Below are 144,179 nucleotides of genomic sequence, written 5' to 3'. Positions count from 1 at the left end.
TCAGTGGATGAGGGCATCTGCTGCAGGGACCTGTGTGCAACCTCATGGTCACAAGTTATCGTTTTGCTTTAGCCCCGCCCCCTCTGACTCCGCCCCCACCAGTGCGGCCCTCGGCCCCAAACTACACTGTAAATGTAGCCCCTGAGAGAAAGTTTGTGAGTACCCATGATCTAGAGAGAGTAGACGGTCAGTGGATGAAGTAAGTGTAACTTTGAAGAGCATGTAACACTAACACTGCACCCGCACGTCCGTTCCAGTGTAGGAAAGGCAAGGAAAAGAACTTTTAATTTTGTCCAAATACTACCATAAATAGTAGCAGTAGTTTGTATTGCAAGCACTGCATAGATCCGGTTATTATGGTGGCCACTCCCTACCTCTCTTAATAAGTTTAGTAGTACTCAGTCATTCATGTGTGGATGTATCACTGCCTGTCACTCAATAAAAAGCAAAGCACCTAAAGTCATCCCATATATAAGCAAAAACATCCCATGTGAAGTGATAGATAATCAGATTATTTATCTTCTTCAATTTTCCATTTCTAGTACTCATTTCCACTGTAGGGTGAAAGTTAAATTAATTAAGCAGTAGCCCTTGAGTTGTAACAGAGTATTCTCAGTGCCACCCGTAATAGAAAAGTAAGAGATTCACCACCTGCATGTACTGGACGGGTACAGTAACGCAACGGCAACGCAAGTCTAGGTCACTCCTCATGGCGTGCGTCTCTTTTTCTCGGGTGCAAGTTTACCGCGCTGGCATTATGCCGGCTTGCAGAAAATAACGTACCAATTTTCCAAAACAAGAGACAAGAAGAAGAATAAGACTGGTGTACTTTCATAGTCGACTCCAATGGAAGTCCACAGTGCTCATAGAATTTGTTCCTTAAACTCCCACTAATGTTAGAGCAAGGATGAAGAAGTGTGAGGTTAGATAGATACTGGCCTCAATAGTTATGTAATGCGCTTGCAAGTTGCTAGTTGTACTGCAGCACACATTTCTGCTGAATGATTGAGTTAATCTTAAAGAGCATTGGTTACAGACTATGTCTTTCTTTCTTCATATAGGTTCTCCTTCCAAACGAACAAGGAGGAAGGAGCTGGCTAGAGCGGCCCGGCAACGGAGAATCGAGGCCACTGTTGCGGAATATCGGCGGCTGGTGGCCCTGGAGGACGTGGAAAGTGTGCGGTCGACAACAACGACAACGTCGTCCTCCGTGGCCTCACCGGCTGCCACCGTGACCCAGCACAGTGGTCCACCGAGACTGAGCCGGGCTGCCAAAGGCAAACGCCACCGCCGAGCAGCAAGGCCAACAGCTGCTTCTCACAGGCCTTGCACCTGCAAGGCAGTGAAGGCACGCCTGCGCCGCACCACCCTGATGGTGTCCCGCCTTCAGCAGGAGCTCGCCTTGCTCCGCGAGGAGCATGATGCCCTGGCCCAAAAAGTGAACAGCATCCACCCCTAGTGTCCCTTGCCCCTTTTTTAGAGACTTTTGGGGGGTGGGAATTGGGAGTTGGGTTTTTGGGGACTTTTGAAGGACAATCGTTGGGGTTAGGGAGGGTCTTGCGGGAGATTATTTTGTTAGGGATATAAATATACTTTTTCAAACTTTATCTGAGCATACCTGTTTTTTACTGCTTGCCTGGTGGGTGGGGGTTTAACGTTGACTGTTTTCCTGAAAGTTTAGTTCCATTTTCTTCCTTTAAGTGTAAATGCCCAAATGTTTTCAACACTAAGTGCCTCTCACAGACTAAGTGAAGTGAATCCAAGAGTCCTAGGACTTTAGTAGTACTACCTTCAGGCTCTCGTCTCTCGTACTAATACTCCATTATACCCCCAAACCACCAAACGCTTATCTTACCTGTAATTTGTGTTTGAAAGTAGGGCTAGGCCCAGGGCTGGCTCCACGGGAAACACCGAATAACGTTGGCAATCTTGGTCGGATAAAATTTCCTCATAGCGGTGGTAGTAGTGGTGTGCCACAGTGGCAGTTGCATGCCTATGAAAAAAAAGAAAATGAAATCTGGTTTGTCCTCCTGAGCAATTCAACGGTACAACTGAGAATATAGCAGGTGACAGAAGTACAGTAGAGCAGTGCCACATTGTAGCCTAACAAATGGTAAAGTATAACTACTAATTCGGTTGAAGTTCTTTCACATTAGCAATGGTTCTTTGTCAAGCAGAGTAAGAATATATCATCGACAACTGTGGAAAGAAAGAATGCGACAGTACAGGGCCTGTGTGGAATTATTGATAACTATATTCAACATAAGGTCTCTGTAGCCAGATACCCGAGAGCCTTGCTGGTCACTATAAATCCATTCACAACAACACTCAATGGGGTTGGTCTGGAAGGTGTCACGTTTACTCCCCGTGATCCAGTCGATGCAAATATGGTTCCACCTCCAAATGTCACCAACACCCAGAAGTGTAAACACAGGGTGTTCGAGGCATTAGGCGAGGGAGAAAAATAACAAACTAAAATAAAAAATGTGGGATGGGTAAAGGTAGGGTCAGCAGGGAAAGGATACCTGTAAGAGAAGACAAGACAGGCATCAGTGAAGTGATGTCCTAACATACAAGGGTACTCTCATATAGTCTCACTAAATAGTCTGCAAGTCTCCCGCCTACTCATGGGAAATGTAGTTTCATAGTACGGTAGGCGCTTAGGGGCTGCGTAACCTGACAGAAGGTATAGTAGATAGAAAAGGAGAAATTGCTTTTTTTCTAGGTGTCCCCTCACTCACCAGGGTTGCCCCTTGGTGACATGCTTCATCATTGGGGCCATCCCAGTCCTCTACGGCCTGGGGCGTGCTGCGACTTGCGAATTACGTAGGAGCACTTACAAATGACTATGTGTGGTGCAGATAGTGGAGTGGACTAAGTGATGTGTTAAGGGATCAATGTAGAAGCCGAGAGAGAGCAAAGAAATGCAGTCACAGTCAGAGAAAAAGGCAAGGGATACTGTATCTATGTGTGGTTGTAGTGGTCCTGTTGGAAGTGGTAAGTAAGTTGCCCGCAGAAAAAAAATCCTCCTATTAGCGGCACTCCTCCATTGCAGCCGACGCTTCGTCCACCGATGTTGGTCACCAGAAGACACCCTGTCCACTGCCTGCCTGATGCTGAATTGTGGCTCGCTACTGTGAAGCCTGACTCCATCCTTTTTTCCCCATTGCAGAGACTGAAACCCGGCCTGTAATTATTCAACGAAAAACAGGAAGTGATATAATATTACAACACCACTGATAAATAAATATAAGGTATGTAGGCTGTGGAGTGCAAAAAGTCACAATTTGTTTTTCCTAGTAGACAGACAGTACAATGTTTTTGAAAGTGCGTACTCTGAGTCACCTTTTGAAGGATAAGTAAGTATGGGCAAATTAATGTAGCGGATCTTGCCCCTCAAGCTAGGTGTACTGTAAACTGTGTTTTAGAACAAAAATAGATCTTCCTAGCAGTGCTCCCACCCAAAAAACGAGGCCTAGCAGAAAACTGGAGACAAAACTTACTTTGAAAGTAAAAGTAGGCCGAAGTACCCTAATTACCCATTACCCCCCGTGGATTGTATTCAAACCACTTGCAAGCAACCAAGCAAAAGTAGCCATAGCCAGCATCGCTCCAAGACTCGAAATCCCCCCCACTCAAACACATGCAATAGAAATACTGCTAACCCTAACGAACCCTAAGTTAAGAATAGTGGCAAAGGCTTTCTTTAACTATGCCAAATCCCCCCTTTCCCACCATGGATTTTCTTCAAATGACTTGCAACCAAAATTACACATTCTCACGAGTGCTCTAAGACCCCAGAACTCAGTTTGAAAAATCTAGAACACCCCGATACACATGCAATCCTGGTGCTAGGGCTAACCCTAACGAACCCTAAGTTACAAAAAGTGCCAAAACTAAAGGCTTTTCCGCGCGGATTTTGTCCCAACCACTTCTACCCGGTATTAGACCTTCCCAGGAATGCCCCAAGACCCGGCAACCCACCCGCCAAGAAGCATAACACCCCCAAACAGGCCAAAAGAAAAATCTCATACTTGCAATATTTCTGGGCCTTCGGTCCAAACGCGCTGCGTAGCTAGGCCATAAGTCGGGGTTGGCACGACGGATTTCCTGAAAAGCAAATGCAATCAAGATTAGAGTGTCCCAGCAGTGCTCCCAGACCACGAAACTCACCCGCAAACAGACGGAACCCCCCCTAAGAGCACCTCAAAGGCAAGCAAGTCATCAAAAACACAAAAAAAATTCCGCCTGGGATTTGGTCCAAAACACTTTTATCCGGTATTAGAGCTTCCCAGCAATGGCCCCAGAGCCGTCAACCCAGGAGAAAACGAGTAGAAGACCCCCAAACAGCCAAAGAGCAAAAGTACAAAAATGGGGACTTAGTCACTTTTTCACAAATTTCCCAAATCACTCCGCGCGCGCTCTGCAGCTAGGCCCTAAGTCCCCTCAGCCACCATGGATTTGCTTCAAACCTCTTGCAAAGTAAAGTATATATAGCCAGCAGTGCTCCCAGACCACGAAACTCACCCGCAAACACCAGCAAGCCCCCCAAACAGGCCCCCGAAAACGCTACATAGAGCAAAATGTCTGAAATAGCCCAAAAAAAAAATCGGCCTGGATTTTGTCCCAACCACTTCTACCCGGTATTAGACCTTCCCAGGAATGCCCCAAGACCCGGCAACCCACCCGCCAAGAAGCATAACACCCCCAAACAGGCCAAAAGCAAAATCTCATACTTGCAATATTTCTGGGCCTTCGGTCCAAACGCGCTGCGTAGCTAGGCCATAAGTCGGGGTTGGCACGACGGATTTCCTGAAAAGCAAATGCAATCAAGATTAGAGTGTCCCAGCAGTGCTCCCAGACCACGAAACTTACCCGCAAACACCAGCAAGCCCCCCAAACAGGCCCCCGAAAACGCTACATAGAGCAAAATGTCTGAAATAGCCCAAAAAAAAATCGGCCTGGATTTTGTCCCAACCACTTCTACCCGGTATTAGACCTTCCCAGGAATGCCCCAAGACCCGGCAACCCACCCGCCAAGAAGCATAACACCCCCAAACAGGCCAAAAGCAAAATCTCATACTTGCAATATTTCTGGGCCTTCGGTCCAAACGCGCTGCGTAGCTAGGCCATAAGTCGGGGTTGGCACGACGGATTTCCTGAAAAGCAAATGCAATCAAGATTAGAGTGTCCCAGCAGTGCTCCCAGACCACGAAACTCACCCGCAAACACCAGCAAGCCCCCCAAACAGGCCCCCGAAAACGCTACATAGAGCAAAATGTCTGAAATAGCCCAAAAAAAAATCGGCCTGGATTTTGTCCCAACCACTTCTACCCGGTATTAGACCTTCCCAGGAATGCCCCAAGACCCGGCAACCCACCCGCCAAGAAGCATAACACCCCCAAACAGGCCAAAAGCAAAATCTCATACTTGCAATATTTCTGGGCCTTCGGTCCAAACGCGCTGCGTAGCTAGGCCATAAGTCGGGGTTGGCACGACGGATTTCCTGAAAAGCAAATGCAATCAAGATTAGAGTGTCCCAGCAATGCTCTCAGACCATGAAACTCACCCACAAACAGACGGAACCCCCCCTAAGAGCACCTCAAAGGCAAGCAAGTCATCAAAAACACAAAAAAATTTCCGCCTCGGATTTGGCACAAACCACTTTTAGTGCTTCCCAGCAATGGCCCCAGACCCGTCAACTCACCTGCAAAGAGGTAGAACAACACCCCCACAAGTGCTGAGTCTTTCTTCATTGGGCGTAAACCAGCCCTCTGCTTTGATGGAAATAGGAGTCTGGAGGAGGAGGATAGAGGAGCATGTTCTTCTGAACTTGTGAACCTGAGGAATGCAGACTGCGGCACCTTCAAATAAATTAGCAAACAAGTGAAGACAGTTCTGCTGATGGGCTTGTCTTTGTGATAATCTGATTAAAGTTTGAATTATATTAACTGTGCACAACAAAGAAAGACAGACACACAGGAATAAAAGTGAATAAGGATGAAAAAGAAAGTTATTGATTCGTTGTCTCATTTTCAGGGCTCGAAGTCGGAATCACGGTCCAGGAATAAGAATAAGGCTTCGTCATCATACTCTGCGAATTCAGCCCGGGTGAGGTCAGTGCCACCTGACAGAGTAGAAATTCCCTCATCTATGGTGCTGGCCACCTCCTCTTCATCCGGCACGCTCTCTCGTACTCTTATATCTGGTGGTATGAGGTGCTGATTCATCTTGATCATTGTTAACCTCTCCACATTTTTGGGCGAGAGGCGGCTCCGTTTGGGAGTTACAATCCCACCAGCCGCACTGAAAACCCGTTCAGAAGACACACTTGCGAGTGGGCAAGACAAGTAGTTTAAAGCCAGGTTGGTGAGCTGTGGCCACAATTCTTTTTTCCCATGCCAATACGCCAATGGGTCAGAATTAACATAGACCTCTGTGGAGTCATTCAGATAGTCCTTCACCATCGACTCAAGGTCCTCCTCCAAGGTTCCTCCACTTTGCGTAGCTCTTGCTGTGCCTCTGGCCTTTTGAGAACCAAACCCACGCAGAGCTAGCCAATCCTCTTCAGCCTCCAATGTTTCTGCTGTCTTTCGTGCAGATGATGCGGTTGCCGGTGTCTTTAACGGCTGAGAGGTCACTTGTGCCACAGCCACAGGTGCAGAAGTGGATTGTTTTGACTGGGGATGGCCTGCTGATGTACTGCCATTTCCTTCAATTTCCAGCCGTTCTGTTTCAAACTTCTTGGCTGACAAGGCTAGCCAACGTTTGTACTTTGTAACATCTTCATCAGCAAAAGCAAAGAATGCTCTGCCTGCCAGCGCCTTTTTGTAGCGTGGATCCAGAATAGTAGCACAAATGTAATGCTGTTCTGAGTGGATCTTTTGAAGACGTTCATCACCTTGTAGGAGCTCTAATAATTGCTCAGCCAGAAGCAAAGAAGAGCCTTTCTTTTTGTCATCTTTTCGAAACACAGAACACACCTCCTTCAGTTGGTCCTCCAGCATGTACAACAATGGGATAGCTTTTCCCAAATTAGAGTCCTCCTTGCTGACTGCACGCGTGAAGACCTCAAAAGGACGAAGCATGCGTGTTAGGCTTTCAACTATGTTCCATTGCGGCCCACCCATCCTCAGCTCCTCTATACCCTCTTTCAAGAAATATTGATCGAGTTGCGTATACTGCTCATACAGACGCTCAAGCATGTAGAAGGTTGAGTTCCAACGTGTTACCACCTCCTGGATGAGTGCTTTCACTGGCATTTGACATTGATATAGCATGCTCCTCAGCTGCTTGCGGGCCTTAAAAGAATGCCTGAAATGCTTGCAAATTTTTCGGCAGTTCTCCAATACACTGCACGCTGCACTGTCTTTATTACCCAAGAATTTTTGGACAACCAGGTTTATACAGTGCGCCAAACACGGCACTCTGAAATAGTAACCGTCCCTCATGGCCTTAACTATATTGGAGCCATTGTCCGTGGAAACATAACCAACCTTGCGTTTTAGTGGGGACAGACAGTTAAGGACCTTTGTGTTAAAGACATCCAAAATGTTTTCTGCTGTGTGACGTTTCTCCAAACCAAACATGGCTAGTGTTGCATGTTTCCGAGCACCTTTAAAAACAGTGTTAGTGTCAACACCTGAGTTTAGCTTTGCTTTAGCCCCTGAAAAAGAGACCCAGTGTGCAGTGATGCACATGTAATCAGCGCCTGCGCCACTGGTCCACATGTCTGTTGTCAGATGTATAGTGTGAACAGCACTCTTCTGCAAAGCTGCCCCAATCGCCTTCAGAACATCTTCATGTAGTGCTGGAACCGCAACTCGGGCAAAATAGAACCGGCTAGGAACCTTCCATTTAGGGCAGAGCACTGCCACTAATTCTAGAAAACCAACCCCTTCGACAAAAGAAAAAGGGAGAAGGTCCAGAGCTAGCATTTTAGCCAGCTTAGTGTTATACAGACGGGTCATTGGGTGGTTGCGTTCATATTGCGCTTCTGTAAACAACATCTTTTTAATGTTGCCCTGGACCAATGATTTACGGGATGATGATCTCTTCGACCCAGTTACGCTCGCTGATGAACTTTTCCGCATTGATGTCTCACTCTCTCCCACACTCTTAGTGTGGCTCCCATGGGGTGTGCTGCTGACATGGGAACTGGGTGTAAGTGAAGTGTTTGGATCGTCTTCTTCTACCTCCTCGTCATCAGCAGATGACAAATCAACGTTTTCATTACGTGCAATTCCGGCTTTCTTGACCGCCTCTAGGTGCGGAAACCATTCGAGAGGGTGCCTTCTCTCAAGATGACCTCTCTGGCCTCCGGTACCATAGTTAGAACCAAGCTTACCACGACTATATCGAAGCTTACAAAGGCTACAAATGGCTACGTTTGCCTTTTTTGGGCAAACACTAAAGAAGTCCCAAACTGGAGACTTGAAATGTCTTCGGGGGCCGCCGCCGGAGGAGGCGTCGATACTGGTGGTGGTGGTCCTGCTGCTAATGACAGATGAAGTGGAGGATGTGGATTGCCGAACTTCAGTACGTTTTGCACTTTCACCACCACGAATTGAGGTCGAGGACGAGGTGGGTACCTTCTTGCGAGGAAGAAATATGGAAGCGGTAGGTTTTGGTGTACTACTTAACTCCAAATCTAATGATTCCATTTCCATTGCCTCCTCGCCGACATCATCATCACGCTCAGCAGCTTCTCGGGATAGGGTCAAAATGTCTCTTTGCTGCATGCCCGGTGGGGCTGCAGTGACCTTTGTGATGACTGCCTCGTCGTCATCGTGAGAGGCTTCATCACCAGCAGTATCTGTCACTTCTTGTTGAGCCTCATCACACTCCATAGGTTTGAGTTTTTGGACGACCTTCCTTTTACGCTTAGGTACCGGTGGCAGATCATGGTGTGCCTCTGCCTCACTGTCAGACCGCAGTTGTCGTGGTTCCCAAGACAGATCACTTGCACCAGAACGAGGTGGGCTTGAAGAAGATGTAGACACCCCCCTTGATCTTTTCCTTGCTAGGGATGTGGAAGACAATGAATGATCATCAGGAGGAGTGGCTTCCAATGATACCTCAGCTTCATTGTCGATTTCCAAATGTGCCCCTACTTCGGGAGGAACAACTATTGTGGGCACTTGTGAACGTCCATGCACCTTTGCTTGCGCATCTCCTTTTGCTGCCTCTCCTTCCACATGTACTTGGGCGTGTACTTGCACATGGTGTTGTTGTTGCGGCTGTGGTTGTTCAACACTTGTCAGATGAGTTACAACAACCTGTGTTGATTCAGGGACATTGCTGCTACTTTCTTGCGATGAGCCAACATCACTGGTCGATGGTGATTGGAGAAGTACACTGACTGCCTCTGAAGCACTCAAGGGCTTTGACTTAAGTTGGCGTGGTGGTGGAGGCACTGAACCCAATGGAGCAGGGGTGCTGCTCTCAGGTTGGTCCCCAGCAGATCCTGCTGCTGCAGGCGTACTTTTTCTTTTGCTCCCAAAAAAAGTGGCGGGTGACACACCAGCCTCCTTGGTAACTTGCTTCTTCTGCTCCTTACTAGCAACTTTCTTGCTAGAGGAGCTACGGAGAACTTTCTTTGGGGGCGGGGCCATCTTCTTCAGAGCAGGTCAGACAGCAGGCCGCAGTTGCACGAATTGTAGAGTTGTCTGAGGCCAGACGTGACGTCGCGTGACGTTATGCTGCACACACACACCGCTGCAGGACTTCTTCCTGGCACTGGTGGTTCTCTTGAGTCTTGTGCACCTAAAAAAAATGGAAGACAGAGGAACATCAGTTCAGTTATAGAGCACAAAAAAATCGAAAAACACTGCAAAATCAGCACAATCCCAATCCATCCATGCCCTCCATAATGTTTAAATTCAAGACAACCCACAGAAAGACTAGGCCCATGCAAGACTCACTACCCCTGGGCATAAATAAAGGTTGAAAAGTAGGCAAAATGGTTGGAGGCCTAACAACAAAGCCTGCATTCAAAATGGCCACTTGCCTGCCAAGCACATGGCCAGTGCCTGTAGCTGCACTCAAAATGGCCACCAGCCTCATGGCATGTCCCTCCCCATGAACACCCCCAAAAATCGAAAAACACTGCTAAATCAGCACAATCCTATTCCATCCATGGCCTCCATGATGTTTAAATTCAAGACAGCCCACAGAAAGACTAGGCCCATGCTAGACTCAAATACCCCTGGTGAAAAGGCCCCAACAACAGGTCAAAAATCGAAAAACACAAAATTGTACAAAAAAAAAAATTCGAAAAACACAGAAAAATCAGCACAATCCCAATTCATCTATGGCCTCCATGATGTTTAAATTCAAGACAACCCACAGAAATACTAGGCCCATGCAAGACTCACTACCCCTGGCATAAATAAAGGTTGAAAAGTAGGCAAAATGGTTGGAGGCCTAACAACAAAGCCTGCATTCAAAATGGCCACTTGCCTGCCAGCACATGGCCAGTGCCTGTAGCTGCACTCAAAATGGCCACCAGCCACATGGCATGTCCCTCCCCATGAACACCCCCAAAAATCGAAAAACACTGCAAAATCAGCACAATCCCATTCCATCCATGATGTTTAAATTCAAGACAGCCCACAGAAAGACTAGGCCCCATGCACCACTCACTACCCCTGGTCAAGGCCCCAACAACAGGTCAAAAATCGAAAAACACAAAATTTTACACAAAAAAAAATCGAAAAACACAGAAAAATCAGCACAATCCCAATTCATCTATGGCCTCCATGATGTTTAAATTCAAGACAACCCACAGAAATACTAGGCCCATGCAAGACTCACTACCCCTGGCATAAATAAAGGTTGAAAAGTAGGCAAAATGGTTGGAGGCCTAACAACAAAGCCTGCATTCAAAATGGCCACTTGCCTGCCAGCACATGGCCAGTGCCTGTAGCTGCACTCAAAATGGCCACCAGCCACATGGCATGTCCCTCCCCATGAACACCCCCAAAAATCGAAAAACACTGCAAAATCAGCACAATCCCATTCCATCCATGATGTTTAAATTCAAGACAGCCCACAGAAAGACTAGGCCCCATGCACCACTCACTACCCCTGGTCAAGGCCCCAACAACAGGTCAAAAATCGAAAAACACAAAATTTTACACAAAAAAAAATCGAAAAACACAGAAAAATCAGCACAATCCCAATTCATCTATGGCCTCCATGATGTTTAAATTCAAGACAACCCACAGAAATACTAGGCCCATGCAAGACTCACTACCCCTGGCATAAATAAAGGTTGAAAAGTAGGCAAAATGGTTGGAGGCCTAACAACAAAGCCTGCATTCAAAATGGCCACTTGCCTGCCAGCACATGGCCAGTGCCTGTAGCTGCACTCAAAATGGCCACCAGCCACATGGCATGTCCCTCCCCATGAACACCCCCAAAAATCGAAAAACACTGCAAAATCAGCACAATCCCATTCCATCCATGATGTTTAAATTCAAGACAGCCCACAGAAAGACTAGGCCCCATGCACCACTCACTACCCCTGGTCAAGGCCCCAACAACAGGTCAAAAATCGAAAAACACAAAATTGTACAAAAAAAAAAATCGAAAAACACAGAAAAATCAGCACAATCCCAATTCATCTATGGCCTCCATGATGTTTAAATTCAAGACAACCCACAGAAATACTAGGCCCATGCAAGACTCACTACCCCTGGCATAAATAAAGGTTGAAAAGTAGGCAAAATGGTTGGAGGCCTAACAACAAAGCCTGCATTCAAAATGGCCACTTGCCTGCCAGCACATGGCAAGTGCCTGTAGCTGCACTCAAAATGGCCACCAGCCACATGGCATGTCCCTCCCCATGAACACCCCCAAAAATCGAAAAACACTGCAAAATCAGCACAATCCCATTCCATCCATGATGTTTAAATTCAAGACAGCCCACAGAAAGACTAGGCCCCATGCACCACTCACTACCCCTGGTCAAGGCCCCAACAACAGGTCAAAAATCGAAAAACACAAAATTTTACAAAAAAAAAAAATCGAAAAACACAGAAAAATCAGCACAATCCCAATTCATCTATGGCCTCCATGATGTTTAAATTCAAGACAACCCACAGAAATACTAGGCCCATGCAAGACTCACTACCCCTGGCATAAATAAAGGTTGAAAAGTAGGCAAAATGGTTGGAGGCCTAACAACAAAGCCTGCATTTAAAATGGCCACTTGCCTGCCAGCACATGGCCAGTGCCTGTAGCTGCACTCAAAATGGCCACCAGCCACATGGCATGTCCCTCCCCATGAACACCCCCAAAAATCGAAAAACACTGCAAAATCAGCACAATCCCATTCCATCCATGATGTTTAAATTCAAGACAGCCCACAGAAAGACTAGGCCCCATGCACCACTCACTACCCCTGGTCAAGGCCCCAACAACAGGTCAAAAATCGAAAAACACAAAATTTTACAAAAAAAAAAAATCGAAAAACACAGAAAAATCAGCACAATCCCAATTCATCTATGGCCTCCATGATGTTTAAATTCAAGACAACCCACAGAAAGAATCAGTCCACCCACCACTGAGTACCCCTGGGAAAAGGCCCCAAAACAGCAAAAAAATCGAAAATCCCAAAATTTTAGTTGCAGCAACTGTAATGCCCCAAACAAACTTACTTGTAAAATTTCTAATCCAACAGTGATCCAAAGAAAGTCAAAAAGGCCTCAAATCCAAAGATCCAGCAGCATCCACAAAAGGTAATCCTTCCAGGTCCACATCCGAATGAAAAGTGACCAGGAGATGGACAAAGCACTGGGAGGAGCCTGCTGAACAGGAACAGGAAGTTGAAGACTATGGGGCACTTCCTTCCTCCCACCCCCCTGCCCCCCTCCCCAAAATGGACTCCTCGCTAAAAAAGTGCAGGCAAATGTCAAACTAAGGAGTTATTCACATAAAAATCATCATTTCTAGAAGGTTTATGCTGCTTGCTGGTGGATTTCTTGTGCAGAATTGCAAATTTATATTTTCGCGCGCCGCATCTCAAATCTCGCAATTTGCGAAGTACCGCGAGACGTGATCTCGCCGTACTCGCGTTGACAAACTCTCGCTGGCAAGCCGCGATGACGTAATCGCGCTCGCCAATTCCCGCGGGATCACACAGCAAGATCCAAAATGGCGCAGCACTCGCAAACTATCGAAAAAAACAACTCGGCAAACGATGATAAACGCCGCGCGCCGCAAAAATTGTATCACCAACGCCGCGCGCCGCCAAAAAAATCCGCTGCGTGCGAATTTGCGGATTTTGCGGGAAATCCGCAAATCTCGCGGATTGCGGATTTCCCGAAAATCCGCAAAATCCGCGAGCGGAACGGATTTTCCGCCCACGCTTAGTTGGGCTCTCACGCATCTGTTTGCCTGTTTACCAGACCAATTGTTAATCTTATTCTCGTCATGTAAAAAGCTCTGATACCCACTAGGATCACGTTCGCATTATGCAAAACTTTAGAAATTAATGTCCTGCTATTGGGCAGATAAGCATTGGCTGTGGTAAAGCAGACCATCTCTCGATAACTTGTCAGGTGAAGAGCAAAGTAAGTGCGTCACAGAGTTAAGATAAAATGTTTGACTGCACCCTACCTCAACGATGTTAGACGCGCTCCCACAAAGCTAAGCAGTCACATCAACAAATGCAAATAGGCAACAAACGGAGTTGATCATTGTCTAAATCATCGACAAAGAGTTCCTCAGTATCAGTTTTTAGTGAACGTGACAATCACAATTGCACAAAATGGATGTTTTCTTTGAAAAGGCATGCATATGAGGGACTAGTCAAATGTAAAAGAAAAATCCAAAGTAAAGTAAAATCGACTGAAAAAGCACCACAAACATTTAAACATTGTCAGAATATCATTCATTTCATATCATTCATAATTGATAGCGGTGCATCGATAAATATCATGCCTGAGGAGAAGTATTAAGAATGATCTCCGTTACCACAACTTATGAAGACAAAGAGTAAAGATTACACATAGGCTGATTCAACACTCTTAAAGAGTCAAGGTTCATTAGTAGCCACAATGCAACAGAAAGTGGTACAAGCGCCTATTTTCATGGATTTCAAGGAAAATCTTCAAGTGCCTATTTGCTGAGTTTCAACACTGCTGCTGATATGGGACTGATAAGTCAGTTTCCCTCATTAGTTCATGAGTTAGGACAACTCAAAACAATGAAAGTAAAGTTATACATAAATGAGGATGTTTATCCTGTTTGTCAAAGACACAGATAAGCTGCATTTCACTTTAAAGAAGCTGTCAAAAATGTACTTTATTTGTTGCTTAAACATGTCACCTGGGTTTCCCCCATTGTAATTGTAATAGTGTCTTAAAGAGAGGGCGAAGGAGCTGCACACATGTGCATTGACATGTGTTAGGTCATCTAGGCAATTGAGTGAGCAAGACATCCTGGTCTGCACATTTCTGATATGATAACTCAATTGAATGGTGCAAAGTTCTTCTCTCAGCTCAAGCCAAATAAAGGTTTTCACCAATTGGAGCTTGAAAAAAAATCCCGATACATTCCAACCTTTTCTATGCATAGCAGTATGATTCTCTACAAGCTAATGAGTTTTGGTATATCCTCTGCTGCTGAACTTTTCCAATAAATCATTCGATGTATTATACAGCCTGTAGTGAACACATTTATCTGTAGTGATGACACATTGGTTTTCAGAACTACACAGAAAGAGCATGAAAAAGCTCTCATACAAGTATGGTGTTTGCTGAATGATGCAGGTTTAACTCTAAATGCTGACAAATCTGAATTCCACAAGAAAAGCTTTAGATTCTTTGGCCATGTTTTTCTGATGGAGGGTTTGAAACCTAATCCAGCTAAAGTACGAGCATTGCCTACAGCAAAAACCCCAAAAGAAGTTTCTATGTTACAAATATTTCTTGGAATGGGCAGTTACTGTTCAAGATACATACAAGTCTTTGCTACGGTCAGTGCACCATTGCGAGAACTAACAAATAAGAATGAGCCTTTTCATTGTTTACAAGAGAGCTTTTATAGAATCAAGCAAGCCATTCATAGTGCTACTGAAATGGCTTACTTTGATCCCACATTTTCAAACTGAGGTTTTAGTTGACACTAGCCCTGTCAGGTTAGGTGCAATCCTTCCACAGCACAATGGATAACCCAATGCTCAGAGACATATTCCAGAATATACTGCTAAGAGTCTGTCACAAACGGAACTTGGTTACTCGCAGTCTGAAAAAGAAAGTTTGGCAGTGGTCTATGCTTGCGAATATTTCCATGTGTTTTTATACGGCAAGCCGTTCACAGTAGTGACTGATCATTAAATACTGTTGATGATATTCAGCAATCCCAAAGCCGAATTGCCTCATAGAATTGAACATTGAGGTTTGAGGTTACAAGAATACAACTATATAATTCTTCATCATCCAGGAAATGATCACCATCCTACTGATTATTTTTCAAAAGTACCATTACAATGCCCTGATACCCAATATAAGACAGAGAAGGCTTACATTAAATTTTATTGTTAAATCGAGCACACCAGCTGCCTGGCCTTTGGAACATATTGCTGCTGCCATGAGCCAAGATAGTGACATGTTGAAATTGAAACACATTATTGCTCATCAATAATGGAACCAGCACTCTAAATCTTTCACTAATGCTAGTGAGTATGCAAAGTTCACAAATGTAAGAGGTGAACCTTCCGTGGCCCAAGAAGGCCTCATTCTGTTAGGCACACAAATTGTTATTTCCAATAGTCTCCAAAAACAAGTAATCAACATTTCCCGTGAGGGACATTGAGGAATAGATACCACTAAGAGAGCTCTCCGTGATCGAATATGGTTTCCGTATCTCAATGAAAAGGTTGAAAAAGAGTTGGTGAATTGTCACATATCTTTCATCTCAAGATATTCAGCACTGTTTGGACATGTCAGAATTGCCACGTCATGATTGGGAGAAAATTACTATTAATTTCTTTGGTCCTCTTGCAAATGGACATCATCTTCTAGTTATTGTTGATGAATACTCCCATTTTCCATTGGTAGAAGTGCTTTTATTCATAACACATGAAATGTTACTCAAAAGGTAGATTGCATCTTAGTGACATGTGGTGTACCTACAATCTGACAATCTGACAATGGCTCACCTTTTAATGGTCGAAATTCCCAAACTTTCTAAATCACCTCAATATAAAGGATTTAAAAAAATACTCCTATTTGGCCCCAGGCCAATGGTCTGGTAGAGTGGTTCAAGAAAGTTTTTCAGCGGAGGGATGGCTTGCAGCCGACAAGTATGGCCGCAGCCTAAGTGAGTTCCTGCATCCCCGCTGGTGATCCTGTCAGAATCCTGCGCCAATACTGCCGGATTATCGGGTCCGGAGGTGCAGCTGAACCGAGCTACCCGTGGAGGGTGAGGATGCGAAATTAGGGCCGGGCCGGAGGCTCCTGGGTTGCGGTGTGGACGGAGCTTACAGGCAGTGAAGAGGGAATTATGAGTTAGAGAAGTGAAATACGCAATGCTCTTTCCGGAGAAGTTGAGAGTGGAATCTGATGGTAATACGTGGTTCTTTGCTTCACCGGAGAAAGCATGTGATTGGCAGGAGGGTTGGAGAAGGGTTGGTGCCCAAAGAAAGGACCATATCAGCAGACCTAGACAACAGAGGGGGACCTTGGACCCATCATTGGTGGACGGCCCAGCAGAAAGAACTGAGAAGACAATGGAAAGGGAATAGACTGTCTGAAAAAAGGAAATTGACTAAAGGCTCTGCAGAAGCGCAAGTATTGCAAAGGGGGGTAGCATATTATTGGGACTCCTGTACATTTACTGTTACTTGGTTAACTGCTGATTGTTAACTGTTTGTTGTTACTTTATGTGACATTTTTAGGGCTTGGGCTCGTACACTGCGCAGCAGTGACGCGCCGCGAGTCCTTTTCCGGGCATTTGGAAATTGGACCTTGCATTCCACAATGCTTGTGTGTGTGGATTTGCAAGGTCCAATTTCATAGACCTTCGCGTGCGTGCTGTTTTCAAACAGAACACGCAATAGACCATAGACGGTAGCGTAGCCCCGCCTATGCCCTATTGGTGTCTGTTACGCGCACCAGAGGCCATATGTTTTGTCAAGCCGCGATAATTCAAAAGATATGCTCGCAGTGGCGCGTGCACACCACTTGAGAGCTTCTTTTTTTTTTTTAGGGTCTGGGAAGGGGAGTGTGTCCGTCCGTTGTTTGAATGTGTGTGCTTTTTAGATAGTGTGCATTACAAATTTAATTACATTTAGGTGCCATCCATCGGATGGGACTGTCCTGTCCAACGATAACCAATGTCTGAGAATAAATACATTTTGAGCTATTTGAAGGAAAGGACTCTTAACAACGCAAATTGTTAATTATTTCTCAATTTTAGAAACAGTTCAAAAATACCTGTTGATTTGCCATGTAAACTTTGTTGTTCTTGAAATTTTGGGTGTCTAATCAGAAACGGAAGCTCTTAGAATTGCACTGCATGTTTTGCATTGGATTGGTGCGTGCCATCTTTAGTGACTTAACCAGGAAGGACAGGACTCCCCTTCAGAATGTGGAGTGAATGCCCAGAAATTCCCCTTTCCTGTGATGTAACCTACCCACTGCCAGTACGGAGTCCTCACAGGTTTGAAACACCCTTGTAGTGCGTGCCCCCCCTCCCCTGCTGAAAGTGCATCCTCCCTCCTCCACTCACGCTCCACGTCACACCCCCGGATCCATGGAGTTATTTGTTGACAAGGGCGAGTGAGTGAAGAGTGAGTGCAGAGTGACTGCAAAGTGAGTGTAGAGTGAGTCCAGAGTGTCAGTGAGTGCAGAGTGAGTGCAGCATGTGAGTGCAGAGTGAGTGCAGAGTGAGTGCAGAGTGTGAGTGCAGAGTGAGTGCAGAGTGAGTGCAGAGTGTGAGTGCAGAGTGAGTGCAGAGTGAGTGCAGAGTGTGAGTGCAGAGTGAGAGTGAGTGCAGAGTGAGTGCAGAGTGTGTGTGAGTGCAGAGTGTGTGAGTGCAGAGTGTGTGTGAGTGCAGAGTGAGTGCGAGTGCAGAGTGAGTGTGGGTGCAAAGTGAGAGTGAGTGCAGAATGAGTGCAGAGTGAGAGTGACTGCAGAGTGAGAGTGACTGCAGAGTGAGTGCAGAGTGAGAGTGACTGCAGAGTGAGAGTGATGCAGAGTGACTGCAGAGTAAGAGTGACTGCAGAGACACTGCAGAGTGAGAGTGACTGCAGAGTGACTGTAGAGTGAGAGTGACTGCAGATTGACTGCAGAGTGAGAGTGACTGCAGAGTGACTGCAGAGTGAGAGTGACTCCAGTGTGTGAGTGTGCAGGGTGAACAGTGACTGCAGTGTGTGAGTGTGCAGGGTGAACAGTGACTGCAGTGTGCAGAGTGAACAGTGTGTGAGTGTGCAGGGTGAACAGTGTGTGTGTGTGTGCAGGGTGAACAGGGTGTGTGTGTATGTGCAGGGTGAACATTGTGTGTGTGTGTGTGTGTGTAGGGTGAGCAGTGTGTGAGTGTGCGGGGTACAAACACTCGAACTAAGTCCACCACACACATAAGACCACACACATAAGACCACACACATAAGACCACACACATAAAACCACACTCATAAGACCACACACACACCACACACGCACCACCCACACACCACACACACACACCACACACTCACCACCACACACTCACCACCACACACGCAACCACACATGCAACCACTCATACAACCACACACACAACCACACACACACACACCACCAGCCAACAGTGCACACTTTCACCAGGCACAAACACCACCAGTCGTCAGTGCAGGCTTCCACCAGGCACACAACACCAGACGTCAGTGCACGCTTTCACCAAACACACACACCACCAGCCATCAGTGCACACTTACACAACACCAGCTGTCAGAGCATGCTTTCACCAGGCGCACACACCACCAGCCGTCAGTGCACGCTTTCACCAGGCACACACACCACCAGCTGCCTGTGCACGCTTTTACCAGGCACACACACCACCAGCCGTCAGTGCTCGCTTCCACCAGGCATACACACCTCCAGGCGGCAGTGCACGCTTCCACCAAGCGCACACACCGCCAGCCATCAGTGCACAATTTTTACAGGCACACACACCACCAGCCATCAGTGCACATACAATTAACTATTGTAACAATCGCAGCATGGTGCACTTTACTTTTAAACATATTCATCTAAAGCGCATCATGCCACCATTGCTACAATTACAATCCAACCCACATAATTCCACTACACACCACATGCATACACTCCATAACACATGGCTGAAAGACATTGCCATTTACAATGCCATTAGCTCTAACTCAAATAAATCTGAGACCTATTGTATTTCCAATGCTTGTTTGTATTTGCTAACGGTATGAATACATGTTTCATACCTCACTTGGGAAGGCCCTCCTGGGACACTAACAAGTTATGGACCAAAGTTCGACTGTGACAGGCGAGATGTAAAGTAAACTTGCGGGGATGGGTATCGGCTGAGCCCGCGCTCTTTCGAAATGTCATGGGGGGAGACATTCACTGGCAGGGAAGCAGGGAGGGTGTTTGGGGATGGGAGGGGGAGGGGTGTTCATTGGTTTTAAAGTTTTGTCTTAATGTTGTGTACGATTTGCAAGCTGATTCATGCCGATTTCTACACTGGTCTCAGAAATGGAGTCAACGCACAGAGAGACATTACTCAGGTTCAAGTGGCACTAAGTGATAAACATCCACTACCATCAATCTACTGTAATATGTGTTATATCATGTTATGAGATGGGGACTGATAAAGACCAAGTACCATCTGTTTTATCCTGGAATGTGAACGGGATGGGGGATAAAATAAAGAGGGGTATTGTTCAGCAATATCTAAAGAGGCATTCTCCAGACCTTGTGCTACTTCAAGAGACTAATTTAGTGGGTAACAAAAGTAAAGCCCTCACTCGATGGGGTTACAAACTCCTGGTACATGCGGACTACATCACTGGCTCTAGGGTTGCCGGAATCTTGGTGAAGAAAAGTACTCCCTTGATTGTACTCAAAACATGGCCGGACCCCGGGGGACGCTTTGCTGTACTGGAAGCCCAATGGAAGGGGAGAGCTCTTAATGTTGTCTCGTTATATTTGTCGCTGAATTTGGGGAAGACAGCTCTGGTAGACCTTGGCAACGTATTGACCAGCCTCCCGGAAGGCACCTTGATTATGGATGGAGACTGTAAAATGAAAATGAATGATAGGCTGGACAGATACCCACAGCGACCAGGAGCTAGACCGAATGAATTAATGGCGGAATTCACTACAGCACTAGGGTTCACTGACGTGGGACGGGAACTACAGTCGACTGACAAACAATACACATATTTTTCCAGCGTTCACAACTCTTTATCCCGTATTGATTATTTTTTAACGTACACAGCCTCATTGAGTCGTTTTAGGAACTTCCAAACCCTGCCCAGAGGTATTTCAGATCACTCCTTGAGTTGAAATCACATACGGGGAACAACAGCCACACACTACTATAGTCATTAGTCCGTGGCTGCTGAAAATACCAGATATTAAGGATGAACTGTGTGCACAAACAGGAAATTACTTTAAAGAGAACGTAGGATCAGTTGACTCTGCCCAAACGATATGGGAAGCATATAAAGTGGTTTTGAAGGGGCATGCCCTGTCCCTGAAGACCGGATATATTAATAAGAATAAACAGTTATTAGCTCAGATAGAAAATTACCTACTCAACTTGAGGGAGATCAAGCACGTAACCCCTCGAACGACACGCAGCACCAACTTACCCTGAAGCAAGACGAATATAGAATTAAGGCATGAGAACACATGATGGCTAAACAGCGCAATACTCAACACAGGCTATATGAACTAGGGGACAGGGCGGGTAAGACCTTGGCGTGGTTGGAAAAGAGAGAACAGGGTTCAAGGTGGGTGACCAGATTGCAACTACCGGAGGGAAAGATAAAGTTCATAGGTCGCACGCTACTCCACCATTCCAGCGTGTGTACCCCAGGAGCATCACGGTAGATGTAGTTTTCTCAAAGCGGGTGCGCTTATCGAAAGTTCAGAAGTGTGATGCACAGTTGCAGGCCAACTCTGGACACCGGTGTTTCTGGATAATTGTCCGTCATCAGCAGAGTGTAGGATGAGTTTCAGGGGTTGCTGTGCAGGCTGCCAAAGTGTTATCAGGTATGGTACCTCTCCGGGCACGTAGGGCGTTACCTGAGCTCGTCAGCTCAAGGCTCAAGGGAGCCGAATTAAGTACAAAGTTCATAGGTCGCACGCTACTCCACCATTCCAGCGTGTGTACCCCAGGAGCATCACGGTAGATGTAGTTTTCTCAAAGCGGGTGCGCTTATCGAAAGTTCAGAAGTGTGATGCACAGTTGCAGGCCAACTCTGGACACCGGTGTTTCTGGATAATTGTCCGTCATCAGCAGAGTGTAGGATGAGTTTCAGGGGTTGCTGTGCAGGCTGCCAAAGTGTTATCAGGTATGGTACCTCTCCGGGCTCGTAGGGCGTTACCTGAGCTCGTCAGCTCAAGGCTCAAGGGAGCCGAATTAAGTACAAAGTTCATAGGTCGCAACGCTACTCCACCATTCCAGCGTGTGTACCCCAGGAGCATCACGGTAGATGTAGTTTTCTCAAAGCGGGTGCGCTTATCGAAAGTTCAGAAGTGTGATGCACAGTTGCAGGCCAACTCTGGAGACCGGTGTTTCTGGATAATTGTCCGTCATCAGCAGAGTGTAGGATGAGTTTCAGGGGTTGCTGTGCAGGCTGCCAAAGTGTTATCAGGTATGGTACCTCTCCGGGCGCGTAGGGCGTTACTTGAGCTCGTCAGCTCAAGGCTCAAGGGAGCCGAATTAAGTACAAAGTTCATAGGTCGCACGCTACTCCACCATTCCAGCGTGTGTACCCCAGGAGCATCACGGTAGATGTAGTTTTCTCAAAGCGGGTGCGCTTATCGAAAGTTCAGAAGTGTGATGCACAGTTGCAGGCCAACTCTGGACACCGGTGTTTCTGGATAATTGTCCGTCATCAGCAGAGTGTAGGATGAGTTTCAGGGGTTGCTGTGCAGGCTGCCAAAGTGTTATCAGGTATGGTACCTCTCCGGGCGCGTAGGGCGTTACCTGAGCTCGTCAGCTCAAGGCTCAAGGGAGCCGAATTAAGTACAAAGTTCATAGGTCGCACGCTACTCCACCATTCCAGCGTGTGTACCCCAGGAGCATCACGGTAGATGTAGTTTTCTCAAAGCGGGTGCGCTTATCGAAAGTTCAGAAGTGTGATGCACAGTTGCAGGCCAACTCTGGACACCGGTGTTTCTGGATAATTGTCCGTCATCAGCAGAGTGTAGGATGAGTTTCAGGGGTTGCTGTGCAGGCTGCCAAAGTGTTATCAGGTATGGTACCTCTCCGGGCGCGTAAGGCGTTACCTGAGCTCGTCAGCTCAAGGCTCAAGGGAGCCGAATTAAGTACAAAGTTCATAGGTCGCACGCTACTCCACCATTCCAGCGTGTGTACCCCAGGAGCATCACGGTAGATGTAGTTTTCTCAAAGTGGGTGCGCTTATCGAAAGTTCAGAAGTGTGATGCACAGTTGCAGGCCAACTCTGGACACCGGTGTTTCTGGATAATTGTCCGTCATCAGTGTAATGATGTATAAATGACATCATAATGTTAGATGTAAAAGAATGTCAAGAATAAAGAATGTTGAGGAAACATTCATGGGACATACCAGGACAGATATGGAAGCTGATTTACAAGCTCCATTAAAGATATGTTAATTAATTATATTTATTGTGTCTAATGGATTTCTTTACATTGGCGACGAGGGTGGGATGAACATTTATAAAGAAAGTGAAGATTTTCCACAAAAGGAACATATTATGGACATTTTATAGAGGAATTTACATGACTGGTTATTCACTGGATTTACATAAATGACTGCTGATTGCTTGGAAACATCAAATAAGCTGTGGGCTAAAAAAGGAAAGTCATTTTAAATTGTGAAAATTTATACAAAGGAGGAATTACTGGAAATTTCACCCCCTCTTGATGATGATTTCAAACTGTAAGTAGTTTTAAAAATTGACTTTACAAAAGTGTATTTGAATTACAAGTATATATATATATATATATACACAGGGGTGGCTACGCCCACATGGGCGGGGACTATTTACACTTAAATGTAATGCCGGAATTCAGCCCGTGACAGTATGCTGGTGGAGCCAGGAGCCTTTGAGAAAGTGTCCATGACACGAAACGCGTCAGGCTGGCAAGACTTTAATTTGTGCTGAAGCACCAAGCTGTTCGAATTGCATTTCTTCAATAAAACGAAGGCAAGAACCACTCACCTGTGTGGGCTCCCTCATTTGCAAGCAAAACTTCTCGTTGGATGTTTGGCGGCCGTGCTTGGGTCGCGAGAGGAGCCCTGCTGCACGTCGGTGCAGTCCGACTGCTTTGCCACCGGGCGGAGGAGTTTGGAACAGCGTGATGCCATTGAGGGAAGATACACGGCAATTTAAACAGCGACTGTGTTTACAGCAACCCACTTGGGAGTCATTGGCAAAGACAACTGCGGGGCAAATTACTCATTTGAGAAGACGGGCACTACAGTATCCATCAGGCCACAGGGGTGGCTACGCCCACATGGGCGGGGACTATTTACACTTAAATGTAATGCCGGAATTCAGCCCGTGACAGTATGCTGGTGGAGCCAGGAGCCTTTGAGAAAGTGTCCATGACACGAAACGCGTCAGGCTGGCAAGACTTTAATTTGTGCTGAAGCACCAAGCTGTTCGAATTGCATTTCTTCAATAAAACGAAGGCAAGAACCACTCACCTGTGTGGGCTCCCTCATTTGCAAGCAAAACTTCTCGTTGGATATATATATATATATATATATTTTCATCACGCACAGCTAAAGGATAAAGAAACTGACTGCAAACGCATGAAATAATTTAAACAAATAAATAGATTAACATTGTTCAATATTAACATTGTTCAATTAATCTCTTGGGTCTTTTTGAAATTCTTTCTGATCTCCTTTGTATCGACTCATCTTGTTGATCATTTGGTTGTATGTTACTCTGTACATTGCCTGTTGCAACTTTCCTAAAGAAAGACTTGTTTCTTGTAATTGTTTTGCTATCATTTTCTGCAGTCATTGCTGTGCCATGTATTTTTGTAACTTCCAAAGGCATTGGGTGAAATCTAGTTTGTGATTTCTTAACTTGCTGTTGTTTAACTAAAACTAAATCACCAATTTGATAATCTTTGCCTTGATAAGTTTTTCCTTTTTCTGCATAGTACTTCCAATATTAGATGAAATATTCTCAACATGGGGAATACCTAGTATACTAAAAACAGACAATGGGCCACCATTTAGTGGAGAAGATTTTGGAAAATTTATGAACTATTTGGGAATAGTACACAGGAAGATAACTCCAATGTGGCCTAGAGCAAATGGAATGGTAGAAAGATTGATGGCAACAATTAAAAAGGGAGTACAAAGAGCAAAACTTTCACAGATTTCAGTAAATCAAGCTTTATGTCAAATTTTAAGAGACTATAGGAATACCCCTCATCCATCAACTGGGAAGTGCCCTTCAGAATTAATGTTTGGGCAATCAAGGAGAACTCGATTACTACAATTACCTGCAAGTCCACCAAAAGCACATGAAGAAGTCTTAAAACAAGACAAAGAGGCCAAAGAGAAAATGAAGTACTATGCAGAAAAAGGAAAAACTTATCAAGGCAAAGATTATCAAATTGGTGATTTAGTTTTAGTTAAACAACAGCAAGTTAAGAAATCACAAACTAGATTTCACCCAATGCCTTTGGAAGTTACAAAAATACATGGCACAGCAATGACTGCAGAAAATGATAGCAGAACAATTACAAGAAACAAGTCTTTCTTTAGGAAAGTTGCAACAGGCAATGTACAGAGTAACATACAACCAAATGATCAACAAGATGAGTCGATACAAAGGAGATCAGAAAGAATTTCAAAAAGACCCGAGAGACTAATTGAACAATGTTAATATTGAACAATGTTAATCTATTTATTTGTTTAAATTATTTCACTTATTTTAGGGGGGAGGGGGGAGAATGTAATGATGTATAAATGACATCATAATGTTAGATGTAAAAGAATCTCAAGAATAAAGAATGTTGAGGAAACATTCATGGGACATACCAGGACAGATATGGAAGCTGATTTACAAGCTCCATTAAAGATATGTTAATTAATTATATTTATTGTGTCTAATGGATTTCTTTACAATCAGCAGAGTGTAGGATGAGTTTCAGGGGTTGCTGTGCAGGCTGCCAAAGTGTTATCAGGTATGGTACCTCTCCGGGCGCGTAGGGCGTTACCTGAGCTCGTCAGCTCAAGGCTCAAGGGAGCCGAATTAAGTACAAAGTTCATAGGTCGCACGCTACTCCACCATTCCAGCGTGTGTACCCCAGGAGCATCACGGTAGATGTAGTTTTCTCAAAGCGGGTGCGCTTATCGAAAGTTCAGAAGTGTGATGCACAGTTGCAGGCCAACTCTGGACACCGGTGTTTCTGGATAATTGTCCGTCATCAGCAGAGTGTAGGATGAGTTTCAGGGGTTGCTGTGCAGGCTGCCAAAGTGTTATCAGGTATGGTACCTCTCGGGCGCGTAGGGCGTTACCTGAGCTTGTCAGCTCAAGGCTCAAGGGAGCCGAATTAAGTACAAAGTTCATAGGTCGCACGCTACTCCACCATTCCAGCGTGTGTACCCCAGGAGCATCACGGTAGATGTAGTTTTCTCAAAGCAGGTGCGCTTATCGAAAGTTCAGAAGTGTGATGCACAGTTGCAGGCCAACTCTGGACACAGGGGTTGCTGTGCAGGCTGCCAAAGTGTTATCTGGTATGGTAGGGAAAGATACTAACACACCCTAGAGAAAGTGCGGAGGCATTTGCAGACCCACTAGAGAAGATATATTCTCCTTCTACTTCCTACATGGCGAAAGACTCCCGCCAGCTTCTCACGGACAGCTATGTGCCGACTCTCTAGGACTCCGACAGGAACTCCCTGGAAGGAGACCTGACAGTTGAGGAGATTCAACAGGCTATCGGTCCTATTCACTCTGGGCAGGCGATGGGACCAAATGGCACCCCCATCGAATTTTTAAAAGCAATGGCCTCTCAGGTGACCCCGCACCTACTAGCAATGTACAGGGAGAGCTTCGAGAAAGGACTATTACCACCAGATCAATATCTAGCTACCATTGCGGTTATTTGTAAGCCTGGGAATCCGGCTGATAGGTGTGGTTCCTATAGGCCAATTTTGTTAATCAATGTAGAAGCAAAAATTCTAGCGAAAGTTCTCGCTGTACGGCCTATGACAGTGATTTCTTCCCTAGTGCACCCTGATCAATCGGGATTTATGCCCGGGAGAAATACGGCCCTTAACATTCAACATCTCCATAATGCATTGGCGCGTAGGGACTTTTTGAAGGAAGATGCAGTTATCTTGTCTCTAGATGCCTCTATGGCATTTGATTCCATAGAGTGGCCATACTTATTTGAAGTCCTTACCAGGGTAGGACTGGGACCCAAATTTATCGGGTGGGTGACATTGTTGTATACGGACAAGTTAGTGTGAATAACTATACGTCTAACGCGTTCACGCTACAGAGGGGCACCAGACAGGGATGCCCATGTGTCCTCTGATATTTGCTCTCATGTTAGAACCCCTGGTGGCCTGGGTACGTTGGGATGCAATGGTACGAGGCTTGCAATGGACACAGGATCATGAGGACCGAATATCCCTGTATGCAGACAACATACTATTATATCTTGCATCCCACTATAAATCAATACACGCAGTACTGAATATATTTACAAACTTTGGGAAGTATTCTGGGTACGCGATCAAATGGGGCAAATCTGTGTTGTTCATCCTTCAAGGGCAGATTCCCCGACTTCCTGCAGGCTGTCCGATAGAAATAGCTGTAGAGGGATTCCGGTATTTGGGAGTTTTTATTACATTGGACCCCGTCCTTTTCCACAATTATAACTTGGCACCCCCATTGGCTAGGCTGAGATTGGATTTAAAACACTGGAGATCTCTACCCCTATCCTTGGTGGGACGGGCTGCCCTTTTTAAAATGCTGGCGCTTCAGCGTTTTCTGTATATTGTTCAAAACTGCCCACTTCGCGTCGCGGACACGTATTTTACAGCCGTGGATAGTGAAACCTGCACGCTGCTAGGGATGGGAAGGCCCGAGAGTGGCACTGAAAAAGTTGACCAAAAGTTGGTATGACGGTGGTTTGGCATTACCAGACCGTAAACTATATCACTGGGCCTCGCAACTAGCAATGGTGAATCACTGGGTTTACCACCCACCCGCAGACCCACCTTATGCCCTGGACAGAAACCAATTGGACCGTTCCGTGTACTGGGGGACCTTGTATTCACATACCAGGAAAAAGAAATACGTTAGACCCACCGCACACACAATAGGGATGTGGCACCAGGCGAATGCCAGGCTGGGCTGGGCCAACAACCTTACCAGGGTAACGCCACTTTGGTAAACCCCAAAACTAGGTATGTTATGCTATCAGCAGGGGTTTAACAAGTGGGACACGATTGGGATCTCAGTAGTCAAAGATTTGGTCAAAAAGGGCACGATAGTTAAGTTTGAGGAGCTTCAGAGGCAGTATTGAATGGCCCGAGGGGAGATATTCCGATACTTGCAAATACGACATGCCTTGCAGGCGGCATTCCGAGACTTCGCAGACATACCGGAAGCATCATCGTTAGAGGATCGCCTACTAGACGGCCTACTGTCTACCAAGGCCATATCGTTAACATACAAGAAACTTAGTAATAATATGCTGGATAGTTTTAATAAACTCAAAGAGCAGTGGGAAAGAGACGTGGGATCAATAGATGAGGATGATTGGCGGTCAGCTCTTATGTCCCCTAGAGAAGCAGCCATCACACTCAGATTAGGTTGGTACAATTTAAGATTCTACATAGGTCTTATATGACTGGGATTACTCTGGCCAAAATAGGCGCAAGACCTGATGACCTATGTTTGAGGGGATGCAGACAGCCAGCCACCCTTTACCACACTATCTGGGTATGCCTAGCTATACACCATCTATGGGAAGGCGCCACCAACCACATGCAGGCCGCACTAGGTAAAGAAGTGACACTAACACCGACACTGGGATTGCTAAACATAAGGCCTGCGAGTGACCTTACCGAAACCGAACAACAGTTTGCGACATTGGGATACACATTGATAAAAAGAGAACTTGCAAAGGGCTGGGGGAGCGAGACTTCACCTACTGTTGTGCAATGGGCAAAAGAATTTGACAGATGCATAGTGGCTGAGAAAGAGGTTTTCATAAGTTGGGGTTGCCCCAAGAATTGGCTTAAAAAAAGAGAGACGACCCCACAAGTTCCAGGGAACAGGGTACCAAAGACTAAAAGTCAAGAAGAATCCCTGGAAAGGAGAATTCATTCACTCACTACAGATATTCTGAACCTCATTCATAATCACTGGTCAAAAACTAGTTAATAACGTTCACAGACTTTTGTTAAAAGATATTGACATTTATTAATAAAACACAATTCATTACATAATAAATTGAGAAACTCGTTAGGGGAACAATATGATAAAAACAATAATAAAAAAAGGGCAATTTATCAGTGTTTAAACTTATATATAATAAACGAAGCACAGATACAACACATCCTATCTATGTTAAAATTTCAAATCAAGCACATGACATTTAAACTTGGAAACAAACCCCAACAAAAAAGCACATGTATGGTTGTTACTGATTTTGAGATTCCCAAGAATTGGGACAGAAAATGGTCCAAATGGAATACCTATTGTGGTGACATTTGCATGTCCCCAATGGTAGAGTTGGAACTGCGTAGGTACTTGAATTGAGATGTACACAATTAATATGATTGTTTTGATGACCTCTGTAAAATGTGTTGATGACATGAGTAACCAGCCATTTGTAACCGGCATATTTCTGTAACTGTTTAAATTACTAAAAAGATTTTTTTTTAAAGAAAGTTGTTAAGCCTGCTGCACTGGAGAAGCTTGACCTCAAAGTTGTTTTGAACATTGCCCTTCTAGCCCTCAATCAACAACAAGGGAAAGACCTGCAGCATTTATGTTTGGAAGAACCATGATGACCAAGCTGCCCCAATGGACAACCTCAAATCCAAGAATGAGGAAGATATTGATGATAAGGACTTTGGTCGCAAGCAGAAGATGAAGATATATACTGACTGAAAACATCATGTACAAGATGTCACCTTTACATGAGGAGATAGAGTGCTTGTCAGACAACACAGAAAAAGAAAGTCTGATCCTGCTTTTGAGGCTGAATCCTTTACCATCACTAATACCTAAGAAAACATGGTGATGTGCGGTGTCCTGGGATATCCCTTAGGAGACATTGCTCTCACTTTCGACATGTAGCCCATGACTCAATAAATCAATCATTAATAAGCTTTGTTCGATTTCTTACAAGAACATTTTATAAAAGCAAGTACAATAAAATCACTTAACATTATCCAAGTCATAAGAAATTATATAATAGCATTGGTATAATACATTTATGTACACAAAATTAAAAACTTTTGCTACATCTAGGTACATACATGATCAAATCTTTCACAATAAAATAGTTTTTCTACAGCTGATAACGTTCTTTAAAAAGGATACTACAGACCTCATAAACTGTTCATTATCTAAAAATTGTAAAAGTAGAAATGCAGGACTGCATTGTCTAAGACCGAACAGCCTTAAAATTGGCAAGATTTACTCCCTTCTTTGTACTTCATAAAATTTACAAAAGACGAGGACGTGTATTGTCAATTGCTGAGATTAAATATCAAAGGACTTTTACTTAATTACTTTGATCAATCGTTAGTTACAGGGAAACCTATTAATCAATGGAAGATACCAAGACTAAAATGGATCAAGACAAATCTGCCATTCATGCCTAAAATGTTTTTAAGGTACAGCTGAATGCCATAAGTGGTCAGCATCATTTAGTTGGACTGTACAGTTGGTCTCAATATTTCTGCAGATTTGTCTCCAAAAGAGTCATACAATTTCTTTTAAGATCTCTTCTAGTAACAGAAACTATGGAGCCTGTATCTTCATAATATTCTGGGTGTCTCAGTTCATTCATGAAGTCTTTTATATATTTCAACCATGGTATATTGAAGGCCAGATGAAGCTTGACAGAGTCTCCTATATTGTCCATGTTAAAAATGGTTTTTGTAGACGTCCAAATCCTATGCCACAAAAGGACTGGTTGGATTTTTTATTAAGTCCGTTATGTAAGGTAATCCCAACTCTGAGTGGCATAGGTAAGTAGAAGTACTGCCTGGGACAGCCAAAAGGAATCTTAAAAAGGTATTCTCAACCAACTGTAAGGGCTGGACATCAGAATAGCCCCACACACCTGCACCATATATAGCAATGGTAACCCATTTTGCCTTATATATGTTTAACAGAGCTACATGTGGTCTTTTACAGAGTTTCCTTCCAAAATTAGCTGGGGCAGCCATAGCTTTCGAAAATAAAAGCTTCCTAGCTTTAACTGCCTGGGACCATGACCCCTTCTGATTGAAAAGAATAACTAAGTAGGCGATTGTCTTTGTAGATTCAATCTTATTGTTATCTATATATATGTCTCTGCACTTTGTGCTGCCTCTCCCACACTTCATAATAAAGGTCTTCGAAATGTTAACCATGAGTACCAAATTCTGCATATACACAGTAAAACTTGTCAATACCCGTTGGAGCCCCAGTTGCGTGGGGCCATCAGCACAGCATCATCTGCATAGAGAAGAGCAGGTATTTGGCGATTATCAATTTGTGGCAGGTCCAGGCACTGATCCACCCCACCAGTGCTTGTCCCAATCCATTGGTATAAAGTGTAAATAAAAAAGGTGGCAGGACACAGCCCTGTCTTACCCCCCCTCTACGTTGAATGGTGCAGTGCATTTGCCCCTTACCCCATAAGTGACTCCATAGTTTATTGTGTTCATCGCAGTCAAAAGCTGAAGTTAAATCACAAATACCAGACATAATCTACCCTGTTTGGCCAGGGTATACTTTCCAATTAAGATGTTTAAATGTAGACCCTGCTCAACTGGCATTGTTATAATACATTTATGTACACAAAATTAAAAACTTTTGCTACATCTAGGTACATACATGATCAAAGATTTCACAATAAAATAGTTTTTCTACAGCTGATAACGTTCTTTAAAAAGGATACTACAGACCTCGTAAACTGTTCATTATCTAAAAATTGTAAAAGTAGAAATGCAGGACTGCATTGTCTAAGACCGAACAGCCTTAAAATTGTCAAGATCCACTCCCTTCTTTGTACTTCATAAAATTGACAAAAGACGAGGACGTGTATTGTCAATTGCTGAAATTAAATATCAAAGGACTTTTACTTAATTACTTTGACCACTCGTTAGTTACAGGGAAACCTATTAATCAATGGAAGATACCAAGCCTAAAATGGATCAAGACAAATCTGTCATTCAAGCCTAAAATATTTTTAAGATACAGCTGAATGCCATAAGTGGTCAGCATCATTTAGTTGGACTGTACAGTTGGTCTCAATATTTCTGCAGATTTGTCTCCAAAAGAGTCATACAATTTCTTTTAAGATCTCTTCTAGTAACAGAAACTATGGAGCCTGTATCTTCATAATACTCTGGGTGTCTCAGTTCATTCATGAAGTCTTTTATATATTTCAACCATGGTATATTGAAGGCCAGATGAAGCTTGACAGAGTCGCCTATATTGTCCCTGTTAAAAATGGTTTTTGTAGACGTCCAAATCCTATGCCACAAAAGGACTGGTTGGATTTGTTATTAAGTCCGTTATGTAAGGTAATCCCAACTCTTAGTGGCATATGTAAGTAGAAGTACTGCCTGGGACAGCCAAAAGGAATCTTAAAAATGTATTCTCAACCAACTGTAAGGGCTGGGGATCAGAATAGCCCCACGCACCTGCACCATGTATAGCAATGGTAACCCATTTTGCCTTATATATGTCTAAAAGAGCTACTTGTGGTCTTTTACAGAGTGTCCTTACAAAATTAGCTGGGGCAGCCATAGCTTTCGAAAATAAAAGCTTCCTAGCTTTAACTGCCTGGGACCATGACCCCTTCTGATTGAAAAGAATAACTAAGTAGGCGATTGTCTTTGTAGATTCAACCTTATTGTTATCTATATATATGTCTCTGCACTTTGTGCTGCCTCTCCCACACTTCATAATAAAGGTCTTCGAAATGTTAACCAGGAGTACCAAATTCTACATATACACAGTAAAACTTGTCAATACCCGTTGGAGCCCCAGTTGTGTGGGGCCATCAGCACGGTATCATCTGCATAGAGAAGAGCAGGTATTTGGCGATTATCAATTTGTGGCAGGTCCAGGCACTGATCCACCCCATCAGTGCTTGTCCCAATCCATTGGTATAAAGTCTAAATAAAAAAGGTGGCAGGACACAGCCCTGTCTTACCCCCCCCCCCCTCTACATTGAATGGTGCAGTGCATTTGTCCCTTGCCCCTAGTGTGACCCCCATAGTTTATCGTGTTCATCGCAGTCAAAAGCTGCAGTTAAATCACAAATACCAGATATAATCTACCCTGTTTGGCCAGCGTATACTTTCTAATTAAGATGTTTAAATGTAGACCCTGCTCGACTGTACCTAGGCCTGGACGAAAGCCAAACTGTAGCTCAAATAGGAAGTTGTTATCTTCGGCCCTGTCCTGAAGTCTATTAAGTACAATATGCTCCACCACCTTCACCAGGGAATCAAGCAGAGATATTGGCCGATAACAAGCAGGGATCTAGCGGTCACCTTTCTTAAAGATCGGTACCAGTAATGATTCCGACCATGTCACAATAGAACCTGAAGAAGAGCACGCTGTTATCACTTGAGTTAAAAGTGGGCCCCATAGATGCAAATTGGCTTTAAAAAGATCTACAGGGGCACCATCGGGACCAGGTGCTTTTCCTCCCTTAATAGCCTTAATTGCTCGATTGACCTCTTCTAACGTAAAATAAAGATCTATAGGGTAATTCCTTGGGGCGATTGTTCCCTGCGGCGACTGAGTATCATCTGCAGCTATCTTGTCTGGTGAGTTTTTGTACCTGTTTGCATTGGGGTTTGCGCACTGATCTTCACATATACCGATCTCCATGATGAAAATATCTTGGGCTGTGAGAAAAGGGCAATTACTGCCCACCAGAAAGCTGTGTGGTCTCTAGCCTGTCTAGATTCGCACAAGGCTATCCAAGCTTCTTTTTTGATTTCGCCCTTACGCTCTTTCAAGGCCTGTTTATAGTCCCATCTACTCGCTTTTATTTTATCGCTGTTTCTTAGTGGCTTGTGTAGAGCATGTTTCCATTTTGTGTAAGTTCTTGAACACCTAGAGTTAAACCATCCTTGATTTTTCTTATATTATTTTTTATTTTCTACCGTTAAAGCATCCTTCGTTCCTGGAGTGATCTGTGCGAAAGATGCTAAGATTTCAACGTGAGGAGTCATCTCATCTAGGCTGGCTAAAAAAGGTGTTTGATATTTACCCACTAATTTCTTTGTAATTTCAGTTGGGTCCACATTGGACCAACGTAAAGTGTAACCATTCATTTTATTCAAGGCTATGTCCTGGACCAAATGTGTCGACTTGCTCTTAATATTTATCACTTTGCTAGGCAGTAGGAAGGTAATATTTCAGAGGAAAGTGAATGCTTAGAGCATTCTTCTGTGTTTTATAACATTTAAATCTTGTTGAAGGCCTACTAGATGTAATTATATAATCAATATCGAATTTGCACCCCTCCCTTTAGCCCTTTAACCGCGGCGTAAATACCGCCGCGGTGCGGGCAAAATAAAAGGTGGGCGTGGTTCGGACGGCCCCCGGCCATCCTCCGCACACGCCCACTGTGACGTCGGACGGCCCCCGGCCGTCCGACGCATCCAAGGGGTTAAACATGTGATCACAAGGTACAAATGGGATACATAAATCATTAGCAAATCCTAAATCAAACATAAACAAAATCTCATTTAAATAAGTCCCCTAGTTTGAATGCAGAAAATGAGCGTAAATGGCATTATCATCAGATAATATTCCACAATTTTCCACCCCATTAAACAAACACAATACAGTGTTAAAATCCTCACCCCAAAGGACAAACGTATCTTTTGCAATTTCATTATGCATGTTATTAAGATGATTACTCAATGTTCTGAAACCTCTCAAAATTTGATCAGACGGGAAATTATTATAAAAGTTTATCACAACTATTCAATGATATTTATCAATTTTAATTGTAACAAATTGATAATAGATTTCAGAAATCGCCATGGTTATCATGGTCACATTCATGTAATTTGACACATACGTACATAGCCTACCCTTAGATCTCCCATGTGCAGATGGTACTGCTGCAGTGTGGAAGGTATTATACCCACTAATATGCATAATATCCTCTACCCAGGTTTCTTGAAAACAGAGAATATTACATTTCCTACAAGGTCCAACCATAGGTGGTTTGCTATTTTCTTCCATATACCTGCATCATTCTAGAATAGCGCGCAGCACTGATCGTCTCTGTTAATTTCTTTGTAGTTCGTTTCATTTACCTTATGTGGAGGATCTGAACTTGTGGGTATGATATCTGGGAATAGACCCGTTTCTCGGTTTACCCTTGCACCGAGACTAAACAGGAGGGTATCAGAGCCTGTATGAGAACAGCATGAAGTCCTCCTTAGCTTATCTACAGTTAATCCTTAATCGGAGTTTACCCCAATCGTTGAGCTATGCTCTGCTGTATCTAGGGCTATATATGAACTATGTACATTAAATACTCCATCATTAGCGCTTAGCAAGTTCAGTCACTCTACCTCTTCTAGTGTTGGAAGGCTATCGAACAGGTTAGTGACGGGAATATTATATGTGCAGTGGCCATTATTGTTTATGTCCCCCCTGTTGTTGGCTGGTAGAAATAATCCAACTGCAATAAGTTAACACCATCGCTAGTAATTGTATGGTTACCCGCTCTCCTAATAATATTTTCTACCAAATGAGGGGTTTTGAAGGATAGAACCACGCAATCGCCTTGTAGGGTTTTACAATTTCTACCAATCCAGCTAAATCTTCTGGCCATTTTGAAATCTGTAAAAAGGGCCTATGCTAGTCATACAACACAGAAAAGAAAGTCTGAGCCTCCTTTTAAGGCTGAACCCTTTACTGTCACTAATACCTAAGAAAACATGGTGACTGGACAGTGTCCTGGGATATCTTTTATGAGACATTCCTCTCACTTTCGACATATGGCCCATCACTCACCAAACATTGATGTCAGTGTAGAAACTGGTTCCCGAAAGATGGTTGATGACACTCTCTGCTTATAATTCCACCTCACCTGCACAGATCACTGACACTTAGACTGTCAGTTGTTCCTCGTTTCCAGTCATCCGATCAGGACATGTGATTCAAGTGCCACAACACTTAATTGAAGAATTGTAATTGCCTGTATCTCTATGATTATATGTGTATTTATTCATGTATTTATTTAGTGAATTTCTTTATGTATATACTTATTTATCTATTTCTAAAAGTTATAATTTTTAATTTAACAAAGTGGGAGCTGTAGTATCTTGTAAATGAAACGCTGGAACTCTCCTGGTTCGCATCGTACACCGTAGCCAGTGATGTAAGCATTGGAGAGATGAGTTGAAGGCAGGCTTAGATTGTTGAGTTCAGACTTGCATACAGCGGAATAAAGATATGCACAAACTACTCTCCATGAGTGGCATGGTTTTTGGCGGGTACCTGAGCTGGCAGGACGCTACAGCAAGGATTGACACAGCTTAAAATCAGATTTCATTAGAGGGCCAAGAAACCTCTCAGCTACTGTTTATAAGCTGCGCTTTCTAGGACAGAGAAATAGTGAAGAACTACAGCACCAGTCACTGGTACTGCACAGTATGCTCTGTCTGCCTGAGCACCTGATTAAACTGCGTGGAATTGATGCAAAATGATGAGAATCTAGAAATCAGACTTCAAGCAACAAATACATAACAATTATCTATATTCAGTTATAACCCTAAAGAGGCCACTAAGCACTGAAAGCAATCCAAGTGTATCCTCAGAGCATAGTGCACAATATGAAATGAGAGAGCAATGTTACAAAAAGAGCTAAAAACTGAGAGTTGGTAGACAAGACAAGAACTCCTTGATTCAGTGTTCAAACAAAAACTGAGCATAGAAATGCTGCAGCAGAGAGAGGATCGAGGCCCAACCTACCTCAACACCCAATCGCCACTCCACTTTCATTCAGCATGTACATAAATGTCACAGTCCACAACCCATTTTATCTTACACTCTTAGCATTGACCTTCAGTAAACAACCCCTAGGCCATGGTAACAAGAAAGACAGCTCCATACAGAAGAGCTCCAAATAGATCAGGCTAGCTGGAAAGTTGGGAGTACGGATAAGAAAGGAGCATGCCCTGATAGAAAGTGAGTGAAGACCCATTTTGAGCAAAGCACGCAAAGAGTGAGAGGCCTCAAGTATTCGGAGTTATAGTGAGGCCCCGGAGTGGGAATCTGCCAACAGCTCATGCCTTGTCACACCCTCCACCACCCCCCTTTTCCCAGTTTCAAACTGTCCATTGTTTAGATATAGAAATTCAAGTCAGGACTGGTGTGTCGGCCTGGCTGGCTTCATTTAAATTAACCTCTATCAGGCATGACCAAACCACTGAAAGTGTGGAGAGGAGAAGCTACTCTGCCCATTTCTGTGTCTCAGAGGGAGTGAGACAATCACTGGTCTTGATGCAAATATTGTAAGAAAGCATGAATGGTTCATTTATAATCCCTTCTAGGTGTATGGACAATCAAAGGAATTCCGAAAAGAATATTGAAGGGGAACCTATGGTGCATCTAAGATTCAGATTTAAGTGATTAAGTAGGGAGAGTATGACAAACTTCAAAGTGTCTGAAGTGTGCTTAGTTGAGGACCTTTCAAACAAATTATATCAGCAGTTGGGTTACTCCCACAGTCCTCATCCAAGGCTGTTAATACTGGTGGAAAACGAGTGGATTGCAAACTGTGTGGACAGATTCAAAGAGCAGCCACAGAAACACCCTCCAAGGTATTCCAATAGCCCAGAAAATGTAGAGACACTAGGATTCAAGGTCATAGGTTCCTCATCCTTTGAAAGAAGTGGCCCCAGCTAACCGTGCACACTAAGAAAGGTTTTTTTTTAGGAAAGTCTTTTTTTCTTTTCAATTGACATTTTATTTGGCTTTATGTGCATGCGCCCTGGGAAATGATTACCATTACTTTTGATTCTTCTGCTGCTGATATTGGGGAAGGTTCAGAGTTGAGATGCTCTGTAGTAGGCTCCTGAAAGTATGGTGTAGAGAGCTGTTTATGAAGGAAACAGGGGCCTTTCCTATGTACTGCTTTGTTTCCAGGGAGCACAGTCTTAAATTTTATCTTTTGCTCCAACACAAGCCCAAAAAAATGTGCCTCATCTTGCTTCTTAAGGTTAAAGTTCCCCACATTGTTCTGTTGTCTCTGAAAGTTCAAGGTTTGCGTTTTGGAAGTCCTGCACTGACTATGATGTAAAACCATAAATTAGTGTGGCTTACCATGATTGCATTTTTCTGTGGCCAGATGGACGTTCTGGAGAATGTTCCTTAATACATTTGACTGATACTTAGCCCCTTTCACTAAGATGTGACCTAGTGGAGCACAAGATGTAATCGAAAAGCTTTCCTAGGACCTTTGCTTTGTGATGTTGGTCGGTAGCCTGAATCTTGGTATAAATTCACGACTTAAATTGACAAGTATTCCTCATTTTCTGTTATTTCTAGGAAGAGAACACTTCCCTACAACCACAAATATCTGAGTCACATGCACAGAAAAATGTTGGATTGGTTCACAGAGTCTCTTTCTACACAAAGTTGGCCGGTTTTCCATGTACAACTGAAAGTGTACGTGGTGTTGCTGAATGACCAGTGCCATGAGATCCGAGCATGCAGAGGAGAGAGGAGTTTTCCTAATGGCTAGGGCGGTCGATCTCGACTCTGGGGCCGTGGGTTCGAGTTTCGGCAATGACGCTGAACATCCTGTGATTCGTGCCTAGCAAAACAAGCATTTACAATGCAATGGTTTTGCCTTTGTTAAAGTTTGAGCTATTGGCAATGCTCTTGACATTATTTTTATTTATGTTTTTTTTTAACATAAATAAATGGCATTGTCATTTGCAATGCCACTAGCTTTATCTTTCGCAAATGACACCCACAAACACCTACAGGGAGCCCCCCCAACACACACCCACACAGAGCCCCCCCACACACTGCGAGCCCCCCCACACACTGCGAGCCCCCCACACACTGCGAGCCCCCCACACACACTGCAAGCTCCCTCCACACACTGCGAGCCTTCTCCACACACTGCGAGCCTCCCCCACACACTGAGAGCCCCCCACACACTGAGAGCCTCCCCCACACACTGAGAGCCCCTCCCCCACACACTGAAAGCCCCCCCCACACACAGAGAGCCCCCCGCCCACACACAGAGAGCCCCCCCCTTGTCTGGCAATGTACATCAGGCCCTCAGAGTTCTATACAGCTTTGGAGAGAGTTGTTCTGCAACTGTTCATTATAAAGAATATATTCGTTCCCAACTATACATTAAAATGATATTGCAAGATACCTGCAGTTGCAAGACCTTTTTAAGTAACCCGCTTTCGGACTCTTTCCTCTAGAAGGTCACAATGCTCCTTGGTGACTTGAATTGCTCATATTACAAATGTTATGGGGGACAATATATCTCATACAAGCCACTCTCAGATGAACGCAGGCAGCTGCTTAGAAACTTCTTTAAACAACATACAGTGAGGTCAAGGTCCTAGAAAGCGAGTGCACGTATTGTTGTAAGACATCAATAAGGCACATGAGGATGACACACAGAAGCATGCATAGGCACAATCTTGCACAGTGACTTCACTAGATTGAAAAACACCATAACTTCAGAAGAATCTGAAGATTGATGTATAAAAGGTTGCATGGATGAATGATGGATGTGTGAAAAGGTGGGTGGATGAATGATGGGTGGATGGATAGAAAGGTGGATGGCTAAAGGATGGATGTATGGATGGAAGGATGAAAGGGTGGATGGATGAAGGATGGATGTAAGGATGAAAGGGTGGATGATGGATGAATGGATGAAAGGATGCATGGAAGGATGAAAGGGTGGACGGATGAAGGACGGATGGAAGAAAAGGTGGATGGATGTATGGATGGATAAAAGGTTGCATGGATGAATGATGTATGGATGTGTGAAAAGGTGGTGGGATGAATGATTGGTGGATGGATGAAAGGGTGGGCGGATGGATGTATAGATGAAAGGGTGGATGGATGAAGGATGGATGTATGGATGGGAGGATGAAAGGATGGATGGATAGATAAAAGGTTGCATGGATGAATGATTGATGTGTGAAAAGGTAGGTGGATGAATGATGGGTGGATGGATGGATGGATGAAAGGGCGCAAGAAATAGAGAGAGCAGGAGAGAGAAGGAAAGGAGGAGTAAAAGTGAGAGCAGAATAGAGTGAGGGAGTAAAAGAAAAAGAGTGCATGATAGAAGGAAAGAGAAGATGGGAAGACAGGAGAGAGAAGGTAGAAGAGAGGGGATGCAAAAAAGAGAGAGGGAAAGGAGAAGAATGAGAGAAAGTAGGAGAAAGAGTGAGGGAAGAATAGAGCAGGAGTAGATAAAAGAGAAAGACTGTGATGGCAAAACCATAAAAATGAATGACGAGACCACACCTATCCATAACTATGAGAAGGCCGGAACGTGACACACTCACACACACAAATGATCTACTCGTGTCAAGATAAAATACACTGACACCCAGATTCCCCCGAGCTTTACGTGAAGCTATTGGATTTACACAGACTCGCATGCCTATCCATCACCTGAAAGTATATATAGATACAGATGTCATATCACAATCGGCAGACCACACGGTTAACACTCCCCCGTGAGCATGTCATGTGTGGGTGGGAGACACATGTCCATCACCATGAGCTTATCCATAGGCGAAACACACATCAGAATCACAATAAATATACCCACAAAATTATGCACAATCGCATAACACTGAAAGGTGAGGATTGCACAGCTCAAATACCCTGCGCATGTGCAGAAGAACCACCCGCAAACCAATCAGCATATCAGATGCACAACCGATGATCCTGAGCAGATGCCATGGTGACACACATATCTATCACCAGGAGCATACCAGGGGTTAAGGGTGAACACATCCACCCAAGCATGTTGGGAGAGGATGATTGTGCACATTCGTAACGCATGTGCAGAAGAGAAACCGAACATCTCCCAGCAAGTCAGGAAAGGACATTGACACGGTTGTTGCCTCAAATTGGGTACAGTGCTGTGGGTTGGTTGGGGGGGGAAGGGGGTTTTGCATTCTTGTAACCCTCGGCTCACAGGACTATGCTCATCTCTAAACAACACCTTAATCGTGAAGTACTCTCCCCTAGCATGAAGTAAATACGCCATCTCGCGAACACGGATGGCTGAGATGTATAGCCCCAATACCCTCAATGTGTCTGTCCCTTACACAGATGACAGAGGGTGGATGTTGAGCATAAGCTCACCTTAAAATAGCAAGGTAGCAGCTCCTTTACATTCACTACCATCCTGAGCATGACTGAAGCACATTAACCCCCGCTCCATCGACATGTCAAGTGAAGGAGTCGACACAACATTCTCCCGAACATAACTGAATTGGTGTACACAAACCACCATTGCCGCATATAAATAGAACATGCGAAACAACGGGGAAATGAAGGGTGTAACCATAAATTTTCACCAAAGTAGTAGTCATGGAGGAAAATCACATAGCCAGCTTCCCCGTGGAGAACAGGAGGCCCATTTAAGCCTTCATCCAACCCCTCCTCCACACCTGAGTAGAGCAACAAATCACCCCCACCTTTTCGCCGAGTACACGAACCCGCCCGGGGAGCGGCGCAGAGAAGACTTATCCGCCTCCATTAATGCAGCAACCACTGCCTTTTACCACCCCTCCCCACCCTGCTCAAATACTGCATAGTGGATCTGTGTGTACACTGCCAGGAAGGATGGCAGCTCGCGGAGGCGTTTGCTTGAAATGAGTGCAGGAGAAACAAACCACCACGTGCTGCAGTAACAGCATCGTAAACCTGCCTCCCTCCCCGTCCCAAGGCCCTTGGCCTCCTAATCGGGGCCTCCCCGCCTTCTTACCATGGTGCCGCGGTGTGTTGGACGCTGCGCTCCCCTGGCTGCGGTCGGCGATAGGGGCGGGGCCGGTGAAGGGCTGCTAGGGCTCCGCGCGCCGCTCTAGATCCTATGACGAGGACTCCTGCCGCAGTGGCTCGCGCTGCTCCTGACCCACGACTGTAAGACGGCAGCAGAAGGGGGAGGAGAGCCGGAGACAGGGGGAGGGGTGGGGCTGCAACACCAGCATCCGGGGAACCGTGTAGGCGCTGACAGCTCATTTGAATACGTGCGCCCGGGGTAAACACCCTGCGTCAGAGACAGCAGCTCTCTGAAGCAAAGACATGGAAAAGGGACTTGCTTCGTCGGAAGGAGTTTAAATGCGGTCGACGTAGAACAAGAGCCGAGCGAGCAGGAAGGCAGGTGCCTGCAATGCCGGACCAGATTCAGGGGCGTTCCCGAGAATTGGCTATCGGCTGACGTAGCGTGACGTAGCCAAAAGCCAAAAATTCTCGGGAACGCCCCCGAATCTGGTCCTGCATTGACGGACAAACGTGTCTTCCAATGGCTAGCCTCCATTTATGGAGTTAGCCAATGGAAGACGGGGGCGGATTCCAAGCCCCATACTATAGTCATTAGGTTTTCGCCTGCGCGAAAAAGCTGCGCAGAGCACAGCTTTCGCCAGGCAAAACCTAAAAAGTGAACTTGTCCTCATGTAATGCAACTGGTGCTTTCTAAAGTGCTCTGATGCCTAATTCGGGTCAAGCTTGTACTCTATAAAATAAACAAAGAGAGGGGAACGACCCAAGAGGTGCACAACAGAACGCTTTTGTAATGCTGGATTCTCATAATGTTTTCAGAGGAAGTCTTTCATTCAGTCGAGAGATCCACAGTCAATTGCATAGGCTGTGGAATCATATAGGAAGTCCAAATAAATTAAGCCCAACATCTAATTCCACCCAAGGCAGAAAGGAGATGATCTTCGAAGCTTGCTAGAGGACCAAAGGCTGGCTTAAACCCCTATTATCACCATCTTGCAGTGTAATGGAAAAAAATCAGGAACATAGAATTGCTTGAATTAATGCAATTTTCGTTTCAAGAGTGAGCAACTAGGTTTATTAATGTATTTCTATAGTGCTATAGTTTCTTCGCAGGAGGACGTTAGAGTGCATTTTACTGAAGTGTGGGGCTTAAATGCAGAAAGGATGTGTTTAGAGTCTCTGAGATGTCTGATAGTAGTATCAAGGGATTATTTGAAGCATTTAGATGTGTGCAGTTCTATTGCATTTTGCACACTTTAAAAACTGTCATCAGCTGGGTGTCTTCCTTTACATCTAATTTCTATCTTTCCTTGTCTTCATTTAGTATCCCCTTTTTCTTTAATATATGTAACTTTATTTATTTCGATTTTTTCTATCTTTTCCCGATAGATATTTTCTCTTTCTTTAATCAGCGTCTTCTACTATCTTATTTTGATTCCCCCTTCCCCTTTCACTTTCCTGCTCTCTTTCTGTCATGCTCTAACTACGTGTTTCTCAGACAGCCCCTGCCTTACACTTTCCTTCTCATTATTAAGTCTCTCTTCATACTGTGTGTATTGATGTTTCAGAATTGGAAAAGCATCAGTTTTATGAAATGTGTTTTTCCCCATTTCCGGCTGTTGATCCCCCACTGGGTTCGAAACAGAGGTCTGTTTGGAATTGGATCTCCAGGGAACTGATGATGATATGTGTTACAAGAAGTGACGATAAGGTTAAGCACACAGCTGAGAAGCCCTCGAGCAATCTCTGCTGAATGACATGGCCAGCTTCATCGCCCTTTCTCTTTTTCCTCACTTTGCTTCCTTTTTCTTTCTCTGTACCTCTTGCTCTCTATTCTTCTAGCGTCTCCCCATTTACTATTTTTACTCTCAGTAGCAGCTTTTTAATGTTTCAAATACTCTTATTTATTTTCGTTTTTCTTTCTTTCCCTTTTTTGTCTAATTTACTTTGTCATTTTCTTTCTTCGTTTTTTTTCGTTTTTTTTCTTGTCTCTATCTTAATTCTCCTCCTGTTCTGATTTTCTCTCTTTCATTCTCCATCTCTATCTCTCTCTCTGTGACATGTAAACGTACACTCTTTTGCTTTCCGTTTCTTGTTTTCGTTCTCTTTCTCTCTCTGTATCTCTTCTCTATCTCAGCCTTCATCATCGTTTCTTTCTTTCATTGTTTCTTTCTCAAGTTGCTTGCGGTTTTCGGCAGTAGTGTTCTAGATGAAAAGAAAGGTTGATAGCAGATATGCATATCTACCTCTGAGGCCTGATAGTCAGTGGTAAGATTACTTGTTAAAAGCATATGGGTTAATGAGAGAAGTTGCTCTCTTGATTTAGTGGTAGAGTTACTTGGCAGGAGCCTGAGGAATTTTTAGTTAGGAAAACAAGTGCTGGTGGTGAGTGTTGCTTTAGCTAATTAATATGAGCTTGAGGGGCAGTGCAAGGATGTGTTTGATTGCCCAGTGCTTAGAAGCCTGAACGATAGTGGTAGGACCTACTCTCATCAATGGCGTTGTCTGTCTCAAGAACTTGAGGGTTATGGAGGAGACCCTATATTACATGACTGTTAGAGCCACTGGTTAGCATCTGGCCGTTTCAAATCTGAATGAGTGCTGCAATAAGAAATAACTCTTTTCCTCACCAAATTGCCTTGCCATATACCACGACACAACCCGTATCCCTTGTAACTCTCGCTAAATTGTTCCATAGCCAGGGATCGGGTAAAGGGTGTATGTGTGTGGAGGGCACCCAACAGCTATTTTTACGTAGAAGCCTATGAGACAGCACAGGTCTCCAGATTGCTTACTACATATTGGAGACATTAAGAAAGCTTCCCTGGAAATGCATTCTGTAAAATTGCTAACCAGTGACTTTTTGGTTTGTAACTCACATTTGCTTGCTTTCGATTTGCTGTCTCTATTTGTTTTAGGATGTCCAGTTTGAATTCATCCCTTCCCTTGCCTAAATAATATTTACTGAATTCTTCCACCAGTACTGGATTTCTGTCAAGAGGCCTTTAAATCTTCTTCTTATCTTGTCACATTTGCTGAGCATTTAGAGATCGAACTCAAATGTCATTCTCTGTCTTCCAGGGAGCTTGGTGTTTACTTTTCTTTCTCTGACTTCAAAGTGGGAGGGTTTATGTGACAATCATACTGGCTACGGTGGAAGTGCTTAAGGAAGGCTGTACAATGTTTTTCAAAATTGTTTTAGAACACAACACAATTTAAATGTCTGTAAATGAACTATGCAGATATATAATGTATTATAATTAGAGAAGCACAAATGAAGCACATTTTCTGGTAATTCTGAACTGTGGTGGAAACAAATATTTGAATACTATCAAAACAAATCAATACACTAGGTGAGGACATTGCCACATATTATCATTTGTGTGCTGTATACTTTTATCAGTAAAGCTGTGTGTCTGTGCAAATGTAATGGTCATTTCAAATGATGATGTGTCACATATAATGGCAGTGTGCTACCACACCATGCATATTCCACTCTATACCAATCCACTCTACGCTGCACCATTCCACACTATGCCATTCCACGCCACTATGCATTGCGCCACTTCACTCTACTCTGTAGTACTCCATTCTACCCATAAATCAATCAATCAATCGATCAATCAATCAATCAATCTGTCAGTCAGGTGCTCATATAGTTTGGCTTATCACCCGAGAGGGTATCCAGGCACCGTGCTGCGGGTCTTAGTCGAAGAGCCAGGTCTTGAGTCCATTCCTGAAATGGGTCTGCAAGGGTGAAGCGCAGAAGTGGAGGGGAGGGATTTTCAGGATTTGGCATTAAGATGGGAGAAATAGCATACTCTGGAGCAGCAGCAGTGAATGTGTGGTGTCTGTGCGAAGTAGAGGTGTGCAGAGCGGAGGTTCCTGGGAGGTCAGTGGAAATTGAAGCTGTGGTTCATGTAAGCAGGTCCTTCATCATGGAAGGCTTTGTAGGTGTGGGTCAAAAGCTTGAATTAGCATCTCTTCTGAATAGGGAGCCATTGGAGGTCCTTCAGGTACATGGTGATGTGGGTACTCTTGGGTAGGTGAGGATCAATTTGGCTGCTGCATTCTGGATAGCCTGGAGTCTTTTCATGAGTTTGGTGGTGATGCACCCATAGAATGAGTTGCCGTAGTCCATCCGACTGGTGATGAAGGCATGCATTAACGTTTTCCTGGTGCTGAAGGGGAGCTACTTGAAGACTTTGGGGAGAATGCAGAGAGTGTAGAAAAAGGCTAAAGAAATGACAGTGACCTGCTATTTCATGGAGAGTTCGCTGTCCAGGATGATGCTGAGTTTACAGGCTTGGTCTTTCGTCGTAGGCGTGGGTCTGAGGTCCGATGACCGCTGAGAGTACTTCCAGAGTGCGGTGTGTCTGCCAAAGATCAGGACTTTAGTTTTGTCTATGTTGAGCTTCAGACAGTTGTTCTTCATCCAAGCTGTGCCGTTCTTCGTACAGTTGTGAAAATTGGTCTTCGTCGATATGGTGTCCACTGAGAGTGAGAGGACAAGTTGTGTGTCGTCAGCGTAGGAGATGATGTTGATGTTGTGGGATCTGACAATGTCAGTGAATGGTGTCATGTAGATGTTGAAGATGGTTAGGCTGAGTGATGAGCTTCGGGGACAGTTCAAATGGTGTGCTTGGGTTGTGAGGGGAATGCTGGAGACAGGTTCTCTGCCTGCAACCCATAAGAAAGAATGCTGTTCATCTGAGCGCGTTGTCTGTGATCCCAATCTGGTACAGTTGATAGATGAGTGTGTGTGGTGGGAGACGATGTTGAAGGCTGTCGAGAGGTCAAGCATGATCAGGTTAGCTGATTCTCCTCTGTAGAGCAAGATGTGGATGTCATCAAATGTGTTGAGAAGGGCCAATCTCTATGCTGTGATTGGCTCTGAAACCTGATTGTGAATGGCCCAACAGGTTTTTTCTTTTCAGGTGTTCATGAGTTGAATGTTGATGGCATTCTTTAAGACTTTGGTGGGGAATGGGAGCAGTGAGATGGGCCGGTAGTTGTGGAGCTCACTGCAGTCAGCAGAGGGTTTCTTTAGGAAGGGTCTAACCTATGCGTGTTTCCAGGCACTTGGAACAATGGCTTTGGTGATGGATGTGTTGAGAATGTTGGTTAGCTTGTGGCTGATCTCGTCTTTTCCAAGTTTAAAAAGTCAGTGGGGGCATGGGTCTGTGGGTACTCCCTAGTGGATGGAGTTCATTATCATAGCTGTGTTTGGTGTGCTGAGTTGTTCCCACCCGGTGAGCGGGTGGTCAGCGGTAGTAGTTGTTGGGATGTTGAGGATGTTGGTAGGTTGGGTATCGTAGTTTGTGTAGATGGTTGATACCTTGTTGTGGGAGTGGTCAGTGAGGATGTTGCAGAGTTGCTGTGTGGAGAGGATCACATTTTCTGTAGCTGAAGGACAGGTGAACTCTCTGAGGATGGTGTAGAGTTCCTTGGTTTGGTTGGCGTTGGTCTCTATCCGGCGGGTCAGGGCCTCTTTTTTCGTGGCTTTGAGATGGTGGTGGTAGTTGTTGAGGGTGGACTTGAAGGTGGCTTGTTCAGTGTGGTTCTTGCTGGTGTGCCATTTTCTTTCCAGTTGCTTGCATCTGCATTTGGACATGCTGAGCTCAAGGGTGTACCAATTGACCCATTGGGTGGATCTGTGCATTTTGACTGCGCTGGAGATCCAGGTGTTGAAGTTCTCAACTGCTTGGCTGAAGTTGATGGTGATGTTTGGCTCAGTATACAGAGGGCATTGACCCACTGGTGCTGATTGACCTTGGCCCAGCTGTGGAGTGGGACGGTGTGGTTGTGGAGGGTGGTACAGATGGTACGGCAAGGGTGAAATGTACAATAGAGTGGTCCAACCAGGTGAGTTCCGCGTAGGTCTGGGCACTAAACTCCACTCCGCTGGCAAAGTTTATGAAGTGTTACCACTCCGCACGCTGCCTGGAGCGTGGAGTTCAGCAAAAGCTCCTCCAACCATTAAGCAGAATGTACTGGCGTGCATAGCTGTTCACCCCTAAATTAGGTGTGTTTGAAAGAAAAGTGTTTGACAATAAGGCAATTAGTTGAAGTACTTCCTACAGTCATCCACCAGGTGTCAATATACCTTCATGATCGCAAATATAGTTAGTGAATTTATGAGTTTTTGAAAAACGAATTCCTCATTTGCGGTTTCTGTAGAATTATTGGCTTATGTTTATTCTTGGCAAGGAATGGAAGGAGGATAGGTGTTGTTCCATAATTGTGAGTTTTTTTTTGTCACAAGTACATTATTTTGAATAATGTTATGTCCTCAATGAAGCCATGATGGAAAAAAATAGCTGTAATCATCTTCTGCCTTTCACAGGATGACTGACAAAATGTGCACCATTTTGCCCTAATAAAGTCGTTATTTTTATTTTGCATTAACAGCTATCGATCTCCTTTCATGTAAACATGATTTGTGGCCTGGATTTTTTTCTAGATGTTCCCACAGCAGCAAAATGTAATCCGGAAAATATTATCTGATGCTATAACATAAATGGTAGGGAATGGTCATCATAGGTAGACAAAGATACAAAGCTTGTCTGGTGAACCAAGTTTTAGAAGTCAAGATTCAGACCTCTGCATGCCAAAGGTGGCAGTACGGTCCATGGTGACATTACAACGCTTAAATAATATTACTGTTGACTAGTAATATATTTTTCCTATCACACATTTGCATTATTTAGTCATACTGCATATGCAATAAATATCCTCTTTTACGGGGATAATAGACACAGACGTTATACATACTGCATATAGTAATGTACACCACTAATATAAAGTCAAGGCCCTAAGCACTGTGTGCTTGCATGCTCAAGTAACTCCACCAAATATCATATTTGGCTTGAGCAGAAGTCGGCTTCAGTTAACACATGTAACTGGTCCCTGTTCACAAAATAAAATTGCATTTGAACAACTTAACTTTAATGGAGGCTTTTGTTTTAAAATATGTCACAGAATGTAATGTCTTTGATGATTTCATATGTTTAGGGCTCGCCTGCTGTGCGCATGCGTACAGCTGGAAGCTCTATAGGGGCTTATCCAGTGTTTAACCACCACTGGCGATTCCACTGGCGATTCCTTTGAGTGCATGTGCTTTTTAGGTCATTGCGCAAGCGCAAGCCCTAAAAAGCGCGTGCACAATGCCACCAGCCATCTGCCTGCCTGCCTCGCATTACCACATCAAAGGCAGCCGTCCCAGGTCATTTGTCACCTCCTAATTATTCACTGCCTGCCGGCCGTATTTTCAGTTTCGTCTCCTAATCTTCCCGCCCCTTGCTGCAACAACTGTTTATGCTCTGCTTGAGAAGAAACATGGAATGCATGCTGTATCCAGGACCACGAATTCCATGCTTCTTAAGAGGGCTTTTCGGAGTTTTGGTTTAAGTACTGAGTGCACTGTGTAGTAGCTAGCTAAGGCGCAGTTATGTTGCCATGTGCTGTTGCCGTGCCCAGACAACATTCATATATATTTTCTTTCCTTTCTGCACACATTGTTGCAATTTATTTTGCCCTGCTACTTATCATTTTCTAAGCAGACCTTTAAAATTCGTCATTCCTTAAAATATAGTGTAGCTTCGGTATTAATTAAACACCGACAGGTTTAACAAAACCTTCTCCCAATGCAGATGTTAACAAACAAACCTCTCTCATTTACGGTTCGTACTCTTTTCTTTTCTGTGATTTAGTTTTCCTTCCAGAATAAAGTCCTACATATTTTTCTGCATGTATCTATTGGAACAGTAGCAAACACTTGTCATAATTTATCCAGCATCGTTAAAGGATAGATTTTTTTTGTTTTGAGAGTTGTAATTTCCGTTAAGACTCCCACCACACAGCTTCACCTACACAGCTCCACCAAGGCACCCACCACACAGCTCCACCGATGCACCCACCACCCAACTCCACCTACACAGCTCCACCGATGCACCCACCACACAGCTCCACCGATGCACCCACCACACAGCTCCACCGACGCACCCACCACACAGCTCCACCTACACAGCTCCACCGATGCACCCACCACACAGCTCCACTGATGCACCCACCACACAGCTTCACTGATGCACCCACCACACAGCTCCACCGACACAGCTCCACCGATGCACCCACCACCCAACTCCACCGATGCACCCACCACACAGCTCCACCGACACAGCTCCACCGATGCACCCACCACACAGCTCCACTGACACAGCTCCACCGATGCACCCACCACACAGCTCCACCGATGCACCCACCACACAGCTCCACCGATGCACCCACCACACAGCTCAACCTACACAGCTGCAGCGATGCACCCATCACACAGCTCCAGCGATGCAGACACCACACAGCTCCACCGACAGAGCTCCACCGATGCACCCACCACACAGCTCCACAGATGCACCCACCACACAGCTCCACCGATGCACCCACCACACAGCTCCACCGATGCATCCACCACACAGCTCCACCGATGCACCCACCACACAGCTCCACCGACACAGCTCCACCGACGCACCCACCACACAGCTCCACCTACACAGCTCCACTGATGCACCCACCACACAGCTCCACTGATGCACCCACCACACAGCTCCACTGATGCACCCACCACACAGCTCCACCTACACAGCTGCAGTGATGCACCAATCACACCGCTCCAGCGATGCAGCCACCACACAGCTCCACCGACACAGCTCCACTGATGCACCCACCACACAGCTCCACCGATGCAAACACCACACAGCTCCACCGATTCAGCCACCACACAGCTCCACCGATGCAGCCACCACACAGCTCCACCGATGCAGCCACCACACAGCTCCATCGATGCAGCCACCACACAGCTCCTCTGACACAGCTCCACCGATGCACCCACCACCCAACTCCACCGATACACCCAACACACAGCTCCACCGACACAGCTCCACCGATGCACCCACCACACAGCATCACCTACACAGCTCCACCGAGGCCCCCACCACACAGCTCCACTGATGCACCCACCACACAGCTCCACCGACACAGCTCCACCGATGCACCCACCACACAGCTCCACCTACACAGCTCCACCGATGCACTCACCACCCAACTCCACCGATGCACCCACCACACAGCTCCACCGACACAGCTCCACCGATGCACCCACCACACAGATCTACCTACACAGCTCCACTGATGCAACCACCACACAGCTCCACCAATGCAACCACCACACAGCTCCACCGATGCAACCACCGCACAGCTCCACCGATGCAACCACCACACAGCTCCACTGATGCAACCACCACACAGCTCCATCGAGGCACCCACCACACAGCTCCACCGAGGCACCCACCACACAGCTCTACCGAGGCACCCAATACACAGCTCCACAGATGCACCCACCACACAGCTCCACAGCTGCACCCACCACACAGCTCCACCGATGCACCCACCACACAGCTCCACAGATGCACCCACCACACAGCTCCACCGATGCACCCACCACACAGCTCCACCGATGCACCCACCACACACCTCCACCGATGCACCCACCACACACCTCCACCGATGCACCCACCACACACCTCCACCGATGCACCCACCACACATGCCCCCACCACACATGCCCCAACCACACAGCTCCACAGATGCCCCACCACACAGCTCCACCGATGCACCCACCACACAGCTCCACCGATGCACCCACCACACAGCTCCACCGATGCACCCACCACACAGCTCCACCGATGCACCCACCACACAGCTCCACCGATGCACTCTCCACACAGCTCCACCGATGCACCCACCATACAGCTCCAACTACACAGCTCCACCGATACACCCACCACACAGCTCCACCGGTGCACCCACCACACAGCTCCACCTACACAGCTCCAGCGATGCACCCACCACACAGCTCCACCTACACAGCTCCACCGATGCACCCTCCACCCAACTCCACCGATGCACCCACCACACAGCTCCACCGACACAGCTCCACCGATGCACCCACCACACAGCTCCATCTACACAGCTCCACCGATGCACAAACCACACAGCTTCACTGATGCACCCACCACACAGCTCCACCGACACAGCTCCACCGATACACCCACCACACAGCTCCACCTACACAGCTCCAGTGATCCACCAATCACACAGCTCCAGCGATGCAGCCACCACACAGCTCCACCGACACAGCCCCACCGATGCACCCACCACACAGCTCCGCCGATGCACCCACCACACAGCTCCGCGGATGCACCCACCACACAGCTCCGCCGAGGCACCCACCACACAGCTCTGCCGAGGCACCCACCACACAGCTCCGCCGAGGCACCCACCACACAGCTCCGCCGAGGCACCCACCACACAGCTCTGCCGATGCTCCAACTAAGCTCCACCAATGCACCCACCACACAGCTCCACCAATGCACCCACCACACAGCTCAGCCGTGGCACCCACCACACAGCTTGCGCACAGCTGGAAGCTCTATAGGGGCTTATCCAGTGTTTAACCACCACTGGCGATTCCACTGGCGATTCCTTTGAGTGCATGTGCTTTTTAGGTCATTGCGCAAGCGCAAGCCCTAAAAAGCGCGTGCACAATGCCACCAGCCATCTGCCTGCCTGCCTCGCATTACCACATCAAAGGCAGCCGTCCCAGGTCATTTGTCACCTCCTAATTATTCACTGCCTGCCAGCCGTATTTTCAGTTTCGTCTCCTAATCTTCCCGCCCCTTGCTGCAGCGATGCAGCCACCACAAAGCTCCACCGACACAGCTCCACCGATGCACCCACCACACAGCTCTGCCGATGCACCCACCACACAGCTCTGCCGAGGCACCCACCACACAGCTCCGCCGATGCACCCACCACACAGCTCCGCCGAGGCACCCACCACACAGCTCCGCCGAGGCACCCACCACACAGCTCCGCCGAGGCACCCACCACACAGCTCTGCCGATGCTCCAACTAAGCTCCACCAATGCACCCACCACACAGCTCCACCAATGCACCCACCACACAGCTCAGCCGTGGCACCCACCACACAGCTCCGCCGTGGCACCCACCACACAGCTCCGCCGTGGCACCCACCATACAGCTCCACCGATGCTCCAACTAAGCTCCACCAATGCACCCACCAAACAGCTACACCGATGCACACACCACTCAGCGCAACCACAGCATCACTGGTTCAAATATGTTCTTTCAATTTTTCAAGCTTTCACGCTTTATTACAAGTCACAAAAAGATGTTAATATTTCACTTCTGTTCTTGGATTTTCGTCACAATAAAAAACACTGAACATAATCTTAACAAATGTTATTTACAAAAGTTTAAGCTATTGCCATTACAAATTAAATAAATAATTAAGTATTAATTATTTAAAAAAATTAAAAGCCATTGTTATTTGTAATATCAATACATCTAAGTCACGTAAATACAAAACATGTTGCATTGCAAATGCTATAGGTGTCACATTTGCGAAAGTTATAACTATTGGCATTGTAAATGATAAAGCTATTAATTTAGCTATTTTAAAAAAAAACACATAAATAAAAATAATTCATTTAAAACACCAATAGCTCAAACTTTCCTAATGCGAGCCCTATTGCATTTCCAATGCTTGTTTCGCTTGGAGTCTGCGTAAAATCTATGCGATTACCATGTTTTGGTACCTCTCCACATCATGCCGACCATTGCACCGCCGATGACAGCGAGATAAGGAGGAATACGGCTATGTATGGGTGCATCTTCAGAAAATAAAGAATTTCCTATCATAGTATTTCAAGTTACAAAGGTAGTGAAATTATAGTCTTTCATTGTATCTCATTGAGGCTTCCCGCCGCCCAGCGCCTTATTTGCATCATTTGCATCATTCATAGACCCTTTGCAATCTGAAACTCAGTGCAGATTGATAACATTTCACACAGTTTTATTTATGTTTTTTAGTATTCCATAAAATTCCGTGTTTAAAGTGCGAGTTTCAAAGCCATTTAATGATTAATAAGTAGGTAAATGAAAAAATACAAAATAAATACAATGAGCGATGAATGCAGCATTTGTGCAGAGTTTTTTGTCGTGATTCGTGATGTGGCTGCAAGGCCTGAGTTAAGACTACAGAAGAGAGGCTTGTGGGTAGCCCTGGATAGCCTTGATCGGATGTGTTGTGTCACAGCAAGGACTGCCGGGAATGAGAGTGATATCTGTGCGCATCTGGAGGAACAAGAAATCAAGAGGACAGGACAACAACATGAGAGAGTCTAGACAAAGGTGACCCGTGAGAGTGACACCTCCCAGAGAGACCTTGCCTGAGGTGAGAGAGAACCTATGGACCTAGCAAGTTACACGTATGTGGAGGCCTTTCCTTTTGAAGCGGAAAACAAGGATGGTGGTTGGAGAGGGACAGAGCCAAAGTTCACCCTCCGTGATGAGAGCATCAGCATCGCACTCGAGAGTAAGCCAGTCCGCTGCCACTTGGATTTGAATTGGGGAGGGGGATTGGTGAAAAACTACTGCCCAACATATGTGGATTACAATGAAGGGAATGATGAACCTCCTTACAGCCCTGCTTTCCATGTCCTTAACTCACGAGAGTCTATGGCGGGTGAATGCCATCATCGGCAACTGGAATTCCGCTGCACGCAGAATTACAGGGAATCTCGCAGAGTTTTTTATTAACTCAGCAGAATTCCATGGAGAAGAACTCCGTGATCTTCACCGACTCCTAATTCAGTGGTGTGGTTGTATCTGATTCTGTTGCTAGACATAAAGATGAGGTCCAGAATGTGTCTTGCTTTGTGTATAAGGTCTGTGATCAGTTACTTGAGGCCGATGATGTTCAATCGTTCCATTAGGTTTGTGGAGTTGGTGTTGGTGGGGTTGTCCGGGTGGAAGTTGAGGTCTCCCAGAAAGACGTATTATTCAGATTCTGAGCGGGTTGATGAATTGGGCTAAGGCATGGATGAGGCCGGTTCGTAATCCTGGCGATCTATAAGCAAGGGTGCCTTCAATTGTTGTTTGTCATCAGTGCAGATCTGGAAGTTCATATGTTCCATGATTGGCATGGTCTTGCTGCTGGTGATGGTGCAGGTGTTCAATTCTTTGGTGATGCCACCTCTGTGCTTGCTGATGTAGTCTCTGTGTTTCATCTTCTAGGCAATGGGTGTTGCAGTGGTGATGTCAGGGGCTCATGTTGGGGTTCACCAGGTCTCTGTAATGAAGGTCACTTCGGGGTCAAGGGAGGAGATAGTGTTCCAGACTTCAATGGCATGTTTGCAGAGTGATCTGGCATTGATCAGGAGGCAGCCGAGTTGTTCCAGGGAGGTCTCAACCGATGGGGCAGGCGGGGCTGTGGTTGTCAAGGTAGTGGATGGCAGTATGTGCAGGTGAATGGCCCCTCTGTGGTTTGAGATGCTACCAGGCAGCAGTTGTTGTCATGTCCAGGGTTCAGGGCAGGGAGATCTGCGGTGAAGTATCTGTGGAAATGCATGGGACAGGCACAGACAAGCTTGCATTTGGCATGCCGGTGGTGTGACCTTGCAGAGGCCTCCATAAGTAATTCTGGGAGGATAGAGGGCTGGTAGGGAGGCGAGAGGGTGGAGAGCAGGAATTGGTTGGGGTGGCAAAAAATGGCAGAATCAGGCAGTAACAAATACGGCAATACAAGTGAATAAGGGGCACAAGTTAGCAGGTAGCACACTAAATATGATGACATATACAACCAAATATGCCACTTCACCTAATGCCTTACTACACCACTCTACTCCATACCAATGCACTCTACCCCACACTACTTTACTATAAGCATGGGCGAATTTTGCGAATCTCGCGTTCGCGAATTTTGCGGATTTGCGAACTCGCAATCCGCAAAATCCGCAAATTCTCGCTAATTTGCGGATTTTTTTTTGTGTTCGCGCGGGTTTCTGCCAGTTCGCAAGGGTTTTGTACAATTTCGCAAACGCGAACTTACCTGTCGGGTCGCAAGTTTTGCGAACTTGTTGTTTCTACGTGTCCAGCCTGTTTGGGACACTCTTCTTCATCACTGCCACTCTCTGTCACCACTGCCACTCTCTGACTACTCATGCCACCCTCTGGCCCACCCATGCCACCCTCTGTTTCATCACCGCACCCTCTGGTTGTCCAGTGTACATTATTTTCGGCAAAGCAAAGCACACCTTCCCTGCCTTAAGTGACCTGAATTAATTTGGGGCTGATTAATGTGTCACAGAATATTTTTTTAGCTGGCACCTGCTTCCTTAGTGCTTCCTGATTAGTGATCTTTTGCACTTGCTAAGTGCTTTCATTGTTGCAAAATTAGTTACAACACCTGCCCTGCCCCAACTGACAATAATGAATTAGGGGCTGATTAATGTGTCACTGGATTTGAACTTCCAGCCTGGCTCCTGCTTGTCTGCCTTAGCTGTAATTCAGGACCTTTGTGTAACTATTCTGAGGGTCAGAGCAGGGTCACATAATAGTTGCAAGTAGGCAACTGAACTCTGGAGGGGCCCCTCAGGAAGCACTACAGGAAATGGCTACTAATGATGAGCTTGGACTTTTGAACCTGGTAAGTAGTTTCAGTTTTGCTAAGATCGTATTTCTGCAATTTAGCGCTTATTCGCGGGGCGCGAAGTTGAACTGGGAAGCCGCGAACTCACGCGAACAGTGCGAGCAAGCCATAAAATCCGCTGCTCGCGGATTTGCGGATTTTGCGGGAAATTTGCGAATCTCGCGGATTGCGAATTTACCGAAAATTTGCAAAATCTGCGAGCGTAACGGATTTTCCGCCCATGCTTACTTTACTATGCAGCACTCCACTCTGCACCACTTCACACTGTGCCACTCAATTCTATGCCACTCTACTCTGCAACACTGCACTCTGTGCCATTGCGCTCTACGCCAATGCCTTTGAACTTCTTCCTTCATATCTCCGCACCCACAAACTACTGTAACCTGAACCTCAATTAGTGTGAATATAGTGATCTATTCTCTATGTATATTGTAGGTTTTTCTCTATACAATCTTGCCAATATGGCCCTTTCTTCATGCTCTCTGTCTCTGTATGTAAAGCGCTCTGATACCCCAGAGTCTTGCTAGCACAATACAAAACTCTTTAAATAAATACATAAACATGTGAGGTCATAAGCAGTGCGTGGTGGGGCCACAAGTTATGGTTAGCTCTGCACTAACTGGTGAATGTCTGTGTTTTTCTTTAGTTAAAAATTGATGTATACCCCTTATAACCTTACTTTCTGCTTTGGTTTATAGAAAAGAAATCAGAGAACTCTGGGAAGTTCTCGAGTTTAGGTGGAGAGCAGCTCCTATAGAGAGCACCCTACAACACCAGTGACACTCTGAATCTGCTCACTTCAAAAGTCAATTTTTCTAGAGAATTGTTTAAGCATAGGATTAGCACAGTGCCATCCACGAAAGCTTGGAAGGTACAAAGGGGCAGATTTACAAGAAAGTGCAGCAGCGCTGCAATGCAAGCCCTTTGGCTGTGCCACGCTGCTGCACTTTCAAAGCACAGGAATGCAACATATTTACAATAATATGTTGCGTTCCTGTGCTCTCCCCTGCACTGGCGCACAAACAGCTGCCATGCGCAGCCACCCTTGCACCATGGTGCAAGGATGCCTGCGTCATGGGGAGATTGTTTTTGTGCAGGAAGGGGCCCCTTCCTGCAGAAAAGCAATCGCTACAAGCATTTTCCTCTTTCAATGCGTGCTGTAGAATGCAGTACGCTTTGAAAGAGGAACCTTGAGGCATAGCATTTTGACACATTTCCAGATTTATGATTTCTCGTAAATCTGGAAATATGTCTGGTTCCATGGGTGCTGTGTGTGAACACCCACAGCAAAACCCATGGAACACCACTTTCACGCAAAGTGTTGCGTTTAAAGGGGCCGTATTTACTTGGACAGGAAAAGTCACGCATGATGGCGTTTCCTGGCCATGTAAATATGGAGCAGTAAATGAGCCACCGATACGACACAAAAAGTGAAGCACCAGTGGCGCAAGGGGCTTGTAAATCTGCCCCAAAGTATTTTGCCATTGCTACAGCAAACTCTTTAAGGATACGATTAGCTAGTGCAATCTATGCCAAGCAGTAAATATCAGAACTCTTTTACTACTCCAGACACATTATTACAGCTTTAGATTGTTAAAATAACATTGTGTATAGCAATGTTTATAGGGGGGGATGGGTTTGTACTAGCATTCTTCCCAAACCCCTCCTTAAAAATCCCAAAAGCCATTTCATTTTATAGTTGCTATTACTTATTTTGCCACCACTCCCCTTGGTGCCTCCTGTAATGTTGTGATATGTGCTGGGCGCTAGGCCCAGCACATGAGGTTGAGAGGTGGGAGGAGAACTGGGGTGGCGGACGAGGAGGAGCGAGGAATGGGAAGACCAGAGCGGGAAAACACACACGATGATGGACGGAGTGTTGCACAATGGCAACATTTTCACCTCAAGTCACAGATCTGAGTTTAATCCCTCGTTATTTTGCTCACCAAGACACCCCAGTTCAGACATGGCCATATGCAAATCAGTCTTTGCCCTGTGCCTCATGGGAACAGTCAAGCCCGAACTGTCAAGCCATGTCTTCCCTGGACCGGAATCAGGGATGATAGCTTGGCTCCAGTGGCGTAGTGAGCACGGGACCCACGTCTGGGCATACCCTTCCCACATAGGGTGAACAGCAAAACACACAAGATGATGGACGGAATGTTGCACAATGGCAAAAGATTCACCCCCAGTCACAGATCTGTGTTTAATCCATTGTTATTTTGCTCACCAAGCCACCCCAGTTCTGACATGGCCATATGCAAATCTATCTTGGCCCGGTGCCTCATGGGAACAGTCCAGCCCGAATTGCCAAGCCATGTCTTCCCTGGACCGGAATCAAGCATCCTAGGACTGTTTTCTGGCTATTAGCCGTCTTCAGCCAGGATAGCTTGACTCTAGTGGAGTAGTGAGCACGGGACCCACGTCTGAGCATACCCTTCCCACATAGGGTGAACAGCAAAACACACAAGATGATGGACGAAATGTTGCACAATGGCAAAACATAACTCCCAGTCACAGATCTGGGTTTAATCCATCGTAATTTTGCTCACCAAGTCACCCCAGGTCAGTTAGGCCATATGCAAATCAGTCTTGTCCCTGTGCCTCATGGGAACAGTCCAGCCCGTACTGCCAAGCCATGTCTTCCTTGGATAGGAATCAAGCATCCTAGGAACGGTTTCTGGCTATCAGCTGTCTTCAGCCAGGATAGCTTGACTCCGGTGGCGTAGTGAGCACGGGACCCACGTCTGGGCATACCCTTCCCACATAGGGTGTACAGCAAAAAACACAAGATGATGGACGGAATGTTGCACAATGGCAAAACATTCACCCCCAGATCTGGGTTTAATCCATCGTTATTTTGCTCACCAAGCCACCCCAATTCAGACATTGCCATATGCAAATCAATCTTGACCCTGTGCCTCATGGGAACAGTCCAGCCCGAACTGCCAAGCCATGTCTTCCCTGGACCGGAATCAAGCATCCTAGGACCGGTTTCTAGCTATCAGACGTCTTCAGCCAGGATAGCTTGACTCCGGTGGCGTAGTGATCACAGGTCGAACATCTGTGCATACCCTTCCCACATAGGGTGAACAGCAAAACACACAAGATGATGGACGGAATGTTGCATAATGGCAAAACATTCACCCTCAGTCAATTATCTGGGTGCAATCCATGGTTAGTTTGCTCACCAAGCCACCCCAGTTCAGACATGGCCATAAGCAAATCAGTCTTGGCCCTGTGCCTCATGGGAACAGTCCAGCCTGAACTGCTAAGCCAGGTCTTCCCTGGACAGGAATCAAGCATCCTAGGAAGGTTTCTGGCTATTAGCTGTCTTCAGCCAGGATAGCTTGACTCCAGTGGCGTATTGAGAACGGGACCCACGTCTGGGCATACCCTTCCCACAAAGGGTGAGCAGCAAAACACACAAGATGATGGACGTAATGTTGCACAATGACAAAACATTCACCCCAGTCACAGATCTGGGTTTAATCCATCGTTATTTTGCTCACCAAGCCATCCCAGTTCAGACATGGCCATATGCAAATCAGTCTTGGCACTTTGCCTCATGGGAACAGTCCAGCCCCAACTGCCAAGCCATGTGTTCCCTGGACCAGAATCAAGCATCCTAGGACCAGTTTCTGGCTATCCGCCGTCTTCAGCCAGGTTAGCTTGACTCCGGTGGCGTAGTGAGTACTGGACCCACGTCTGGGCAGACCTTCCCCACATAGGGTGAAGAGCAAAAACACACAAAATGATGGACGGAATGTTGCACAATGGCAAAACTTTCACCCACAGTCACAAATCTGGGTTTAATCCATCATTATTTTGCTCACCAAGCCACCCCAGTTCAGACATGGCCATATGCAAATCAGTCTTGGCCCTGTGCCTCATGGGAACAGTCCAGCCCGAACTGCCAAGCCATGTCTTCCCTGGACCGGAATCAAGCATCTTAGGACCGGTTTCTGGCTATCAGCCGTCTTCAGCCAGGATAGCTTGACTCCAGTGGCTTAGTGAGCACAAGACCCACATCTGGGCATACCCTTCCCACATAGGGTGAACAGCAAAACACACAAGATGATGGTCGGAATGTTGTACAATGGCAAAACATTCACCCTCAGTCACAGATCTGGGTTTGATCCATCGTTATTTTACTCACCAAGCCACCCCAGCCTTATGCAAATCAGTCTTGGCCCTGTGCCTCAAGGGAACAGTCCAGTCGAACTACCAAGCCATGTCTTCCCTGGAACGGAATCATGCATCCTAGGACCGGTTTCTGGCTATCAGCCGTCTTCAACCTGGATAGCTTGACTCCAGTGGCGTAGTGAGCACGGGTCCCACGTCTGTGCATACCCTTCCCACATAGGGTGAACAGCAAAACACACAAGATGATGGACGGAATGTTGAACAATGGCAAAACATTTCACCCACAGTCACAGATCTGGGTTTAATCCATCGTTATTTTGCTCACCAAGCCACCCCAGTTCAGACATGGCCATATGCAAATCAGTCTTGGCCGTGTGCCTCATGGGAACAGTCCAGCCCGAACTGCCAAGCCCAGAGCAGGAACAGGAGCGAAGTGGTTGCATGGCAATAAAGCTCCTATTACCAAGAATAGTGTTGTTGTCTTATGTACCTGCTCTGCGACACTACAACTGGCGACGACGGTGGTCGTAAACCTTGCCTGCCTAACTGTATCCTGGCGTGCGCTCCGATGCCTCCGAGCTGTGCTGAGCCACGGACCGGGAGCCCACCTCGGTCGCATTGTGCCCCACTGTGTTTACCATCCGCTCCGCTGCCTTGGAGCTGTGAGGTCTGCCACCGTGCCCTGGGAGTCCACCCCATTCATGTGTGCCTTCTGTGAGGTTTCTGCGTTGCCGCGAACCCGGAGCCTACCCCGGTAGCGTGTGTAGGGGTGGCAACGCATTCTGCTGATCACGACCCAGGAACCCACCCTAGTCACGTGTTCTGGGCTGTGAGTGCCCTTGTTGCAGCTGCTGCCTGTGGAGGAGTGCGGGGTCCTATGCTGTGCCCAGTGACTGAAGATGTCACATCCAAGGTTCCGGGGTCTGTCTGTTTCGGCGCTGCTGCTCCCACTGAGTGAGTCAAGCCTGATAATCTCGAGATGAGCGAGATTTCACCGGTGGCCATCTTTAAGTCAGGTGCCTCAACCAATCCCCTGTGAGGAGTGCCCAGCGACAATTTTGAGGTCAGGCAAATGCTGGAAATCTCATCAAACATAGGTAAATGACTACCAGAGGAGCTGTCATGTGCCTCATCATACATTAAAGGGCCATATCAATGGACTTATTGGACTGCACGCTCCTGCGAGTGGCAGTCACCAATATCGCAAGACAGTGATGAGTACGTCTGCATGGTCGCGGATCCGGACCGCTTGAAGAAATACCCGCGACTAGATCTTAAAATGGACACACACTTGGCCAAGCTTGTTCTGGATGGTGGAGCATTTCTCAACTATATTTCAGTTGAGAATACAAGAAAAGGAGTCCACCACCACACTTGCATATAGCCCCGTGCGGGTGTACACATGGATGTCAAAGGAACCTCATTCTTGTTTAGGACAATATCTGACTAATCTCACGTACAAGGATAGAACTATTTCGGCCGGCATTCATGTCATTGATGGTCCTGAAGCATATTGTCTTCTTAGCTTGCCCATGGCGGAACGACTTCGACTAGTAGAAATTTTGTATAAACTTGATAATGAACCTGACATAGTTCACAAGTTTCCGAAGTTATTCATCAGACTTGGAAAGATGGCTCATTGCCAAGTTTGATTGCATATAAATAGACATGTGACTCCCATAGCACCACATCACAGGAAAATTCAATTTCACCGTCAACAGTCTGTAGAGGAGGAACTGCAAGATCTTCTGCAGGCTGACATCATTGAGAGAACATCCGGACCCATTACCTGGGTCTCTCCAGTAGTTGTTGTTCCTAAAAAGGGCTCATCTGGCAAAGTGCATCTCTGTGTAGATATGAGGGCATCCAACACCGCCATTGAAAGAGAAAGACACCCGGGCCTCATATTAGCAACATGATTGCGTCACTCAATGGTGCGCAAATATTCTCCAAACTAGACCTTTACAAGGATTATCACCAGCTGGAACTTCACGAAAAAGCGAGATATATCACCACATTCTCGACTCATCAAGGCCTGTTCAGATACAAAATACTCAGCTTTGGGGTCTCATCTGCTGCTGAGATTTTTCAGGAGGCCATCAGGAAGGTAATTCATCACATTCCCAACACTCTAAACTACAGAGATGACACCCTCGACTATGGAGCAACAATGCAAGAACACGACACAGGTCTGGACCAAGTCTGTCATGCTCTGTTGGATGCCAATCTCACTTTAAATAAAGACACATGCGAATTCCACAAATCCACATTAAAATTCTTTGGACACATCTTCTCAGGTGCCGGAATGAAACCTGATCCAGAAAAGATTGCCACTCTGAATGATACCCCCAGGCCGTGAGACACTGGGGAAGTGCGTTCCTTCTTAGGCATGGTAAGCTACTGTGCATGCTACATCAAACAATATGCCACTATCAGTTACCCTCTGAGAAAGCTGACCAAACAAGGACACCGATTCCAATGGACCACAAGATGTGATCAAGCCTTTCATGCAATCAAAGCTGCATTTGAATCTGCCAACAATCTTGCATATTTCAATCCCAGAAGAAAAACTAAAATCATAGTGGATGCGAGTCCCGTAGGACATGGAGTGATGTTAGCTAATTATGACAGAGTGATCAGCGGTATATTGTAGCATATGTCAGTCGGAGTCTTACCGACATAGAGAGAGCATATTCACAGCCTGAAAAGGAAAACCAGGTGGTAGTCTTGGTCTGCAAACATTTTCACATCTTTATTCACGGAAAACACTTCACACTTATCACGGATCACTAGGCCCTGGTAACCATCTTCGGAAATCCCCAAGCCAAAATGCCACCCAGAATAGAGCACTGGGGCATCCGCCTTCGAGAGTATACATATACTATCATCCACAAGCCGGGAAAAGCTGCAAATCCAGCTGACTATATGTCTCGATATCCCAAGGCAACGTCCAAATCCAATCCATAATTAGCTGAGGAAAACATCCATTTTGTAGTGGCTCAAGCCAAACCACCTGCAGTCCCTCTGGAGGCCATCCTTGACGCTACCAATTAAGATGCCACACTATAAAATGTAAAACATCTCATTCAGACAAACAGTTGGAGGCATTTGAAGGAATCCGGACAGAGTGAACAGATTGCCCGTTTGGAACTATCCTCTTTCAGACATGTGAAGGATGAACTGTCCATCACCTCAGATGGTCTTGTGCTAAGGGACAAATGGATGATCATTCCAAAACAGTTGCGCCAAGAAGTCATCAACCTAGCGCATGAAGGGCACAGAGGTATTGTAGCCACGAAGAGAGCGCTGCAGGAGTGGGTCTGGTTCCCTATGCTTGATCAGATGGTGGAACTTACACTGAAAGACTGCCCACAGTGTCAGTTAGTAAATCGAGAGGATCCACCTCGCCTCTCCAAATGTCTGAACTGCTGGATGGGGTGTGGCATCATGTCGCAGTGGACTTCTTTGGACCATTACAATCTGGCAAGTATGTCCTGGACGAATACTCACGTTTCCCAATTACGCACCTCATAACATTAACCAAAGCTGCCACCAGTATACCTATACTTGATGAGGTTTTCGCAGCATGGGGCATACCGAAGATAGTGAAAACAGATAATGGCCCACCATTCAATGGGCAAAAATTTGCTGCATTTGCAAAGCACCTCAATTTCAGACACCGGAAGATTACTCCTTGGAATGGTGGAAAGATGTTTGGCCAATCTAAAAAAGACCATCCAGCAGCCAGAACTTTCAAAGTGTGATGTGCAAGTGGCTCTAAATGAAGAATTACGTGCATATTGAACCACACTGCATGCTACCACAGGCAGATGTCCGGCAACATTAATGTTGGGTGGCACTGTGCGCACCAGTATACCTAGTGGTATGTCTCAAGACTCTGAGCATGAAGAATTAGCAGCCAGAGACAAACTGAAAAAGGAGAAGATGAAGGAATATGCAGACCGACGGAGAAAAGCTGCACAGCCATCAAGCCATGAGGGAGTGTGGGTATTGGTGCGACAAGAACAACAGAGAAAAGCAGACTGACGATATCAAGCATGCCCACTATTGGTGACAAAACAAAAAAGGACCACGATTACAGCTGCATCAGAGGACAAGAGGATCAAGAGGAATGTGACGCATTTCCAGAAATGCACGCCCATTTTGTCAGAGAAGCTTTGACTGCACCCCACGGTGTGGCAAAAGGAGATGTACCTGAGTCAGTAAGTGATCATCGACCTTACACGTCTCATGACGAAGGGGAACGGGCGGCTCAAGAGGCACATCTCCGGCCCCAACGAACTCATTGAAGACCAGCTCGCCTTATTGCAGAACTGTAACTATGCTGTTTTCTATTATTGTTTAATCTGGCATGCACGGACACATCTAAGATAGTTGAAGTTGTTTAAGAAGGGGGAAGATGCACAGCATTGTGATATGTGCTGGGCGCTAGGACCAGCACATGAGGTTGAGGGGTGGGAGGAGAACTGGGGTGGCGGAAGAGGAGGAGCGAGGAATGGAAAGACCAGAGCAGGAACAGGAGCATAGTGGTTGAATGACACTAAATCTCCCAATACCAAGAATAGTGAGGGAGTCTTACGTACCTGCGCCGCGACACTACACCTGCACCATTTACTTCTAAATTGTATGTCTACGTGTACAGAGATCTTCATCACCTTATGAATAGTCTTTTATACTTTGTGAGCTGCACAACTTTATTACTGTTTGCAATCCTACAAAATGGAATTTGTAAATAGCCCCTAAGAAAAAATCAGTGCTATGTTAAGATTGTGCTATCACTTGATATGACTTCAGTTTCTTGATGTCACTGTGCATTGCATACGTTACTTAGTAATTCAACCCCTTTTGCAGGACTTAAGCCTCATACCCACTTGATGAGCTGCATCCTACCTCATCCGTCACCATGGATATATTTATTTTGCAAGCTTCCTTCCTGAGTTAACATTCCCCATCTTACAGTGGTCTTGCTGAATTCCCCATAACTTTTCAGAAATGCTTCGCAAACTCTTGACTGCGACTGAAATTGGATCTTTGCAACTTAAGGGGAAGAGAGTGAGTAAATGCTCTGCAGCCCTGTGCTTTCAGTTGACTGAGATTCAGTCCTTTCTTTCATGGGTGGCTAGACATACCATTGCTCGGTCTGCTATCGGGGTAATAATGGATAGTGCAGCACAGCATAATGTTTGCCGACTGTATACTAAAAAAGAGCTACATTTATGTTATAAAATGTATACAGTGCTTGTCCATTATTTTTTATAAAACAGGTTTCTTTATTTTTTTTCTTCTTCTTCCCTACCTCCATTTCTTCCTCCATGCTTTATGTTTGTTTTACCTATTTTCCTTCTTATAGCCTTTTTTCAATCTTTCTTTCCGTCTCCCTTTTTTCCTTCCTTCCAGCTCTCGTTTCTTCATTTTTTTTGTTCTTTGTTTTTTTGTGTTCTTTGTTGTTGTTTTTTTTGTTCTTTGTACATTTCCTTCCTTTCTTCTTTCTTTCCTTCCTTCATTTAACCTTGCCATTTTCCCTTCCCCTTGCCCCTTCCTCCTTTACTCTTCGCTTCCCCTTCCCTTCCTTCCCTTCCTTTCTTCCCTGCCTTACTTCCCTTTCCTTCTCCCCTTCCGTTTTATCCCTTTCCTGATTTATGCTTGTGTGTGAAGGATAGAATGTCAACTGTGAGGAAATCCATCTTTATGCTGTGTATTCCTTATTTAGTTTGCTCTGGACATCGTATGGTTGGCATTTCCCATGACTGATAATTTAATCAATTAAATTTAACAGAAAGATTTTATACAGTTTCACACAATTCAGTTGTATAGCGTAGGAGTGAAGAAAATATTTTTCCTATGAACAACAGGTATAAAATACATGAGGAAGTGCTAGCAACAGTTTATAATTGATTTTATGTGTGAGTGAAGTTTATAATTAATGCAGAGTGTGGCAATCAATAGAAAGACCAAATACTGCTATCCATGTTATAAATAATTAAATGTAGCCTATGTTAAGCTCCTTTGCAGTGTTAGTAAGAGACTGTCCACATTGCTTACTCGCCAGCTGTGGTCCACAGCTAATCACCCCCCGATATACTGATGGAGGAGGAGCCCAGCAAGTTTGTATGAGAACCAGCCAACACTATGGCGTAAACAAAGGAGGGAGGAAAAAGTGCCCTCAGTCTTCAAAGTCCCACCATCTTATGAATAGCCGGTGTATAAACCATTTCATTTAACTAGGAGACTTGCCTTAGATAAGTGCAGCCAAACCCATCCTGGGAGTTTGCACAGAAGAGGGCTTGGGGGATGAACATTTGCTGATCTGTGGTGTGGGTAACTGAGCATGCCCAGAGGAGAGTCCGGAGAAATAAGAATAGCAGAAGTGACCCAATAGGCTATCATTCTGTTTATCTGTGATAAAAGGCATGATGGTATAACCTTTTCCGAGAAGGTTCATACATGGAACAGAGAGTGAGACAATTTGCTAAAAATCCTCAGAATAGTAAGCATGTGGACTTGGTCATATCATTGCCTTCAGCTCTGTCTGCATATTTGATACTAAAGTGATGCAATGAGAGCAAGTAGTACATCTGCTGACCCCTTGTAGTAGGTAAAATGGAGAAAGTAATGGAAACAGAGAAACCTGGGGATGCCTGGAAGAAAACCAGTGGTCAGTGGGCTAACTGTAAATGCATGTTTGTCTAACCAGCCCTGTGAAAGGTTTCCCCTGTGCATAAAGAGTACAGAAGCTCATCTGGACAAATAATAGCCTGTGTTGCTGCAGATATGTCTGGTGGGTTTGTAGAAACTGATCTTTTTAATGTGAAACTGAGCTGTAGTTTAAATTTACCTAAGATTGGAAGCCATCTATAGGTGTCTCAGGACCCAGCCTCAAAGATTTTTACACTTTAAATCAGTATACATTTAACAAAAAAGGTAACTGCTACGAGTACATAGAACTGGTTTTAATACACACTACTATTTCAAGACAAAGTATCTCCCCTAAACATTATGCACATATGCAGAGGCACACCAAACTTAGGGGTCGATTACGATGGCGGTGAATCCGCATCCTCCGGGCCGGTGGAAGCCACCACCGGCCCGGAGGATGCGGATGCGGATTCACCTCCGCGGCATAGAAAACACCCACCGCCAGATTATGATGGCGGTGGGATCAGCGGCGGACAGCAAGTCCGTCCACGCTGATCCGCGGGGTGTGGACCGCAATATGGTATGGCAAGACACCGCCAGCCACATTAGGATGGGTGCGGAAACATGCTTTTCTGCGGCGGCTTTACACGGGTTTGCCGCCGTGGAAAAGCATGTGGACCTTTGCTTCTGGGGCCCCCAGGGTGTTGGGGTGTGGGGAGTGCCTATGGTACCCCCTGCTTTGGCATGCACAAGGTGGCAGGCACCACGTTGTGCATGTCAAAGGAAAACATGCATTTTTCACTTTGTGGCGGGTGCTGCTTAAAGCAGCCCCTGCCATAATGTTACATATAGAGGATGTGACCGCCAGGGTGGCGGTCACATACTAATTCCAATGGAGGAACCGCCACTGCCCCTGCGGACGGTCCCTCCACCTCGGGGGTGGCTGACGGACTTTGTCTGTCCGCCATCCAAATCGACCCCTTAGTCCATACTGTAATATAGGTAGTGTCCAATATAATAAGCAGAGGACGTCTGTAAGAAAATTCTTTTATCTTAATTTTCTTTATTTTCTTTTCACAATCCAATTACAAAACACACTGGCAGCTAACACGTGTTTCGTCCAAAGGACTTTTTCAAGGCCAATTGTTATGTTAGGGGACACCCGGCACCTCCAGAGGCAAAGTGTCAGTGGCAATATTGTCCATGCAACGGTTTCTTTGTGCTGAAATGACCTGAGTATCTGTGGGTAGATGACCAATTCCTAGCACCGATCATTTAGCCATTCACTTCAGTTCACCGTATTCACCATATTCTAAAAAATGGGAATGGTTCAAGGTCTAAAATGGTAACAGTCCACTGCTGACAAAAGGATCTGTACCTGTTGACACAGTAATATTAGAATGCTGTGTAAAATCTGGTGCATGCAACAAATGCCGTCAGTTTCAGGTATGAAAAATCACAGCACCGAAAGCGACTCAGTGCCAAGCCCTGATAAGCCTGGAGCATGGGTACTCACAAACTTTCTCTCGGGGGCAAATTTACAGTGTGGTTTGTGTCCGAGGGCCACACCAGTGGAGGCGGGGTCAGTGTGGGATGGGGTGGGGTTAGAGCAACAAAAAAACTGTGACCATGAGGTTGAACACAGGTCCCTGCAGCGGACGACTTCGTCCACTGAGCCACCAGACCCGGCATACACACATCTCTCTCTCTCTTTCTCTTTCTATCTCTCTCTCTCTCCCTCTCTCTCCCTCCCTCTCTCCCAGTCTCCCTCTGTATCACTCAGACTGTCTCACTCCCTCTCTCTCCCTCTCTCTCTCCCAGTTTCCCTCTGTCTCACTCAATCTGACTGTCTCACTACCTCTCTCGCTCTGTCTCCCTCACTCTCTCTCTGTCTCCCTCTCTCTCCTTCCCTCTCCCTCACTCTGTCTTCCTCTCTCTCCTTCCCTTTCCCTTACTCTGTCTTCCTCTCTCTCCTTCCCTCTCCCTCACTCAGTCTCCCTCCCTCAGTCTCCCTCAATCAGTCTCCCTCCCTAAGTCTTTTTCTCCCTCTGTCTCCCACCCTCTGTCGCCCTCCTCCCTCTGTTTGTCTACCTCCCTCCCTCTGTCTGTCTCCCTCCCTCTGTCTGTCTCCCTCCCTCTGTCTGTCTCCCTCTTTCTGTCTGTCTCCCTTCCTCTTTCTGTCTCCTTCCCTCTGTCTGTCACCCTCTGTCTTCCTCCCTCCCTCTCCCTGTCTCCCTCTCTCTGTCTCCCTCTCCCTCCCTCTCCCTCCCTCCCTCCCTCTGTCTCCCTCCCTTTCCCTCCCTCCTTCTCCCTCTGTCTGCCTCTGTCTCCCTCCCTTTCCCTCCCTCCCTCTCCCTCCCTCCCTCTCCCTCTGTCTCCCTCCCTTTCCCTCCCTCCCTCTCCCTCTGTCTGCCTCTGTCTCCCTCCCTTTCCCTCCCTCCCTCGCTCTCCCTCTGTCTCCCTCCCTTTCCCTCCCTTCCTCTGTCTCCCTCCCTCTACCTCCCTCTGTCATCTCACCCTTCCTGTGTGTGCCCGGGATGAGACAGCTTCCCGGGCACACACACACAGCCGCACTCGAGCACTTCACAGGTCTTTAAAAGACCATTTGTTTGTTAATGAGGCTGTTGTATTTCACCTCTTCTTAGCGCCCCTGCAGCTCCACTCTGACTAGCACTGGAATGCCGGGCCCGCAGAGCAGTAGAGTTTCTCAGAGTCGCGTGCAGTGTTTGCAGACACTCTTTAAAAGTTTTTTTTTTAAAAACATGGGTACGAGGTCTGCAAGGTCCGTGGGCCGCCATGGAAGGATTGCCGGGCCACTGGCGGCCCGCGGGCCGTACTATGAGTACCTTTGGTCTGGAGCGACGAGGAACGGGCATACGTCCTGTGTTCTATGAGTATCTCCCCTAAGCAAGCTGCTGGGAGCACTGCTTTATTTCAGTACACAAAAGTGAATGCACTGCTGCCCCTGATGGCTGTTTTGAAAAAAATCCTGGTGAATAGTCCATAAAAGAGCCTGTTTGAAAAAAAGTAGCCAAAATTCGCTTGTTGTCATAACATTTTATCTCTACATCAGATTCCAATCATTTTGGTGATTTTGTTTTTCTCTTCAACTATTATAAATTGTACCTTTTAAAACCTTTATTTTCTTAATTACGTTGTTTTTTCGTTATATTGACCATAACACTTTCTCTGAAGAAAGCCTTTCCACTTGACTGGAGCTACAGGTATTCCTCCCATTTTCAAGATTTGCCTTTTTTTTGCTTTGTGGGAGTTCAATCACAACACATTTCGATACTATGACATCTCTTCTCATAACGTGCAATCACATTTCTTAGATAAACACATCTATTATTTTGAAAGCCAGTTTGAAACGAGAAGAAGTTTCAGATAGAAAAAAGTGCTGCAGCATGTTTTCAAAGTTTAATTACTCAGCAAGCTCCCATCATATTTACTATCTCAAATTCAATAAGACTGTCTTTGAAATTAAAGGATTTTGTTTTAGCTCCTCTTTTGATTTATGAAGTCCTCTATAGTTTTGGAACCTGTTGACCTAGACAAATGTTACTTTAACTGTGATAGTTCAAGTTTTTCATGAGTGCCTCATCGGGTGTCAGGAGGAGGAAGGAAATGTTTTTTAAACCTGGCTTCTAGGCCTAAGATCTCAGTGCCATTAAAACTGCTAAAAGGGTTACTGTACCAGCTCCAGAGACCTCTTAATTGTTACATTCAATTATTTCGAAATTGCCATTTTCACTGATCATTCCCAGTTTGTGGCTGCGGATGTTTTTCATTCAACAAATAAAATATGAACCTACATCCCTGGGGGTGTCTCAAAGTCGTTACTTGCAACCATAGGCAGATTCGGAGGTAACTGTCCCAGGTATGGTTTGTCCTGTGATTTTCTTGATGCCCCCTTTGGTTATTTCTTCTTTTCTTTCTTTCAAAAGGGAGGAGGTGTGTCGTAACCTTTCCCTGCTATTACCCTGCATGTTTCTCAAAGGTAAATGCTGTTTCATTTAGAGTGTTAGTTCAGCAGTGTTCCTAGTTTCTCATTAGTGCACCCAGTTTCTGAGTAATTGGTATTCATTATTCCTTTCTGTTAATGTCCTCTCTCTGTGGACGTACGCTGCTGTGCATGGGTGCTCTGAATAAAGTGAACTTTCATTTGGGCTTGTCTATGTGCACTTACCACAGATTCAAGAGCATCTTGCATACCAATAGGTCCTCTCAGATTGCGTGCAGATTGATTAGGAGGGAAAGAGAGAAGAGAGGTGAGGTTAAAGAAGGAATGAAGTAGGCCTGGTTGATCAGGAAGAATGTCTGAAGTGAAATAAAAATGAGGGCATTAAATAGTGGGGAAGAGATTGAGGGACATGAACAAGGAACCAAGGGGCATATTACCAACAACTAGCGATAATTATCGCTATGTTGGTTTAGCGGCAATAATTTTATCGCCTTGTAGCGACCATTTTTATCGCTTAGGAGTCTTGATATTATCAAGGTTTATCTCCTAAGCGATGGAAATTGGCCGAAATGCATGAATATCGCTGAAAAGTCAGCAATATTCATGCATTACCGAGCAAATGCTCTTAGCCATGTTATCCACCTCCCATTGGATAAGATGGTTAAGAACTGCTCAGGGCAGGTGTTAGCTTTTGGAGATATTCGTGCTTAGCGCGAATATCTCCAAAAGTTGGTAATAGGAGATAGCGATGTTAGCGACTGTTTCCAGTCGCTAACATCTTGGCACGCCCACTTTGCATGTCATTAGTGATAAATATCATTGACATGCAAAGCGGGGCCCAAGATGGTCGCTATCTCCTACTAGCTGTCGCTAACTGGTGTTAGCGACAGCTAGGTAATAGGGAGATAATTTTATCTCAGCTTTCTTGGCTTTTAAAGCCAAAAAAGCGGAGATAAACCCCCTTGATAATATGCCCCCGAGATCTTTGTAAAGGCTTTACATCATATGTTTCAATCCTGGTAGAGTTTGCTCAAAGCCTCATACTAACTCCAGCTGTACCTCAAAAGTTGGTGCAAATTGTGTTTGCTCTTGATTTCTGATTCTGAGTTGAGCAAAATGTGTTTTTCCTCACCAGATTCCCTCCTGGGTCAATTTTGAGGAGAAAAAAGGCCAATAATGGGGAAACTGCGGGGCATATTTACAAGGGGATTGCGCTACCAGAACGTCACTTTTTACGACGTTCCGGTGGCACAATGCCCTTCACTATATTTACACAGTTGCATTAAGCCACTTTTCTTGGCCTAATGCTGCTTTGTAAATTTGGTACGCTTTCATGCAGTTTTATGAGTGAAGGGAGTGCAGTGGATGTTGCTGCGGGCGTTTCACCACAACACCCACTGCTTTTTGCCACTGCTCCAGATTTACAAGGATCTGTAAATCTAAGGCAGCGCCAAAAACTAACACTGTGCAAAAGCAGGTGTAAGTTTGGCGCAATGAGGAGAAATGCTTTCAATTCTCCTCGTTTTTGCTTTTTCTATGTGAGCTGCATTCTGCAGTACACATAGAAAGAGTAAAACACCTTTAATGAGTGTTTATGTGCAGGAAAGTGTCCCTTTCTCCACATTAGCAAACACTAAATAATGGTGGTTAGCAAATCGCCATCATTGATTGTTTATGAGCAGGAACGGACACCTTCCTGCACATAAACAATCATTACCTAAAATGCAGACACCCTTGAACTCTGGCGCACGGGTGTCTTTGTTGGTGCAAGGCAGCTATTTTTAGCACCAGTGCAAGGGAAAATACTGGGCGCGCAGTATTGTTGTACATACGGCGCATCCCTGCATTTTTTCTATGACCCAGCATGGCGCTGCAAAATTTGCTGCTTCACCATTTTCTTGTAGATATGCCCCCCTGTCATTTTAAAAACTATCAAAAGAACAAGTAGAAGGTATTTCTTATTACAGCCTGACTACAAGATTTGGGCACAAAATGAGGTAATGGTATCCACAGGTGTATCGTAGACAGTGTAAGTCGGAGAGGGTTGGGGTCGCTGAGTATTTTCCCTACAAACAATGTGAGTTACCCAAGAAAAAATGCTGGTGCGAGTTGAAGATATACTGCATCAGAGGGGAGATGGTTGGGGTAATATGGCTCTTAGTGGGATGATTGTATTTTGCAAAGAAAGAAAACATTTGTAAGTTACATGAAATAGCTCTGCACATTGAGGTTTCTGTACATTGTATAAGTGTTAGAAAAGCTATCACTAAATAGATCCCAATCACAAATCCATTACTGACTTGAGTGCATCAATGCAATCCCAGTGAAATAACTCACAAAGTTGAAAGCTGTAGTGCATGATCGGCAGATCACAATGACATAGCGTTGTGGGTTAATGCATCTACAACACAAGTTGTCCTCTGTGCCATCGAAGTTTTTTAACATTTTATATTCGATACAGTATAGGCCTAACTCCAAAGACCATCCAGGTGCTTCACAGGCAATATTTATCTGTGGGCAGGAGTATGCAAAGTTTAGGGGGAGGGGGGTGTTAGCACAAGTTTAGGGGGGGCTGTGCTGGTTCTAGTTGAACTCATATTTCAAAAACATAATATGATGAGGAGCTGCTAATGGAAAGCAGCACTGTATTACCACATTTCCAAACAGCACAACGTACAATATTTACATCATATACATTTTTCATATCACACAAATTTACAATATGAGGTGGTGGTATTTAACAAAGTCTTAGCAACTACATCTGAGTACTGTAAGAAATGAATGTTGGGGCATATTACCAAGCAATAGCGATAACAAGCATTAGCGATAATTATCGCTATTGCTTGGTTAGAGACAAAAATTTACCGCTGAGCTGCGACAATTTTTACCGCAAATAAACCTTGCTATTACCAAGGTTTACCGCAAATGCGATAAAAATCGCCGCAATGCATGAATATCGCTGAAAAGTCAGCGATATTCATGCATTACCGAGCTAATGCTCTTAGCCATGTTATCCACCTCCCATTGGATAACATGGCTAAGAACTGCTCAGGGCAGGTGTTAGATTTTAGAGATATTCGCGCTTAGCGCGAATATCTCCAAAAGTTGGTAATAGGAGATAGCGATGTTAGCGACTGCTTCCAGTCGCAACATCTTGGAACGCCCACTTTGCATGTCATTAGTGATAAATATCACTGACATGCAAAGTGGGGCCCAAGATGGTCGCTATCTCCTACTAGCTGTCGCTAACTGGTGTTAGCGACAGCTAGGTAATAGGGAGATAATTTTATCTCCGCTTTCTTGGCTTTTAAAGCCAAAAAAGCGGAGATAAACCCCCTTGATAATATGCCCCATTGTTCCTTGAATTGGGAGATAGGACTTGAGCTCTGCAAATTTACAGAACCAGTGACCTCAGAATTTTGCATTTTTCTTTAGTCTCACCACCTTCAAGAACCATAAAGCTGGCTAAGGTTAAGTAATAGAGAAGGCATACAATGAGACCTGATCGCGCCACATAGCAGTGGCTTATTGTTAACTTCAGCAGCTCCAAATAATTCTTCTTTCCTAGACGGGTCTTCTTGCAGAAGGAAAAGGGTAAGGGAGCTCTGAAGTTGTTCTTGTTGAGTTTCCATGGTTCATTTCAGGGTTTACGTAGCCATGAACGAAAGTGGGCAAGTTCCTGCACTTTGATATCCTGTATATTTTAGGAGGGACTTCTGTAGCAGTGAATGTGTGGGCATATTACCAAGCAATAGCGATAGTTATCGCTATTGCTTGGTTAGAGACAAAAATTTACCGCTGCGCTGCGGCGATGTTTACCGCAAATAAACCTTGGTATTATCAAGGTTTATCGCAAATGCGATAAAAATCGCCGCAATGCATGAATATCGCTGAAAAATCAGCGATATTCATGCATTACCGAGCTAATGCTCTTAGCCATGTTATCCACCTCCCATTGGATAACATGGCTAAGAACTGCTCAGGGCAGGTGTTAGCTTTTTGAGATATTCGCGCTTAGCGCGAATATCTCCAAAAGTTGGTAATAGGAGATAGCGATGTTAGCGACTGTTTTCAGTCGCTAACATCTTGGCACGCCCACTTTGCATATCATTAGTGATAAATATCACTGACATGCAAAGTGGGGCCCAAGATGGTCGCTATCTCCTACTAGCTGTTGCTAACTGGTGTTAGTGACAGCTAGGTAATAGGGAGATAATTTTATCTCCGCTTTCTTGGCTTTTAAAGCCAAAAAAGCGGAGATAAACCCCCTTGATAATATGCCCCTTGGTTACCAAAATGAAACTATGCCGAGGTGAAGTCTTGACACTCCCTCCAGAAGATCTCCAATTACAGGGTTGCATGCCTCACTTAATCCACCACTTGGCAGGATGCAGGGACCAATGGGCAATTGGCATGTAAAAAATTCTAATGACACCACCCTACAAAAACGGAAAATGTGCCATCCAACTACAAATAGGTGAGTTTCTACTCTTCGGTGTACAATAAAACGAAATAAATCTAGCTTTTGTGGATCCACTTTCTCCATCTATGAACTGAGAAGAAAACCACAAGTAGGTGATAGTTGTGCAGTGGTCCAGGGACCACTGTGAAATGTTCGGCCCACACATGAGTCACAGACAATTTGTTCTAGGGCAATACTGATTGGTTGCTCTTGGCTGGTAGCAAACAGGAAGTGCTTAACATTGGATAAAAATGTGAATGGTTAAGCGGGTGGCCACACATATTGCAGTATAAATGGCCATCATTTCAGAAAGTCGGAAAAGGTCCCTGTGTTAGGAGCACTCTGATTGCCTATTGCCAGCTAATCACAATCCGTTTGGGTAGCCCGTGCCCATGTGGACTACACTTTGCGGTGGGGATACGGGGGGGGGGGGCGCATAGGAAGTCTGAATACAGGTTCATTCCTGTGTTTGTGTGTTTCAAAACCAAAAGACCCTGAAATTCCCCAGTTAAAGTAAATGTCCTTAGTATAACTTGTACCACCATACATTTCAGATGTCATCAGTGATGTAATATGTGAGGTCATAAGCAGTGCATCATAGTGGTGCAAGTTATACATAGGACAGTTATGTATAACTGTTGAATTGTAGTCTTTTTTTTTATTTTTTAAAAGCTTTTCATTATATTAAGATATACTTAAAAGTCCACTTTAACCTATGTTTTTTTCACAGCACATACAAAGCTTTTTTTTAGCATAAGTTACAATCTTACTACCTTACTTTCATATAACTCCACTTCAACTTTTTTCAGTGAATTTCTATGCTTTTTTAAATGTAAAGTAGGATCTTATACCCATATGTCAGCAGCCAGCCCCTCTCCTATCTGCTGTGCTCTGCCTTAAGCTGTGCGCAACACAAAATTGGCCGCAGAGCATGGCCCGCAGCCAGGCCCTGTTTCCATTACGCCACAGCCTCTGGAGTCATGTGGGTCTCTCATGGGAGGTGTCAAAAACTCCTGTGAGAGTACCGCGAGACTGGAGAGGCATTCTTTTTTTTAATTTCAGGCTCAGGAAGGGAGGCTATCCACTCTCCTCTCCCCCGCAAAGGCAAGGAGATTCAGGATATCACCACCTTGCCCATTTATACTTCAATTTTACTTGTCAGGACATAGGGACCGAGAAATATTTGGCCAGAGAAAATGATGGTCCCAAATTAAACTTCTAAACGCTTAGGGGCAGATTTACAATAACTGGCGCATTCCTGCTTATCAGCAGGGACGCTCCAGTTATTGTGCGCCAAGCATCCGCCACCATGGATGTGCCGCATTTACAATGCGGCGCACCATGGGGCAAAAACGGCACAGATGCGTCACGCATCTGTGCTGTAAAAGCGGTGCATTGCTGGAGTTGTGTCGCAAGCACGACGCAGCTCCAGCAATGCACTGGAGGGCCCTTTTATTAGAATGCTGGGTCAATCCTTACGCCTGCTTCAAGCAGGCGCAGGGGTTTGACGCAGCATGGGCTCAAAAGTGACTGAGTGAAATCTTGCAGATTTTACTCAGCCACTTTTAGTAGGCGTTCCTGTGCCGGAACGCCCCTCCCTGCGCATGAACACCTCCTTCTGGAGCAGAGCTTTACAACGTGACGCATCTCCCAGATGTGTCATGTTGTAAGTACCCCGCACCATGGCGCATCTTTTGCGCCGCAGCTGCGTCACAAAAGTGACGCAACTGCGGCGTAAAAGCGGCGCAAGTGGCTTGTAAATCTGCCCTGTAGTTCCAAAGCCTAGTGTGGCAAAAAAGACCCAGGGGCATATTATCAAGGGGGTTTATCTCTGCTTTTTTGGCTTTAAAAGCCAAGAAAGCGGAGATAAAATTATCTCCCTATTACCAAGCTGTCGCTAACACCAGTTAGCGACAGCTAGTAGGAGATAGCGACCATCTTGGGCCCCACTTTGCATGTCAGTGATATTTATCACTAATGAGATGCAAAGTGGGCGTGCCAAGATGTTAGAGACTGAAAACAGTCGCTAACATCGCTATCTCCTATTACCAACTTTTGGAGATATTCGCGCTAAGCGGGAATATCTCCAAAAGCTAACACCTGCCCTGAGCAGTTCTTAGCCATGTTATCCAATGGGAGGTGGATAACATGGCTAAGAGCATTTGCTCGATAATGCATGAATATCGCTGACTTTTCAGCGATATTCATGCATTTCGGCCGTTTTTTATCGCATTTGCGATAAACCTTGTTAATAGGAAGGTTTATCTGCGATAAAAATCGCCGATGTGCGGCGATAATTTTTGTCTCTAAATAAGTTAGAGACAAAAATTATCGCTAGTTGTTGGTAATATGCCCCCCAATTTCTGTCGAAATCTGAGGTAAAATTCACAGTTTTGTGACAAGCAATGATATAACCTGCTTGATCACATGGCAGTGTCTGGGTTAGAGTTTTTAAGGGAAACATATGTCAGACCAGATTGGTTATTGCTAGTTAGCGTGAATTGTATATTTATGACTTGATTGATCCAGAGAAAGCAGAAATGTAGTCAGCAGTAAAAAAGCCAGGCCAAGGACTCAGGAGGAGGAGGAGGCGGCGTGCAGTCTCTCAGAGAAAGTGGGATCCTCAGAGCTCCTGAAGGATAGAGGACGTGAGATACGTGTCAAGTACTAATCGATTATCACTTGTAAAACACCAGGAGATACTTTATAGCCAACGATGAATCATAATATTGAAGCAAATATTTTCAGGAATTGCATCCGATTCCTAATGGATTTTTTAGGTTATTTTTATACTATTGACAGAAAAAAACACTTCTTGGAGATTATAAAACACAGCATTGTAAAATATTTACTTGTCTGAAAGAGTGAGTAATTAGCAAAGAAAATGATAGAATATCTGTGCATAGATGTGATATATCACAGGTGATGCAAGCAATGCTCGAGTTTAAGTACTAAAAAAAAAAAAAAAAACAACTACAAACTTAGGGGTCCAGATAAGGATTCACTCGTAATCCTCTGTTCGTCAACGCCTTATCAATAGTACAAGGGTACGAACACAATACTAATAATAACAGACCAGATCACAAGATGTGAAGAACCAGTAACGTGAGTCACCCCTGGTATAGGATTCCCATCAACAGTCTTGTAATGATCAATATTATCATTTGGAAGTCCTTATCGGGTATTGTGTCTCTAGATCATTGAGACCGGCATACCCCGATAACCAGATGCGGGGTAGCGACCCATAATCACTTGGTACTACCACATAATGTTGATGTGATGGGAAGTGCAGTGTAAGCAAAAAAAGTAGGTGGTAATCTTAAAAAAGGATAGGGAACTCAACCCAGAAAACTTTAATAATTGTTGGCCCCTTCCTTAATAAAAACCAGAACAGTATAGTATAGTCATCGCAGTCCAAACAAATAGCTGCGAGGAGACCAACATGTTTCAGCCACTAAGGAATAACTACTTCGGCTTTCGTCAGGGTCTCTGTTCTAAAGTTATACTACTGCATCGATTGTGAATAAAGTGTGAAAAATAAGGAAAAAACACACAAGTGAAAACCAGTAAAGGATATAGTGTTCCTTCGACTGTGTCACATCCCCTCTTCGGAACCTGGTAGGATATTTACTGTTTAGGGAGGACAAACATACAGGAAAATCACAATCCGCTACACTGGTCTGTAAAAAACATATTAAATTGTTTCACCAAAAATGTAAATTCTTGCTTACTCACCCAGAGTGTCCGGGGAGTAGACCTCACCTCTTCCTGGACCTGGCTCAGGATACGTGAGACCCCGCTCTACAATAACACAACCAACTGCGTAAAATACAAAGACCAGAAAGCCAGACACAATCCTGCTCTGGCGATGTAAAAATCTACGTAGTCCCCAGTGTTCTGTACATGGAGCTAATAACGCCCATCAACAGGTTCACCCACACCCCCTATCCACCTTCCTGTCACCTATAGGCTAAACAGAATCTGCTCTATGCACAGCTTCTTATATACCACATATGTCTGGCACAATGCACACCTCTAATATTAGGCTAGCAACACAGGTAATCATACCTGTCCGTCGGTATCTCCGGCTGTGACTGAGTCAGGGGGAGGCACAGTCACCTGCGAGTTCTGGCTACTTGACTGTGAAGCTTAGCATCACACAGCCAATTGCTATCTGCGGGGGCGTGGCTAGCCTGGTCGCCATCACCCCAAAGATCGCTACAATATCTAAACATTTGTAGCCACCTGCCGCTTACCTACTTGGTAATACTCGCTGGTGGTTACAGGAGCTGGTGATTCCCCACTCTTGGCAAAGCCCTGTCTCCCAACCGGTCCCAGCCGCGCGCGCGGTTTTCTCGCCGGTGTAGCCGGTCTAGAACTACCGAATGACGTCACGTCATTCATAATTGTAGTTCTAACTCCGGAATGCACTTCCGCATTGTTGGTGGAGGCAATGAGCGGTCTCATGCCACAAACCACATTGTTAACAAACATGCCTGATCACAACAACGCTCTCTCGAGGAGTAGGGACTTGCAAGCAAGGCCATTATCGCAAGTGCCAACTTTCACACTCATCCATGGCCGCCTGCAAGGCCCGTCCTTCGGTATAGGCGGTAAAGAACTACAGGATGACGTCATGTCATTAGTAAATGTAGTTTTTGAGTTCTAAAAGTATTATGAGGCCGAACAGACTTACGCGCAGATAATAAGTCCACAGCAGTAGGCACTTGCAATCAGCCATCGTCACATATGCCTAAAAATAAAACAAAATAACTGCTGCCATGTGAGCGTGGCACAACGCCCTCTCTGTCAGATGGTTCACCGCTGGGTCAAGCATTGGTATTAGCACGTGTATGGGCATACAGCCAGCCTGCAAAAAGGTTATACCGGGCATAGACAGAGAGTATTGATAAAATAACGACCCCCTATCCTATTAAGGGTTCTTTAGGAGTATGGTCACTATAAACAGCTACCCTGAGAACAGTGATCGCCATCACATGTGACCAAACCTGCTGAATCACTCCTCAAACTACCCTACCATGCGCGAAACGCTGGAGAGGGATATAGCCAGTAAAAGAGGTTCAGACCCTAAACACAATATGTATGAAAGAGTCGATCAGTAGTGGATTGTGCTCAAAAGAAGAATCATGTTATGTACAAAGACAGGTCCTAATGTTACTGGTCAGCAGTATGACCAACACATAACCCCGAATAAATACATGGGTGGAATAAAAAGGTGCTCAGGACAAGGCGAACCACGGAATGTCATCGTTCAGCCCTTGTCTGTCTGTCCCTAATTTGAACACCCATTTTTGTTCCCGAATGAAAAGATATCTGGACACATCACTCACATGTGGTGGAATGTATGGTTTCTCAAGAACATGCCATTTAAAGTCTGTCTCAGCATGATTACATGTGATAAAGTGCTTGGTAAGTTTAGAGATGTCTTTCTTACAGCGGAAAGTACTTTTATGTTCCTGCATCCTCACACGCACCTTTCTCGTGGTCATGCCCACGTATCTTTCATTGCACGTGCAAGTGATCAGGTAGATCAAGTGGGTGCTGTTGCAGTTTGTAAACTGCCGCAGCTCCCAAGGCTTATCCGTCCCAATGTCCACGCTCATGATTTTAGTTGTTAAAGGGCAAATGGAACAGCCCCCGCAAGGATGGTGCCCTACCAACGGCGGGAGATCCCATAGTGTGCCTAGCTCTCTCCTGGGTATGGCTTTAGGTCGTGTGTGTACCAAACGGTCCCTCAGGTTAGTTGAGCGTTTAAAGGCAAAAAGCGGAAAGGGAATCTTTTCTTTGCCACTGTTCAAAATTCTCCAGTGCTTTCTAATCACTTTTTGAACATAGTTCAATTTAGTGTTGAACGTGCTCACTAAAGTCAGACGATCCAATGGTGGTTTGTCTGTACGCGGTTCCAACAGCGCATCACGATGATTGTTGGCTGCTCGTTTAAATGAACGTTGGACCAATTTCTTAGGGTAGTGTCTCTCTCGCAACTGTTTAGAAAGCTCCTCTGCATGGCGTTTAAAAGTTTCTGGGGTAGAACAGTTCCGATGGACTCGAAGAAACTGTCCAAAGGGCAGATTATCCCTCAGAGACTTGGGATGTTGGCTTTCATATAGGAGCAATGAATTCCTTGCCATTGGCTTTTTGTACAATTCACTCTCCAAACCCCTCGAGGTGCTGTAGATCGAGAGATCCAAGAAGGGGAGTCTGTCTTTGCTCATTTCTATCGTGAAACGGAGGTAATTGTTCTTGATGTTAAGCCATTGATGGAACTGTATGACTGATTCGCTTGTCCCTCTCCACACCATCAGAATGTCATCAATATATCTTTTCCACCAAATAATGGATGGAAAAAACGGGTTGGTGGGATGCAATACAGTGGACTGCTCAAATTGATGGACATATAGATTCGCCAGCGAGGGGGCAAAAATACTACCCATGCTGGTCCCAGAGACTTGGTGGTAAATCTGGTCCTCAAACATAAAGAAATTTTCTTTCATGGCTATGGTAGCCAAAGCCATAATAAACGGTACTGGAGTGATCGAGTCCAATTCCGATTCACCCAGGATGGACCTGATGGTATCCAGGGTCGCATCCTGGGGAATGGAGGTATACAGGGACTCAACGTCCAGAGAGACAAGATAGTCTGTCTCTCGGTCAAATACAATCTCAGGGATCACTCGTAGGACATCCGCAGTGTCCTTAAGAAAAGTGGGCATCTTGCTGACCAGAGGTTTAAGAAAGTAGTCAGCAAACGCTGAGAGCGGTTCCAATAACGAACCCTGGCCTGAAATTATGGGCCTCCCTGGAGGCGGTCTCTGTGGTTTGTGCACCTTAGGCAAGGTGTAGAAATAAGGCATGATGGGATGCTTAGCCTGCAGGAATGATGCCTCCGCGGGGGTGATCCAGCCTTCTGCTAAGGCTTCTTCAACCAGGATTTTAATCTCACTTGTCAGTCTAGGGGTAGGGTCAGTAGTCAATGGACGATAGGCATCGGTGTTGTTTAACTGACGGAGACACTCTGCCCTATAGGTGTCTACATCTTGGACCACAATGGAGCCCCCTTTATCGGCGGGCTTCACAATTATGGTGCCGTCTTGAGTCAATGTTTTCAGACCCTGTCTCTCGCCAGTGGTGAGATTATTATACCGTGATCTCGAACTGTACTGTATGAGATCTAGATCATTCTTCACGGCTAGTTCAAAAGTGAGGACTTGAGAAGGTATTGCATGTGAGGGAGGTGAAAAAGTGGATTTGTTCCTCAAGCCTGTGTTAGTATCCTTCTCTTCCTCTGATTCCTCAGAGTTTTTGTTTGTGAAGAAATAATGGAGCCTCAGTTTACGAAAAAACTGTGCTAATTCCATTTGTAAGACAAATGGATCGCCCTCATCAGTAGTCACAAAGCCTAAGCCCTTATTCAGCACAGCTTCCTCTGTGTCTGTTAAAGATTTAGAACTGAGATTGACCACCAAGCTCTGTTTGGGTTCCATAGTTACTCTTGAGCTGTTCTTCTCGTATGGCTCCGAGTTCCTGCGTGGGGGCCTGTTGTATCCTCCCATTGGACCTGAGGTTGTCCCTGTGCCGGTCTTCTTTTGCCCCGTGACCGTCTGGGGCCACGCGCTAAAAAAGGCTGGCTATTAAAGTTTTGGAAACCTGGAAAAGGGCCCATCGGTGGCGCAAAATTGCCTGGATAGCCCCAGGGTCCTGGAGGCCACCACGATTGACCGGGCATATTGTACTGGCCCCTGAAGTTCTGTGATCTTCCTCCTCTGCCACGGTTATTACCGGCATTGGCAGGTTGATTGCTGCCTTCTGAATCACTTCCTGTCTCTGAACTTGATCCTGAGTAGTTGGATCCATAGGCTCTCCCTTTCTTATTGAAATCAGGCGCTTTGTAATTATCGCTAGTGTAGGGATACACGGTTTCCAAATTAAACTTGGCCAGGTCTTTCTTAAACTTTTCAAGTTTAGTCTGCAGTATCGAATCAGCAAATTCTTTGTTGGCTTTATCTGATTCGTCTTTGTTCTTTTTAAATGTGGCACTGATGGTGGCCTTGATTTTCCCTTCCAGCACCTGTATCTCTACTAAAATTGCGTCTGATACCCGTTTGGCTGTGCTGATGATAAGAATTAGCCAATCTCGGGTACAGCGCCAAGCGATCATTGACCAGTCCTTCATGAATGATTTGTCACTTAGAAATAGGCGTGGAGCATTGGTTACTATAAGCCCGGGAGGTGCGCAGCTGGCTCTCATGTACTCTGCCATGATGATCCCATGAGTCTGAGTCCGAGAGTTCGATTTTTTTAAGGCTAACACTTTAGGCCAGTCGTCTGTTACATTCACTGTGGGTGTGGGCAGCGTTTCTAAGATACTAGGCATGTTGTCTAAAATGGAATGATACATTGCGTCATCATAAGCCAAACCATGGCGTTCAGCCATTATAGCAACACAATGGAGAGGACAAAAGGGTGTGAGAAACCTATAGACAAAAGTCAATATATTGCTCACTTCTAAGTCATAGAAATGAAATGATCGCTATAATTCTGGATCAATCTATAATAGCCCGCAGCTGCACGCTGCTCTCAACATTGAAAAACACAATCTATTGCAGGGCTAGAGGGATGTTTACCGACCGTGCCTAAGTATTATCCCCCGTAGGAATCAAAAAACAACTACAAACTTAGGGGTCCAGATAAGGATTCACTCGTAATCCTCTGTTCGTCAACGCCTTATCAATAGTACAAGGGTACGAACACAATACTAATAATAACAGACCAGATCACAAGATGTGAAGAACCAGTAACGTGAGTCACCCCTGGTATAGGATTCCCATCAACAGTCTTGTAATGATCAATATTATCATTTGGAAGTCCTTATCGGGTATTGTGTCTCTAGATCATTGAGACCGGCATACCCCGATAACCAGATGCGGGGTAGCGACCCATAATCACTTGGTACTACCACATAATGTTGATGTGATGGGAAGTGCAGTGTAAGCAAAAAAAGTAGGTGGTAATCTTAAAAAAGGATAGGGAACTCAACCCAGAAAACTTTAATAATTGTTGGCCCCTTCCTTAATAAAAACCAGAACAGTATAGTATAGTCATCGCAGTCCAAACAAATAGCTGCGAGGAGACCAACATGTTTCAGCCACTAAGGAATAACTACTTCGGCTTTCGTCAGGGTCTCTGTTCTAAAGTTATACTACTGCATCGATTGTGAATAAAGTGTGAAAAATAAGGAAAAAACACACAAGTGAAAACCAGTAAAGGATATAGTGTTCCTTCGACTGTGTCACATCCCCTCTTCGGAACCTGGTAGGATATTTACTGTTTAGGGAGGACAAACATACAGGAAAATCACAATCCGCTACACTGGTCTGTAAAAAACATATTAAATTGTTTCACCAAAAATGTAAATTCTTGCTTACTCACCCAGAGTGTCCGGGGAGTAGACCTCACCTCTTCCTGGACCTGGCTCAGGATACGTGAGACCCCGCTCTACAATAACACAACCAACTGCGTAAAATACAAAGACCAGAAACCCAGACACAATCCTGCTCTGGCGATGTAAAAATCTACGTAGTCCCCAGTGTTCTGTACATGGAGCTAATTAACGCCCATCAACAGGTTCACCCACACCCCCTATCCACCTTCCTGTCACCTATAGGCTAAACAGAATCTGCTCTATGCACAGCTTCTTATATACCACATATGTCTGGCACAATGCACACCTCTAATATTAGGCTAGCAACACAGGTAATCATACCTGTCCGTCGGTATCTCCGGCTGTGACTGAGTCAGGGGGAGGCACAGTCACCTGCGAGTTCTGGCTACTTGACTGTGAAGCTTAGCATCACACAGCCAATTGCTATCTGCGGGGGCGTGGCTAGCCTGGTCGCCATCACCCCAAAGATCGCTACAATATCTAAACATTTGTAGCCACCTGCAGCTTACCTACTTGGTAATACTCGCTGGTGGTTACAGGAGCTGGTGATTCCCCACTCTTGGCAAAGCCCTGTCTCCCAACCGGTCCCAGCCGCGCGCGCGGTTTTCTCGCCGGTGTAGCCGGTCTAGAACTACCGAATGACGTCACGTCATTCATAATTGTAGTTCTAACTCCGGAATGCACTTCCGCATTGTTGGTGGAGGCAATGAGCGGTCTCATGCCACAAACCACATTGTTAACAAACATGCCTGATCACAACAACACTCTCTCGAGGAGTAGGGACTTGCAAGCAAGGCCATTATCGCAAGTGCCAACTTTCACACTCATCCATGGCCGCCTGCAAGGCCCGTCCTTCGGTATAGGCGGTAAAGAACTACAGGATGACGTCATGTCATTAGTAAATGTAGTTTTTGAGTTCTAAAAGTATTATGAGGCCGAACAGACTTACGCACAGATAATAAGTCCACAGCAGTAGGCACTTGCAATCAGCCATCGTCACATATGCCTAAAAATAAAACAAAATAACTGCTGCCATGTGAGCGTGGCACAACGCCCTCTCTGTCAGATGGTTCACCGCTGGGTCAAGCATTGGTATTAGCACGTGTATGGGCATACAGCCAGCCTGCAAAAAGGTTATACCGGGCATAGACAGAGAGTATTGATAAAATAACGACCCCCTATCCTATTAAGGGTTCTTTAGGGGTATGGTCACTATAAACAGCTACCCTGAGAACAGTGATCGCCATCACATGTGACCAAACCTGCTGAATCACTCCTCAAACTACCCTACCATGCGCGAAACGCTGGAGAGGGATATAGCCAGTAAAAGAGGTTCAGACCCTAAACACAATATGTATGAAAGAGTCGATCAGTAGTGGATTGTGCTCAAAAGAAGAATCATGTTATGTACAAAGACAGGTCCTAATGTTACTGGTCAGCAGTATGACCAACACATAACCCCGAATAAATACATGGGTGGAATAAAAAGGTGCTCAGGACAAGGCGAACCACGGAATGTCATCGTTCAGCCCTTGTCTGTCTGTCCCTAATTTGAACACCCATTTTTGTTCCCGAATGAAAAGATATCTGGACACATCACTCACATGTGGTGGAATGTATGGTTTCTCAAGAACATGCCATTTAAAGTCTGTCTCAGCATGATTACATGTGATAAAGTGCTTGGTAAGTTTAGAGATGTCTTTCTTACAGCGGAAAGTACTTTTATGTTCCTGCATCCTCACACGCACCTTTCTCGTGGTCATGCCCACGTATCTTTCATTGCACGTGCAAGTGATCAGGTAGATCAAGTGGGTGCTGTTGCAGTTTGTAAACTGCCGCAGCTCCCAAGGCTTATCCGTCCCAATGTCCACGCTCATGATTTTAGTTGTTAAAGGGCAAATGGAACAGCCCCCGCAAGGATGGTGCCCTACCAACGGCGGGAGATCCCATAGTGTGCCTAGCTCTCTCCTGGGTATGGCTTTAGGTCGTGTGTGTACCAAACGGTCCCTCAGGTTAGTTGAGCGTTTAAAGGCAAAAAGCGGAAAGGGAATCTTTTCTTTGCCACTGTTCAAAATTCTCCAGTGCTTTCTAATCACTTTTTGAACATAGTTCAATTTAGTGTTGAACGTGCTCACTAAAGTCAGACGATCCAATGGTGGTTTGTCTGTACGCGGTTCCAACAGCGCATCACGATGATTGTTGGCTGCTCGTTTAAATGAACGTTGGACCAATTTCTTAGGGTAGTGTCTCTCTCGCAACTGTTTAGAAAGCTCCTCTGCATGGCGTTTAAAAGTTTCTGGGGTAGAACAGTTCCGATGGACTCGAAGAAACTGTCCAAAGGGCAGATTATCCCTCAGAGACTTGGGATGTTGGCTTTCATATAGGAGCAATGAATTCCTTGCCATTGGCTTTTTGTACAATTCACTCTCCAAACCCCTCGAGGTGCTGTAGATCGAGAGATCCAAGAAGGGGAGTCTGTCTTTGCTCATTTCTATTGTGAAACGGAGGTAATTGTTCTTGCTGTTAAGCCATTGATGGAACTGTATGACTGATTCGCTTGTCCCTCTCCACACCATCAGAATGTCATCAATATATCTTTTCCACCAAATAATGGATGGAAAAAACGGGTTGGTGGGATGCAATACAGTGGACTGCTCAAATTGATGGACATATAGATTCGCCAGCGAGGGGGCAAAAATACTACCCATGCTGGTCCCAGAGACTTGGTGGTAAATCTGGTCCTCAAACATAAAGAAATTTTCTTTCATGGCTATGGTAGCCAAAGCCATAATAAACAGTACTGGAGTGATCGAGTCCAATTCCGATTCACCCAGGATGGACCTGATGGTATCCAGGGTCGCATCCTGGGGAATGGAGGTATACAGGGACTCAACGTCCAGAGAGACAAGATAGTCTGTCTCTCGGTCAAATACAATCTCAGGGATCACTCGTAGGACATCCGCAGTGTCCTTAAGAAAAGTGGGCATCTTGCTGACCAGAGGTTTAAGAAAGTAGTCAGCAAACGCTGAGAGCGGTTCCAATAACGAACCCTGGCCTGAAATTATGGGCCTCCCTGGAGGCGGTCTCTGTGGCTTGTGCACCTTAGGCAAGGTGTAGAAATAAGGCATGATGGGATGCTTAGCCTGCAGGAATGATGCCTCCGCGGGGGTGATCCAGCCTTCTGCTAAGGCTTCTTCAACCAGGATTTTAATCTCACTTGTCAGTCTAGGGGTAGGGTCAGTAGTCAATGGACGATAGGCATCGGTGTTGTTCAACTGACGGAGACACTCTGCCCTATATGTGTCTACATCTTGGACCACAATGGAGCCCCCTTTATCGGCGGGCTTCACAATTATGGTGCCGTCTTGAGTCAATGTTTTCAGACCCTGTCTCTCGCCAGTGGTGAGATTATTATACCGTGATCTCGAACTGTACTGTATGAGATCTAGATCATTCTTCACGGCTAGTTCAAAAGTGAGGACTTGAGAAGGTATTGCATGTGAGGGAGGTGAAAAAGTGGATTTGTTCCTCAAGCCTGTGTTAGTATCCTTCTCTTCCTCTGATTCCTCAGAGTTTTTGTTTTTGAAGAAATAATGGAGCCTCAGTTTACGAAAAAACTGTGCTAATTCCATTTGTAAGACAAATGGATCGCCCTCATCAGTAGTCACAAAGCCTAAGCCCTTATTCAGCACAGCTTCCTCTGTGTCTGTTAAAGATTTAGAACTGAGATTGACCACCAAGCTCTGTTTGGGTTCCATAGTTACTCTTGAGCTGTTCTTCTCGTATGGCTCCGAGTTCCTGCGTGGGGGCCTGTTGTATCCTCCCATTGGACCTGAGGTTGTCCCTGTGCCGGTCTTCTTTTGCCTCGTGACCGTCTGGGGCCACGCGCTAAAAAAGGCTGGCTATTAAAGTTTTGGAAACCTGGAAAAGGGCCCATCGGTGGCGCAAAATTGCCTGGATAGCCCCAGGGTCCTGGAGGCCACCACGATTGACCGGGCATATTGTACTGGCCCCTGAAGTTCTGTGATCTTCCTCCTCTGCCACGGTTATTACCGGCATTGGCAGGTTGATTGCTGCCTTCTGAATCACTTCCTGTCTCTGAACTTGATCCTGAGTAGTTGGATCCATAGGCTCTCCCTTTCTTATTGAAATCAGGCGCTTTGTAATTATCGCTAGTGTAGGGATACACGGTTTCCAAATTAAACTTGGCCAGGTCTTTCTTAAACTTTTCAAGTTTAGTCTGCAGTATCGAATCAGCAAATTCTTTGTTGGCTTTATCTGATTCGTCTTTGTTCTTTTTAAATGTGGCACTGATGGTGGCCTTGATTTTCCCTTCCAGCACCTGTATCTCTACTAAAATTGCGTCTGATACCCGTTTGGCTGTGCTGATGATAAGAATTAGCCAATCTCGGGTACAGCGCCAAGCGATCATTGACCAGTCCTTCAGGAATGATTTGTCACTTAGAAATAGGCGTGGAGCATTGGTTACTATAAGCCCGGGAGGTGCGCAGCTGGCTCTCATGTACTCTGCCATGATGATCCCATGAGTCTGAGTCCGAGAGTTCGATTTTTTTAAGGCTAACACTTTAGTCCAGTCGTCTGTTACATTCACTGTGGGTGTGGGCAGCGTTTCTAAGATACTAGGCATGTTGTCTAAAATGGAATGATACATTGCGTCATCATAAGCCAAACCATGGCGTTCAGCCATTATAGCAACACAATGGAGAGGACAAAAGGGTGTGAGAAACCTATAGACAAAAGTCAATATATTGCTCACTTCTAAGTCATAGAAATGAAATGATCGCTATAATTCTGGATCAATCTATAATAGCCCGCAGCTGCACGCTGCTCTCAACATTGAAAAAACACAATCTATTGCAGGGCTAGAGGGATGTTTACCGACCGTGCCTAAGTATTATCCCCCGTAGGACTCAAAAAACAACTACAAACTTAGGGGTCCAGATAAGGATTCACTCGTAATCCTCTGTTCGTCAACGCCTTATCAATAGTACAAGGGTACGAACACAATACTAATAATAACAGACCAGATCACAAGATGTGAAGAACCAGTAACGTGAGTCACCCCTGGTATAGGATTCCCATCAACAGTCTTGTAATTATCAATATTATCATTTGGAAGTCCTTATCGGGTATTGTGTCTCTAGATCATTGAGACCGGCATACCCCGATAACCAGATGCGGGGTAGCGACCCATAATCACTTGGTACTACCACATAATGTTGATGTGATGGGAAGTGCAGTGTAAGCAAAAAAAGTAGGTGGTAATCTTAAAAAAGGATAGGGAACTCAACCCAGAAAACTTTAATAATTGTTGGCCCCTTCCTTAATAAAAACCAGAACAGTATAGTATAGTCATCGCAGTCCAAACAAATAGCTGCGAGGAGACCAACATGTTTCAGCCACTAAGGATTCGATTCGATACTGCAGACTAAACTTGAAAAGTTTAAGAAAGACCTGGCCAAGTTTAATTTGGAAACCGTGTATCCCTACACTAGCGATAATTACAAAGCGCCTGATTTCAATAAGAAAGGGAGAGCCTATGGATCCAACTACTCAGGATCAAGTTCAGAGACAGGAAGTGATTCAGAAGGCAGCAATCAACCTGCCAATGCCGGTAATAACCGTGGCAGAGGAGGAAGATCACAGAACTTCAGGGGCCAGTACAATATGCCCGGTCAATCGTGGTGGCCTCCAGGACCCTGGGGCTATCCAGGCAATTTTGCGCCACCGATGGGCCCTTTTCCAGGTTTCCAAAACTTTAATAGCCAGCCTTTTTTAGCGCTTGGCCCCAGACGGTCACGGGGCAAAAGAAGACCGGCACAGGGACAACCTCAGGTCCAATGGGAGGATACAACAGGCCCCCACGCAGGAACTCGGAGCCATACGAGAAGAACAGCTCAAGAGTAACTATGGAACCCAAACAGAGCTTGGTGGTCAATCTCAGTTCTAAATCTTTAACAGACACAGAGGAAGCTGTGCTGAATAAGGGCTTAGGCTTTGTGACTACTGATGAGGGCGATCCATTTGTCTTACAAATGGAATTAGCACAGTTTTTTCGTAAACTGAGGCTCCATTATTTCTTCAAAAACAAAAACTCTGAGGAATCAGAGGAAGAGAAGAATACTAACACAGGCTTGAGGAACAAATCCACTTTTTCACCTCCCTCACATGCAATACCTTCTCAAGTCCTCACTTTTGAACTAGCCGTGAAGAATGATCTAGATCTCATACAGTACAGTTCGAGATCACGGTATAATAATCTCACCACTGGCGAGAGACAGGGTCTGAAAACATTGACTCAAGACGGCACCATAATTGTGAAGCCCGCCGTTAAAGGGGGCTCCATTGTGGTCCAAGATGTAGACACCTATAGGGCAGAGTGTCTCCGTCAGTTGAACAACACCGATGCCTATCGTCCATTGACTACTGACCCTACCCCTAGACTGACAAGTGAGATTAAAATCCTGGTTGAAGAAGCCTTAGCAGAAGGCTGGATCACCCCCGCGGAGGCATCATTCCTGCAGGCTAAGCATCCCATCATGCCTTATTTCTACACCTTGCCTAAGGTGCACAAGCCACAGAGACCGCCTCCAGGGAGGCCCATAATTTCAGGCCAGGGTTCGTTATTGGAACCGCTCTCAGCGTTTGCTGACTACTTTCTTAAACCTCTGGTCAGCAAGATGCCCACTTTTCTTAAGGACACTGCGGATGTCCTACGAGTGATCCCTGAGATTGTATTTGACCGAGAGACAGACTATCTTGTCTCTCTGGACGTTGAGTCCCTGTATACCTCCATTCCCCAGGATGCGACCCTGGATACCATCAGGTCCATCCTGGGTGAATCGGAATTGGACTCGATCACTCCAGTACCGTTTATTATGGCTTTGGCTACCATAGCCATGAAAGAAAATTTCTTTATGTTTGAGGACCAGATTTACCACCAAGTCTCTGGGACCAGCATGGGTAGTATTTTTGCCCCCTCGCTGGCGAATCTATATGTCCATCAATTTGAGCAGTCCACTGTATTGCATCCCACCAACCCGTTTTTTCCATCCATTATTTGGTGGAAAAGATATATTGATGACATTCTGATGGTGTGGAGAGGGACAAGCGAATCAGTCATACAGTTCCATCAATGGCTTAACAGCAAGAACAATTACCTCCGTTTCACGATAGAAATGAGAAAAGACAGACTCCCCTTCTTGGATCTCTCGATCTACAGCACCTCGAGGGGTTTGGAGAGTGAATTGTACAAAAAGCCAATGGCAAGGAATTCATTGCTCCTATATGAAAGCCAACATCCCAAGTCTCTGCGGGATAATCTGCCCTTTGGACAGTTTCTTCGATTCCATCGGAACTACCCCAGAAACTTTTAAACGCCATGCAGAGGAGCTTTCTAAACAGTTGCGAGAGAGACACTACCCTAAGAAATTGGTCCAACGTTCATTTAAACGAGCAGCCAACAATCATCGTGATGCGCTGTTGGAACCGCGTACAGACAAACCACCATTGGATCGTCTGACTTTAGTGAGCACGTTCAACACTAAATCGAACTCTGTTCAAAAAGTGATTAGAAAGCACTGGAGAATTTTGAACAGTGGCAAAGAAAAGATTCCCTTTCCGCTTTTTGCCTTTAAACGCTCAACTAACCTGAGGGACCGTTTGGTACACACACGACCTAAAGCCATACCCAGGAGAGAGCTAGGCACACTATGGGATCTCCCGCCGTTGGTAGGGCACCATCCTTGCGGGGGCTGTTCCATTTGCCCTTTAACAACTAAAATCATGAGCGTGGACATTGGGACGGATAAGCCTTGGGAGCTGCGGCAGTTTACAAACTGCAACAGCACCCACTTGATCTACCTGATCACTTGCACGTGCAATGAAAGATACGTGGGCATGACCACGAGAAAGGTGCGTGTGAGGATGCAGGAACATAAAAGTACTTTCCGCTGTAAGAAAGACATCTCTAAACTTACCAAGCACTTTATCACATGTAATCATGCTGAGACAGACTTTAAATGGCATGTTCTTGAGAAACCATACATTCCACCACATGTGAGTGATGTGTCCAGATATCTTTTCATTCGGGAACAAAAATGGGTGTTCAAATTAGGGACAGACAGACAAGGGCTGAACGATGACATTCCGTGGTTCGCCTTGTCCTGAGCACCTTTTTATTCCACCCATGTATTTATTCGGGGTTATGCGTTGGTCATACTGCTGACCAGTAACATTAGGACCTGTCTTTGTACATAACATGATTCTTCTTTTGAGCACAATCCACTACTGATCGACTCTTTCATACATATTGTGTTTAGGGTCTGAACCTCTTTTACTGGCTATATCCCTCTCCAGCGTTTCGCGCATGGTAGGGTAGTTTGAGGAGTGATTCAGCAGGTTTGGTCACATGTGATGGCGATCACTGTTCTCAGGGTAGCTGTTTATAGTGACCATACCCCTAAAGAACCCTTAATAGGATAGGGGGTCGTTATTTTATCAATACTCTCTGTCTATGCCCGGTATAACCTTTTTGCAGGCTGGCTGTATGCCCATACACGTGCTAATACCAATGCTTGACCCAGCGGTGAACCATCTGACAGAGAGGGCGTTGTGCCACGCTCACATGGCAGCAGTTATTTTGTTTTATTTTTAGGCATATGTGACGATGGCTGTTTGCAAGTGCCTACTGCTGTGGACTTATTATCTGCGCGTAAGTCTGTTCGGCCTCATAATACTTTTAGAACTCAAAAACTACATTTACTAATGACATGACGTCATCCTGTAGTTCTTTACCGCCTATACCGAAGGACGGGCCTTGCAGGCGGCCATGGATGAGTGTGAAAGTTGGCACTTGCGATAATGGCCTTGCTTGCAAGTCCCTACTCCTCGAGAGAGCGTTGTTGTGATCAGGCATGTTTGTTAACAATGTGGTTTGTGGCATGAGACCGCTCATTGCCTCCACCAACAATGCGGAAGTGCATTCCGGAGTTAGAACTACAATTATGAATGACGTGACGTCATTCGGTAGTTCTAGACCGGCTACACCGGCGAGAAAACCGCGCGCGCGGCTGGGACCGGTTGGGAGACAGGGCTTTGCCAAGAGTGGGGAATCACCAGCTCCTGTAACCACCAGTGAGTATTACCAAGTAGGTAAGCGGCAGGTGGCTACAAATGTTTAGATATGGTAGCGATCTTTGGGGTGATGGCGACCAGGCTAGCCACGCCCCCGCAGATAGCAATTGGCTGTGTGATGCTAAGCTTCACAGTCAAGTAGCCAGAACTCGCAGGTGACTGTGCCTCCCCCTGACTCAGTCACAGCCGGAGATACCGACGGACAGGTATGATTACCTGTGTTGCTAGCCTAATATTAGAGGTGTGCATTGTGCCAGACATATGTGGTATATAAGAAGCTGTGCATAGAGCAGATTCTGTTTAGCCTATAGGTGACAGGAAGGTGGATAGGGGGTGTGGGTGAACCTGTTGATGGGCGTTAATTAGCTCCATGTACAGAACACTGGGGACTACGTAGATTTTTACATCGCCAGAGCAGGATTGTGTCTGGGTTTCTGGTCTTTGTATTTTACGCAGTTGGTTGTGTTATTGTAGAGCGGGGTCTCACGTATCCTGAGCCAGGTCCAGGAAGAGGTGAGGTCTACTCCCCGGACACTCTGGGTGAGTAAGCAAGAATTTACATTTTTGGTGAAACAATTTAATATGTTTTTTACAGACCAGTGTAGCGGATTGTGATTTTCCTGTATGTTTGTCCTCCCTAAACAGTAAATATCCTACCAGGTTCCGAAGAGGGGATGTGACACAGTCGAAGGAACACTATATCCTTTACTGGTTTTCACTTGTGTGTTTTTTCCTTATTTTTCACACTTTATTCACAATCGATGCAGTAGTATAACTTTAGAACAGAGACCCTGACGAAAGCCGAAGTAGTTATTCCTTAGTGGCTGAAACATGTTGGTCTCCTCGCAGCTATTTGTTTGGACTGCGATGACTATACTATACTGTTCTGGTTTTTATTAAGGAAGGGGCCAACAATTATTAAAGTTTTCTGGGTTGAGTTCCCTATCCTTTTTTAAGATTACCACCTACTTTTTTTGCTTACACTGCACTTCCCATCACATCAACATTATGTGGTAGTACCAAGTGATTATGGGTCGCTACCCCGCATCTGGTTATCGGGGTATGCCGGTCTCAATGATCTAGAGACACAATACCCGATAAGGACTTCCAAATGATAATATTGATCATTACAAGACTGTTGATGGGAATCCTATACCAGGGGTGACTCACGTTACTGGTTCTTCACATCTTGTGATCTGGTCTGTTATTATTAGTATTGTGTTCGTATCCTTGTACTATTGATAAGGCGTTGACGAACAGAGGATTACGAGTGAATCCTTATCTGGACCCCTAAGTTTGTAGTTGTTTTTTGATTCCTACGGGGGATAATACTTAGGCACGGTCGGTAAACATCCCTCTAGCCCTGCAATAGATTGTGTTTTTTCGAGTTTAAGTACTACCTTATTTCTCAGCTATAATGATAGCTCAGTGAGTTAATATATTGTCTGCAGACAAATAACACGGAACTATTTGGTCACAGTTAGAACCAAGATAACCTATTTAAAAAAAGCTACAATATTTGCAAACTTTTGAAAGATTTTGCAGTCATAAAAATGTGCTTGATTTACTCCTACAGTAACCTTGTTTCAACCAGAAAATTTTAATTTGTGTATAGTATAACTGTAGTGGCTAGAGGCTTCTACCTATTTGATTTCTACGTGAAACACCTGTAATTAAAGGTTTTATTTAGCCCACCCTAAAGGTATGGTTTTGGCAGACCTATTTCATTCTTGAATCTGTTTAAGGCTGATAAAATGATTATATGGTTAGGCATTACAAATTTCTGTTTTTGCACTTGGATACTTTAGACATTTAGGGCCCCATTAGGATGGCGGGCGGAAAGCCACCCCGACCGCCATAGAGGTGGTAAACAACCAACCGCTGGGACCGTGGATAAACCGGCATTCAAAGTAGGATCAACTGCCAAGAAAGACCGACCGCAGCGGTAGCGGGCCAACAGAAACCGCCCAACGCGGGCGGTGGCGTCCAAAACCCGACCGTGGCGGTCAGAAACGCAGTGGAAAAGCTACAACCCTCCGCAAGCAAAGCGGAGACACCGCACGGTAAATTAGGATATCCCCGATGGTCCTGTGGTACGAACCGCTGTTTCTGACCGCCGCGGTCGCACACAGGAGTGAATGGGAGAGACAGCGCAAGAGCTGCAGCATAGCCACCGCAGCAGACGGTACATGAAAAACATGGTGGACGATGCCAAAACACTGCAACAATGCCAAACTTAGCACAAATCAAAGTAGCCATGCCCTCGAAATACACAAAACACATACCAATGGCAAAACAAATGCCCAAAAAACATACAATTCCCAGGACAACACCCACAAAACACCTCACAGCAAAATCCCATTTGGACACACCCACACAGCTGAGTATAAAACCAGCCCCTTCACTGACAACAATCCTTTTAAACACTCCAGAAGAGAAGGCCATACATCACATCTGACAGGAGAGGCAAAAGGACACAGCACACCCACCACCACCACCACCACCATCACTACCACCATCACACCAGCACCAACAATCCTCCAGCACACAACACACCTCACACATCAACACCACACCCACCACACACACCACTGCACCCACAAACACTTCAAACACCACACATTATGGCAGCACAGAAAATGCCAAAATTCACAGAGAGTGAGTTGACAGTCATGGTAAATGAGATAGTGAGAGTGGAACCACAACTGTTTGGTAGCCTGGTCCAACAGACACCGTTAGCCACAAGGACACAAATGTGGGAAAGGATAGTTCAAAGTGTCAATGCAGTAGGGACCACCCCACGATCCAAGAAGGAGATCATGAAGCGGTGGCATGATCTGAAGAGGGTTGTCAAAGAGTGGAGGAGCAAGAACTGGGAGCTGGCTAACCGGACTGGCAGTGGCTCTCCCATCCCACAGAAAACATTCACACCATGGGAGGAGAAGGTGCTTGCCATACTGCATCCTGAGAGTCTCAGAGGAGTAGCCGGGGAATGGAGGCTGGTAAGTAAAAACAAATGGCAACCAACACACTGATAAGTACTTCCTTGCACAACCCAAACACCATTGCATTGTTCACCCACACCTAACAGGTAGCTAGCCATCTTGCTTGGGAGGCTTGTTTGGGGGTGGGAGGTCGGTACCACGACTCCCACCATGCCCCCTGTCCCACAACTGAGCAGGATATAGGCCTCCCCCACCCAGGAGCATGTGTCAGCCATTGCATTGTTCACCATAAAAACCTACAGGTAGGTAGCCATATTGCTTAGGAGGCTTGTTTGGGGGTGGGAGGCATGCACTCCTACTCTCACCATGCCCCCTGTCCCACACCCCAGCAGCATGGAGCACTCCCTCCCACCCAGGATCACCTGGAAGACATTGCACTGTTTACCAAACAAACTTACAGGTAGGTAGCCATCTTGCTTGGGAGGTTTGTTTGGAGGTGGGAGGGTTGAACCACAACTCCCACCATGCCCTCTGTCCCACACCTAGACAGGATAGAGGCCTCCCCCACCCCGGAGCATATGTCAGCCATTGCACTGTTCACCCTCACCTAACAGGTAGGTAGCCATCTTCTCTGTACTGGCTGTTTGGGGATGGGAGGGCTGTACCACGACTCCCACCATGCCCCCTGTCCCACACCTGAGCAGGATAGAGGCCTCCCCCACCCAGGAGCATATGTCAGCCATTGCACTCTTCACCCTCACCTAACAGCTACGTAGCCATCCACACCGGGAGACCTGTTTGGGGGAGGGTGGCCTGCACTACTACTCCCACCATGCCCCCTGTCCCACACCCCAGCAGCATGGAGCACTCCCTCCGACCCAGGAGCACCTGGAAGCCAATACACTGTTTACCGAACAAACTTACAGGTAGGTAGCCATCTTTCTTGGGAGGTTTGTTTGGGGGTGGGAGGGCTGTACCACGACTCCCACCATGCCCCCTGCCCCATACCTGAGCAGGATAGAGGCCTTCCCCACCCTGGAGCATGTGTCAGCCATTGCACTGTTCACCCTCACCTAACAGGTAGGTAGCCATCCACACTGGGAGGCCTGTTTGGGGGATGGTGGCCTGCACTACTACTCCCACCATGCCCACTGTCCCACACCCCAGCAGCATTTAGGGCTCCCCCACCCAGGAGCCCCTGGAAGCCATTGCACTATTTGCCAAACACACTTACAGGTAGGTAGCCATCTTCACTTGTCTGGCTCTTTGTGGGTGTGAGACCTGCATCACTACACACTGCACCAATTGCATGCAATGCTTCCATACCTGACATGTACGAGTAATTGATGTTCACTTGCACCATGTAATAACACCCACTAGTGCTCCTAACAATAATAGTGAAGTTGTCTCAATTGTGTAGTGTGCAGAAAGCGGATGACATGCAGGTAACAGAATACTTGCGCAGTGTCGAACACTGACCATTCCCCATCTAATCCACAGTTGATGAAGAACTTGCTGCTGACGACAACAACGACCAGCAGAGCCAGTCTCCACCCCGGTAAATGGACTCTCGGATGTTGACTCCCAAGATAGTATGGATGATGAGCTCTAGGCCGGCCCATCTAGTGTGCCAAGGACGAACAGGTCCCAGGACCCCATCCTCCCCACCACCATGTCTGCTGCACCAACAACAACACAGCAGACCCCTGCAGTCAAGGCCTGTGCCTCCACCGCTGATGCCTCCGCCACCACCATCACCACCCTCCCTGTCCCAGGGGATGACCAGGACACACCACCAACTGTGGAGGGCAGGGAGAGTGTGTGGGGACCCACCGTGGCGAGGCAACAGGTCCATGGCAGCAGGACAGGAGGGAGGGCCAGGGTTACCCCCAAACCTCAGGAGGTTGGCATACCATCCCTGGACTACTTCACCAGAGTCATCGGGGCATATGAACAGGTCCAGGGACAAAGTGGCCATTCTGACGTATTATTACATGAGCTCATCCTGCTGATGAGGTCCATCGACACACACATTGGTCAAATGGTGGACCTCATGGCCCAGCAAGTGGCGTTGCTGAGGGACAGGCCTGTGTCCCAAACAACACCTCCGCCCCCCTCTGTTGTGCTGTAGGATGACAGTGCACCATCCTCCCCTGCAGCCACAGATAGGGGTGAGTCCTCAGACGCAACTGGCCATGCAGCAGGCCCCCCGCCAAAGCGATCAAGGGGGCATCCAAAGAAGAGCCTGGGAGTACCTGGAGGCAAAGCACCAGCCACACACCAGTCATGGAGCCAGCCCTGATGGCAACCCTCTTCCCCACTGCATTGACTGTTTGGACTGCCCTTCCCCACACTGCCTTGTGAATGGCACCTGTCTGTTGGACTGGGTCACCACATCCATGTGGTGTCTACTCTTGCATCTCATCTACCATGACTGTCAACTCACTGCTCCATCACCACCTTCATGTAAATATGCCCGCACCCCTCACATGTCCACTTTGTAAATAAAATAGCTTACACACTTGAATTTGTACTCTTTTGTTTTTAGTGCCATATTTACAGTGTTGAAAATGTCCATGATGTTTCCAAAAGATATACAGTATGTAGGGCTGGATAATTTCTAAGCACCTAGGGAGACACAAATGAACAACAGCCACTGGCGTCAGTGTGCCATCACAGACAAAGCACTACACAAAACATACACATAAGTCTACAGGCAGACAACACAATGTGCAGCAAGTGTCAATAAACAGAGTTCTGCATATGTTCACATGTGAAATGTCACAGCCACTTTTCCACACACAGGTGGCTCAACATGTGCCTGTCTGTACCATCCCCCCATAGCCCATCACAACAACAGCAATCATAACAGACAATGTACAAGTTGTATCTCTTCACCCACCTTCAAGTGAAGTAGCGAGTGATGAGCTGTTGAGGGATGTCAACTCCTTCCCCCTCTCCACTGTCCTCATCACTGGACTCAGGTCCTTGGGCAGGCAGGGGCCTTGGGTCCTCACCATCATCCAGGAGCAGGGGAATCCCCTTGTGAATGACCTTGTTGTGCAGCATACAGCATTCCACAACGATCTTGCACACCTTCCCAGGCGAGTATGCCAGTGCACCTCCAGTCCTGTCAAGGCAGCGGAATCTTGACTTGAGCAGCCCAAAAGTCCACTCAATTACATGTTGGGTCCTGCCATGGGCCTCATTGTACCTGATGTCAGCCGGGGTCCTGGGATTCCGTAGTGGGCTCAGCAGCCATGGACAGCTGGGATATTCAGAGTCACCTATGAATGCCAAACACACATTGCAATGTTGCACAGGCAGAGGGCAGCAGGTCACATACACACAGCACACCATATCACTAGGCATACTCACCCACAATCCAAGTACGCTCGGGAAGCAGATTTGCTATTATCCGGGGCACCATGCTGTTCCTCAGGATGTACGAATCATGGGCTTAGCCGGGGAATCTTGCACACACATGTGAAATGGTCATGTCCACAAGGCACACCACCTGCACATTAATCGAATGATAATGTTTGTGATTTCTAAAAATTTGCTCAGTCGCCTGTGATGGCACCAGACCTACATGGGTGCCATTGATGGCACCAACAACATGTGCCCAAGGGGATAGAAGTCACCCTTCACACCGGCCAATTCTGCTCCCCTGAGAAAATGTATGCATCAATCCTTATATATCATCATGGCTGCAAGAACATCCCTCAGCACCATGCTGAACATGGGTTGCGACATCCATGCAGCACCAGCCACAGTCTCCTGGAAGGAACCAGTTGCAAAAAAGTGGAGGGCTGCCATCACTTTGTATGTGGGTGTGAATGCAGTTGGGTAGTGGTGACGAGGCTGCAGGTTCCAACAGATCACAAAGGGTCTTCAGGGTCGGTCTGTCGAGGTGGAATTTGCGAATGATCGCTATATCCTCCATGTCCTCCAGCATTGTCAGGTAACGTAGGAGATTAGGCCTCCTCCTAGTTGAGATGTAAATGTTCAAATGTCAATGACAACAATCATGAGGTGGCCACAGCAAATACCGTTAAGGATGTCACGCAAAAACAAAGACTGCCATGAGAGATGTGTGGCACTCCAGGTTAAATGAGTGGACATTTGAGGCACACAGAGGGCACACCTCTCCATTTACAATACACAAGTGCCGCAAACAACACATAGGTCAATGGGAATGCACACATACAGAACACCACATTCCACATGTGCACGCCTCATACCGTACCATCCACAAAAGTGTCTCAAATGAACATGACTGGCTCATACCCATCTGCTGTTCCTGTCACACCTCAATGCATCTTGTGAACTTGGCACACATCAAGAGCCCAATGATCACAGTAGCTGGAAAACTGTCACTTGTGTGCATGAGCTGATATGGTAGCACAAGTAAGTAACAACACCAAACAGTGAGACAAGCCTTGCCTAGGTCAGCACTGACCCACAGACATTGATTTTTCACACATCATTGACATCAGCTTAACACTGTGAAGCTTCATCAAACATCAAATGCATAAGTGACATTGCAGGCACTATAGACCAAGTGTGTCACACATAACATGCGCCCACCTGTGCATTATATGGAATAATGGCATTGTGTGCACAATGATGTGTCCTTAACCATGTTGCTGCTGTGTACTGATGGACATTGTCATTGCATGTGCCCAAAATCGCGGTAGCTACCGCCTGGCCACAGCTGTGTGACCCCAGCACCCCCTTCACAAGTGCGGTAGCAATTGGCATGGAGACATGGGTAGATGGTGGTGGGCATGCGCCGCCACCCAAATTGTGGTAGCTACTGCCTGACCATGGCGGTGTGACCCCAGCACCACCCCCTTCACAAGTGCAGTAACTATTGGCATGGAGACATGGGTAGATGGCGGTGGGCTTGCGCCGCCACCCAAATCGCGGTAGCTAACGCCTGGCCACAGCGGTGTGACACCAGCACCACCCCTTCACAAGTGCGGTAGCCATTGTCCTTAACCATGTTGCTGCTGTGTACTGATGGACATTGTCATTGCATGTGCCCAAAATCGTGGTAGCTACCGCCTGGCCACAGCTGTGTGACCCCAGCACCCCCTTCACAAGTGCGGTAGCAATTGGCATGGAGACATGGGTAGATGGCGGTGGACATGCACCGCCACCCAAATCGCGGTAGCTGCCGCCTGGTCACGGCAGTGTGAAACCGCCATGTGGCATTGCCTACAGCCAATGGGAGCGATGATTGCAGTGGCATGAAGCACATTTGAAAATCGCAGAAGGCGTGCTCCGCCACCGCGGAGGTGGTCATTGAATGGGTTTGAAAGATGCACCATCACGATTGCGCACCCCGGGCCCCTGAGGTGCATCACTGCCATGGAGCATTGCCTACAGCCAATGGGAAACGATTGCGGTGGCATGATGCACATTTGAAAATCACGGAAGGCATGCTCTGCCACTGCGGAGGCAGTCATTGGATGGGTTAGAAAGATGCACCATCGCAGTAGCGCACCCCAGTCCCCTGCGGTGCATCACCGCCATGGAGCATTGCCTACAGCCAATGGGAGCGATGATGGCAGTGGTATGATGCACATTTAAAAATTGCAGAAGGCGTGCTCTGCCATCGCGGAGCCGGTCTTTAGATGGGTTTGAAAGATGCACCATCATGGTAGCGCACCGTGGGCCCCTGCAGTGCATCACCGCCATGGAGCATTGCCTACAGCCAATGGGAGCAATGATTGCAGTGGCATGATGCACATTTCAAAATCGCGGAAGTCGTGCTCCGCCACCGCGGAGGCGGTCATTGGATGCTTTTGAATGAGGCAGACCTGGGCAACCATTTGTTGCAGCTTTGCACCTTACAAATGACCCCTTGGGGCTATAAATCGGTGGGGTGAGCCTTACATTTCTACTGTTCACAGAGCCTGCTGCCTGGGACCCTCTCCTGCTGCTGCCTCAAGAGCCTGCTGCCTGGGACCCCTCACCACTCACATCAACCACAGGTGTTCCATGTCCACAGGGATGGCAAGGACAGAGAAGATCCATGCCAGTCCATTCACAAGCGAGGAGCTGGAGGTCTTAGTGGACGAGGTGCTGGCACAGTACCCAATGCTGTATGGTGTACCCAATGTAGTGGTAAGTTATCATAAAGGGAGCTGTAGGGCAGGGGGATGTCAGACATGCAATCACATCTGTTTGGCCCATGCAGAGTGCACTTGTGTGATGTCCCCCTGTTTGGGATGGAGAGAGATTACAGCATCGCCAGCAAGGCAGGGATGAGTATTTGGGGAGGGTGACTTTGGCTGGGAGCGGATGCATGTGTACAGGGCCTGTGGCAGCGGTGGCCCATGTGAAGTTTATGTGGTGGTGATGTGCTATGTCATGTGAGTGTCTGCTGGGATGTGTGCCAGTGTCAGGCATTGGGACAAACTGGCCTTACAAAGCTGATCCTCCCTGCTGTTGTTTCTCATAGCCAGATGTGTTGGTATCCACATGGTCATTCAGCATTGGGATAGCGGAGGTGGTCATTGGATGGGTTTGAAAGATGCAGCATCGCGGTAGTGCAACCCGGGCCCCTGCTGTGCATCACCGCCATGGAGCATTGCCTACAGCCAATGGGAGCGATGATTGTGGTGGCATGATGCACATTTGAAAATCGCGGAAGGCGTGCTCCGCCACTGTGGAGACGGTCATTGGATGGGTTTGAAAGAATCACCATTGCGGTACCGCACCCCGGGCCCCTGCGGTGCATCACCGCCATGGAGCATTACCTACAGCCAATGGGAGCAATGATTGCAGTGGCATGATGCACATTTGAAAATCGCAGAAGGCGTGCTCCACCACCGCGGAGGCGGTCATCGGATGCCTTTGAATGAGGGAGACCTGGACAACCAATTGTTGCAGATTTGCACCTTACAAACGAATCCAGGGGGCTATAAATGGGTGGGAGTGAGCCTCACATTTCCACTGTTCACAGAGCCTGCTGCCTGGGACCCTCTCCTGCTGATGCCTGAAGAGCCTGCTGCCTGGGACCCTCTCCTGCTGCTGACTGCAGAGCCTGCTGCCTGGGACCCTCTCCTGCTGCTGAATGAAGAGCCTGCTGCCTGGGACCCTCTCCTGCTGCTGCCTGAAGAGCCTGCTGCCTGGGACCTTCTCCTGCTGCATCCTCAAGAACCTGCTGCCTTGGACCCTCTCCTGCTGCTGCCTCAAGAACCTGCTGCCTGGGACCCCTCACCACTCACATCAACCACAGGTGTTCCATGTCCACAGGGATGGCGAGGACAGAGAAGTTCCGTGCCTGTCCATTCACAAGCGAGGAGCTGGAGGTCCTAGTGGGCGAGGTGCTGGCACAACACCCAAGGCTGTATGGTGGACCCAATGTAGTGGTAAGTTATCATAAAGGGAGCTGTAGGGCAGGGGGTGTCAGGCATGCATGGGACTGGTGATGTCTGCGAGCCACTGAGGGGGTTCAGTGCAGTCATCCTGCATGTGTGTGTGAATAACAGGTACCCTCTACGCCCTCATGTATGCATGCAATCACATCTCTTTGGCCCATGCAGAGTGCACTTGTGAGGTGTCCCCCCAGTTTGGGAGGGAGGGAGATTACAATAGGTCCTGAGTCTGTGTCTTGCCACTGTACTGATAGATTTTGGTACATTACACAGTGTAACTGCTCATTTACCCTTCTTTTCACCCATACCTGCAGTTCAAGGTACACCAGCGAAAGGCCATGTGGAGGGCCATTGCAGCAAAGGTGCGAGCCCTGGGGGTATCCAACCGACGACGCACCCACTGCCTCAAGAGGTGGGACGACATCAGCCGGCTGGCAAAGAAAGTGGCTGAGCTGACTTTGGGGCTGCAACCGCGCACTGGGTGTTTGGCACGGCGCAACTTAACACCACCGATGGCCCGCATTTTGGCAGTGACTAATCCTGAGCTGGATGCACATCTGAAGGAGCATCGCCAGCAAGGCAGGGGTGAGTATTTGGGGAGGGTGACTTTGGCTGGGAGCGGTTGCATGTGTACAGGGCCTGTGGCAGCTGTGGCCCATGTGAAGTTTGTGTTGCTGGTGCTGTGCTATGTCATGTGAGTGGCTGCTGGCATGTGTGCTAGTGTCAGGCATTAGGACAAACTGGCCGCTGATCCTCGCTGCTGTGCTTTCTCATAGCCAGATGTGTTAGTATCCACATGGTCATTCAGCATTGGGATAGTGTGGGGAATCTATTAGGGGTTAAACAGCAGGGCGCACTATCTGAGTGTGAATTTGTGTATGACTACTTTGCAAGCACCACGATCAATGAGGTCCACACATCCGACAACAAGGTGACCCAGAGTAACACATGCTGCTTGGTATGGCCTACTTGACATTGTGGAATGCCATAGGTGTGTGTGTTGTCCCCTCCTGTTCCCTGAAGGTCTGTCAGTGGCAATGAGTGTTGGGACATGATAGTGTGGGCAGGGCAAGTTGTGTGTCTGTTACACTTCATCCACAGGCATAGTGTTGTGCTGTGTGGTCTCAACATGGCTCAGTCATGGCAGATATTCAGGGTTACAGGCATTGTTGTGGTCTATGTAGTGTGTTGCTGCAATGTGATTGCAGGGTGTGGTGGTCAACATGTTGATTTGAGCATCCACTGTACTGCATTGATTGGATTGTTTTGTCCAGATGATGACACTAACACAACCCTGCATCTCCCTCTCATGCAGAATCACCAGTGGACACGGAGGAACGGGAGCCGCAAACCAGTGGTGGCGAGAGAAGCACCACAGCTGCACCGGAGGCCAGTGACACAGAGCCCACCAGAGTATCTGGATGGGACCGTAGTATACAGGAGTAATCCGTGGCTGAGACACAGAGTACTACATCATCTGATGCCAGCGGTGATGCATCCATGTTGGCAGGCACTGGGGATGGGGAGTCTGCAACATCATCTACTACACAGCAGACAGTGCCCAGCCTCCCATCCACTTCATCTGGTGCTGCCTGTGTCCGTGTCAGTAAGAGGGGATGAGTTAAATTCACACCTGGCACCTCTGAGCCTGCACCTGTCCCCCCCTGCTGAACTCAGTTCAGTTTTGAGTCTGTTGAGTTCCTACGCCAGCTTTGTGTGGGCCAGACCACCCTGCTCAGTGCCTTCAATGACCATAACAAGAAATGAGGCCGGGTGGTTGCCTACATGGAGGGCAACACTCTGACATGGGTGGGCTACACCGTACAGTCCAAGCTTTGTCATCCGCTGTGATGTCTGCCCTTCAACAAGCACATGCTTCCATTCCTGCTCAGGTGCCTTTGTCCACCCCTCAGTCAGTGACCACATCAGATGACAGTGACCACGGTTCGCATGCGTCACAGACACGATACAGCACAAGGAGCACAGAGCAGACACAACCCAAGCGGTCCCGCCCACAGACACCATCCCCACAGAAGAGCAGAGCCACCCCAGAATGCAAGGACAAGAGCTCATCAGGGAAGAGCAAGGCCGAAAAAGCAATGAGGCTGACATCAGGCTCACATGCCTCAGAGGCATCACCACAAAAAACTTCACGCAGAGCTAGGCGTGCAGTGTCTGTGCCCACTGAGGAGGTGTTGTATAGCAAGGGTACACCTAGGAATGGCAGAAGGCCCCATCCCCCCACCACATCAACTCCACGTCCAAGCCCAGTGAAGCAGGTGGAAGAAGGCACTGTAGGGGAAACCCCTGGTAAAGAGGCAAAGGAGGACACTGTAGGGACCACCCCTCGCAAAGGCGCAAAGGAGGGCACTGTAGGTGGGACACCTGGCAAACAGGCAAAGGAGGGCACTGTAGGGACCACCCCTGGCAAAGAGGCAAAGGAGGGCACTGTAGGTGGGACACCTGGCAAACAGGGGAAGGTGGTCCAGAGGCGAAGCCAGACAAAGCATTCCGCAGGATCCAGCACATCACCAGAGGTAGTGCCAGTGTCTGCACCTGATGCGGGACATTTGGTGTGTGTGCCTGTTGTGTCATCACCAGTTCCCATTAACCCCAAGACAGGGAAGCCATTTTGTATTCCCAAAAAGTGGAAAGGCACCCCTCCAACCTCTTCCACCCACACTGTGTCACAGGTCTGCATGACTCCACCTCCATGTGCCACTATGCCACCTGGTCCAAACAGCCCTCCAGCTTCACAGACAACAGATAGCCCTACATCACCTGTGCCTCTGTCTACCCACTCAAGTGTTCCTGCTGTCTCTGTCACACAGCCAACTCCAAGTCCGCCTGACAGCCAAATTTGAGTGGCAGTCACCCTCATACACCTGTCTCGCATACAGGTGTGCTAGTCCTGCCCATTGTTTGCCACCTGGGTGTGTTGCTGGTCATTGAAGGACACAGTCAAACACACTCACTGTGCAGCTTCTCATGTCCTGAATCTGCATTTCTCCCTGGCCACTGATATTGACATTCACTGCTGTGTTGTACTCTCACCTGTGCCATGGACACTGGCCCTGTTGCTCTGCTGTGTTGGACTCTCCCCTGTGCCATGGACACTGGCCCTGTTGCTCTGCTGTGTTATACTCTCACATGTGCCATGGGCACTGGCCCTGTTGCTCTGCTATGTTGGACTCTCCCCTGTGCATCCTCTCATGTACTTGCTGTGCCACCTGCCATGGACACTGGTCCTGTTGCTCTGCTGTGTTGTACTCTCCCCTGTGCCATGGACACTGGCCCTGTTGATCTGCTGTGTTGGACTCTCCCCTGTGCCGTGCCCACTGTTTATAGTTTTCCTGTCACATCTGTGCAATGTGTGAATCAAGACAGTTACTCCTGTTGTGTGTTTTGTCAGTGTCCTTGCTGATTAAAGTTCTTTTGGTGTGTGTATTTGGTTGCCTGTGCCCCATGCTCTATGTGTCACTTCTACATTGACAAGCTCTTTGCCCGCATCACACTTTTAAACAGGGGTGACAGGGTCTTCAGTCCATTCAAACACTGATACTTGTGTTATCTGTGTTGGCTCTTTTACCTGTCATGCAGTTCTCTTTTTAGTGGTTTGCTATTGTTGGCTACGTTGTGGCCATGCCAGGTTGGGGTACACTGCCAGCACAGGGTGTGATGCTGTGCACAGGTTTGCATGCAGGCTGGGCAATGTCATGATGTTTGTGTGTTATTCCTGTATATGTGCCCAGCTGTGTATGTGTATGTTCATTTTGTGTTGGCCCTTAGTCCTGGTCCCCTGGCCTACATGAGATGTGTGCTCTTGGGTGGTGAGGAGGTGTACAGTGTGAAGGGTGTGTCTTTGTAGTGGGTGTGTGTGTGTGCCCCTGTATTGTGATAGACACACATGTGTCAACCAGGAGTTGTATGTCTGTTGTTTGGATTGTCCTGCCCTGTGTAAATGATTGTATGCACTTGTGTGAGTTGTCTGTTGTACAATGTGCAGTATGTTGGTGTGTCCATGCAGTTCTGTGTGACTCCTACTTGTTGTTTTGTTCATGTATGAGTGTGCAAAGTGTGTAACTTGCACATCAGTGTTGTGTTTGTTTGATCATCAATGTGTCTTGAGTGTGTTTGGTTAGACTGTGTGGCCCTGCTGCTCCTCACTGGCATTGTGTTTGTGTTTCTCATGCATTGCAGGCACATGGCGCCTTTTCTCCTCATGTATGGCATGGTGTGTGTGGTGTGATGCCATCCCCTATGTGTGCCACTTGTGCCTAGCCATTGTGGGTCTGCACTCCCTCTAGTTGTGTATGGTACACCCCATACATGTCGACTACTGACATGCAAGTCGGTTGACTTTGATGTCAGCTGTCCCCTTTGTTTACATGTGTATGTGCCTCCCCATCACTTCATTTGTGAGACTGTGCCTTGGGGTGCGGTTCTTGGGCCAAAAGTGATGTTGCACTCTGGACATTGCCCCAATGGTTTATGTGTGATGTTCTTGAGCTATTTATCAGTGAGGATTGCCCATGTGCACTTGGGCTGTGTGTGCTGCCCAGTGCTCTGGTGTAGGTGGTTCTGCTCTTGTATTCCGGAATGTTGTATCCTGTTGTTGTTGTGTTGGATGTCTGTGTGATGGCTGTGGTATTGCTTAACTTCCTGGGTGTGCTGTTGTTTTTGAGCTGTGCTGATTTGTGATTTGTATGTTGAGGTTGTGTCAGTCATGTCTGAGTGTAGCTGTTGTGCTTGGTGTACACACACTGCTTGTTGTGCATACAGTGCTGTGTGTATGTGGGCTTGACATTGCCTGACTTGCATCCCCTGATGTCCTGTGGTGTTTGATGATTTGTGCTTTCATGGGCATCTGTGGTTGGTTTGATGTGGCAGTGTAGGTCTGTGCAGGTGCACTTCTTGTGTGATTTGTGGTATGTTGTGTGGGTGTTTTATTCTTGAGTGATGATGTTGTGCACTCATGTTGTGTTTGTGCTCCAATTGCCTTTCCACAGTTTGGCTGACAGGGTGTGTCTGTTTCTGTTGGGGTTCTGTGTGTGTTCCTGTGGTGTCTGTGTGTAGTTTTTGTGCAGGCATCTGTTCAGGTTTTCCTGTGTGTTTGTTCTGTTTGTGGATAAAACCCAGGGTGTGTGTTTGTTTGTGTGGGTATGTGCTGGGAAGTATGGGCAGCCTTCAGTGTGTGAGGCACTGGTCTGTGTGTTCCTTGTCAGACACTCCTGCAGTGGCTGTCTCCCTAGTTGTTTGTTGTGTGGTGTAGGGTGTGTATTTTGCTTGCTTGTTGCTGTGTTTGTTACTTGTTGGTGTTCATGGGGGTGCACAGGATGGGCATCTGGCCTGTGACTTGATGGGGTGTGTTGATGTGTGTTTGGGGGTGGTGTGTCCCTGTGGTCTTTGTGCCCTGCCCATGCCTTGTAGTGGCCCTGCCTTCTGCCGTCTGCATTGTGTGCAAGTGATGACCGGCAGTGACGTGACCGGGAACGGGACATTGCTGCTAGTTCCCGGTTGATGTGTGTCCCGGAAGCAGAGGGGTGACTTGTTGGCAGGTGGGTAATGTGTGGGTGCCCTTGTGGATGAGTTGTGACCCCCAGCAGGGTGTCTGTGGTGGAATTGGACCTTGTGTCAGCCCGTGTGTTGTGTGTTGTATTTGTGTATTTGCGTACTTGCGGCGGCGTCCACGGCGGCCCATTTGATGGTAGTGCTGTAGCAGGTACATGACCAGATGCATATGTAGGGCTGGATCCATGGCGTTCATGACCGGGTGGAGAGGACCGAGTCTCTGCTCTCGCGCTCCGCTGTCGAGTTTCCTCTGTGTCTGGTTGGGCAGGGTCTCCCCTGCGGTGCGTCTGCCTGTTTGGGCCATCCTAATTTGTGGCCCGAGCGGATGTCATTCTGCACGGCGGTGAGTCTCCATTGGCTCCCACCGTCGCGGTGGCGGGCGCACTTTGATAGCGGTGCGCGTCGCTCTGCGGCAGTCAGGAAATGACCTATGTTTTGCTATACTAATATGGCGGACGTGAGTACCACTGCTCACGGGTTGAAAAGGCCTTTTTTCCGCTCCACCAACACCGCGATGGTACCACCGCCCGACATCCTAATGGACCCCTTAGTGCGAGTTAATCATTGGTGTTGATTCACCAAAATGCCTGGGGTAGAAGAAGTGAAATCACATACTCTTTGACATTAATGACATCACAGGAAGTGACATCATATGACCCTTGACCATGACCATTTTTTATTAAGGCATGTCAGATGACCATAACATCACACTCACACCCACTAACATTCATTCTTATTTGTTCTCACTCATGCACTAGAATTCACTTTGAATCTCAATCATACTCATTCATTCTCACTGACAATCTACCCTAGGTATACTAATGCTTTGCACTGTGTTCGCATCACATCAAAATCTTTCATTTCTCCTTATTTCTCCAATTTTTTATGTGTGCTGCTGTGTATAGCACAAGCGCAAAATGGGAAAAGCCTTAATTCATAGTTTTTGTACTGGAAGGGACCCATTCCTGAACAATCATATGCTTTAGAGAATGTACATACCTTTGCACTATACTGAAAAGGGTGTGCATTGGTGCGTGACTGCAAAATGAACAGAAGTGCCCATGTGGAAAAACAAATGCACCATATCTTAGTAGATATGATGCATCTTTTTCCTTCCCCTTTGAAGCAAGGCGGCACAGCAACTGTGATGCAGTGTTGTCTTGTGTCAGAGAATAGTATATCCGGGTCTCAATATCACATAATCTTACTCACTACATGTCACTGACTCCTTTGCTTTCACTCACACTCACAGACACATTCTCACACATATAGCTATGTGCTCACAAATAAACAAGCTCTCACCCGCTTACGCACACACAACATACATTTAAAACACTTTTTATGAACCTCAGCTGCCATCAAAGGTCCTGTTCCATTTAAGTTATTACACTAATTGTGAATAACCAAATATCATTCACTTCTAGTATAATGAAAAATGCGCAGAAAATAAGAAAAGTGGAATATGTTCTTTCCTCTCCTTTTGCCACCTTTGAAGCTAGGGCGCGCAAATACAATGCTAGTGGTCGCAAGAGGCAAGCTAGTGGTCACAGCTGCAAACCCTGGCGACCTCTAAATGACGTCCATGGACATAACGGATTGTCATCATGCACTTCTACCACCACCCATTGCCACCCAATACATCAAAGTCCATTTTGACAAAGGAACAAGAAATTGGACCTGAGTTATCATTCTAAATTACAGTCCCAGATTTTACTTCATGCCTAATGCTCTTTCCTCATATTATCTTCATTCTAGAGCTCGTCTCCCTTCCCTTTCCCATCTACTGGTTCTGGTTTTCCCATTCTCTCTTCAACCAGGCGCAGTAGCATTGCTGCCTTCTGTCTCTGCTCTTGTCACCTGACCGCCCTCCCTCAAGTTCAAGGCCGGACTAGGAACCAAAACCGGCCCTGGAAAAGTATTCGGCCTGGGGGGGTTGGGTGTGCAGCCCAGCTGTTTTCCAGGGCAGGTTTCGGCTGATTTTCTTAAAGGGGGCGATATTGCAGCTCTGCTGCAAAAACTGCCCTGTAACAAAAACGGCCCCCCAGGGGCCCAAAACCAGCCTCCACCCTGGCGGCCCACTTGAGAAAAGCCTGGTGCCCACTACTGCCAGCCCAGCCCTGCTCAAGTTCCTGGCCTGGGATACATCTCTCTCCCCTGTTGCTATGTTCTCCCATTTCCCTGGGTTACGACTCTCTCCCCTGTCTAATGACTCTGTTACTATTCCCTCCTTCTCCCTCACTGGCTCTGCTTCAATAGTTTCCCTCCCAACCTGTCTCCTTCTGTTTCCTCTTAATTTGTCAGCCCTTCTGACAAAGCTCTTCATTCTTTCTAAAATAAATGTAAGTTTCTGCCGATGACGGCTGCCAGCAGTATGTATCGATTCCCCGTTCTCATGCACCCCTCTGAGTATGATTGATTAGCACCCTGCATTGTTTGTTATAGAAATAATAACTACATTAATAACTAACCAGGCACTAATAACGTGTGCTGTGCTGTCAAAGTCACTGCAGTCTGCTAACAGAAAGAGAGATGTAAGCCAAGGATTGGGTTGACACCTATCCTAGTGAAATCAATCATCTCAGTTGCAGTCTGTCCATACTGCTGTTGTTCCCCTCATTATTTTTATTTATTTATTTATTTATGTATTTACCAATTCTGGTGGTGGTGAAAGGCCCTGGTTTGACAGCGCTGGAAGTGGAGGGGCTGTAATTATCCAGAGCAGGCAGGGGCGGTGTAGATAGCCTACACCCTGCATCACTGATGTGCCACGAGCCGCACTTGAAGGATGTTGCAGAATGAAAGGGGTTCAGGATCCACGCGCATCCAGTACAGAGAACCATTGCAGGGCTGAGAAGAGGGGGCTTGGGGTGTCACTCCAAAGGGACACCTTGGGATAAACGGCTGTCAGGAGAGGGATAATGGATAGAGGTTTATGCACGAATATTTAAATGTTTACAGAGTTGAGTGGGCAGGCCTTCCAGAAGAACCCCAAGGCTCACCATCGATACTGCTGGATTGTCTTCGCAAAGGGGTCTGGTGAAGACACAAATCAACAAGCACCTTCACTATCAAGTTGCAAGACGAGTGCTGTCAGTTTCTGACAAAGGCTTTAGAGAAATATGTATGTCATCATCCAAACTATTAAAGTTGCAAAGTGGGAAACGATTTTTTTTAGGCTATGATCTTTTCTATAAGCATAAATGAGATATAATGCTTCTCACTGAAGTTTGGAAAAACCAATTAAAGTCTATCTGTGGCACGTGCTAAAGGTGGGCTACAGTGGGATGATGGTCCTCCAGGGTCACAAGAGGTGGCTTTGAATCCAGTCCCTTTTATGGAGCAAAGTCCAATAAACCAGGGGTTGTCTATCCATGGCCCACCTCATTTTAAAGTTCCTCTCTTCAAACCCCTAACAGTCTCACTCTGGGGTCTCATCTAATTCCACAAGAGGCCATCAGTGAACATGTGTGATTGTTGTGATGAGGGTAAAACCCAAAACACCTTCAGAGACATATCAGGGCTTCACCGGAAGTCTAAAACACAGCAGTGGGGCATTACCTCTAGGGTCATGCAGGGGAAAATGTGCAGGGGTCCTTTCTTACGAGAGCCACGAAGGGGATCATTCCGGCCAAACGGGGCAGTACAATTAGTGGGACTGCACTATATAAATGCACTAAAAATATCAACATATTAAAGCTAACATAAGGCGCAAAGTAAACACAGGGAGTGGATGAGAGCCTAACATTTTGCAGAAGTGTTTAGAGGATTCTAAGGGCCCACACACAAGTATAAAAAACAATTAGGGAAAAGTGTGCATCTTTACCTCAAGGCTTGACATGAGCCCAGTGCTGTAGCTATCACATCGGATAATCGTGGCCTTGTATGAAGACACAATAAGTGGTCTCAAAGTCCGTAGCCCTGTCTTTTTACAAACAGCAGAATTGATAAAACTTCACAAATAGAGGTACTGGTCTGTGACAATGCTTTTCTTGATTTAAACAACTTCCTAGAAATACAAAACTGATCTGTGCATAAAGATGGCACCCAAGGAATGGGCAATGCTTGGCCAATCCTAGCCACAGCCAAGCTCTCAAGAACAGTAATAATAATATTAGTTTACACTACGGCACACAGATAAAACGTCCAATGTACAATCACTTGATTGCTCACACACCTTTGTGCGTAAGCCGATCACTCCATCAATTGTAAAGGATCAGGTTGACTGGAAAATGGTGCTGATGAGGCTGTGGGGGAAGAACAGAGGCTGTGGACGAGCAGGGCTTCAATAGCTTCTGTGTTCACCGGGAGAGATGCTCTGTGCTCCTCCTTGCCCAAGCCAGCAAAGCAGCTCAGAAGGACTTAAAGCAGGGTGGTGGGAATACTGGCAACATGGCGGCAACAGCAGGTCCTCACCCACCCGAGGCACGCTGCTGCCATGCTCAGAGGAGTCAGTACGGGTGGATTATTTCTTCAGTCCCTCATTGTGGCAGCCCCCCAGATTTCCCTTTCCCTAGTGCGGCCCGGCCCGTGAGGCCTCCGCCCTCTCAACCAGAGCAGACATTGCAGGTTTCTCGCACACGCTCCTCTGAAAACCTGTGCAAAAGATCTAAACATGGGGACGGTTTTGAAATCCGTACCTGTACTCACTCCATTCTGGGGATTTTAATTGAGATAACAGAAGTACTGTACATAGATCTCCAGCCGGGAGGCGTTGTTTGCGGAAAGCACTTCATCAAAATAGCTACTGGCAGTGTTGACATCCAGTGACCTGTTGGAAATCCGGCTTCGAACATGCTGTAGTAATTCATAGACTGAGCTTATCTGTCAGAGCAGCAAGCTCAGAGCGTGGGAGGAGGCTGCATCCGTGTACACGCACACAATCCCTATGCGTTCTCTCTTTAGCCTCCTCCTCTTTCATGGCTGTCACTATGTTCAGCTCTATATTATTTATTCAAATATGTTACTTCTACTTCATTTGGATCCAGCACACTAGCTGCTTTTTACTCTTTCTCCTTGTCTTGAGACAATTATGATTCCGTTTTCTTTCTTTTTTCTTTCTATATTATTTCTTTCTATATTCCTTCTTTCTTTCTATATTCTTTCATTATTTTTGCTTCAATCTCACCTTTCTTTCCTTCTTTCTTTCTTTCTTTCTTTCTTTCTTTCTTTCTCTCTTTCTCTCTTTCTTTCTTTCTTTCTTTCTTTCCTTCTTTCTTTCTTTCTTTCTTTCTCTCTTTCTCTCTTTCTTTCTTTCTTTCTTTCTTTCTTTCCTTCTTTCTTTCTTCCTTCCTTCCTTTCTTTCTTTCTTTCTTTCTTTCTTTCTTTCTTTCTTTCTTTCTTTCTTTCTTTCTTTCTTTCTTTCCTTTCTTCCTCCATATGTGGTTCTAATATATTGCCCCCTCTTTGCTTCCTTCAGTTTTCCCCTCATTAACTTTCTTATTCCCATTCTTGCTCTTTCTACCTCATTTCCACTTTTAGAGCCAGATTGCCAGTGCAACTAACTGCCGCCCTATGTTACTAATACATTTAAATATACACAGAGTGGGCTTTGACTCCACCCAGAAAAGTATTCCCCTCTCACCTTGTGCTATTAGATTTTTGGTTGTATCTATCTGCTTCAGCCTGTCTATCAACTGCCTTGTTATGTATTAAGTTGGCGATTATTTGCATACCACATGCTAATGTGTGCTTTTAATGTATGGAGTAAAATGAATTGCAGACAAAAATGGTCAAATACTTCATAGTATTTGTGAGAAAAGGTCCCCCTTGTATAATCACCCCCCTATGCACACTCTTTTTGTCTCTATTTTCGGACAGATGCTGCTGGATGTTTGACTCTGAAGTGCACTGAATCTCTGCTGACCAAGTCCCAGTGCAAGTGCTCTGGCCCCTCAAACTGTATTACACCAGATTGGCATATTTGATTTACTGGAAGTCCTTAGTATATGGTACAAAGTGCATGCAGGGCTTGTAAGTTAAATGTCAAGCATGGCTCTAGGTCTGCCACCTCAGCTTAGTTAGGCAGCTTTTAAACTGCCAACTCGACATGCAAAAGTATCTTTTTTGCCTGCTCCAAACCTTACTTTTTGATATTTGTAAGTCACCCCTAGAAAAGGCCTTAAAAACCCATAAGGCAGGGTGCTGAATATTAAAAAGAAAAACATGTTTCTTATATGCTTTACTTGTCCTGACAGTGAAAATTTGCCATTGCTGTTTTCACTGTAGCAGGGCTGGTTGTCCCATTGACTAACATGGTGTTACACTAGCCCAACCGCTAGGTGTTAGCATCCACTTGAGACCACCAAAGATTGTTCTTCGAAGTATCAAATTAAGTGTTACATTTGACATGACATAATACTGAAATCGGATTTAAAGTAACTTTTATTATAAAGGTGACATTAGAAAGTCACCACTTTCTTGCCCAGAGTTCTAGTAACCATTTCTGATAAACAACATGAGTTGTCTCCTGAGACAGCCTGCTGCCGTCCTGCAGTGAGTGCGAAGTGCTCTCATGACTGAGGAACAAAAGGCCTTCTTTTGGTGGGAGAATCAGTGACCTACTCTTGACAGGATGGCCAAAGGCCTGTAGCCATAGATGGCCCAACTTCAAAGGGGTCAGCTGCCTCTGAAAGGCAAATGGAAATCACACTGTAACCTTACCTTTCCTATGTGTTGGTAGACAGGCTGAAAACACTTCCAGAGGGAGAACACCTGTGGCAAACTGGGTTTCCAGGAATGTATGTCTCATTATACAGGACCCACCTCAGGAGTATGCCCATAGTTTTGACCAATGGAGGAAAGCTTCTTACATCTTGGATTTGGGCAGATGGATGCACTATGAGATTGATTAGTGCCAATCCCACAGGAAGAGATGTAAGAGTGGGTAGGGTTGCCCTATAGGGAATGTTGCCCTCATTGATTAGGGAGTACTCACCACCCACAAACACACAATTGGCATAAAAGTGGCACCCCTAGTTACCAGCCTTCCAACACTACTAGGCTTGGAAATATCAGAAGAAGAACTGCACCTGCTGAACCTGTAGTCCTCAGAAAGAAGAGGCTGCACCAAGAAACAATGCTCCTGCTGAACCAAGACAGACCTTCAGAAAGAGAAGTACTGCTCCTGCTGTACTTGCCCCGAATTCCACTGATGGAGCCCATGAGCTGGAGTCCTAGCCCCAAAGAGGTTCTGTGGCCCTAGTTACAGGGCCCTTGGCTGGTGCTACAGTGTACTCTTTCCCCCAACAGAAATGCAACGTGTTAGCCTAAAGCATAAAGATTACAGTTTTTGCACAGAATCAGAGGCTAACACAATACCACTACTTTCCCAGTTGGTAGGTAGACTTGAAATCCGATTGAGAACTAAGACTTCCACCAGGCTGCTAGACTTCACCTGTCATTTAATGTCGATACCAATGCAAGACCCAAACTACGCAGGTTTGAGAAAAGGGGAGTGTGTACTCCGTGAAAAGTCAGTATTGTGCTTTTTGGGATGAATGCCCGTTCTTTCAGATTTTCATATAGAAGACACAACTACTTCGAGTTGCAGTGTGACATCTTTATTGTTGTGTTGTGAGACATTCGGCACATACCGAATGCCGAGAGCCGTGGGCAGGGACCGAACTGCAGCGATTAGCCTTCTGCAATCGTACAGAAGAATTCTGTTCTGCGAGTATTGAAACTCTTGTTTTTGGAACTTTGACAATATGGAAACAGTTGTATTATACGCTGCATATGTGTAAATAGCCTTGAGAAAGCCCCGGCGCAACTCGCCATCAGGGGGCGAAACACGTGTCGGCTGTCTATGTCTCACAAGGTTCCATGATGGAATATCGTTAACATAAATATCGTCAAAAATAAATATCGTCACTAAAATATCGGTTACATTAATATCGTCATCCTATACTTAAACAAGGAATGACACAAATATCGACATTTTTTTATCGACAACCCTAATATCGTTCACACTAATATCGACAACATAAATATCGACTACTACATTATCGACTTTATTTTAAATAACATTACCTTATACATATATATCGACTACACTAACATCGACGACCTCTCTGCTTATATAAAGATATAAAAAATATCGACTTTTAATTACCAACTCGATATGCACTATTATCTTTTTTTTACTCACTTTTTTTTCTAATTTACGTGACAAAACTATTCACACATATAATTATTTATTTTTCCTATTACTTATTTATATAAAAATATATAATATATGTCTAAAAATTTTACATTTACTGATACTATCATACACTCCGATGGCCTAAATGTGAAACACATTGCATTATTTTCTACATATAAACTATTTACATATAAAACAAAATAACACATATAAAACTTTTTACTATGTAATTTAACAAACACATAGTGATGCAACAAACTCTTACGAAAATAACGGTTTTCTAATTCAAAAAAATGTTCTCAACCAATGAATTTGAAATTTCACTAATTGAACCAATCAAAAGCTACCATTAATTAACTCACTAATATAAAAACAATTACACACTTAACGTAATTTACCATTTTTGGCCCAAACTTGGAGAAAAACGGTTACCTTGCTGAGAGAAGAGAATACAAACCTACGACTACAACTACAAAACGTTATACTACACTTCAAGTAAGTAAAATCCCATTCCTTTTTTCATTCGATCTTAGCAAAAAGTAGATAAACTCCCTAATTTAAAAACTGTTCTTCTTTAGAGTGAAAAGAAAACATGTTGAACTTATCAACAACAACCAGAAACTTAGATGTAAAAACAGTTATAAACTACCTTATCCATTTATACTTAGATAGCTGATAAAAATTACTTAAACTTGCTAAGTAAATGTACAATTTACTTCATATGCTAATAGCTACTATCATCCAAATACTATAAGTAACACAATGATTATTTTTTCAACAGAGTCTACAAAACTTTTTTGCCTATCTACAACTACACTACCAACATCTTCTACTACATCAAGTAAGTATAATCACTGTATATATAACAATTCTGAAAGTAAAATCTAACTCCTATTACACTAAATTATGTCTTTCAATTATTCTTTAACACTACTACAGAACTTAAAAAGGAGAAAATTCATAAAGAAAAATAAGAATAAAAGAATTACCAGTGACGCCACATTGTAAGTATATGTTCACGCTTTTTCCTGCATTTCTACACACCTCTATAAATAGTGTTCAATGTTCATAAAAATACATATATATATTTCCACAGATCTACCTTAGACATGGCAACTGGAGCAACTTTCATTACTTCGCAAAAAGGGAAACTAATGCTGAGCTACATGGGTTACACCTACACCCAAGAAAGAATAAAAGCGAATAAGACCCATTGGAAATGTAGCAAATATTACTCAAGTGCATGCTATGGGAGAGCAACAACTGTTGATAACAATGTGGTAAATGGAAAGGGGCGACCAATCGGTCCCCCCGAACGTATGGTGGAGTACCCCGATCCCCCCGGGAAGCCATCTTGGGCGGGAGGCGAGTCTCGGCTGGTATGCCCGAAGCGGCGTAGCCGGGGCGCGCTTTTTCCCGCCCTAGAGTGGGTTGTCCTAGACACCGAAGCCGCCAGCCACGCCCCCGGAGGCGGGCGGAGGCGGATTTACGCCCGCCCTGAAGAAGGATATAAGGAGCGACAAGCCAAGGTAGCATCCTCTTGTTCCTGTGCTCTGAAGCTGCACCTCCCCGCTGCACGTGAGCTCGAGACGGAACGAAGAGCCAATTTTGAGCGTTGTAATTTTGTCTTTGTTCTTTCAGACATCATCGTTGGAGAATGCCGGGCAAGAAGGCCGGAAAGCGGGTCGGTACCGATCAGATGCTCCGCATGCTCGTAAAAGACATGGCCGTGATGAAGAAGCAGATGGCGGCAATGAACGGTGTAGGGGGCCCTAAGCGAGTCGTCGGTCCAGCATTGCCGGGAGTAGTCCCCAACGGGAGAGGCAAGAGGTCCAAGAGGGGAGCAACTGGGGGAGAGGCCCCGGTTCCCAAGGCGCCGCCGGCGCTTCCCAATACACCGATTGAGGAGCCGATCCCGGTTCCAAAGGAGGGGCAACCAATTCCCGTCGTAGTCACCCCTGTGAACGGGGAGGATATGCCTCCCGAGTTGGCTGCACAGCTGGCAGCGTGGTTGGGGAAAGATAGTGAGGGCACCACGGCAGATGACGCCAGGGCAGTAATGAGGCAGTTGCGGCAATCAAGAGAGGCTGCAAAGGCACCATGTTCTTCTGTTCCCCCACAGGCTCCAGTGGGTGAAACCGCAGCGGGCACGAGTTCGGCAGCGACTACGGCTACAGCTTCTAATTTAGGTAAGCGGCCACTGCCGATTGCGGGGGAGGGGTCTGTACCCTCACGAAGGGAGAAAGTGGCCCAGTATATTCCGATTGAAGTCAAAGAAAAGATTTGGGCTGATAAGTATGTAAATATGTTTTCTTTGCTAACTGATCATTACGAGATCGAGCATGTGAAGGGTCAAAAAGAGTTTCTGCATCCGAGTGTTTGGCGCGCCAAGATGGCCGCCTTTAAGGTCGATGAGAACATAGGTAACTGGGGCAGAGCGTTTGGCATATTCACTTCAATTATGGAGGAACGAAGGCCTGAACTGTTGGCCGAGTTGCCCGTGTACCAGACACGTATTATGGAGTACTCTCAGTCATATGAGGGCAATCAGTGGTTTTGTTATGATAATGTCTTTCGGAAGGCCAAGGAGTACGACACATCTCTGACGTGGGATTGTTACGACTCCATTTCCTGGCAAAAGATGGAGAAATCAGGCATGTTAAAGGCACCATTGTCGGGGGGGAACGGGGGTGAGTTTTCCCGCCATTCATCTGGGGTGCCCTTTCGGGCGGGTGCAAGTAACGAGCATCACTCAAGGTCGAGTGGCAACACAGGCAAAAAAGGGATCTGCTGGAATTTTAACAGGGGGAAATGTACAAGGCCCCAGGGGTCATGCAAGTTTAGACACGACTGTGGGGGGTGTGGGCAGTCCTCTCATCCTGAGTCCATGTGCAGAGCCAAAACGGGTGATAACGGTGGTAGGGGAAGCGCCAAACAGGTCTGAAATAGTCCGAGGGGCGCCTTTACCTACCCCGGTTGATACCATGGCAATGATTCCTTGGCTCAATGAATACCCGGATCACGTCTCCGCTGGGGTGTTGCGAGACGGGTTTTCGTATGGTTTCCGCATCCCAGTGGGGAATTTTCAGGGTAAGGCACATTGTAGGAACCAACTGTCGGTCCTGCAGAATACGGCGGTGGTACAGGCAAAAATTGGGAAAGAGGTGGCCCGGGGTCGGGTTGCCGGACCTTTCGACATGCCACCAGTTGCTAACTTTGTTTGTTCCCCCTTGGGAGTGGTCCCCAAGAAGGACCCGGGTGAGTTTAGATTAATACATAACTTGTCAGCCCCGAGAGGTCTTTCAGTGAATGATGCGATAGACCCGGAGGTGTGTTCGGTGCGGTACGCATCTTTTGATGAGGCCATCGCCATGTTGAATCGCCTGGGGCCCGGAGCGCTGATGGCCAAATCAGACATCGAGTCAGCGTTCCGGTTGCTCCCGGTACACCCAGACGATCAGCGTCTCCTGGGTTTTATGTTTCAGGGTCGCTATTACATGGATAAATGTATGCCGATGGGATGCTCCATATCTTGTGCTTATTTTGAGAAATTCAGTTGTTTTCTGCAATGGGTTTTCACAAGAATGACGGGGTTTCAGCATGTTATGCATTATCTTGACGATTTTCTGTTCCTGGGGGCGGCCGGGGATCCGGAATGTGCACAGGCCTTAAAAGAATTTTGTAGTCTGATGAATCATTTCGGTGTGCCATTGGCGCCAGGTAAGACTGTGGGGCCATCTACTTCGCTCGAGTTTCTTGGAATAGAGCTCGATACCGAAGAGGGTTGCTTCCGGTTGCCCAAAGAAAAGGTAATGAAATTCAGGGCCTCGCTTGAAACATGTATTCGGGAGACCAAGGTGAACTTGCATCAATTGCAGCAAACTGTGGGTCAGTTGAATTTTGCCCTTAGAGTTATGCCAATGGCCCGCCCTTTTTCCCGCTCGATTGCACAAGCCATGGTCGGTCTTAAAGAGGGACACCACCGCACGAGGCTCTCGGCAGAGATTCGCCAGGACATGCGCATTTGGTTGGCATTCCTGGCGGATTTCAATGGTCGGATTGTCTGGAACAAGCCGGCGGTGTCCTCCGAGGAGTTGGGGCTGTGGACGGATTCGGCGGGGAGTATAGGCTTTGGCGCCATATTCGGTAATCACTGGTCGGCTCAAAAATGGCCGTCATGGTGGCACGAGTGTGGGCTGACAAGTAACATTGCTTTTCTTGAACTGTTCCCCATTCTGGTGGCCCTAAAAACATGGCCTGAGGGGTTCCGGGATCACTCTGTGGTTTTCTGGTCTGATAACATGACCGTGGTCGAGTGTATCAATAGTCAGGCGGCACGATGCAAATGGATTCTGAGATTGCTCAAGGAAATTGTGTTACTATGTATGCAATTGAACGTGCTCTTTAGGGCAAGGCATGTGCCCGGAGTACTTAATCAGGCCGCTGATGCGCTTTCTCGTTTCCGTATGCAGGCCTTCTGGGGTTTTCTGCCCACAGCGGACCCGGTGGCGGCACCATTTCCCGAAGCTCTCTGGTCTCTCGGTGCCCCGAATTACAAAACCTCGTGGGAGAGAGTTTAGCACCCAAGGAAGGCATATGAAGGGGCGTTCCGTTCCTATTGGTCCTTTTTGGGTTCGGCTAGGGGGGAGCTTTGGGGCAAGGAAGAGTCTGTCGTAAAATTTTTGCTGTCTTTACATCAGGCAGGCAAATCGGTAGCCACGGCCCAGAGGCATCGGGCCGCCATTTCCTTCATGGCGCGGGCTCATGGGATCCAGGACCCTACTGCATCTTTCGTAGTACAGAAAGCGCTGCGTGGGTGGCAACGCCTTGAGGGTCACAAAGTAGATGAAAGGCACCCGATAGGTCTGGAGAGGTTGGCTCTGTTATTTTCCGTTCTCCCTGCGACTTGTTCATCTCAGTCTGAAACAGTGTTATTCCGGGCCGCTTTTGCATTAGCATTCCATGGGGCTATGCGGGTAAGCGAACTGGTGGCGAGGAACAAGCAGGATACGGGGGGGGACTGTGCCGAGAGCACGTTCTAGTTAAGGGGGATACGATGATTGTTTCGTTTCCCAGGTCCAAGACCGATCAGGGTGCGATCGGGGACAGTGTAGTAGTCCTTCGGATGCCCGGATCTCCCATGTGCCCCGTCGTATGCGTTGAGGAATATTTGGCGCAGAGAGCGGCATCATGGGGGGGGACTTTGTTGAGACACAATGATGCCACCCCACTGACGAGGTTCCAGTTCCAGCGGGTGCTTGCAATGGCAATTTCGGCCACGGGCTTGAACCCGGGCGATTTTGGGACCCATTCCTTCCGGATAGGGGCTGCTACAGAGGCTACAGCCAGGGGTCTGAGTGTGGACAAAGTGAAACAACTGGGGCGTTGGTCCTCGAATTGTTACAAAAGGTATGTGCGGTTGCACATGTTGTGAAGCTGTAATCATGTACTCACGCTTCTTGTTTTTGTTTGGTTTACAGTTTCGCAAGCTTACGAGGCGGGGCGGACTGTGCAGTCGACCCGACACCTGGGAACTAGCGGTCAAAGATCACCGGCTGAGGAAAAAGTGGTGTGGGTCGTGGGCCACTCATACGTGAGGCGTGCCGCGGACGTATTCAAAGCAGGTGACATGATTCACATGGCTGGGGAATACGGGTACAGGGTGACCTTCTACGGAAGGGGCGGGCTCTGTATAGACCAGTTTCAACCTTTTCTTGAGGGTTTGTTAGCGCGGACAAGGTCACCGCCATCTATAATCATAGTGCATCTTGGGGGCAATGATTTGGTGACCACTGGTAGACGACTACTTCTCGAGGCAATACTATCCACAGTAAGTTGGTTGGCAAAAAGGGTTCCAGGGTGCACGATTGCATGGTCCCATATGATTCCACGAAAGGTGTGGCGGGGGCGAATTCTGTATCTGCTATAAATCATTCAGTGAAGAAGGTAAATAACAAATTGGGTAGACTGTTTCGTTCAAGTTCATTGCATTCGATTCCTCATGGTTGTATTAGGGGGGACAGTATGTATCTAGAGGATGGGGTACATTTGTCTCGGGTGGGGAATTCTTTACTCATAGGAGACCTCGTAGCGTGGCTAAAGAGTTTACGGCATGACCTTTAGGTAGGAGTTTTGTGGGGGGTCCGGATAGCCGGTCAACTATCCGGCCTGTGGCGGTAAGGTCATGATCGGTGAGCAGTAATTGGAAGATCCCTATGGGGGGGGCGTCACCCATTACGGATGGGAGCGCCCGGGGGGAGGTGGCCATTGGCCCCTCAACGGGGAGGCGGTCCCTTCTAAGGATGGGACGCCGAAAGGAAAGGGAAGGCGGTCAAGGCCCCTCCCTGGATAGGAGGGGCTACGGGCCCCTCCTGGGAATTTCCCAGGGCCAGGACATCTGCGACGGCAGATGTGGTAAGTTGTGTGGGGTGGGGAGGGGGGTCTACGCTACCTTCTAGACACCTCACACGAGTCCTCGGACGACCATAAAATGGCGTCGAGTTAATTGGGGCCCCCGTCAAGACAAGGGAAATTGGTATGTGCACAGGAGGTACAGTCCTCTGTGCGGCCGCCCCTCACAACTGAGGGGGTAGTTCTGGTTTAGGGATCTGACACCGGTTACGACCTTGCCGTTGGCCCTTAACGTTAGGATGTACAATTTCAATTTAAGAATGTATTTGTAGGATGTTAGTATCGGCTAGGAGAACCTTTGTATTAGAAATATGTTAAGGTCAGCCAAAACATCGTAATGTGGAAATGAAATTGTACATGATATGAAACTGTTATTTTAATGTTTTAACTTTTGTTTCATATTTTAATAAATACGGCCGGGAGGGTAACTCCCTCCCGCCTTCCAAAAGTTCTGAAAACGTTTCCGTATTCCCATTCTTGGGGATTTGTGTTGAGAGGGGGTGGCGGGTATCTCAGCCATATGGAAAGGGGCGACCAATCGGTCCCCCCGAACGTATGGTGGAGTACCCCGATCCCCCCGGGAAGCCATCTTGGGCGGGAGGCGAGTCTCGGCTGGTATGCCCGAAGCGGCGTAGCCGGGGCGTGCTTTTTCCCGCCCTAGAGTGGGTTGTCCTAGACACCGAAGCCGCCAGCCACGCCCCCAGAGGCGGGCGGAGGCGGGTTTATGCCCGCCCTGAAGAAGGATATAAGGAGCGACAAGCCAAGGTAGCATCCTCTTGTTCCTGTGCTCTGAAGCTGCACCTCCCCGCTGCACGTGAGCTCGAGACGGAACGAAGAGCCAATTTTGACCCACCCACCAGCCCCTGAAGACAGCAAGTGGTTTGAAATAAAGTTTTGATGGTAAACGCAATTTTCTTACAGGTTGTTGATTAAAGTCGTGATTCATTATGCAATAAAGTGGATAATTCTTTACAGTATGTTTTATCGAATAAAGTTTTGCACCAGTGTTGATCAGTGATGTTTCGACAGTTCATACTTTGAGCATCTGTGTCTTTTAGTAATTAGTCTTTTAGTTTAATGTCGTATTTATTTTTTCGGTCGGGCGGTAAGGTCATGATCGGTGAGCAGTAATTGGAAGATCCCTATGGGGGGGCGTCACCCATTACGGATGGGAGCGCCCGGGGGGAGGTGGCCATTGGCCCCTCAACGGGGAGGCGGTCCCTTCTAAGGATGGGACGCCGAAAAGGAAAGGGAAGGCGGTCAAGGCCCCTCCCTGGATAGGAGGGGCTACGGGCCCCTCCTGGGAATTTCCCGGGGCCAGGACATCTGTGACGGCAGATGTGGTAAGTTGTGTGGGGTGGGGAGGGGGGTCTACGCTACCTTCTAGACACCTCACACGAGTCCTCGGACGACCATAAAATGGCGTCGAGTTAATTGGGGCCCCCGACAAGACAAGGGAAATTGGTATGTGCACAGGAGGTACAGTCCTCTGTGCGGCCGCCCCTCACAACTGAGGGGGTAGTTCTGGTTTAGGGATCTGACACCGGTTACGACCTTGCCGTTGGCCTTTAACGTTAGGATGTACAATTTCAATTTAAGAATGTATTTGTAGGATGTTAGTATCGGCTAGGAGAACCTTTGTATTAGAAATATGTTAAGGTCAGCCAAAACATCGTAATGTGGAAATGAAATTGTACATGATATGAAACTGTTATTTTAATGTTTTAACTTTTGTTTCATATTTTAATAAATACGGCCGGGAGGGTAACTCCCTCCCGCCTTCCAAAAGTTCAGAAAACGTTTCCGTATTCCCATTCTTGGGGATTTGTGTTGAGAGGGGGTGGCGGGTATCTCAGCCATATGTACGTGAGCATAACCACCCACCAAATGTAACAGAAGTGGAAGTTAGAGAAGCACTGGAAACATTGAAAGATGCTAGTACAGGATCACAAGAAACAAGCACTAGTATTTTGAAAAATGTTTTAAGCAAAGTGCCAGAACATGTGACAGGACAGCTACCTTCTATTCCCAACTTAAAAAGATTAATTGCAAAAACTAAACGTGCTTCAGATCCAAATCCACCAACCCCAGAAAGTTTTCAGGATATAAAAATATATCCTGAATATACCATTACACATAATGAGGATAAATTCTTAATGTATGACAACAACAGTCATGACAAACGAATTTTACTTTTTGCTACTAATAGTAATTTGCAAAAACTGAAATCATGTGAAACATGGATGATGGACGGGACTTTTAAAGTTTGTCCCAAACCTTTCTATCAACTTTACACCATCCATGGTGAATACCAAGATACAAATATCCCTCTAATTTATACTCTGCTGCCAAACAAAACAAATACTACCTACGTTGAACTTTTAACAACGATCAAAGAATTAACTGATAATTACTATCCTCAAAGAATTATAATTGACTTTGAAATGGCCATGATTCAAGCTATCCTTAAAATATATCCCCATACCTCAATACAAGGTTGTTATTATCACTACAACCAAAGTATATGGAGACACTTACAAAAATCTACTTTGAGCATTGAATATTCTACAAACAGTCACTTTGCTTATCAAATAAAAAAGTTAATTGCATTGGCATATGTACCAACAACAGAAGTAGCTAACTACTACAATTTATTAATTGACAGCCCTTTCTACCGCACCAATGAGAAAAAACTAACTCCCTTCTTGGACTATTTTGAAGATACATGGGTTGGAAGATTACATCGTTCAGGCCACCGTAGACAACCTAAATTTCAAATTCCATGGTGGAATGTGTATGCTAGTACAATAGCACAGAAAGCAAAAACTAACAACGAAGTTGAAGGATGGCATAATGCCTTCCAATCTACTTTAGGAAGAAGTCAACCAACACTTCACAAACTAATCCAAAGCATTAAAAAAGAACAGAGCTACCAAGAACTCAGAATAGAGCAATCCCTTTCTAAAATTGGCCCTAAACTAAGTAAACAAACATTAAATATGTACGAATATCTCAAGCAAAAAACTAGAATGTACCCAAGTATAGAAGGTCTAGCATACTTAGACCTAATAGCTAAATCCATCCTTTAAATATAAATACCTAAAAAGTAAGCAAAGCATAACAAAACATCCTATATAGTTAAATTTAGTTACATTATGTCATGTAAAAATATAAATAATATATTATTACAAGACATAATAAAATTACATTTAACTAAATAGTACACTATAACACAATGCAACCGAAAAGTAAATATCACTTTTACTTACGGTTCTGCTGCTGTAGAATATATTCCACGGTGATACTTTCCACAGCTATCCATATAGTGTTTAAAAATCCCAACAAAATGCAAAAAATACAACTGTTTGATAATAGTCCCACGTCGCAATCCTCTCGAAATTGAAATCATTAAAAAGTTGATAAATAATCACGAGTAAAAAAGTAGAAAAACCGAAAAAGCAGGGAAAGTAAAAAAGTATGGACCTGCTTTAAAAAAAAAGCGTAACAATCCATCTGTTCCCCAAAACGAAGACCTGTAAATAATCGAAACAAAACGCAACCTCAAAACATGCGAAAAACACATAGCCTACACATAGCATAGAAAACATATGAAAACATCTCAAATCTTCCATTAATACAACACTAAACGTTACTTGTGTTCGAACTACCTCACAAAGTACGTTCTACATAACGACGCTAAATAACACGTAATTCGCACATAAAGAGTAAAGTACTACACATATCGAAACGTACACACTACAACTATCACTAAAATAAACTTAAATATCTTTAAAATTAATGTAAAATAAACTTACCTTCACCAACAAGAAGCAGCTCCCAACCGCGAGGTTCCGTTTTCTAAAATGACCCAAACAACGATGTTGATAGAGTAAAAAGTGAAGTTCCAAAAACAAAATGTCTGCACAATAAAAACTAAAATAGGACTAAATACCCTTTTGATTAAAAATAAATTGTATTAAATAGCATAATATTTTCCATGTTTAGTAATATTTTTTATTGTTAAAAAACATATGAATATTGTAAAATATACATTAATATGTTCAATAGAATTATGTATTAATTGTTTATTGTATACTAAAAAATGTTTTTCATTGTTAAATAATTTTCTCAGATATTAAAAAATGTAAATTTATGTTATGTACATATCTTGATAAAAAAATGACATAAAAAATATGTCATATATGAAATTTTATTTACAATTATTACAATTTAATATACTAATTTTTGCATTATTGAAACAGTATTTATGTACAAAACTGCAATATAATTTGTTACCAAAAATAATGTTAAATGTTTTATGAAATGTTCAAAATCTTTACAGTAACAAATTAAACTATGAATAAATAAAAATAATAAAAAAAATCTTTTGTTTATTAATTTATAAACTTGTCATATATATCTAGAAATGTTATAAAAATGTTTTTAATTCATATTGTTGAAATGAATATCACAACATGACATGCATTATTCTTATTAAAAATAGTAAATAGATAATACAAGATAATAAACAATAATAATTAACTATTCTAACTCCAATCCAACATAAGTCAGGGTAAATGTGGATAGTAAACCATTATAATTAACTATTCTAACTCCAAACATAACATAACTCAGGGAAAGTGCTGGATAGTAAACCATAATAAATTACTATTCTAAATCCAATCCAACATAAGTCAGGGAAAGTGCTGGATAGTAAACCATAATACATTACTATTCTAACTCCAATCCAACATAACTCAGGGAGAATGCTGGATATTAAACCATAATAAATTACTATTCTAACTCCAATCCAACATAAATCAGGGAAAGTGCTGGATAGTAAACCATAATAAATTACTATTCTAACTCCAATCCAACATAACTCAGGGAGAATGCTGGATAGTAAACCATAATAAATTACTATTCTAACTCCAATCCAACATAAATCAGGGAAAGTGCTGGATAGTAAACCATAATAAATTACTATTCTAACTCCAATCCAACATAACTCAGGGAGAATGCTGGATAGTAAACCATAATAAAATACTATTCTAACTCCAATCCAACATAAGTCAGGGAAAGTGCTGGATAGTAAACCATAATAAATAACTATTCTAACTCCAAACATAACATAACTCAGGGCAAGTGCTGGATAGTAAACCATAATAAATTACTATTCTAACTCCAATCCAACATAAGTCAGGGAAAGTGCTGGATAGTAAACCATAATAAATTACTATTCTAACTCCAATCCAACATAACTCAGGGAGAATGCTGGATAGTAAACCATAATAAAATACTATTCTAACTCCAATCCAACATAAGTCAGGGAAAGTGCTGGATAGTAAACCATAATAAATTACTATTCTAACTCCAATTCAACATAACTCAGGGAGAATGCTGGATATTAAACAAGAATAAATTACTATTCTAACTCCAATCCAACATAAATCAGAGAAAGTGCTGGATAGTAAACCATAATAAATTACTATTCTAACTCCAATCCAACATAACTCAGGGAGAATGCTGGATAGTAAACCATAATTAAATACTATTCTAACTCCAATCCAACATAAGTCCGGGAAAATGCTGGATAGTAAACCATAATAAATTACTATTCTAACTCCAATCCAACATAACTCTGGGAGAATGCTGGATAGTAAACCATAATAAATTACTATTCTAACTCCAAACATAACATAACTCAGGTAAAGTGCTGGATAGTAAACCATATTAATTACTATTCTAACTCCAATCCAACATAAGTCAGGGAAAGTGCTGGATAGGAAACCATAATAAAATAATATTCTAACTCCAATCCAATATAAGTCTGGGAATGTGCAGGATAGTAAACCATATAATTGTTTCTATCTAAATTATATTTTTAACCCTATTCCCCTATAATACCAAAAACTCACTTCTTCAATATTAATTTATTATTTTTTAAGAATATAAATAATTAATTATCGTGTAAAATTTTACATTTCGATGTAAAATTTTGAATTCATGAAAATTTTATACTTTATAAATATTTTATACTATTTCTTAACACTACTTTTTTTCTTTAATACCCACCCTAATCCCCTATAATACCAAAAATTCGCTCCTAAAATTATATTTTGAAATTTAAAATTATATTTTTAATTTTAATTTCGTGAACAAATCGAAATTTCAAATTACAATTTCGCATTCTTAATTAATTTTGAATTTTTTTTATTTTTTAAATTTTTTTATAACATAATTTTAAATTACTACCCACCCTTATCCCCTATAATACCAAAAACCCACTCCTAAATTTTTATTTAGAAATTTTAAAATATAATTACTATTGTAATTTCGTGAACAATTCGAAATTTCAAATTAAAATTTTGCATTCTTAATTATTTTCTGATTTGTTTTTATTTGAAATTTTTTTTTATAACATACTTTTAAATTACTACCCACCCTTATCCCCTATAATACCAAAAACCCGCTCCTAAAATTTTATTTAGTATTTTTAATATATAATTAAAATTTTTATTTCGTGAACAATTCAAAATTTCAAATTAAATTTTCGACTTCTTAATTAATTTCTGATTTGTTTTTATTTTTTAATTTTTTTTTATAACATAATTTTAATTTACTACCCACCCTTATCCCCTATAATACCAATAACCCGCTTCTAGAACTTTTACAATTCTTTTATATAAAAAATTTTTTAACACATATTATTGCTAGTAGTAGTTTTGTTACTTTTGTAAAAACATAATACAGATCTTTTTATTAATTTTATAACACCTTATATTTTTTTGTCGATATTATAAACAACAATATTTTAATAAACGATATTCTGTTCATCGATATTTATTATTGACGATATTTTTGTCATTCTCACAAAACGATATTTTTTGCAACGATATTTACTACTACGATAATTTTTACATTCGATATTCTAACGACGGTATTTATGCTAGTCGATATTTTCCCGTCGATATTCTATCTTTATACCATCTCACAACACAACAATAAAGATGTCACACTGCAACTCGAAGTAGTCGTGTCTTCTATATGAAAATCTGAAAGAACGGGCATTCATCCCAAAAAGCACAATACTGACTTTTCACGGAGTACACACTCTCCTTTTCTCAAACTCGCTTATCCTTACGAAGCTCAAAAGTTCCAGAGCTTTGAGTGTGTCTCCATCTACCTATAAAATCAGCTTATTAAGCGTTGTTTAGCCTTGGAATCCTTGGACCTTCCCTGCCTTGTTAGTAACCGAAACTATGCAGGTCCCTGCCAATGAGCCCATTCGTGAGAAAAAGAACCAGAAAAGTTTTTGGGTCTGAAGTTATAACCTTGACCAGGACCAACCTGTCCCCTGCATCTGACCTACTCCCCATCGTGGTCAGCCTGAAACTTTGATTTTGTCTGACCCTCGCGTTTGAGGCACATAGACTACTGCTAAAAGTGAAAACCTCCCCAACTAGTAACTCACTTACTTGGTGTATTGAATGGACCGCTGTAGTAGGTACACACAACAGTCCTTTCTTGGTTTGCAAGTATTATATCACATCTACAGTGGTTTGATGTGCACAAGAGATTTCTCAATGGTGTTGTCAAATGGTAATTTTGGGTACTGGGATGTGTTTACACTCCACATTGCTTGACGGTTCCTTATAAAGGGGTCTCAAACAGGCACTGAGTTTCTTTATGCAGTGAGGCAAGTGTCTGCCACCTCTTTGAAAGTTAAATTGTCTCTAGAAAGACTGTTAAAAGCCACATTCTTTAAGTGTACAGTTGAAGAAAATGTTTCTTTGTACAGGGTTACAATTAAAGATTGCATGATCTCACAAGAAATATCCACATTCTATATTTCTAAAATCCTGCATTAAAAACTCACCTTGACTTAAACATTCAAATTTTGTATCCTTTTTTTATTTTGAATGGCTCTCTCCTTCCATTCTACCTTTTGAAAGTCTTGTTTTTTATTTTTGCACCTCTGATGGTGTGCTAACTGCAGGTATGCAGAGATCCATCAGAGATGGTAAGCCTCTTTGCAAGATAAGTGAGGTTGCTGGTTGAGATAGCTTTGCAAATGATGCATCTGGTTTTGAAGATGGTACGGGAGGGCAAGCGGTTCCAGTGGAGTTCTGTCAGGATGGAATGATGTGAACATATTTTTTCTAAGGATGATAAAGTGGTCAAGCCAGTTCAGGGTTATGTGTGGTTTGCATTGGATTGCTGATGATACTGAGAAGTGAAAGTAGAGGATAAAGGCTTTGGAGTGTGTTAGTTGTGTGACATGCTGTACTACATTGAGAGTATTAATGAGTTTGAAGAGTGTGTCTCTTTTTATTTGAGTTTTGAGTTTGTTTTGTCTGGATACTTGAACTGACCCCAGAGGGTGGTGTGGGCATATAAGAAGTAAGAAGACCTGGGAATTCTTCAAAGAAGTACTTATTCTGCCTGGAGGCCTACAGATTAGATGAAATGTGACCGTCAAAGTTACAAAATGGCCTTTCGGTGGCTCAGTGGATTTGGGTGTTACTTGCTCACCTAGTGTAAAGAACCAGGAAGGCTTACGGAGGATGTATGTTGTTACAATGCATGCTTTTTCCACGCATGCCTTTACAACGCAGGTTTTACAACGCAAGTCGTTACAACGACTTACGTTGGGGGGCGCTGGATAGTGAATAGTTTAATTTACTATTCCATCTCCAGTCCCCGTGGATAGTAGGGAAGGTTTTGGATAGTAAATTAAACTATTCCCTATCCTACAGCGCCCTCCAGCGCAAGTCGTTGTAACGACTTGCGTTGTAAATCCTGAGTTGTAAAGGTACTTTGTGGAAAAAGTTTCGTTGTAAAGGATGTTTCCCCTTACGGATGACAGTGAGCCCTCTCCTTTTCTTATGTGTGCACCACACAGTGTATGATGTAGTCAGAGTGAAGAAGGACATCTAAGCTGTCCAAAGTAGTAGAATGAACCAGGTTTCTGTGATGAAGAGGGTGTCAAGCTTGTGATAGGTGATGAAGTCTGCGATGATGGTGCATTGACTACTGCAGCGCGAGTATTGCTGATCATGAATTGGACTATGTATCCTTAGTTTAAGCATGTTAGTGGAATGTGTACAAAGTTGGGTCTATGTATTGTGCAAATGCTATGTGAGTGTCTGGGTCACCTACATATGGGTGTGATTGTGGGGTTTGGCTGTACAGGGTGCTGCATGAGGCACGTGCTTGTACCTTACTTTTTAAATTTCACTGGAACAGGGGTTCTGATCCGAGGCCCTTCTGGACCCTTATAGGCCCTAACAGGTGATGCCCTTGTCTGTGCATGCCCTGTGCTGAGGACATGTGGGTGATGTGATGCCCTGAAGAGTTGATTGGAGTAGGGAGAAGACACTACGTGAGGTTACTTCCTGTAAAGATGCATGTTGGGTAAATCTAATGATATCACTTCCTGATAATGGGAAATGCAGTTGTATCACTTCCTTTGCAGATGGATGGTAGGGTAAAATAGTATGGGAACTGTGATCCTGAGTGCAATGTGGGTTGAGTGATTGTGGCGATGAGGGTAAAGGATGTGGCTTAAAAGAAAAAAATATTGCTTAACTATTTTTTCGTTTTAAGCAACTGCCTAACACAATGCACACTCCTGCAATGAAAAGGAAAATACTATACTAACCTGTAGGAAATGCAGTTTTTTTATTATAAAGCCTCTATTGGTCAATATGATATTTCAGATGTAAACAGGAAGTCTCAGGCAGTGGGGAATAGTGACGTCAGTATTTTTTGTGGAGTAATGTCCAGTGTGTGACAGAAAGCACAGTGAATATGTAAGTTGCTTACCTTTCAAAAAGAATAAATCTTTGCCGTTATGAAGCTTCAAGAGACGCCATCAAATAAGCCATTCTGCGTTTTTGGTAAATCAAAATAGTGTAGGTGCTTGTGCTCTCCAGATCCCGCCCAGTTCTACATCTGTCTCAAAGATGTGTTCCTCACTGAAAATAACCAGTTTTTTCTAAGCATGGGCGAATTTTGCGAATTCACAATCCGCGAATTTGCAAATTCGCAATCCACAAAATTCGCGAATTTGTGCAAATTTGCAGATTTTTTTATTTTTGCGAGTTTGCGGGTGTTCGCGGGGCACTTTGCGTGTTCGCGGGTGTTCGCGAGGCGCTTTGCGTTTTTGCAAGGTTTTTTTTGCTGGTTAATCACTGCCACCCTCTCGTTTTTTATGCCCATCTGCCCTCTGTACCACTCGTTTCTGTGCCCTTCTGCACTCTGCCCCACTCATATTTTGTCCCCTTCTGTCCTCTGTCCCACTTTTGTGCCCTTCTGCCCTCAGCCCCACTTAGAATGGCGCCGGCAAGCTGCCAGCGCCATTCTAAAATAGCTGCAAATAGCTTCAACAGGAAGCACTAATAGATAAAGTAAAGCAGGTGCTGGAGTTGAAGGTCAAATTAAGTTACACAATCATTAATCACCCCAAGTTTGGGGTGATTAATGATTGTGTAACTGAATTTGAGCAGCACCTGCTTTACTTTATCTATTAGAGCTTCCTGTTGAAGCTGACTTTTGTAACTATTTTAGAATGGCTTGGGCAGCTTGCCGCCGCCATTCTAAAAGAGTTCCAAAAGTCAGCTTGAACTTTTGACCCAATCCGTTCCGCTCGCGGTTTTTGCGGGAAATTCGCGAATGTTGCGGATTGCGAATTTACCGAAAATCCGCAAAATCCGCGAGCGGAACGGATTTTCCGCCCATGCTTCATTTTTTCCCACTGCAGCAGACTATTTTTAATGTTTTCTTTGTAAGAACTAAAAATGCGACCCAGACCTATTGGCTCTGCCAGTTCTTATATAAACATGCAACTCTTTTCTCTCTCTCTTCCTTTCCTTCATGGCTGTCTGTAGCTCTCCTTTTAATTCTTTTCCCCTCGTAATCGCCCCTCCCACTTCCCTCTCTCTTCCCCAGTCTCTTTGTTGTTGCTTCCACAGCCGGTGTCCACACCGCCAGTCCCGCATCGCTGACTGTATGTTTTATTTTCTGTGATGAGGTTAACCGCACAGACCAACACAATTTCACAGAGGCGCTTGAGAAGCTGCGCTTCCCCAAGTCATTTCTGGCTCCTCAGCAATCAAACAGGGCCGTGCTCCCATCTCAGCATCCCGCGGTCCTCTCGCCTCTCCATGTCTCTGCGGCTTACTGTTTCTGCGGACATACAGTACCTGCTTTCCTGACTCCATCACACTAACTTTCTCCCTGAGTTGTGTCAGATTCGTCTTAAGGAGAGAGGACACATAAAAGAATGAATGAGTGAGCGGGGATATGGGAAAATTGTATGTTACGTCAATGGGAACTGGATGAGCTCCTGGCTTTTTCTTGGGAAAAGAAAGCCAGATGTCTTCTCTGCTGTATAGAGTCAGATTGGGATCACAATTAGGCCTGAGCACTTCCAAAAAAAGTGTCCCTCATTCCTGGATCTCCACTTTCATCGGTCACCATTTGGCTATTCTCATTGAACCCACTGTTTAGTGAAATATTTGATAAATTAACTATTTATATTTTAAAGTTTATAGAGCCAGTAACATTGGCATATCTAGAAGCTCTATATTTTGCCTGTGCGGGTGAGTAGAAATAAACTGGCCCAAGGGTTACAACATCTGATCTCGCTAGGGTAACTTGACTGTTTTTTACTGGCTTGGACTGTATTTTATTATCCTCTGACCCCTATGAACTTTAAACAGGAAAAATCAGGCAAAATCACTGTAAAATGTGTTCTAAAGCTGTCCTAATGATCCATGACTGATAGTTAAACTAAACAAAGGCAGAATAGATATGCTAAAAAGGAATGGGGAATTTTTACATAAAACGTCATCTTTAATTATCATGTTGGGGTCTTCCCAGAATCTAGCTGGTAAAAAAATGTTTTAGGGATATATGTAGTGTGAACTCTGGCCAGAGGCATTGGAGCAATCTACGTTGGCACCAGTTACATCGCGCTAAATTAAGTTCATTTTTTTGTTTTAGGTAGGGAGACAAAATGATTTGCCAAGAATCACAGAATTTTGAACTGATGCTGGGCCTCGAGCATAGTTCCAACGTTGGCAGCTCAGATCCTTCGACCCCTCATCAGGGGTAGTAAGCGCTATATAAATGCAATTATCAATACAATACAATACAATCACCCACCTCAACCAAGGCCTGAATGACACTGGGGCTGAGGTGCCAACATCTGGCCCCTGACTTAACCACTCCCCGGCACATAATAGACTCACGGCGATGACCTGGCAGGAGAGGAGTCAAGACAAGCACACCGCTGCTGCTCTGGAGGGGTGGGGGGTTTAGATAAGAACGGCCCAAGGGCCACAAAATCACCTGCCTCCCCCCCCAGCAGCGCCCCTATATACTCCACCATTGCCTGAACTTGCGAGCCTGGAGGGTGACAGTGGGCTGGGCAGGCCACACTAGGCAGGGGGCCGAGGTGAGAATACCCCAAAGGCCAAAGCAACACTTGGCCCCGGGTTCAATTTCCAGCATGCCAAGGGAGTGCCCTTGCTGCTGGTATCATATTATAGTGACCTGACGGGGATGGGGGAAGAAGTCAGTCTCTGTGGACCGGTTTATATAGGCCTAGAAAACTGGCCCACAGGTGACCCCGAGGCACCAGCTCATTGCCAAATATTCAACTGCCCGCCATACCAATCAAACCCCGCTGCTAGATCGCCTTTGCAAATTCGAATGCCTAGCTATTTTGTGTGACACACAGATATGAGACTAACACTTTATTTGCCCCAGATAACATGATGGGACTACACAAGCAAGCTTATGCTACGGTTCACGTCTTCTCGTTACGCAACTCGCAACGTAGGCACAACATACCGCATTTCTTTCCTTTCTCCTTGTCGTGATATGGCATAGGGATCTCTTTTAACATAGGGGCCTATCATAAAAACATAAACCCCTTGCTTGTAAGAAGCAAAGCACATGTTTTAGGTAACCAAAGGTTTTTTCCTTCAGCGGGCTATGGCAGAGCACGGCCCCTAGTGGACAGAATAGAGACAGAATGCACAGTATTTCAGACTGGACATGTTGTTCATTTTCTGTGTCTATGTCGGAGATCGTCTGGGTAGAGGCTGCACCTGCTCATGAATCATAAAGATATCATTGAAGGATGGCCTAACCAGGGGCCCGATTCACAGAATTAAATTAAGACAAAATCCTGAACTTACTACCATTTTGGTATTCACAGAAGGCACTTACTCATTTCGGTATTCACAGAAGTTAGGACTACTAACTTTAGGACTCCTAAAAGCCTTCTGTGAATACCGAAAATCTTAAAATGAGGATTTTTCTCAGTTTAGGAGTAGTAAAGTTAGGCCTCTTAACTTTACTACTACTAAACTGAGAAAAATCCCAATTTTAAGACTTTCGGTATTCACAGAAGGCATTTAGGAGTCCTAAAGTTAGGACTCCTAACTTCTGTGAATAGCAAAATGAGTAAGTGTCTTCTGTGAATACCAAAATTGTAGTAAGTTTAGGATTTTGTCTTAAGTTAGTTCTGTGAATCGGGCCCCATGTGAGCCACTATTTGTATCCTGCTGTTGGAGAGGCTCACAGGCTGGACAGATGAAACCAACCAGCCACACCTCAGATGTTATTTGTGTAATTGTAAGGATTGCACAATTATGGGTTACTCATAGCTCCCAGAATTTTCTGCTTTCTTGGGTCATTCCTACCTGGTGCAATGTGGCCACTAAAATAAAGTGTTCTCTGGCAGATATGAACTCCTTTTGATAAAACTGTTCTCTGAACCCCTGGAACATCCTCTCTGGATCCGATGGCAGGACGGATTGCGAGTCTCGGACTCCCCAGTGGACTGGTCCCAACTCATAGCCACTCAAGATGAAGGCCTTCAGGAGGCTTAAATGAAGTTTTGTTATTTTTAGAGACCTCAGGACTGGCTCAAACTGGTGCCCACATGTAACTGCTGGCACTGTCACCAGGCAGACTGTGACATTCTTCATGTACCCTGAACATGCCATGTTATATGTTGCATGCTGAGAGATAACCTTGGAAACCCTGGATCCCTTTAGACAGCCCTGTTGGTCCTTCAGGATACCCATGACATGTCGTACCTAACTAGCCACTAAAAATGCTGGATGGTCTCTGTACTAGCAGCAGCAGAGCTGTGCACACTGTGCAGGTTGGCCACACCTACAGCTCTGACCCTTGAAGACTAGCATGAGAGTGTGGCTGTGACAGCCGGCCATGAACACTTGATTTACGGGTTGAACGACCAAGAGCATGTCCTCAGTGACATTTGGGGCTCCTTTATCCACTAAGTCATGTAAAGTGAACTTATTTACCTAGGCTCCTATAGGGGTATCTTGCAACATCCATTCTATCATTGGCTGTGTTTGGCTACCGTAATCATTATAAAGTGAGTTGACAATCTGAATTGACTCCCTCGTGACCTAAATTTCTTTTACAAATCCGAAATTAAATTCAGCATGTGCTAAACAACAACAAAACTCAAGAAGAAATTTTTGTTTGTAAATGTTACCTTTATTTATTTTGACTTCTTTGTTTGACCAACATCCTTTTACTTTCTTTTCCTTTAAAAAAATATAAAACCATTCTTATAAACATATAAAGACAAATATGCATGATTGTCACATAAAATTTAAATACAAAATATTCTTAGATCAGTGACCCCTGAGTAGGAAAACAAGGCAAAAATGTATACATACTACATCACAAACATTCAACCTCATATACATTCATGCTACATTCACTAAAACATATATCTGGAAAGTGGGAGACAAAAAGTTGCACAGTCTCCGTGACCAATTAGAATGACTGCGTTTAGCAGGATCTGAACAGCATTGGTCGACGCACGTTTTGGTGGCTTAAAGAATGGTGGCACCATACCCTGTGGCACCATGCCCTGTGCATCAATGAAAGTTTTCTGACTCTTGATCGTCCTGCACTAACGCGGAGACAGCGAGCGGACTGCTTTTTCTCCTCAAACATCACTTTCAGCCCCAGAACCTTGTCTGGCGGGATGTCCGACTTCGGCGGCTTCCTCGGATTCTTTCCTACTAACAAGGAACTGATACATTTGATCACTAGTAATGAACAAGCCCGCTGCGTTCTCTTTTGCATAATCTGAGCGCTTCGCGCCAGCGTCACCATGAAATTTTCACCGTGACTCACTCCATCACGGCCCCTCCACCCTACCTCCCACCTCCTGTCTTGAAGAAGACCCCCTGTAAGGCTTCCAGTGATCCTTCAACGCTGTGGGGTCGAAACATCGACAAACCCCCAACTTTGCCAGCACGTGTCTCAGTTTTAATAGATTGACGTAGACACTCTTCTGCATGGCATTATAAATACTGTTTGACATTCATTTGGGTCCTTCTTGAGGGAAACATCCTTTACGACGCAACTTTTACAATGCAGTGCCTTTACAACGCGGTATTTACAACGACAACCATTACAACGCATTGCGCTGGGGGGCGCTCTAGGATAGGGAATAAGTTTAATTTACTATCCAACACCTTCCCTAGTGTCCACGGGGACTGGAGTTGGAATAGTAAATTAAACTATTCACTATCCAGCACCCCAAAGCACTATGCGTTGTAAAGGTTTTCGTTGTAAATACCGCGTTGTAAAGGCATACGTGGTAAAAGTATGCGTTGTAACGTCATACATCCCTTCTTGAGCTCCACTAGGAAGCAAAATATGGATATTTGAATTGTGACCAATTAGGCCATTGTGATTGGACATTTCGATCTGAACTTTCATTACTGCACGTCATTCCACGAACCTCCTTTTTCTTCCGCCACTCTTTGTTCTTCCTCACACTATGGGGTATCAATTTGCGCTTTTGTAAAAACGTACGATGTATTGTGTTGGATGCAAGGTCCATTGTGATTAAATAGCAGTGCACCTGCATAATTCACTGATTTGTTTTGTGTTGCTATTTTTTGCCAATAACATTATATTGCAGTATGCGTTATTAGGCTTTCACCTTATAATTCTTTTTGTCTAAATTGAAATTTGTACAGGGACCCCCTCTCCATGTACAGACTCTTGATCGTGTCATAAAAATAAGCAATAATCAGGTGCACAGCCCCAGTACCTGCCCCTTTTCGAAAACAGCAGCCACCATGCAAGTTGGTGCTGCAAACTGCACTGGTGCATGTGTCTGAGCAGCTGAGATGAAAAGGTTACAGGATCTAGGGGTCATGGCATCAGGTGACAGCAGGCCGGTGTACATGATGGATTACTCGTCGTTATTGTTGCTGATAATTGTCGTTTGTATTTGACCTATGTGAAAATGTCAGTTTGCCTCCACAATTCATGAAATTATGTGAATTACTTACCATGATATACGGGTCTAGCCAGCGCTATATAAAACTCTTTAAATAAATAAATAAATAAATAATTTTATGAAAATATTTGAATTTTACAGCTGAAATATGTTGTGCAATTTCTCACAGGTTTTTCCATTGGGCGACTGGTTTAAGCAGAACACAAGACCTCTTTTTTGTATCTCTTATAACTTTTGAACATGAGATATACCCATAAGTTAAATTTTCATTTGATATTTTGTAACATTTTACATAAGTTTACATAATTTTCATACAATTTTAGAAGCTTCTACAAATCAAGAGCTCACAATTTTGCATATACATAATATGCTAAACACACTTCTACCACTAGTGTGGTCGTAGAGCATTGAACCCTTGTTCGATTAGTTACAATTTGTAGCGAGCATGCCTTGTCCGGTTGATTGCACACAGGGTATTTCTGTCTCATATGGAATTGGTTCCAACTGCAAGCCAGTACTTGTATTCATAATTGGAACACTGTGTGGTGGACTATGAACTGCAGTATTATTGTGCATGAGGTTCTGTGGTATATTCCAAATGTGTACTGTATTCTTTTGTAAGAGCTTCTTACCACAGGCGGCCCATCCGTGATGGATAAGGGCCCACTCAGCTAGCTGTGATTATTTCTATTCATGGACGAATAATTGTTTTTCATTGGTTATAGTTTAACTTCTGAAACGCAAAACTGGAGGGAGCAAGTCTTGCAGTACTCGCATGGTCTTATTTATGAGGCCTTGTGACAGTTTTGCACTTCCATTGCGTCACATCGGCGGCGTAAAACATGTCCCCTGTTGTGCCCTATTTACAAAGTGTCACATCTAAGCAGATGCGTCACCGTATAAACCCCTACGCTAGCTACATTATACCTGCTTCAGGTTTAATGGGGATTATTTATGGGCACTTGCGTCACTTTTGTGCTACTGGTGCGTCATTTTTTGTGACGCACCAGTGGCACAAAAAATGCGCCATGTGTCACCATATTTACAAAGTGACACATCTAGGTAGATGCGTCACTTAGTACACCCCTGCACCACATTATACCTGCGCCAGGTACAATGTATGCAGGGGGGTGTATTCTGATGCAAGAAGGGTCGTAGAAGTGACGCCATGAAATCTATACGATTTCACAGCGCCACTTCTAGGATGCAAATGCGTCAATAACTAATGTCTGCCTCATGGCAGCCGTAAGACTGATGCAGGAACATTTAACAGGGGACTTGCCCATGTGTAATGACCCATTGCTGGAGATGCGTCACTTTTGTGACGCACTCCAGCAATGTGTCATTTTTGCACCTACAGATATGTCAGAAATACTGACGTATTTGTAACTCCTTGCAACATGATGCGTCATACTGTAAATATGATGCATCATTGGTGTGGTAAGGAGGGCACAGTGAAAAGTGACGCATCGCTGTTTTCTCGCAGCGATGTGTCACTTTTCATAAATGAGGCCCAATGTATGCAGGGGGGGCGTTCCTACGCAAGAAAGCCTTGTAGAAGTGATGCTGTGAAATCTATGAGATTTCACTGCGCCACTTCTAGGACACAAATGCGTCAATATCTTATGCCTGCCTCACAGCAGGCGTAGGACTGACACAGGTACTTTCACATGGGGATTGCCCCATGTGAAAGGGCACATTGCAGGAGTTGCATCACTTTTATGACATACTCCAGCATTGCAGCACTTTTGTGCCTACAGGTACATCAGAAATTCTGACGTAATTGCAATACCTTGCAACATGATGCGTCATACAGTAAATATGATGCATCCATCATGTCGCAAGGAGGGCGCACTGAGAAGTGAGCATTACTGCTTTTACACAGCGATGCATCACTTCTCATAAATGAGGCCCTCAATTACTGGAAATGGCACAGGAGACATCACCTGTTCCTTGCCCTATAAGTCACACCAGCAGTTACTACTTACGAACCAGCAATTCAGATTTCGTCCTCCTTCAATGGGACAGGTCTTGGATAATGTAACTGGTGCTCGTGTTAAGCGCTCCAATATCTTCGAGTTGAGTTCGCGCTATATAAAAAACCGCAATGCCAGCTTGATTTCTGGGGCACAGGAAGCACTGGAGACCAATTGCTCTTTTAGAGTCACACTCAAACACAAAGGTGACAAGTGGAAAGCTTACAAAAGCTTCGGCCACTTGCAGTGACTTGGTTCACATTTAGGTGTGTGCAAAATTGCTTATTTCTTTCCTCATAAAACTTCATAAAAGTTTAGTCAAATTAAACTCTTGGAGTAAAATGTGGGTTTCTGGTGTCTCATGTGATGTTTTCGCACATGCGTGCAATTTTCGTAAAAAAGTCACACAATACCCGCAAAAGACTGGTCGGAGTAGAAAATGCCTCATTGAGTGACTTTTTTTACTTGAATGAGTCTCCCAAATTGCAATAAGTACGCAAGATTGTACAGTGCAACATTTCAAGAAATTACTTCAATTTGATGTAACACAAAATTCTGAGAATTACATAAATTGTGCCTGTGCAATTATAGTTTTACCCAGACAATTGGCACTTCACTCCATTAGTTATTTCCTACTATGTCCAGCTAGCTAGAGACCAGCCTTATCTAAATTAAACGTGGTCCTGTTCAAGTTGCAACAGTCCTGCTCAACCTGTCAGGCAGGGTCACCTGTAGACCTAAACAAAAGCAACAACAGACATGTTTTGTCCTTGTTGGTCAGTGAGATGCAACTTGAGTTCTTTGACACTCCTTTCTTGGGATCCACGCCTGAGTGGTTTGAATGAGAGAAATCTGGCTCCAAGGCTGTGATAACTAGTCTGGAGTGGTTCAGACTATGAAATGTGCTCTTCATGTCAAAAGAATGCTAAGATAAGGTTTGGTGGCTATTTTTGTTGAGACGGTGCTTCTGCCACATCTGTGATGATAGTGAGGAAGAAAACTGTGATGATGACACTATCAAATTTAGAGTCCTCTTCCATTCAGGCATACATTTTTCCCTCAAAATTACCTGTCATTGGCTGACCGGGTTTTAATAGTGGTCACAAAAAGAGAAACCCCACCAGAGGGAAAGAGGTTGGAAGAGCCCATTATGAGGAATTCCTCCATCATCATCTCTGTGAGTACTGCGACCACCTTGTTGTCACAAATAGTGGAGCTTGGGACATATGTGCAAAATGGTGAGCACCACGAGGTTATGCTCAAAGTTATAGGTAGGTCAGTAGATCACATACTGGTAGCTGGGTCTGATGATTTGAGTAGCCATGGGGCAAAGGATGATGGAGCCACCGCACTATTTTATACCCATAGACTATGCGCCCATCCATTGCTTTATTTTTATCTACCCTGTCCACTGTCCAGTGTCCTATCCCATGTCTGCTCTCCCACCTCATATCAGCGCTGTGCATGAACCCTTAGGATCCGCAACCCCATCGGCTCCCTGCTTCCTGTTTCAGCTGATGCTCAGTGCCAGCCCCCAAGCTCTGGGGCTTGGCTGATACAGTACATAGATGATCTGGGG

The sequence above is a fragment of the Lissotriton vulgaris genome, chromosome 7 (genome assembly GCF_964263255.1).
Source record: "Lissotriton vulgaris chromosome 7, aLisVul1.2, whole genome shotgun sequence".
Taxonomy (NCBI): domain Eukaryota; kingdom Metazoa; phylum Chordata; class Amphibia; order Caudata; family Salamandridae; genus Lissotriton; species Lissotriton vulgaris.
The sequence above is the reverse complement of the archived record's forward strand: the minus strand, read 5'-3'. Positions refer to the sequence as shown.